The sequence below is a fragment of the Lutra lutra genome, chromosome 14 (assembly GCF_902655055.1).
Source record: "Lutra lutra chromosome 14, mLutLut1.2, whole genome shotgun sequence".
Lineage (NCBI taxonomy): Eukaryota > Metazoa > Chordata > Mammalia > Carnivora > Mustelidae > Lutra > Lutra lutra.
Genome location: NC_062291.1, coordinates 53,494,204 through 53,634,630, shown reverse-complemented (window position 1 = coordinate 53,634,630; position 140,427 = coordinate 53,494,204). Strand labels below are relative to the sequence as shown.

General features: G+C 38.5%; 2 protein-coding genes across 2 annotated transcripts; one reads left to right on the top strand and one right to left on the bottom strand.

Moving 5' to 3' along the window:
• Positions 1-20,707: 20,707 nt before the first annotated feature.
• On the bottom strand, positions 20,708-90,816 carry TNKS2 (tankyrase 2). Its single transcript, XM_047701846.1, has 27 exons — positions 90,325-90,816; positions 75,569-75,793; positions 73,358-73,453; positions 69,225-69,261; positions 68,980-69,055; positions 68,529-68,623; positions 66,870-66,936; positions 63,894-64,080; positions 62,807-62,928; positions 60,153-60,244; positions 59,980-60,058; positions 56,778-56,949; positions 54,351-54,430; positions 50,202-50,347; positions 49,141-49,306; positions 47,973-48,192; positions 45,229-45,338; positions 44,325-44,513; positions 42,103-42,355; positions 41,176-41,258; positions 39,451-39,571; positions 35,969-36,066; positions 35,034-35,108; positions 31,637-31,742; positions 27,860-28,046; positions 24,127-24,283; positions 20,708-23,075 (listed from the first exon to the last, which is right to left on the bottom strand). Exons 1-27 carry the CDS (start codon positions 90,521-90,523, stop codon positions 23,013-23,015), a joined length of 3,501 nt encoding a protein of 1,166 aa, XP_047557802.1. The 5' UTR covers positions 90,524-90,816; the 3' UTR covers positions 20,708-23,012.
• A 26,027-nt stretch (positions 90,817-116,843) lies between these two features.
• Positions 116,844-117,485, top strand: LOC125085242 (60S ribosomal protein L17). The gene has a single exon (XM_047703546.1). It carries the CDS (start codon positions 116,884-116,886, stop codon positions 117,436-117,438), a length of 555 nt encoding a protein of 184 aa, XP_047559502.1. The 5' UTR covers positions 116,844-116,883; the 3' UTR covers positions 117,439-117,485.
• The last annotated feature ends 22,942 nt before the right edge of the window (positions 117,486-140,427 follow it).

Below are 140,427 nucleotides of genomic sequence, written 5' to 3'. Positions count from 1 at the left end.
CTCAGTGGGTTGGGCCTCTGCCTTCGGCTCAGGTCATGATCTCAGGGTCTTGGAATCGAGCCCCGCATCAGGCTCTCTACTCAGGGGGGAGCCTGCTTCCCCCCTCTCTCTGCCTGCCTCTCTACCTGCTTGTGATCTCTCTCTCTCTGTCAAATAAATAAAATCTTAAAAAAAAAAAAAAAGACAATACCCTTTAAAATTCGTGGCAAAGCCTGGGGTACAACTACACATTGATGAGTTTCTTAAACATGGTATTTTAAGGCCTTGTTAATCTCCTTATAACACTCCAGCTGTAGAAGAGCCAAATGGAGAGCGGTGCACGGTACAAGATATAAGAGCTATAGATGAGGCAGCGGGCCTGTTCGTCCCAGAACGCCAAGTCCATACACTCTTCTCACCCAGGTCATGCTAACTGGTTTACAGCACTTGATTTAAAAGACCCTTTCTTGGGGCACCTGCGTGGCTCAGTGGGTTAAAGCCTCTGCCTTCGGCTCGGATCATGGTCTCAGGGTCCTGGGATTGAGCCCCGCATTGGGCTCTCTGCTCGGCGGAGAGCCTGCTTCCTCCTCTCTCTCCGCCTGCCTCTCTGCCTGCTTGTGATCTCTCTCTCTCTCTCTGTCAAATAAATAAATAGATGTCTTTAAATTAAAATATATATATATATATTAAAAAAAAAAGACCCTTTCTTTTGTATCCCTCCAGGTGAAGAGATGCAGCCACTGTTTGCCTTTGAATGGACGTCACCTTCAAGCCCACAGGCTGCTCAACTAACCAGGACCGTCTTGCCCCAGGGATTTAGAGACAGTCCTCACCTCTTTGCGACTACACTTAGTAAGGACCTGACATATCATTGCCTCAAGGGACTATCATTTAATATGTGGATAATATTTTATTTATTTTTTTAAAGATTTTATTTGGGCGCTTGGGTGGCTCAGTGGGTTAAGCCTCTGGTTAATGCTCAGGTTAAGGCTCAGGTCATGATCTTAGGGTCCTGGGATTGAGCCCTGCATCAGGCTCTCTGCTCAGCAGGGAGCCTGCTTCCCCCGCCCCCCACACTCTCTCTGCCTGCCTCTCTGCCTACTTGTAATCTCTCTCTCTGTCAAATAAATAAATAAAATCTTCAAAAAGAGAAAGATTTTATTTATTTATTTGACACAGAGAGAGTGCACACACAAGCGGGGGTAGGGATAGAGGGAGAAACAGACTCCCCAGTCTGCTAGGAACAGGGAGTCTGATAAGGGACTCAATCCCAAGACCCTGGGATCATGACCTGAGCTGAAGGCAGACACTTAATGACTGACCACCCAGGCGCCCTGTGGATGATATTTTAATCTGTAGTCCCACCAAGGAAATGTCTGGCAGCAATGCTATAACCTTCATTTCTTTGCAGACAGAGTGTATTGCATCTCCCCTAAAAAGTCACAAATATTTAAATAGAAAGTATAATACTTAGGATATGAGCTAATAACAGCAGGTCACTGTACTCTATCTACTGACGGAAGAAAAAAAAAAGCTATACTAGATCTTGAGCCCCCAGCTACAAAGAAGCAACTCCACACTTTCTGAGGCATGGCTTCTGCCACCTGGGATTCCTGGATTTGGCCTCTTAGCCAAGCCACACTATGATTCAACTGAAGGCCCCGATGAAGAAGCTTTACTCTGGACTAAAGGCCGGCGGGTGGCCTTCAAAGAGTAAGAACTCAGCTTTTATTAGCCCAGCCTTGGCTCTGTCAAATTTAGAAAAGCCTTTCATTTTATATGTAGCCGAGAAACAGGGTCAAGCTTTGGGAGTTCTTACTGAGAAATCAGGAAATGAAACAAGACCAACTCTTTCTCAAAGCCACTTGGCGATGTAGCACAAGGGTGGCCGGCTTGTCTTTGAGCAGTGGCTGCAACAGCCCTCTGGCTGGAGGAAGCCTCCGGAACTTTCTATGGGACAGTCCCTGGCTGATGACATCACGTCCGGTTGCAAGTGTTTTAAAGACTAAAGGGCACCAATGGAAGAAGGGGTCGTGGGGCTGATTAAATCCCAGGCTGTGGGGGGCCTGGGTGGCTCAGTGGGTTAAAGCCTCTGCCTTTGGCTCAGGTCATGGTCCCAGGGCTCTGGGATTGAGCCCCGCATCGGGCTCTCTGCTCAGCAGGGGGCCTGCCTCCCCCTCTCTGCCTGCTTGCGATCTCTCTGTCAAATAAATTAAAAAAAAAAAAAAAAAAAAAAATCCCAGGCTGTGCTCTTAGACACGCCTGGGTTGGTCTTAAAGATCTGTCAGACTTTAAACCCAGCTGCTCTTAGGCCGGGACCTGACCATCGTACTTCCAAAGAGCATAACTGTCTCAAAGTTACTGGTGTTATTTATGCTAGCATATCAGGCTTGAAAGACTCTCCTATTGATAATGCACATGAAAATTGGTTTATTGCTGGCAATGGTTTAATGGAAAAGGGGATAAGAAAAGTTGGGTATGCTTTAGTCAGTCTAACCCACTCTTTTCTTTTTTTTTTTTTTAAGATTTTATTTATTTGAGAGAGAGAGAAAGAGATAGGAGAGAGAGCAGGAGATGAGAGCAGAGGGAGAAGCAGGCTCCCCCTCCCAGAGCAGAAAGCCTGATGTGGGGCTCGATCCTAGGACCCTGAGATCATGATCTGAGCTGAAGGCAGATGCTTAACCAACTGGGCCACCCAGACGCCCCTCTAACCCAGACTCTTGAGGCCAAAACCCTCCAGGAAAATACATGTGTCCAGAAAGTGGAGTTAACAGCACTCCCTCGTGCTTTACAATTGATAGAAGGCCTCGGGATTAATATTTAGACTGATTCTAAATATGTTTTCCTAGTCCCACACGCACATGGGGCAATTTGGAAAGAGGGTTATTAACAAGTTGTGACTGTCCCATTAAATATGGACCTGGAATAAGAGCCCTTTTAGAGGCTGGACACAACCCCAAGAAGGTGGCTGGAAGTCACACATCAAAAGTACGTGTCTTTGGAGTCGAAAAGAAATAACTTGGCAGACCATGCAGCCAAGCGAGCCGCACAAGGCCTGCAAAAGTCCTGTGTCTCACACTAGTCCCGATACCAGCACAAGATGCAGCCCTGGTCTACAGGAACTCCGAGGAGCCCAGGAACAGGTATTTTTTTTTAAAAATGCCCAAGACTGGCTTATAAATGATACAGGAAAAGCCTTTATACTCGGCATCGAGACTCAAGAAAATCGGTTTACTCTTTACCAGTACGGTTTCTCCGAATGAGAATTGCTCAAAACCACCAATACGGCTAAGCCCCTTTGAATTACTATATGGGAAGCCTTTTCTCACTGTAGACCTACCAGTAGATGAAGACCACAATGCTCTGATAAATTACTCATTTGAGGCTGGGCTAATTCATTAATCTCTACATGAATACAGACCATGTTTCACCACACCTGATTTAACAGTTACTAACAACCTACCTCATGTAAACCCAGGAGACATGGTTTACTTAAAGGATTGGAAGTCTAATACAGCAGAGGATTTGACTCCAAAATGGAAGAGACCTCTGGGTTGTTTTATGTTCTCCCATAGCCATAAAATTAGGACATTCCTCATGGATTCACATATCAAGCATTAAACCTGTACCTTCCTCACAGGGATCCACTGGGCCAGCGAACATGCCTTCTCATTTCTGTGAACCTGTGGAAGACCTCAAACTTCTTTTCAACTGACAATGAAGGTTGTACCTCTCTATCTCATTCTCTTTTCCCCAACTGATACTGATAATTCCTTCTTTTTTTTTTTTTTAAAAGATTTATTTATTTATTTGACAGACAGAAATCACAAGGAGGCAGAGAGGCAGGCAGAGAGAGAGGAAGGGAAGCAGGCTCCCCGCTGAGCAGAGAGCCCGATGTGGGGCTCGATTCCAGGACACTGGGATCATGAGCTGAGCCGAAGGTAGAGGCTTTAATCCACTGAGCCACCCAGGCGCCCCTGATAATTTCTTTTTACAATGGACACAACATTGTGCTGAACTTCAAAATCAAACAGCTTGCTGGGTATGTGGGATTCTGCCTGTATCGAGCACATCTGGTCTGCCTTCGTGGGTCTCCTTGTTTCAGGGCACAGACTGACATTCCTTTTATAACTAGGTCTTGGATATGACCTAGGACTTAAAACACCTCATGACTCTCTGTAACAAGGTGAAGTGTTATTCTCTGGCCTAAGGTCGATACCACAGAGAATCTCCCAGGTCACAACCAGACCTCCTCATACTCTCCAGACGTTTGCTAACCCACAAATGCATAAAGCAGTGTTACAAAATAGAATGGCATTCGCTATTTTAACCGCTATACAATCTGGAAATCCTCAAATAGCATTTCCCAGCCCTCCTTTTTAGATATTAAAAGAAACAGTAACAAATATCATCTACTGGGTGGTGTTAAATATAACAGATTGATCTCCAGAGGGCTTCCACCAATTTACACTCCCACCTGCAGTATGAGAGGACCCATTTTTTAGCACAATCACTACAGACTATTATTCTTTTAAAAAAATGCCATATGGGGTGTCTGGGTAGCTCAGTGGGTTAAGCATCTGCCTTGCTCTCTTGTCCTGGGGTCCTGGCATCAACCCTCACATCAGACTCCCTGCTCAGTGGGGCGCCTGCTTCTCCCTCTGCCTGCCACTCCCCTTGCTTGTGCTCTTCGTCAAATAAATAAATAAATCTTTAAAAAGAATATTTGACTTTTAATCTACTTGGGATTATTTTTATTTATTTTTTAAAAAATATTTTATTTATTGGGGCGCCTGGGTGGCTCAGTGGGTTAAGCCGCTGCCTTCAGCTCAGGTCATGATCCCAGGTCCTGGGTTTGAGCCCCACATCGGGCTTTCTGCTCAGCAGGGAGCCTGCTTCCTCCTCTCTCTCTCTCTGCCTGCCTCTCTGCCTACTTGTGATTTCTCTCTGTCAAATAAATAAATAAAATCTTTAAAAAAATATATTTTATTTATTTATTTGACAGAGACAGTGAGAGAGGGAATACAAGCAGGAGTCGGGGAGGGAGAAGCAGACTTCCTGCTGAGCAGGGAGCCTGATGGGGGCCTCAATCCCAGGAACCTGAGATCATGACCTGAGCTGAAGGCAGAGGCTTAACAACTGAGCCCTCAGGCGCCCAATTTTATTTTTATTTATTTGTATTTTACTTTTTAAGTAATCTCTACACCCAGTGTCGGGCTCGAACTCACAACCCCGAGATCAAATTGCACACTCCACTTACTGAGCCAGCCAGGCATCCCAAGATTTTATTTCCTTTTATTTTCTTTGTGGGAGATGAGGAGGGAAGGGAAGGTATGTTTTTTTTTTTTCTTTTAAAGATTTTATTTATTTACTTATTTATTTTTTAAGTTTTAAAAAGAGTTATTTATTTATTTATTTATTTAAAGATTTCATCCATTTATTTGACAGAGAGAGATCACAAGTAGGCAGAGAGGGGGAAGCAGGCTCCCAAGCAGGGAGCCTGATGTGGGGCCCGACCCCAGGACCCAGGCACCATGACTCAAGCCGAAGGCAGAGGCCTCAACCCACTGAACCACCCAGGTGCCCCAAAAGATTTTTTTTATTTGAGAGAGAGAGGGAGAGAGAGAGAAAGAGAGAGAATGAGTGGGAGGAAGAGAGAATCTCAAGCTGAGCATAGAGCCTGCCATGAGGCTAGATCCCACAACCACAAGATCATGACCTAAGCTGAAATCAAGAGTTGGGTGCTTAACCAACTGAACCACCCAGGGGCCCCTTGTTTATTTTACAGAGAGAGCCCAACGACCCTCAGATCATGACCCTGAGATTATGACCTGAGCCGAAATCGAGTCAGATACTTAACCGGCTGAGCCACCTAGGCGCCCTGTAAGGTTTTATTTTTTTAATTTTTTTTTTAAAGATTTTATTTATTCATTCGACAGAGAGAGATCACAAGCAGGCAGAGAGGCAGGCAGAGAGAGGGGAGGAAGCAGGCTCCCCGCAGAGCAGAGAGCCCGATGCGGGGCTCGATTCTAGGACCCTGAGATCATGACCCGAGCCGAAGGCAGCGGCTTAACCACTGAGCCACCCAGGCGCCCCAGGTTTTATTTTTTTTAAGTAATCTCTACACACATTGTGGTTGGGGCTTGAACTCACACCTGGAGGCTGAGTCACATATTCTTCCAACTGAGCCACAGGCGCCCCACTTGGAACTTATTTAATTTAATTTAATTTATTTTTTTTTAAGATTTTATTTTATTTATTTGTCAGGGACAGAGGGAGAGAGAGTGAACGAGCACAGGCAGAGAGAGAGGCAGGCAGAGGCAGAGGGAGAAGCAGGCTCCCTGCCGAGCAAGGAGCCCGATGTGGGACTCGATCCCAGGACCCTGGGATCATGACCTGAACCGAAGGCAGCCGCTTAACCAACTGAGCCACCCAGGCATCCCATGGAACTTATTTTAGAATATGATATGAAGTAAGCATTTAATTTAAATTTTCCCCTAATTACTTGTATTAGAACCGGTATATAATTCATTTTTCCCCCATTGATTTGAAATTTCATTTTTTATTGTTTCAATAATTTTCAGTCGTCTCTTCTTGCAATGATAGCTCATATTTTAATTATTATAGACTTAGAATATCCTTTAGCCTAATATAATTGCCTATAGCCTTCTTTTTTTTTAAGTTTTTATTTACCCATTTGAGATAGAGAGAGCAGGAGCAGGGAAGCAGAGGGAGAGGGAGAAGCAGGCCCCCCGCTGAGTAGGGAACCCATCCTGGGACTCCATCCCAGGACTCTGGGATCATGACCAGAGCGGAAGGCAGATGCTTAACAACTGAGCCAGCCAGGCCCCCTTTCCTAAAACCTTTTAGCGTCAGGCTAAATTCAGGGGGAGAGTCTTAGTAGTTCATCTTCTTTGTGTGGCACATTGTACCCAGAAGTAAAACACACTGCTTGGGCTAATGCAACCTAGGCTGAGATATTTTATTCTTATTTTATTCAATAAAATATCATTTTATTGATATTTTATTCCTAAATAAAATATCAGTAAGATATTTTATTCAATAAAATTTATTTTATGAAAATAAAATATTTTATTCACTATGCAGTCATTAAAAATAAGCTTTCCTCTTAAAGAGATATTTAGGGACATGGGAAAATGCTTTGGATATAATACTAAAAGAAAAGATTGTTGAACAATAAGATCCAGCTTTGTTAAAACAAAAACATCCAATTACTTGCCTACTTGCCTAGAAAGCAGGTTGTAAATACATATAAACGAAATGGTGATGGTTAGCTATTTGGGATGATTTTCACTTTGCTGTATTTTTCAGCCTTTTCCCAATTTTCTACAATGAATATGCTTTACTGCTACCATCAGAACAATCGGTAATTAGTATGATGTAAATAGGTGTTTTGAAGGTCCAGCCTCTGGGCTTGTCTGGGCAGTTGGAAGAGTCAATCCCACCCCAGAGAAGAGAGGATCTTTCTCTCCGTGGGAGTCCTGGCCGGGTAGCCAGCCCTGAAAGGGGATGCATTTACCACTTCAGTTCAGTCCTTTTGATTGGGAGATGCTGCCATTAGAAGATGTTAAATGCCAAATAACATCATCTGGAGTCTCCTGGTGACCCTTTGTGTTGCCAGCTGCGAGAGGAGAGCACCTCCCTGCCCCCCGCCCCCGCACCCCTCCCAGAAGGGCTGGGGAGGCACAAAGAAGATGTGGCCTGTATCGGGGCGGTATGCAAATGCAGGCATGTCTCCAACCCTCTAATCCTATCAGGAATGCTTAGGGTGTTAATTTGGCCATCTTTCACAGCTCATAAATCTACTTGGGGGCAAAGCCAAGCTGCCAGACGCCATCAAGCAAAACTCCTTCTGAGGCTGGCAGCTTCCGTAAAGCCGTGGGGATCATGCCTCAATAAAGTCCAATAAAGAGCTTTGTCTGTGGGGGACTGGAAAGCAGCTTCTCACATTTGGATACAATAGAACAAAACAGTGGGAAATGTGAATGTCTGATTACCCGGACTGGTGGTCTCCTCTAGGCTCCGCCTGCCCACTGAGCCGTGGATCCTCATTCATTCACGAGTCTTTGCACGCAGATGGATCTATCTTGCTCCCGAACAATTGCCTGCAAAGACTCCTGTCGGATTAGTTTATTTAATCCCTGTCTATAAATACAAATTGACTATACTCGCTTCCACTGGAATCTGGTAGCCTTTTTATATTAAAATCTATTAAGCTTCAGCGAGGTCATTTCTGCCTAGATTCATTCTCCCTTCATTCGGTGGTCAGAACAGAAAACATTCTTTTCTTTCTGGGACAGAACATTCCCCCAGAAAGAGTTCCCACTCTTCCCTCCTGACAAATAGGGTTGAAACTGCCAACAGACATCAGTTTCAACCTCCGGATTACAGCTTCATCCAGAATCCCATCTGTTCTTCCAATTGGTCGATTTAAAATTCCGTTGATTAGAGATCCTAAGTAAAAACATCCGTCCCAGCAGCTGAATGAAGAGGGGAGGCACGGAAGGCGCGTTGGAGTAGTTTTCTGCTCCAGGGACATAAAGCTCATCTGACCGAATCCGCAAGCTAACTGAGGTGGAGAAGTGCTGGTTCCAGGAGAGAAACGCAGTCCCAACCCATGATTTTAAGACAGGAAGCACCAGAAAACTCTGAGACTGACCCATCCTGCACCTCTGTGTGGTTCAGGCAGCAAAGGGCATCCCCGAGGAATCATGAGAAAAGACGGCGGCTTGCCAAGAGCACTTACAAGGTTGAGGAACACAGAAGAAAGGGAATTTGAAAAGATTTATCAGCCTTGGCCATGGGCATTAGGTTTAACTCTTGGCTCTAGTTCCCTATCTGAAAGATGATCAATGTGGGATTATCTGGCTCATGGTGTAAGGATTTAATACATGGTGACTGGGATTACTGCTATTATTGTTACTGGCAGTGAACTTTATTTATTTATTTATTTTTAAAATTTTATTTATTTATTTGACAGACAGAGATCACAAGCAGGCAGAGAGGCAGACAGAGAGAGAGGAGGAAGCAGGTTCCCTGCTGAGCAGAGAGCCCGACGTGGGACTCGATCCCAGGACCCTGAGATCATGACCTAAGCCGAAAGCAGCGGCTTAACCCACTGAGCCACCCAGGCGCCCCAGGCAGTGAACTTTAAAAATAACTATAAGTATTGATGGTACATTGTTGCTGGCAGTGAATTAGATAAATGACTTAGATAAATTAGATAAATGACTGTCGTTACGATTGTTACTACTGGTAATGCCACTATTAGCTATTACTTTCTACGTATAATGGTTAAGTAGACCTTAAAAGAACTGAGTGAAGAACAGATAAGCCCACTCACTCACCAAGTATTTACGGAGTATCATCTCTGTGCCAGGCACTGTTGTAGACACTGGGCTCTATCACCATAATCCACCCTTGCAAAGTTTCTCTTTTAGTGGGGGGAGATGGGGAATAAATATAATAAATACACTATATGGAATTTAGAACCTATTTCGTTTTATAGGAAAGGTAGAGCAGGTTAAGGAAGACTGGAGTGAGCTGGGGAAGAGGGAGGAAACAATGAAATTTAAAACAAGGTGACTGTGGAAAGGCTTTCCTGAGAAGGTGACATCTGAACAATATGGAAGCGGCGGAGTAAGTCATGGGGAATGCATGGGGGAAGAAAGCCTGCCTGCTCAGAAGGCCGAAGTGGCCGGGGATTGGGTGGGAAGTGGTGACACAGGGGTGGCACAGGCAGGTCATGCATGTCAAGCCATGCATTTGAAAGACTTCATCTTTTTTTTTTTTTTTAAAGATTTTATTTATTTGACAGAGAGAGAGAGATCACAAGCAGGCAGAGAGGCAGGCAGAGAGAGAGGGAAGCAGGCTCCCTGCTGAGAATAGAGCCCGATGCGGGGCTCGATCCCAGGACCCTGAGATCACGACCCAAGCCGAAGGCAGAGGCTTTAACCCACTGAGCCACCCAGGCGCCCCAAGACTTCATCTTTTTAAGTGAAGTGAGGAGTCACTGCAGAACTCTGAGCCAGAGGTGGGACATAGTTTGACTTATGCTCCAACAGGATTACTCTGGTTCCTGAGTTGAAAGTAGACTCGAGTTCGATTTAAAAAAAAGAAGAGGAGGAGGACTATGGGATCTCAGAGTGGGGGACGGTGGTGGACAAGGGTGATTGTGGGCCGTGTGGGAAAGATGATGATGACTCCAAAGTTTCTGTTTGGAACAACTGGAAGAATGGAGAGGCCATGAACCAGGAAGAGGAAGACTGAAGACAGAGCGGGCTTGGGATTTCTCAGTTCAGTTTTGATTACCCTTTCTGGAGATTTAGAGTTTAAGAGAACCTTTAGATATTACCTAACTTAATCTCATCTTAGAACCAAAAAATGTATGTATTTTGTTTTTTAAATATTCTAAAGTAGGGGCGCCTGGGTGGCTCAGTTGGTTGAGCTCCTGCCTTTGGCTCAGGTTGTGATTCCAGGGTCCTGGGATCCAGTCCCACATTGGGCTCCCTACTTAGCAGAGAGCCTGCTTCTCTCTCTCCCTCTGTCTGCCGCTCTGCTTACTTGTGCTATTTCTCTGTCAAATAAATAAATAAAATCTTAAAAAATATATACTTTAGGGGCGCCTGGGTGGCTCAGTGGGTTAAGCCGCTGCCTTCGGCTCAGGTCATGATCTCAGGGTCCTGGGATCGAGTCCCGCGTCGGGCTCTCTGCTCGGTGGGGAGCCTGCTTCCCTCTCTCTCTGCCTGCCTCTCCGTCTACTTGTGATCTCTCTCTGTCAAATAAATAAATAAAATCTTTAAAAATATATATTTATATATACTTTAAAGTAATCTTTACACCCAATGTGGGGCTCGACCTTAGAACCCTGAGATCAAGAGTCTCACGCTCTATCAATTGAACCAACCAGGTGCCCCTAAACAAATTATTATTATTATTTTTTAAATGAGTCCACACAGGGGCATCTGAATGGCTCAGTCGGTTAAGCGTTTGCCTTCAGCTCAGGTCATGATCTCAGTGTCTTGGGATGGAGGCCTGTGTTGTGCTCCCTGCTCAGTAGGGAGTCTGCTTCTCCCTCTCCCTCTGCCCTCCTACCCCCATGCTCTCTCCCTCTCTCAAAGAAATAAAACACTTAAAAAAAAAATACATGAATCCACATAGTACAAAATTCTAAGTACAATGAATACAGAATGAAAATTTGGCTTTCATTTCCATCTATAGGTCTCCTGCCACCCAGATCCCCTCCTCAGATTACTGAACCATATATTTGCCATATATTCCACACCCCCCAGAGACAGCCTATGGGAGGACAAGTCTGTATGTTGATATTTCCCCTCACTTTTTTTTTTTTTTACAATGGTAACTCATTATACATACTTCTGCATCCTGCTTTGCTTCCCACTCCGTTCTCTAATATCTGTCTTGATCAGTACACATAGCACTGGCTCAATCTTTTCATAAGTCCAGACTTTCCGGTACTTGAATGTGCTATAATTTATTTAACCAGTTTCCTATTGATAGATAGATGCACTACCTATAACTTTGTCTTTTCAAGTAAGGCTGTGATGTATTTTATAATAGGTCCTTTCACTCAAAGGACCCATTTAAAATTTGGGCAATTACTACTGTTTTCCTTTTCGAGGCTGATTTTCAACAATGCACACCTCCACAAGGTGTGACAGGTAGCTGTACCGTACTGGTATTGTGCTGGTGGGATTGTACTGGTAGTTAAGTATCAGCATACTTCCATAGGCACTGGCAATAGCGGTTGCCCCCAACCCCGAGTGCTCCACTCCAGTATCTCAGAAGCTCTAGTTCCCCCACCCTCTCCCACAATCTACCAACTAAAGGATTGACACCAGGCAGAAGAAGGAGACTTCAGAGTCTGCTCTGATTGACCAGTACCAGGGTATTAAATATCTTGAATACCACTCTTTGATCTTTGCTAACAGAGGTGGAAAATGGTTTCATGGTATCTGGATAGGTTGCATTTCTCTTCTTTAAATGCCATTTTAATTTCCTTTTCTGTATATTCATTTTCTTTTGGGTTATGTTGCTTCTTGATTTTCAGGAGCTTTTTATTTTATTTATTTTATTTTTATTTTTTTTAAAGACTTTATTTATTTGTCAGGGACAGAGGGAGAGAGAGCGAGCGAGCACAGGCAGACAGAGAGGCAGGCAGAGGCAGAGGGAGAAGCAGGTTCCCTGCCGAGCAAGGAGCCTGATGTGGGACTCGATCCCAGTACACTGGGATCATGACCTGAGCCGAAGGCAGCCGCTTAACCAACTGAGCCACCCAGGAGTCCCAGGAGCTTTTTATATTAAAGAGAATCAACTCCCTGTCTGTTGTTCATGTTGCAAATATTCGTGAGTCTGCCATTTACCTTTTTGTTTGTAGACGTAACATTTTTCTGAAGTTGCATTTATCGATCTTTCATTCATAGCTTCTGGGTTTCATTCATAGCTTCTGGGTTTTGTGGTACATCTGAAAGATCTTCACTATGTCTAGATGAGTAACATTATTCTTTTTTCTTATAATTTTGTCTTTTCATTTTCTTATTACACATTTGACTCACCTGAAATATTCTGATGTAAGGTTTGGGTCCAACTTTATTCTTCCCAGATGAATGCTCAGTTGTTGCAAGACCATTATGTTTCCCACAGTTTCATAATATCCTACACCTTTATCACATACCATGGATTTGAGACCACTTCTGGGCTCCTTCTTTCATTTCATTGATGACCTCATGTGTCAGGATTACTGTTTTTTTTTTTTTTTTTTTTTTAAAGATTTTATTTATTTGACAGAGAGAGACACAGTGAGAGAGGGAACACAAGCAGGGGACTGGGAGAGGGAGAAGCAGGCTTCCCACCAAGCAGGGAGCCCAATGTGGGGCTTGATCCCAGGGCCCTGGGATCATGACCTGAGCCAGAGGCAGACGCTTAACGACTGAGCCACCCAGGAGCCCCAGGATTACTGTTTTAATAATAGCTTAAAAATATTTTTAATACATGATATGGTTAGTAGTCCTTCACTACTTTTTTCTTAGACTAGAAAAAAAATTATCTATTCATTCATTCATTCATTTGCGGGGGGGGGAGAGAGAGAGAAGGAAACAGACTCCACCCAGAGCCTGATGGGGGGGGAGGGTTTGGGGGTGGCTTGATCTCCTGAAATCATGACCTGAACCAAATTCAGGAATCAGATGCTCAACCCATTGAGCCACCCAGATGCCCCATAGGTAATTTTTTAAAATTATTATTTTAAAAAAAGATTTTATTTATTTATTTGACAGAGATCATAAGTAGGCAGAGAGGCAGGCAGAGAGAGAGGATGAAGCAGGCTCTCCCTGGAGCACAGAGCCCGATGTGGGGCTTGATCCCAGGACCCTGGGATTATGACCTGACCTGATGGCAGAGGCTTTAACCCACTGAGCCACCCAGGTGCCCCGAAAATTATTAACATACACTGTATTATTTGCCCCAGGGGTACAGGTCTGTGAATTGTCAGGCTTACACACTTCACAGCACTTGCCATAGCACATACCCTCCCCAATGTCCATCACCCAACCACCCTCTCCATACCCCCCTCCCCTCTGGCAACCCTCAGTTTGTTTTGTGAGATTAAGAGTCTCTTACGGTTTGTCTCCCTCCCGATCCCATCTTGTTTCATTTTTTCCTTCCCTACTCACCATGACCCCACACTCTGCCTCTCAAAATTTCTCGTATGAGGGAGATCATATGAAAATTGTCTTTTTCTGATTGTCTTATCTTGCTCAGCATAATACCCTCTAGTTCCATCCATGCCGTTGCAAATGGCAAGATTTCTCTTGATGGCTCCCATAGGTAATTTTTAATAAGATCCTTGTATATTCATTTTTCCATGGTAGCTTTAGAGTCAGTTTGGTATTCCACTCCTTCCATCAAAAAGGCTGACACGTGGACCAAAACAATTACTGTTATTTCACTTATACAGGGAATCTAAAAACAAGTGAATAAACAAACAAAAAGCAGAAACAGGTCCACAGAGGACAAACTGATGGTTGTAGGAGGAGGTGGGGGGGGTGGGCAAAAAGGGTGAAGGGGAGTGGGAGACACAGGCTCCAGTGACAGGAGGAGTAAGTCACAGGATCAAAGGTGCAGCTTGGGAAAGCAGTCAGTCGTACTGTAACAGTGTTGTACAGTGACGGACGGGAGCTACACAGACTTGTGGAATTACTGCTGTACAGCTGAAACGAATTTAGTTAACATTGAGTGTCAACGACATTTCAATTAATAAAAAGGCTCAATATGTTATTATGTCACGGCAAATTTATATATTAATCTAGAGAGAAAATCTTTACCTTACTGAATCTAAGAATAGCACATACAGTATTCTGCTTGTGCTGTCTTTTTTTTTTTTTTTATAGATTTTATTTATTTGACAGGCAGAGATCACAAGTAGGCAGAGAGGCAGGCAGATAGAGAGAAGGAAGCAGGCTCCCCGCTGAGCAGAGAGCCCTACTCGGGGCTCAATCCCAGGACCCTGAGATCATGACCTGAGCCGAAGGCAGAGGCTTTAACCCACTGAGCCACCCAGGTGCTCCTGCTTGTGCTGTCTTATCTTCTGTAAATAGCATTACATAGTTTTTAGGTATTATGTATATTTTGTTATTATGAATGGGATCTTTCCTTCCGTTTCATCTCACAACTGCTTTTGGTGTGTAAATAGGAAGTCTATTACTTTCTACTTATTTTGTACTTTTTCATCTTACCGAATTTTCTTACTGTAAATTTTTGTTTTCTTGCTTTTTTTCAGATACTATCAACTGTGAGTAAACAACTTTACTGTCTCCTTTATCATTTTTAATGTTTTCTCTCTCAGTGTTTTCTCTCTCTTGACTAACAGTATCAGCTAGAAGAGTGCTAAGTAGTGATAATAGACAGCCCTCATCTGGTTCTTACATTTCTCCCATAAGCAGGAGGCTGGCTTTTGGCTACATATATATTGGTCTACATACATATTATTTATTATATGCAGTTTTTAATATAGTCTGCCCTTTATATATGTTGCAAATGTTTTCTCCCACTTTGTGACTTGTCTCTTTACTTCCTTTACAGAGCTTATTAGATGAACAGATGTTCTTAATTTTAATATAGTTAAATTTATCAGTTTTTTCTTTTAGGGCTACCATTCTCTAAAGCTTAGTTCACAGTTTTCTTGTCTCTCCAAATCGGAAAGTCTTCCATAGTTTCTCCTCAACATTAACATATTTTGCTTTTCATACTACATAAAATACACTTACAATTTTGTGTATGCATCCAAACAGATTTTTTCATGTGGGTAACGAGTTGTTCCATAAATATTTGTTGAAAATGTCCTCCTTTCCACATTATCTGTAATGCTATCTCTGGTGTATATAACAATCCCTTATATTCTGTTCAGTTGGTTAAATGAGCATATTCCTGCATCAGTAATACACTTAGTTCCTAGAGCATTACTTCTATTCTTTTTTTTTTTTTTTAAAGATTTTATTATTTATTTGACAGAGAGAGAGATCACAAGTAGGCAGAGAGGCAGGCAGAGAGAGAGAGGGGGAAGCAGACTCCCCACCAAGCGGAGAGCCCGATGTGGGGCTCGATCCCAGGACCCTGGGATCATGACCTGAGCCGAAGGCAGAGGATTTAACCCACTGAGCCACCCAGGCGCCCCCTTCTATTCTTGATCTCTGGTCCACCCCCCACCCTCAGCAGGAGTGTCTAGCCTATTCTTAGCCATTTACAGGTATTTCCCACTTACCCTAGGTTCTTTTATGGGAAAAAAGTGCAAGAGTTATCTGTTATTTCCATTTCTATGGGAGTGTTCACTTTTTTTTTTCTTTTTCACTCTTTTTCACCTCTATAATTCTATTTCCACTCTTAGAGTGATTATCCTTAAAAAATTTAATATGCACACTTAGCAAACTCTGAAGTTCATCATTTTAAAATTTCTCCCACCTTCCATATTATGGTCAAGTAGTACATTCTACCTTGTCTTTAAAAATTTTTTTATTCTTTTGGGGCGCCTGGGTGGCTCAGTGGGTTAAGCCGCTGCCTTCGGCTCAGGTCATGATCTCAGGGTCCTGGGATCGAGCCCTACATCGGGCTCTCTGCTTGGCAGGGAGCCTGCTTCCTCCTCTCTCTCTGCCTGCTTGTGATCTCTGTCAAATAAATAAATAAAATCTTAAAAAAATTTTTTTTTTAAATTTTTAAAAGATTTTTGTTTGTCAGACAAAGATCACAAGTAGGCAGAGAGGCAGGCAGGGAGAGAGGAGGAAGCAGGCTCCCTGCCAAGCAGAGAGCCTGAAGTGGGGCTCTATCCCAGGACCCTGGGACCATAACCTGAGCCATAGGCATAGGCTTTAACCCACTGAGCCACCCAGACGCCCTTCTACCTTGTCTTTTAAAACATCAAATCTGGGCGCCTCAGTGACTCAGTTGGTTGGTCAATTGCTTTCGGCTCAGGTCATGATCCTGGAGTCCCTGGGTTTGGTCCTGCATCCGATTTCCTGCTCGGAGGGGAGTCTGCTTCTCCCTCTGACCCTCCACCCTCTCATGCACTCTCTCTCTCAAATAAATAAAATCTTAAAAAAAAAAATCATTATTTTTTACTTCTACAGTATTTTTGTAGGTAACAGTTATTACATTGTTTCATTTAAATAGATAAAATAGCTCCGATACACAATTCAAAAGGAATAAAAGGATATACAGTGAAAGGGTGCCTGGGTGGCTCAGTTAAGCATGTCTTTGGCTCAGATCACCTCAGGGTCCTGGCATCCAGCCCTATGTTGGGCTCCCTGCTCAGCCCTGCTCAGTGGTGACCCTGCTTCTCCCTCTCCCTGGGCGCCCCTCCCTGCTTCATGCTTGCTCTGTCTCAAATAAAATCTTAAAAAAAAAAAAAAAAAAAAGGATATACAGTGAAGTCTTTAACACCTCTGTCCCCCTGGTGCCTCAGATGTCCTCCCCAACAGTTCATGTGTATCCTGCAGGTATTTTATGCATAAAGAAGTAAATGCATATTGTATATTTCCCTTTTACAAAACGGTAGCAAATTATAGATATTGGTCAACCTCTTGCTTTTTTCTTCTTTCCACGCCTTTTTCATGTTATGTTTTTAAGATTATTCCCTACCAATTAATAAAACACTTACTCTGTTTTTACACAAGTATTTCTGTTTACCAACTTCTTCGTTCACCCTGCTTCCATCTAACTCCTTCCTTCTGGACTCAATTGCTTTCTTTCCTAGAGAACAATTCTATGTTCTCTCAGCAGAAATCCAAAAATGTTTTCTTCATCCTCCCTTTTTATTTATTTTTATTTTTATTTTATTTTTTTTAAAGATATTTATTTATTTATTTGACAGAGATCACAAGTAGACAGAGAGGCAGGCAGAGAGAGAGAGGGAAGCAGGCTCCCCGCCAAGCAGAGAGCCCGACATGGGACTCGATCCCAGGACCCTGAGATCATGACCTGAGCCGAAGGCAGCGGCTTAACCCACTGAGCCACCCAGGCGCCCCCTCCCTTTTATTTTTAAAATTATTTTATTTATTTATTTATTTATAAAGCACAAGCAGGGGGAGTGGCAGGCAGAGGAAGAGGGAGAAGCAGGCTCCCCACAGAGCAAGGAGCCCAGTGTAGGGGCTCTATCCCAGGACCCTGGGGTCATGGCCCGAGCTGAAGGAAGATGCTTAACCAACTGAGCCACCCAGGTGTCCCCCATCCTCCCTTCTAGTATATGCTGCCGAAGTGAGCATCCCCATCCTCCATTCTAAATACTAATTTATCTGTATGTAGAATTCATAGCCAACATCAATTTTTCTTCCTCAGCACTTAATTATTTTATTGTCTCCTGGCCTATATTGCTGCCATTGGAAAGCTTGCTGTTAGTATAATTATTTCTTTGCAGGTGATGTCTTTTCTCTTTGGTTGCTTTTAGATTTTTCTCCTGTCTTTTGCAATTCTGCTACCTGTCTAGAAGTAGAATTGTTTTCATTCAACCTCCTAGATATTTTTTTTTTTTAAACAACAAAAAAGTCCTTAAATTGTGGAAAAATCTTCAAGTATCTTCTACACTCTTTCTCTTAGCCCTCTTCTATTTCCCATCTCTTCCTCTGTTACAGTGCAGGTATTTTCCTGATTTATCTTCTAGCTCACCAATTCCCTCCAGATATGCCCAATCTGTGGCTTAATCTGTCCACTGCGTTAATTTCACTAATTATACTTTTTAGTTCCAAAAGACTTAGCTTTTCATATGTATTTTGCCTTTTTCATAGTGTCTTTTCTAATGGGTTTTATGCTTTCTTCCCTTGCTCCAATCATTGTGACCATTTTTATTCCATAGTTATTCTACTATTTTAAGTTTGTGGGGGTGCTAATCCTCCAAGATTATGTTCTGCTGACTTGTGCTCACAATGGATGGTTTTTGATTTTTGACCATGAGTCCCTTTGTTTTTTCTGTATTGCAGGAATGTGATTCAGCTTGGCCTATGGGTTCCCCAACAAGGTTGCCAGAAGTGTCTGTGTGCTTTCATCAGTAATTTTCTTTCTTTTTTTTTTTTAATCAGTAATTTTCAAACTGAGATTCTTGAGCATCTGAAGATATATATGCTTAACATTTAATTATTTATTTATTTTTAATTTTTTAAAAATTTATATTCAGCGTAACAGTATTCATTGTTTTTGTACCACAACCAGTGCTGCATGCAATCCGTGCCCTCTCTATTACCCACCACCTGGTTCCCCCAATATGCTTAACATTTTGAGCTTTTAAAGATTTTTATCTGAACCTTGAAGGATCAATGGTTAGTAATTCTTGCTGTTTTAAAATTCTACGTTCCATATTTGCATGACAACTGAGGACATTCAACCACTAGTCCTGGAGCATCCTAGGAAACAGTAATATTAGTTACAATAACCAGTCATTACCAACTACATAACTTAGTGGCACACACAGAACATCATTCAGTTTTCTAAACAATCCTAGGAGTACTATAAAGGTTATATAATTTAAGGTTGCATAGTTGGTGAAGGACAGGGTATCTATCCGACCCTAGAGCCCAATCACTTGATGACTATTAATTTAGTTACACAACAAAAATTTACTAAGGAACTACTTACTATGTGCCAGGATGTGCTAAGTGATAGGTATGGGGTTCACGAAACGTATTTTTCCTATTTCAAATTCTCTGTGAAGGGTCAGTTTTTTCTTCCTCCTAACTTCCAATTTGCTGCAGACCAGTATTTTTGTTTAAGAAATTAAAAACATTGTAGCAATGTCAAATTGTTACAAAATTGTCCTGTCAGTTTTGTTTTCATCTCTCCATGGGTTGGTACCAAAGAGTATGCAGACCAGCTCCTCCTGCAGAACTCTGTGGCACTGCTCTACTGGCAGACCATATGAGGGGACTCTGGGGAGGACAACTGTGGGTGGATGATGAAGTAGAACGATACTTCTGACAATGGTGGCTTCTCTGTGGGGAGCAAGAACCTCCTAAAAGGGTGTAATTGAAGCCAATACTATACTATATGTTAACTAACTAGAACTGAAATAAAAACGGAAAAAAAAAAAAAGGTATAGTTAAGTATTTTAGGTCAGAGTCTGCCTAAGGAGTACGCATGAAAAAGAGGTGGCAGAATGGGGGCTGCGGATTGAGCAGAGAGTGAGGTCACATTATGGTCTAACTTTATAAAAATCTGACCATTTTCCTGGTGAAGATTGGGTACTACTACTTGCTTCCTCTGTAACTCTAGTTGGAATACTAATTATAAAAGCTTATGGAAATTTATTTACATGTTTTCTTTCCTCACCACCCAGCAAACAACTGGATCGTATCAGGCAGTGGGATGCTTAAGACCTAGCAAGCACTTTAATAGTATCCTAATTGATACAGTACCATAGAGCTGCTGAAAATTCTTTCAAAGCAAATGACTCATGGGTTATCTGCACCATTATTTTATCATGGAAAGCAGAGAACTGATCACATACACAAAAACACTTACTGAAATCTAAAATACATTAGTGTACTTTCTTTTAAGAGTAATAAATACCACTAACTTTAAGATTAAAAAAAATTTTTTTTTGAAGATTTTATATGCCTGAGATAGAGCGAGAGTGAGCGAGAGAGTGCACAAGCAGTGGGGAGTGTCAGGCAGCTGGAGAAGCAGGCTCCCTGCTGAGCAAGAAGCCAATGTGGGACTCTATCCCAGGACCCTGGGATCATGAACTGAGCTGAAGGCAGACACTTAACCTACTGAGCAACTCAAGTGCTCCGAGATTTTAAAATTTATGAAGTTTTTTTTTAGGGGTGCCTGGCTGGCTCATCAGTAGAGCATGCAACTCTTGATCTTGGAGTCATGAGTTCAAGACCCCACTGGGTCAAGACCTACTTGAAGCAAAAACAAACAAAAAAATACATTCCTTTTTAGAAGACAGATTACCCAGCAATAAGCTTCGAGGTTTGCCAAAACTTGTATTGGATTAAATTTCTGAAAGCATCTTATAGCTACTTCCATCTTAAAGCATCTGAATAGGTTATGGTCACAACATTCAAAATTTTAAACTTTAAACTGCACTCTATCACTGTTAGACGCAGAACTACATTGTTTTCCTGAAATTGTGGTTTATTGTAATCTTAATCCATTTTCTCAAAGACCATTCAACACATTTATACTATTCCAGTAATTACCATGCTAACCAGAAAAACAAATAAACACTTTATTAAGAATTAAATGAGGGTATGGAATGTGATACAGTACAAGTAAGACACCCAAGATGGATATAATAGTACTACTCACACAAAGTTAAATCTCACTTCAAAAAAAAAAAAAGAAAAAGAAAAAAAAGCAAAATCACAAGACAAAAGAAAAAGCAATTCCATCATTATAAAGTAAGATATTCATGCAAAAACTCCAAAAAAAATCCTCCAAACCACCCCCAACCCCCCGAAACAGCCAACAAACAAAAAGCTATCTGAAAATATTGCCATGCTAACATATTAACCACAATGTAATCATTCATAGGAAAACAACACAGTAATTAAGCAATGGATTAGATGAAACAACACAGGCTACAGTCATAAACTCAGAGACCTGATGACTTTACATGATAACCAATTCCAGATTCACTTACAAGGGGCGTGTTATGGGGTCAAAGTTGGGAGATATGGTCATGTAAATATAAATTCCATTAACTCATCTCATTATCTTCTAATTATAAAACCTGGATGATTCCAGAATCTGAAAAATTATATAAAATTTGGCATACTTCATTTGTGTTCCAAGAAATTACTTCAGGATCATAATTGCAATTATTAGAGAGCTGTATAAAAGCACTTCAAGGTCAGGAATATGATCACAATTTACATCATAGAAACAACTCCAGATATGCATTTAGTCTGATTAACTCTTACTTAGGACAAGAAACATGATTTTCTAGCACTTTATGTACAAGTTACTGCAAAGAGCCAGGTAATTTAGAGATGGGGTAAAATGTAAAACAAAAGTGAACTGGTACAGAGAGTGAAGGGGAACACTGTCACTTACAGAGACTTAAGTCGGTAAAAACCTGCCTTGCCTCTTGAGGCAGCTAGAGTCAACAAATACACTGCTCTAATTCATGTCTCTGGGCCAAGAAGCTTTAGCTGATTTCATGGAAAACACAGTTTTCCTTTAGAAAACAGGAATGGCATTTTACGGGACAGCACTTCCCTCCACAGCTGCCCAACAGGCCTGTCACCATATAGTGCACACACACAGCGTATTTCCAAGTGACTGTGAATGTCACAATGAAGCTATCCAGGACCAGGAAGCACCGTGTTACAGCACCTGCCCATGAAGATGACCTGGAGAGAAGTGAGACACTTATATTTGTTTCATGGTTCTGGGTTCAGCTTACCTATGGTGTACAGATTGACTGTAATAGTGAGACCAAGGAAGAAGAACAAGAAAAAAATACTTAGGACAAAAAAAATGACCCCCTCTCATTTCCTTTTTTTCCCCTTTCAATTTAGGGTAATTAGAACAGAAATTATTCAGGATTCCTCTTCCTACCTCTGAAATGTACCTTCCTATTTACACTCGACAAAAAGAATCCTGTAATTAATTGCTCAGTGGCAGGATGCAGCCTCTGAAATAAAAAAGCACTTGCTCTTTCACAAAATGAAATGAGAAAATTTTCCAATGTGAAACCCAGAGTTTGAGGCCAGTAAAGAAGTGTCTTTAATCATCAGGACGTTCATTGAGCTCTTTGGAATGTGTCTTATACATAAAAGGTAATCACAAATTAAATCCCCAGAGTCTTCATGAAGTAAGTTCTTCAATGGGAAAGATTTCTAATGAGAGATAAATGCTTCCATCAGCTAATTAAATCTGATAAATCAATCTTTCCCAACTGACAAAGTCTTTGCTAACAGCTCAACCATAGCCTCTGGAATCAGATGTTAAGTTCACTCAGTCATGATGATGCAAGATGAAATACAGATGTGCAGTACGTATGAAAAAATGTGTAAACCGCTGCAGTTCTGAAACAGTAGATTTATATTACAAAGCAATGTAAATAAATACTGGGCTAGTACAAAAGCTCTTATTTACAGTTTTACAAATGAAATTGTATTCAGTGTAAATGCTGTGTTTTAAAGAACACAGTGCTGTATTAGTAAAATGAGTTCTGTGGAGGGGATTACAGTTTCTGTTAGAATCAATGCATAACCTATAAAAGATTCAAGTTAACTTTGTTTATAACTTAGTACAGACAAACCCAGTTTAACCTGGAATGGCATCTGTTAAAGTGCTGAAAAACAGGAAATATTTAGAAAACACTGTACATTATTAAAGCTTTATCAAGTCAGAACGTTAAACTTCTTTCACATTTGTTATCCTTCTGTCACAGGCTTGTGGACAAGATGGTATTTCTCAGCGAAGGAGTAGAACTTAAGAGGCCACCAGCTGCTTAGATGATTTTATTAGGTTCAGTGGATTTAGCTTCCTAAAACAACTATTTATCCATCAACCATACCTTCAGGCCTCATAATCTGGTAAGTAATTAAATATTCAGGATAAGCCTGGAAGAGAAAGATTAATTTAAATGTTGGTAAACAAATTTTTTGAAAGGTGATTTTACCATAAGAATTCCTAATCTTTAGAGAAGAGGTTCTAAATTAATGTGTGGATCAGACTCCTCTTTGGGCATTTTCTTAAAACATCCTTATCTTAATTCCAAACCCTCTTAGGTTCCGAATCAGCAGGTCTAGGATGAATCCTAAGCATGTGGTTTTTTAAAATTTCTTTTCTTTTTTTAAAAAAGATATTATTTATTTATTTGACAGACAGAGATCACAAGTAGGCAGACAGGGAGGCAGAGAGAGAGGGGGAAGCAGGCTCCCTGCTGAGCAGAGAGCCCAAGGCAGGACTCGATCCCAGGACCCTGAGATCAACACCTGAGCCGAAGGCAGAGGCTTTAACCCACTGAGCCATCCAGGTATCCATGTTTGTTTTTAATAACTGAGGAGATCCTGGTACGTATCCTCAGTTCAGAACACTGCTCTAGAGATGCTTCTGACTGCATCTGTGTCACTAAGAGCAGGAGAGAATTGTATGTTTCTCTGCTACGGACAGGTTAACTACTAAATACAAGATTCTGATTAATTATATTTTATGGAAGGTTAAAAAACGGAAAAAAGATCCACCAAAATTGGCAAAATCTGAATAAAGTCTGTAAGATGATATTCTATCAGTGTTATCTTCCCAATGTTGATAATTTTAAAAGAGAATGTCCTTGTTTTTGGGAAATACACATTGAACCATTTAAGGCTACACAGCAAGCCTACAATGTCCTCTCAAGCAGGTCAGGAGAAAAATCTGTATTCATACAAACGAGGGAGAATGATAAAATATTAACATTGGGAAAATCGGGGCAAAGGGTATATGGGAATTCTCTATTATTTTTGCTACTTTTCCATGAATCTGAAATTATTTCCAAATAGAAGTTAAAAAAAAAAAACCCAGCCCAGTTCTTAAGGCAATATGCCTTGTCAATTTAAGAGAGTAGTAAGAAGAGTTTATTAAAGTATGGCTCTAAATCATTCTGAAGATGAACAAATAAAACTGAATTACCTGTTCTCCTCTGTAAATAACATACTCAGCTAATGCTAGACCGTTCACGCTGGGTCGACCAGTGACTGAGTGATGTCCTGGAGGAGAATGTGCCATTTTCATTGCACTGAACTGCAGGAAAGACTTTCCCAAGGTTACCCGGCAAAAGAGCAGCTGCCTGTAACATGAAAAGATCTCCCTGACGACAAGGCAGTACACGGCAGTTTTATTTCTGTACAGTGCGTAAGCTTTTTAGTGTATTTATACAGAGTTGTTGGTTATTTCATCCTTAAAAGAACTTTGCAGGAATGTCTTCTACTCTCATTAATGAATTTGCCACTTTAATTCTTATTTTAACTATATAAACTGAAAATGTAACAACTTCATAGAGATGGAAACTCTGCTCTCGTCGGTACCCAGAGGAAAAGCACAAACCATAGCCCAAGTGGGAAGAAGGGGATTTAGGAAGCTCCCACAAAGTAGCTTGCAAAGATGGACATCTATCCAACTAATCAAGTCTAATTGATTTTACCTTCAAAATGCATTTGAAATTCATTTTCTTAATTCTATTGCTACTGTTAAATTCAAATCACCAAAATTTTTATTTGGACTGGGAATAATGGCCTCTGAACTTCTATTTCTCCTCTAATTCCTAGCTAAACTATTTTCCATCCAAGCAACCAGTTATCTAAAAAAAAAAAACAACAACCCAACACATAAAACATTAATCAAATCACATCATTTTACTGCTTGAAACTTTGTAAAGGCTACTTAGTGTACTTGGAAGAAAACCCAAATTGCTTACAATGGCTCTAAATTCTCAAATCTTACTTCGTGTTCATTGTGCACCAGGAGCATTAATTTCCTTTCTTCACACAGGCCAACTTTCTGAACCTCACGGGCATCATACATACCACTTCCTTTACCACAGAGAATGGTACCTATTTCTGCCACTCTTAACTACGACTCATTTTTTTAGGTTTCAGCTAAAATGTTAATTCTTCAAATAGTTTTCCCTTATCAGAAATTTGAGGAGATTTACTCTCCCAATCCCTTCAGGTGTATGACTGACCTTCCTTATTTCCAATGAACCCTTTTTTTTAAAAAAAAGATTTTATTTATTTATTTGACAGAGAGAGATCACAAGTAGGCAGAGGCAGGCAGAGAGAGAGAGAGGAGGAAGCAGGCCCCCCGCTGAGCAGAGAGCCCGATGTGGGGCTCGATCCCAGAACCCTGGGATCATGACCCGAGCCGAAGGCAGAGGCTTTAACTCACTAAGCCACCCAGGCGCCCCTGAACCCTTTTTTTTAAAAATTACTTAATGGTTTCTCTTCTTTGTTTTTCAGAGGAGAAAAGATTTTGGTGAGCCAGTTGATTCTGTTCTCCAAAGAAGAGAGGCTACCTATACTTTTTATTCTAAATATGCTTGTTGGAAGCCTTAGCATTTCTAGTAGATTTCTATTATAGTTACGATCAGCCCTGTGGTAACCCAAACACCAAAGTCTTAAGTTAATAAATTATTTGTAGAGAACCAACCTTTCTGTTCCAAAGACAGTTTGCAAGACTGTAAAATACTACTTAATATAATCAGAACTATTTTAACTATGAGTTAAAGAGAAAGTACTCAGAACTTTCACCTCCAGATAATGTGACAGCAGAGTTCAATTTATAGACTCAAGAAATTATAAGCCTTTTAACCTCTCCAATTAATTTATGATCTAAAACAGAAGAGGATGGGAGTTCATGCCCAGAAGGGCTGACTTCAGGCGCCTACACAAGTCTAAATTTAAGGGGAAAACAAGGGTAATATAAAAAAAGACCTTGTTTTCCTCCAAGATTGCAGTTCTTTACTTGGCAACCTTTCACAATCAGCTGGGAAGACTTAAAAAAAAAAAAAAAAAAAAAATCCCAATGCCCAGAAATTGTGAGAGATTCTCTGAGGGTGGGACATCCGCATCAGTAGTTTTTAAAGCTCCCCAGGTGATACCAATGTGTCACCAAGGCTGAGAACTAGTGCTCCAGGGCTTTCTTCTAGATCATTGATCAGAAAACATCACCACCCCGGAGCTCAGCAGAAATTCAAGTTCTTGTGCTTCATCCCAGACCTACTAAATCAGCAACTGAGCAGGCAGGACTTAGGAATCTGTGTTTTAGCAAGCCCTCTAAATGATTCTCTTGTCTGCTAATGTTTGATGAAGATTGTTCTAGGCTTTTTTAAAATTTTTTTTTAAGATTTTATTTATTTATTTGACAGACAGAGATAACAAGTAGGCAGAGAGGAAGGCAGAGAGAGAGGAAGGGAAGCAGGCTCCCTGCTGAGCAAAGAGCCCGATGCAGGGGCCCAAGCCTAGAACCCTGAGGTCATTACCTGAGCCGAAGGCAGAGGCTTTAACCCGCTGAGCCACCCAGGCGCCCCGTTCTAGATTTGTATAGAAACGCCCTAACTACAGAATAAACTGCAATAATTAATTTTACTCAATTTTTCCAATGGCAAAAGATAATTTGTGCTTACCTATGAGGAGTTTATTAACAGGGGCAAGTTATCTAAATGATTTTAACAACTGAGCTATTAGACCAGGGTAACTAAAAAGTGGAGAAAGAAAGTACAAAGTAGTTATTTGATATTAATGTACTTTTTAAAAGGGATTGATGTGTTTTGTGATAACTTTTCAAGTTGTAATATCGTAAATTGAAGATTCTAGGATCCTATCACAGCAGAAGAGAGACTCCCTCATGCATTGCTATGAAATAAGTAGGCTTGGCAAGTAATGCCATTTTAGCATTTGAGTTCTGTCTATTTAAATAGGAGGAGCAGGGGTCTGGGGGGCTTAGTTGGTTAAGGGTCTGCCTTTGGCTCAGAGTCCTGCGACTGAGCTCCACATCAGGCTCCCTCATCAGCTGTGGGTCTGCTTCTCCCTCTCCTTTGTGATCTTTCTCGCATGTGCTCTCTCTTATTAAAAAAACGCCCCCTCCACAAAACTTTAAATGGGAGTGGGAGGGGCAGAGGGAGAGGGAGAGAATCTTAAGCAGCTCCACACCCAATGGAGTCTAACATGGGGCTTGAGGATCATGATTTGGGCCAGAATCAAGAGTCAGACACTTAACTGACTGAGCCATCCAGGTGCTCCTTGAATAACGTATTTTGAAAAAAATCTACACTCCTATAATATTTAAGAGACACAATAAAATCTCTCAAGTCCAAAGATACTGTCTATTCCATATTCTTTAAAACACTAGGTGTTCCAATGATTAAATGATTTAAATAGGTCAACTGCTCAGAACTGTGCTTGTCCTATACAGATTATTTAATAAATACTAGCTATAATTATAACTGGTGAGAGGGCCAAAAACAACCTGAAACATTCCTAGCTTGGATTTCTAAAGTTGTCCAAGAGGATGCCCTTCTCTCCAAATTTCAAATATGAAACCAGTTCTTACCAAATAAATGAGAACTTAAGAAATAAGAGAGAGGATCAGAGGGGAAGAGAGGAAAAAATGAAACAAGACAAACCAGAGGGGGGAGACAAACTATAAGAGACTCTTAATCATAGGAAGCAAACTGAGGATTACTGGAAGGGAAGGGGTGAGGGATGGGGTAACCGGGTCATGGACGCTGGGAAGGGTATGTGCTGTAATGAGCACTGGGTATTATATAAGATTTATGAATCACAGACCTATAACCCTGAAACAAATAATACATTATATTTAATTAACTGAATTTAAATAAACAAAATGAGAACAAGTAATTTCTTACCTGTGGCAAACATAACAAGATCTGTCTTTATGAACTGGACACCCAGTACCTCCTCCAATTCCATAAACATACTGATTGCTTTTTGAAGAGTTTTCAGCAAAATAAATCCCAGCTCCAAACATGCCACCTATGTAGGCATGCCTTTCATCGAAGCCTTTATGGATAATTGCATTCACAAAGGGAGATCCTAAAATACATGTAGGTAAGTAACAATTTAAAATTATCTTTGAAGAAAAATAAAATGAAACGTTCTTTGAAGTTAAATTCCTAAACAGACATACCTGAATACCACAATAAAGAATATAAAAAAACAAGTATAACAAGTTAACTGTCAGCTAGTTTATGCCGTTAGAATAAATAACTATTTTAGAAGACCTGCTAATACCAACTGCTGTTTCTAGTAAGGTGGTGGATGAGATGTCCAAAAAAAAAAAAAAAAAAAAAGACACGCACAGATTCAACTAGAAAAAGGAAAGATTACTTGAAATACCAATGTTAAAGTTATTAAATTCCAGACCCCAAATCCATATAAATCCAGAACCAAGAGTTTCACACAATTTACCTAATATAGCAGTGGTGAGTGCAATTAAGTCTTACACTGACACTCACATCTGTGTACATTTTTTAGGTATCAAAAGTGGCCAAAGTGGTCTTTTTTTTTTTTTTTTTAAAGATGTTATTTATTTGACAGAGAGAGAGACAGTGTGAGCACAAGCAGGGGGAGTGGCAGGCAGAGGGAGAGGGAAAAGCACCTCCCCGCTAAGCAGGGAGCCCAATGTGGGACTTGGTCCCAGGACGCCGGGATCAGGACCTGAGCCGAAGGCAGATGCTTAACTGACTGAGCCACCCAGGTACCCCTTTATTTTTTTAAAAGGACTTTATTTATTTGCCAGAGAGAGAGAGAGAAAGACAAGAAGGGGCAGTGGCAGGCAGAGGGAAAAGCACCCAGAAGGAGAATCAGGCTCCCTGCTGAGCAAGAAGCCCAATATGGGACTCTATCCAAGTATCCTGGGATCATGGCCTGAGCCAAAGGCAGACACTTAATTGACTGAGCTGTCCAGGGATCCCCAATGTGGTTTTGTCATGTTCATTCACTTCTTCTTCTTCTTCTTTTTTTTTTTTTTAAGGATTTACTTACTTGAGAGGGAGAGAGAAAGAGACCGAGCAAGTGAGCATGAGCGCATGCAGGTGTATGTGTGTGTGTGTGTGTGGGGGGGGTAATGGGGAGAGGAAGAGATAGTGTTAAGCAGACTCTGCATGAAGCTCTACATGGGGCTTGATTTCATGATCCTGAGATTATAACCTGAGCCAAAACCCAGAATTGGAGGCTTAACTGACTGCTCCACTCAGGCGCCCCTGTTCTCTTCTTTATAACTCTTCTCTCCCATCCTTCCACTTCTCTGCCTGTCATCCCATTATACCAAATTCTATCTGCAAATGTGGTGTGTTCTTTGTTCTCTGCATACTGACTACTTTCTCCCTGTTCCTTGCATGTGTGCCAAGAAGAGCTTAGCCAAAGGGAAGGAGGTAGTCATGGGAACCAGGCCAGAGAGTAGGGTGAGGGGTGGGTGCTGGGGAAAGCCAATATAACAGTTCACTGATTCATCAAGATTAGTGTCCCTGTTCATAAAAGGATGGGAAAATATGCTGAATTCCACTCTGTAGATATACTGAAGGACAGAATCACTTATTTGAATTAATTTGGAAAAACCAAAATCATTTATATTATAAAATAGATAAATCATTCATTTTATCAAGTGAGTACATAAATAAATCATACTCTGTGACAAGGGATTATCATAATGATTTTTAGGATTTCAGAATGAGAAATGTTATTTAGATATTATGTACCAATTCAGTTTGCTATAGCCACTCTTCCAAAGGATTGTGAAATTAAAATGCTGTGTTCTATAGAACTTTATAGGTCTATAAAAAATCTTCTGCAATCAAAGCCAAATAAAAAAACAGATGGGACTACTATGTGCTTGAAGACTTGATAAACACTGTATTACTATCTACATTCATCTTTGCTATAAATTTGAAAGACTGGGGTGCCTGGGTGGCTCAGTTAAGTTGGACGTCTGACCCTTGATCTCAGCTTGGGTCTTGGTCTCAGGGTTGTGGGTTCAGGCCCCACGTTGGGCTCCACACTGCTTAGAAAAAAAGAAAGACCAACCAAAATCTGTTAGTTTGCAACATAAAAAAACTCAGGAAATTTCAAAAATAAAGTTGCTCTCAATTCTACGTTAAGTTCTCTGAAAATTCCCTAAGTTCAATTATAAAAATGGCTTAAAAAAAAAAAAAAAAGATTTATTTATTTTTAAAAGTAATCTCCATCCCTAAAATGGCGCTTGAACTCAGGAAACCAAGATTAAGAAATCACTTGCTCTACTGACTGAGCCAGCCAGGCACCCTTGACTGATAATGGCTCTTTTAACACAATGAAGTTAAATGTAGTTTTTTGTTTGTTTGTTTGTTTTTTTAAAGATTTTACTTATTTATTTGAGAGAGCACAAGCAGGATGAAGGGCAGAGGGAGAAGCAGACTCCCTGCTGAGCAGGGAGCCTGATTTGGGGCTCAATTCCTGGACTCCAGGATCATGACTTGAACTGAAGGTAGCAGCTTAACGACTGAGCCACCCAAGCGACACCCCCCCCTTTTTAAAAAGGATTCTATTTACTTATTTGTAGTTTTGATACTTAGAATCAAAGGCAGAACAGGATGTATATGGTCTTCTGAGGCGATTTTCAGACCTTGTTTCATTTTACTTTTATTTTTGTGAGAGTGAGAGAGAGCGAGAGAGACTCTTAGGTAGTCTCCACACTCAGTGGAGACAGAGCCCAACTGGGGCTTGGCCTCCTGAGATCATGACCTGAGCCAAAGTGAAGAGTCCGATGCTTAATGACTGAGCCACCCAGGGGCACCTCAGACCTTGTTTTAATTTTAAGGCAATCAATTAGTTAAAAGTAAAATATACCATTTCTCAGAGTGATCGTAATATGCAGTTTTGATATAAAGAGAAGAGGAAAATATGAATAGTCAACATTTCCATTTCTATATTTTGTCCTTATGTGATCCTATTTATAAACAATACATTATAAAATATACAACTTCAAAAAAGGTTGGGAATACAAATATAAATCTAGTATTTAGAGAAATAGTATTTATTTTTAAAAAGTGGCATGAGAGAGTGGGGGCACTTGGGTGGCTCAGTGGGTTAAAGCCTCTGCCTTCAGCGCAGGTCATGATCCCAGGGTCCTGGGATCGAGCCCCACATTGGGCTCTCTGCTCAGCAGGGAGCCTGCTTCCCCCTCTCTCTCTGCCTACTTGTGATCTTGGTCAAATAAATAAATAAAATCTTAAAAAAAAAAAAAAGTGGCATGAGAAAAATAGGCTCATTTCATACATGATTAAAAAATAATGTAGGGGGCACCTGGGTGGCTCAGTGGGTTAAGCCTCTGCCTTCGGCTCAGGTCATGATCTCAGGGTCCTGAGATTGAGCCCCGCATCAGACTCTCTGCTCGGCAGGGAGCCTGCTTCCCCCTCTCTCTCTGCCTGACTCTCTGCCTACTTGTGATCTCTCTCTGTCAAATAAATAAATAAAATCTTTAAAAAAAAAAAAAAAAAAACGTAGAAGAGGATGGTAGGAGGATAGGGGAAGAAAACACTTTTTAAAAAAATTTTTTAAAGTAAGGTTTGAACTCACAACCCTGAGATGAAGAGTTGCATGCTCTCCCTACTGAGCCAGCCAGGTACCTCGGAGAAGAGGAATCTTACCATGAAACAGCATTCTTTCATTTGCATGGTTGTGGTTTTCTTCAGAAACTTCTTTTCTCCTGTGAGTGTATCTTTCCCATAATTTCTTGTTACAAACTTTCTGAATCTATAAAAAAGAAATCAGAAAAATCAAAATCTTAGTTCATAATTACTTACCTACTTGTTCATCTTAACTAAAATGGTCCACACAGCCAGTAGAGAGGCAAAAGTTTTTTCTGAAATGTAAACTATGTTTTATTTCAGTCAACTAAAAATACTTGGTCTCAAAAATAAAGACAAAAATATAGCTACATTTTGGAAATCAAAAACTTCAAAGGGAAAAAAAGCTACATATAGCCTTATGTGAAGGTCAGGAATACTGTTGACTAAAATACTTCCATTCTAATTTAGAATTATTACTAAAACATCTCCCAATCAGGTATGTGGAGTTCTATATATAAATATTAAAAAGAGACAGTTTCTTTCAACCTCCCCCTGCTTTATCTGGCTCGAAGTATCATCTTTATCTGTTATTAATTAAAAATATTTGAAATAGCCACACCAAACACCATTTTTAAGACATGTACAGAAACACAGAGATATACCCTCTACTCTTCCCTATTCTTCCAATTCCTAAAAGTTTTGTTTGGAGAACCATTAAAGATGGTCTCATTTGGAGTACTTATTATTATGATTATTTAAAAAAAAGATTATTTATTTATTTGACAGAGATCACAAGTAGCAGAGAGGTAGGCAGAGAGAGAGAGGAAGGGAAGCAGGCTCCCTGCTGAGCAGAGAGCCCGATGTGGGGCTCGATCCCAGGACCCTGGGGGATCATGACCTGAGCTGAAGGCAGAGGCTTTAACCCACTGAGCCACCCAGGCGCCCATATTTTTATTTTTCTTTTAAGATTTTATTTACTTATTTATTTATTTATTTATTTTTAAGATTTTATTTATTTATTTGACAGAGAGAGATCACAAGTAGACGGAGAGGCAGGCAGAGAGAGAGAGAGAGGGAAGCAGGCTCCCTGCTGAGCAGAGAGCCCGATGCGGGACTCGATCCCAGGACCCTGAGATCATGACCTGAGCCGAAGGCAGCGGCTTAACCCACTGAGCCACCCAGGCGCCCCAAGATTTTATTTATTTATTTGACAGAGACGGAGAAATCACAAGTAGGGAGAGCAGCAGGCAGAGAGAGGGAAAAGCAGGCTCCCACCGAGCAGAGAGCCCGACGCAAGGCTCGACCCCAGGACCCTGAGATCATGACCTGAGCCGGAGGCAGAGGCTTAACCCACTGAGCCACCCAGGCACCCCTCATTTGGAGTATTTCTAGGCTTAAAAATCATAATCCTAGAGCTGTTTCTTGGCTGTGTTTCAAGGTGTTACAGCCCCTTGCTGGTCCCAGAGCACATCTGGGCGGTGGTGGTTTTAGCCTTGGCTCAAAAAACTCAAAATACCACCACAGATGTAATCAATGAACACAACTGACACAGAGATCTCATTTATGTAAAAACAAAACAAAACAAAAAAACCCCCCAAAACCCCTCCCCCAAAAACAAAAATGAAGTTTTGTCATTGAAAAATTCATTAAATATTGCATTAAAATATCTTTTAAAATATTTTATTTATTTATTTGACAGAGATCACAAGTAGGCAGAGAGGCAGGCAGAGAGAGAGAGAAGAGGAAGCAGGCTCCCTGCTGAGCAGAGAGCCCGATTCGGGGCTCGATCCCAGGACCCTAGGATCATGACCGGAGCCAAAAGCAGAGGCTTTAACCCACTGAGCCACCCAGGCGCCCCTGCATTAAAACAGCATACCTTTTCTCAACATTTAACTACTTTGAAAATCAAAGACATATCCTCTCTCCTGCGCTCACCCTTAACAAATCTCTATACATTTTGTTACTACTTGCAGATAATGCAGACTTGACTGAAATTTGCCTGTTATATGCATAATTGTGTCTTATTAAAAATTATTATATATGTTCATGAATAGAAATCTCAAGGTGTCACTATGATATAAACTAATAAAACGGAGCTTCCAGAAGTAGGATTCCTTTACCTGAATAATGTGTGCTTTTGTTTTAAATCATCTAACGGGGGGCGCCTGGGTGGCTCAGTGGGTTAAAGCCTCTGCTTTCAGCTCAGGTCATGGTCTCAGGGTCCTGGGATCGAGCCCCGCATTGGGCTCTCTGCTCAGCAGGGAGCCTGTTTCCCCCTCTCTTTCTCTGTCTGCTTCTCTGCCTACTTGTGAACTCTCTCTCTGTCAAATAAATAAATAAAATCTTTAAAAAAAATAAATAGAATAAATCATCTAACGGTATGAACAAAGCAATCTCAATAGTTTCAGTATTCACTAACTCTAAAATATGACATCTAATATTATACTCATAATAGTTTATTATTCTTGAAACAGTAATATAAAACAGATTAAAGGTTTGATACTATTCACTTTTGAGTTTAAAATTCAGGTATTATAGGGGCACCTGGGTGGCTCAGTCGTTAAGCATCTTCCTTCGGCTCAAGTCATGATCCCAGGGTCCTGGTATCCAGCCCCATGTTGGGCTCTCTGCTCAGTGGGAAGCCTGCTTCTCCCTCCCCCTGCTTGTATTCCCTCTCTCACTGTCTCTATCAAATAAATAAATGAAATCCTTAAAAAAAATAAAGTAAAATTTAGGTATTACAAAAACATTTGCCACATTTTAATTGTCTTTAGAATTATTAAGATATATGAGCATAGCTCACAAAAATATTTATGCATCTCAAGTAGAGTGTGCATTTTTGCTTGCTGTAGTTCAAGAAAAACACAGCAAGCTGGAAAAGGCCCTGAGAAAGTCAAGAAAAAGGACTCTCATGTGAATGACTCACAACATTTTTTAAAGACTGTTTTTGGAAAAGATGAAGATATAGAAGGAGTACTACTAAAATTACAGAAAAGTGACATGTAGGGGGACTCAGAGAAACCTGGAGTAGTCTCAGGACAGATAAAAGGAAGCATGCTATAAGATGGAGACCTCCACTGAGCCACACAAAAAAATTCGGCTTTGTTATATAACAGAGTACCTTAATAGTAATTTTTATATTTAAAGTCCTAAACCTACAGGATTTATCGTTATTCCAAGATAAGGCAATATACGCTGAGCTTTAGTATGTTCAAGAGGGGCTGAATTATTCATTATGAAAACAGCACCACCACCACCAACAAAACAAAAACAGAACAAAACAAAACAACACAACAGTACAGGGATTTCTGAGACTCTCAACCTTCCAAGGATATCATCTTTCTCAAAATATCCCGATGTTATGTCAAAGACTTACTAGGCTAGAAAGATCATTATAGTCTTATGAAAGTTAATTATCATTTCAAGCTTTGAAAAACCACGGTCTCTGAAAACTTTATTTTCACTAACTTCTTACCTTGAGAATATTGTATCTGTTGAAGATCCCACCTGCATGACCTCCATCTCTGTGCTCTCGGACTGTACTTTGCATCTGGTGGAAAAAATATGTCAAATACATGTGTATTAACTTTTGTTTTTTCTGATATGGGCAACATGGTTCTTGACTCCTATGATTCTGTTTTTGAGAATACAAAATGAGATTTTGATGTATTTGTTGTTTAAGGAATAGGAGTCCTATAAATTCACAAGGACTGTTTTCTAGAGATAATTAGCTAGTCAATATGAAAACTATTTACAGGTGAAAATTATATAATGCAAACTAAAGGAAGAAAAAAAGAAACTGATGCACAGGTGAGTTAAACACACAAAGCTAATCACCTGACATGCTAAAAAACAAAGCAATCACTTATTTTTTCCAATTCATGTCGCCCTTATTAATAAAGCACAATTTGTACTTCATCGAGAATTGGAGTTTCTTGAATTTTAGAACTCAGTCCTACTTAACTTTTTATCTCTGTGTTCCTCACACACATGTTCTTCAAAAGTGTAAGGCACTATTCAGAGATTTCAGTGGATCCAAGAGTTTTGTGGAAAGATATCTAGAAGAAAAATTTCCTGGATAAGTAGCATCCACATACTCTGGGTTTTGTCTGAGATACTGGGCTTTGTAATTGTCTTCATGAAGGGAGGGAATATTGGCTTTTTTTTTTCCCCCCAAACGACAGTAAAGTCTTTTCCAACAGAATTCTGCGTTAGTATTAATTGTAGTCTGAACCAAGTTACTGGAATTAAAGTTTATTGAGGGAGTGTACCTTAAATAATAAATTTGAATGTTTTCCAGTTGGTAAAAGGGTTAAGGACAATTAAAATCCCTACGATATTTTTAAGATCTGGAAACCTCTAGGAAGTTTAGCTACTGAACCAACATTCATTTAAGGTATATGAACATACCTCTTCCTCCACAGACTGAAACTCTTTATCATCAGGAGATAGATCTATGAGAATTGTTCCACTTCCAGAGGTGTTCAGAGTTAAGTATGGGTTAAGACCTAGCAAATGAAATTTGAAGGTAAAAAGATATATGCCAAAAAACGCCCCCAAGTTAACATCAACCAAAAACAGCTGCTTGATTTATGATGTTTACTACTGATTTTTAAAAACTTTTAATTTTGGATGAATTTAGATTTTCAGGAAGGCTGAGATCCTATTGAGAGTTCCTGTGTACCCTTCACTAAACTTCCTAATGTTACCATTAAGAACATTAATGCTCCCCCAGTGTTACCATTTTATATAGCCACAGTGCACCTGTCACACTAAGTAAATAAATTATAGACTTTATTTGGATTTCACTAGTTTTTCCCACTAATGTCCTCCTTTTTCTGTTCTAGGATCCAAACCAGAACACCACACTGCATTTAGACTACTAATTTTGACCCAAGCTATAAGGGTTTTCTGGGAATAGTTCAGAAAATCTTTTTTTTCTTTATCTCTTTTCTTAAGTTTGTCACACATTTTTTTCTTCAGTTATTTCCTTCACTAACTGTACAGCCCTTTCAGCACTTAGCCTTTAATTTTTGTAAATATGAGGAAGAATTATGACAAACTTGTCTAGCCTTAGGTAATTCTGAATCATCTCAGAATGATTAACTTGACAAAGTTTACTAACTACTGAATGTTTCTTCTAACCACTAACAGTTTTTAATTCAGCAATGAATGTTGTGTTTTCTTGAATGTCAGTAGTTAAGATAACTGTTAAGTTTTTAAATGGAGTGTTGAACAGAATTTTCTAATTTCTTTGGTGTATCTGGAACACACACCTCTCCCTCAGTCCCTACAACAAGATCCCTAATGCTCTGCTGTTTTCGCAGGTAGGGATCAAATTCATTATTGCTGGCTCAACTCATGGCAGTTTGCCCCTGGAGAGTTAGAGCACTGTTCTAGTCGGAATAACAAGACTACCATCAACATGCTAAACTCTGATAAAGACTTACAGATATAGCTGAATTACAATATCTACAAGAAGTGTGGAGACTTATAAAAGGGAATAGTTCAACGAATAAAGACTTAATAAAATAAAGAGTATGACACATGCTTGAACCTGTGTACCATCCTAAGATGTTTCAGCAGTGCTCAAAGATGAGGACAAGTCATCTATTGACTTGATGCACTGATGGATAGCTAGGGCTAATCCAGCAAAACGATAGACTGTCAGAAGACTACTGTGGTTCCACTCTGCAAAATGTATAGAATCATGGCTTCAAACGAAGACAAGAAAGGTGGTAACTTTATGCAGGCAAGTGACCCTGATCAGCTAGAGCAGATAGTTATTCTGTGCCGTAAAAATTCTCCTTCATGTAGGAATGAATGTTCCTTTGCAAATGCAGCTGGATGTTATCAGAGTGACTACAGACCAGAGGTGGCATGCAGTTACATACCTCTGCCATGTGGAGGCAGTGTATCTGTTTCTGCCATCGTTTCCTGAGCCTTTAAATGTAGTCTTTAAAAAAATTTTTTTTTAAACATCTTAATTTTTTCAGTGCCCAAGATTCATTGTTTATGCACCACACCCAGTGCTCCATGCAATACGTGCCCTCCTTAATACCCACCACCAGGTTCACACATCCCCTCACCCCCTCCCCTCCAAAACCCTCAGTTTGTTTCTCAAGAGTCCACTCTCATGCTGGTCTCCCCCTCTGATTTACCCCAATACACTTTCCCTTTCCTTCTCCTAATGTCCTCCATGTTACTCATCATGCTCCACAAGTAAGTGAAATCATACGATAATTGACTTTCTTGGCTTGAGTTATTTCACTCAGCATAATCTCCTTCAGTCTTGTCCATGTTGCTACAAAAGCCGGGTATTCATCCTTTCTGATGGAGGTGTAATATTCCATTGTACATATGTACCACATCTTCTTTATCCATTTATCTGTTGAAGGGCATCTTGGCTCTTTCCACAGTTTGGCGACTGTGGCCATTGGTGCTATGAACACTGGGGCACATATGGCCCTGTCTTAATAACTGTATCCCAGACACTGTATGTTTAATAAACAAACACTGCCTGATTCCTTTTTTAACCTGCCTCTTTCCTAAATGATCCTTGTTAGTCTAGTACTCCACTGGAATTTCTATCCTACCAGATCTACCTACTATTATTCTAGTAGAGTCATGATGGCCATTCACCCACAACTAACTGAGAGTTCTAGTTTCTCTTCATTTTTGGTGTTTTTTATATTGTATACTAACATTCCAGGGAGCCATGGGTCTTCCCTCCTTTTTATCTTATACAATTTTGTGATCTATAAGACATATTCCAGACTACCTCACATTTTAAACATTTTTACGTTAGACCCTGCCAGGCAAGTAAAGTGCATCTACCTTTAGTTGGTCCTATTCCAGAATTCCAGTTTCAAGTATTCCTTAACTTCAATCACCTAACTTCTAGAGGTATTTTTTCAAGAGATGGACCCTATCCTGCCTATCATACATCCTCCCCTGAAAATGTCTTCATTTTTGTTAGTCTAGGTTTTTCTTGGACTCTAGTTGTATAGCCAGGACTTCAATGACAGGAAGTATCTAATCCCAGAGACAGTGAATCATGCCCTCAGTTTAACTATGGGTCTTGATACTTAGAACACTTCACCCTCGGGGCACCTGGGTGGCTCAGTGGGTTAAGCCGCTGCCTTCAGCTCAGGTCATGATCTCAGGGTCCTGGGATCGAGTCCCGCATCGGGCTCTCTGCTCAGCAGGGAGCCTGTTTCCCTCTCTCTCTCTCTGCCTGCCTCTCCGTCTACTTGTGATCTCTCTCTGTCAAATAAATAAATAAAAATCTTTAAAAAAAAAAAAAAAAAAAAGAACACTTCACCTTTTTACCCAGGACCTGGTACACAGGAAATGTTAACGTAACAAATGCAATCTGCATTTTTTTAAAGTACTAACATTCAGAAGAATTAAAGATATTACTCAATGCTGTTTTCCCAGATTTCCTCATTAACAGGAAAACAAGTTTTCCCAGTACTTCCACTACAAGTGTTTAGAATGTAGCCATTTACAACAAAAGAGATTTACATTATTTTATGGGCAGGCCTGAATGTCTAGGCATTGCCTATTATATTACCCTAAGAAAGGAAATATTCAATTTTTGATCTTTTAGAATCATAAAATTTTAAGAGCTAGAATAATTTCAGAGCAAAGGAAATTCCCAAACTTCTAAATGGCCCAGAAATCTTACTTAGGTTTACATAATTACCGGCAGAAGCTCAGGAAACGTAACAGTAGCAGTGTTATGACTTGATACCAGGATTCTCAAATTCTAGTGTTCTTCATGTTGAATGGACTCACTCTCACAGATTTATTAATTATCATTTAGTAAGCTGAGGGTTGTCTTATGCCAACTGTTAAACTGATGACAGCATTAATTTAAAATGAAATACCTTGTTGTCCAGAGATAAGTCTTTCAACTCCTTTAATTAGTTTGTGCCTATGTCCATAAGCGTTGATTCCAATCTCCTTCAGCTCCTTGTGCCCCATCTCAACTAATACATCCAAAGTGATCTGACAAAAGAGGATGAAATTGTTTAGAAGACTTATATTTGGTGGACATTCACATACCGGTGTTCTATTAATGTATTAGATTTATACATTTACTTCAGCTTTTGTGAACAGCTTAGAAATGAAAACAAACCACTTATTAAATTGAACCTGAAAAGTTACAGCTAAGTAAATTTCAGATATGAACTACCAAAAATATCTCAATGAATATAACTATAGTCATTTAAATATAACTATTTTAAATATAAATATAGTTGTTTTCATTTAGCCTAAGAACCTGAGCTGACTAAAACTGCAAAACAAAAATGCACATATCCACCATCACTCTACAACCAACCCATTTATACAATGCGTTTACTGCTTCCTCCAGACTCTGGACTATGCTAACTGGTACTTCTGCCTCAGGGTTCAAACTATTCATTTTCCCTCAAATATATTATTCCCACCTTATGAAACCGAAGACATTCAGAAATCCTGTTTTATTTATATATCTTCCATGAAGCTTTCCCTGAATAGTCCAGAGAGCAGTAAATTTTCTTTGAATTTCTAAAATCTATGCCCAAACTTATTTCTTCATATACTGTTAGAGTTCCATTAAGTAGATCAAAAATTCCTTAGGGATTTAAGTCTATAACTACCATATTTTCCGTACCAAAAAAAAAATATCAGTAAATATATCCTGACAGTGTACTTTAAAGTAGGACTGTTCTAGAAAAGCCCAGATATATACCCAGTATTCCTATTACCTTCCCATAGTGGCTAGTGAAGTGTCAGACTTAGAGTACGTAGTGACTGACACAACTGAACTGACCAGAGCTCAAAGATAACCTACTTTGGGGCTAAATAAGTGATGCTTTCCATTAGAGAAAACTACTTTACTATTACTACATGAGAGTCCATTATTCCATGTATTTTTAAATTTCTTCTTTGATTTCTTGTTGACCCATTCATTGTTTAATAGCAAGCTGTATAACCTCCATGTATTTATGGTCTTTCCAAACTTTTTCCTGTGGTTGACTTCAAATTTCATAGCATTGTGGTCAGAAAATACACATGGTATGATCTCAATCTTTTTGTATTTGTTGAGGTCTGATCTGTGATTTAATATGTGATCTATTCTGGAGAATGTCTCATATGCACTTAAAAAGAATGTGTACTTTAATGTGTTTCCATGTATTTTTAAAAAAATTCCATCAGAGGGGGCGCCTGGGTGGCTCAGTGGCTTAAGCCGCTGCCTTCGGCTCAGGTCATGATCCCAGGGTCCTGGGACCGAGTCCCACATCGGGCTCTCTGCTCAGCAGGGAGCCTGCTTCCCTCTCTCTCTCTCTCTCTCTCTGCCTGCCTCTCTACTTGTGATCTCTGTCAAATAAATAAATAAAATCTTAAAAAAAAAAAAATTCCATCAGAGTCCATCTTTTTGTGCTAATAAACCAAACAGAAATTCCAAGATAGCCAAATTAGAAGACTGACTGATTTCCAGTCTCTTAAAAAACCATTCTCTTCTTCCTACAAACAGGTTGAATGGTCCAAGGCATTTCAAGTATGTCCTAATTTCTCCTTGAGGTCTTACAGAAAATCAAACCAAGCAAAACAATTCATCTACTCACCTGTTCTCTCTCAAATATATCCATCAGGTGCTCAAGTCCAAGATTTCTTACAAACTGAGTTATGCTAAAATCTACTGCTGGAACTGGAAAATAAAAAATCCAGAACAAATTAACAAAGTGATGTATATCAACATTGTAACACCAGAGTTTTGTGGTATTACTATTCACATGAAAAATGTAAAGATGAAGGAAAATATTCATTGGCATTTGGGATATAATACTGAGTATCTGAACACAGCATTAAAAATTGCAAAAAGAGAAAGCTAAAAAATTTCAACATCATTAGAAGAAAACAACCAGTGGGGCACACACAGATTAAAAAAAAACATCTTTTCATAAAAAAAAATTATTTTTAACTGTATCTTTAAAGTAAGTTTCCATACTGAAGCTAGTATGTCAATTTTATTTACACTAAAAATTCCTTATCTTTGAGAATGTAAGCAACTTCACAAAAAAGTTCATGCAAACAATTTCCACAATGTTGCATAAGGTGAGAGGAGGTAAAAGGTAAAGAGAACAGTTTTATAGACTAAGTATGTGCGTCTTTTTCTTTCTCTTAAAAAAGATGATCTTCACAATTGGGTAGTTTGACATGGAGTAAAGGTATTTCCTAACTGTAATAATACACTGGAAGAGGTATATCAAGGCATATTGATATGCCTTCTAAACCTTTCAAAAAGCGTATTTACATCTAAAGAATAGGTCAGCAGCATAAGACTCATTAAACCTCAACTCCGAGGGAGAAGTGTCATTAGGAATTCTACTAACATTTAAAGAAAACAAGAAAAGACTAAAACATAAAGGCTATGTTATTTAATCTGATACTAACAGTTGTATTTAAGTTTGAAAAATGACTTGTTAGCATTCTAGACGACAAACATGTGGCTACATTACAAGATAGAAAGTTATTTTTACAGAATGTCTCACCCTCCTTTTTCTCCAAACTAGAGGCACCCTCTGTTCCACTTGAACTAACTACTGAAGACAGCTCAGAAAAACTCCCAGATAAGTTGTCAAGACTGCTGGCTGCAGAAAGACTTGATGGGCTGGATGGACCTGAAGACAGAGAATCTCCAGTAGCTCCTGAGCTTCTCACGCCATTGAGCACTTGAGGTTTGTAACATGAAGGCAGAGCAGAAGGGGGCATGGCTGCGGTCAGGAGAGCGCTAACATCATCTGCCTAGGGTGTGTATCAGAGAGAGATTAAATCTGTGATAAGTAAGTTTTAAAATTCTCCTACACCAATGGAATACATTTAAAAATATGACAAATACTCAGATGAGCAAGAGAATTGCTATTACATAAAAACAATTAAAAGTAAAACAAGTGATATCGCCAAACTGTTATTAAATATAAAACAATTCAGAACATCTGTTTCAAGACACAGAAAATTAAAAAGAAACTGCTACAGTGGCAGAGCATAAAAAAAAAATCTGACTTTGATACTATGATTTCCTGAAAAACACCAAAATGAGTTATAGTAGTATCAATTTTATTTATTTATTTTAAAGATTTTATTTATTTGAGACAGAGAAAGAAAGAGAGAGAGAATGAGCAGGGGTGAGGGGCAGAGGGAGAAAGCAGACTCCCTGTTGAGCAGGGAGCCCGATGCAGGGCTTGATCCCAGGACCCCAGGATCACAACCTGAACCGAAGGCAAACACTTAGACTGAGCCACTGAGGCACCCTCAAACATCTTACATGTTTTAAGTAATTAAGTAATCTTAAGTAATCTCTACATCCCACGTGGAGCCCAAACTCAGAAGCCCAAGATCAAGAGTAGTATGCTCTTCTGAGCCAGCAGGTGTCCCTTAACCAGACATATTTTGCCCCCATTTATAGACGACATAACTGACGCTTAGAGATCACACAAGGTGAAAGCTGTACAACTTTAAGTGGTAGAGCTGGAATTCTATGGCAGGTCCATTTGACTCTGAAGTCCACACCTGTCCTCTAGAGCACTTTGTTTCATATCACTTATGTCTGGTGGACTAACAAATGGATGGAATGAACTAGAAAAGTGCACTCTCAGGGTAATTTGGAACTAGAAAGACATTTCCCTGAAGAAATACTGCAAACACTGTTGGGCGGTTAGCCTGCTGAGAAAAATCTATTTAAGTTCCAATGCAGCGGAACTAAATCAGCTTCTCAGGGCAACTTGTAACAGTGGAATCTCTCTCAGTAGAAAGCAATCTGTAGGGAAAACTGCCCTTCCATCTCAACTAGAATTTCTTCTCCCTTTCCCTCCATGGCCCTGGTCAATTTCCTCAGTGGTCGAGGCAAGAGAGGCACCTGTGTCACAGTGACCAAAGCAGAGGCCGAGGCTACAATGGAAATACCTATACGAGTTCCCTTGGGAGATGGAATGAAAAAACCAAAACCAAACTAAATGAACAAAAACTTCATAGAGAATTGGGGGAAGAAGCTTGTTTCATGAACACTACTGGTGAGGTAAGCAATAGGAACTTTGGGAAGAGGCCATGTGGGAGGAAAGGGAATCCCTACTAGAAGCTTTGTGGCTACACCCTGAGGGCAATGTCTCTGGCTGGGAAAGTTCATCAAGACCTCTATGTCCTTTATGACTCTGCACAGTATGCACCGTTAACAGTCTTTACTGAGGGCCTGCACCTGTTTTGTTTCCCAACAACTAACTTAAGCAGCTATACCATGTACTTTTTTCCTAAAGATTTTATTTTTAAGTAATCTCTACCCCCCAAATGGGGCCTTTTTTCCTATTTTCAAAAGCACTCGGGATACAATAACTGATTGATAATCCTATTATTTACATATTATATTTTAACACTAAAGAAGTCCTAAGTTTAAAATGGGCTAAAAAAATAGATTTAGCCACATTCACCAGGAAGACTTTTTTTTTTTTTTTTAAGATTTTATTTATTTATTTGACAGAGAGAAAGAGATCACAAGTAGGCAGAGAGGCAGGCAGAGAGAGAGGGGGGAAGCAGGCTCCCTGCTGAACAGAGAGCCTGATGCAGGGCTTGATCCCAGGACCCTGGGATCATGACCTGAGCCAAAGGCAGAGGCTTAAACCACTGAACCACCCAGGCACCCCAAGGAAGACATTTTATACGTACCAAGTGAACTTTAAAAAATCAGAAAAGCACTGAGATTTTTCAAAAGTCCATCACTTACTGAAACTAAATCTAAAGGCGTTTGTCCTTCCTGATTTTTAAGAGTAGGGTCAGCTCCATGGGCCAACAATAAAGCACAAAGCTGTGTTCGTCCCTTTTGTGCTGCTTCATGCAAAGGTGTGAAAGCCCATTTGTCCGTGGCATTGACACATGCGTTATACTTTATTAGTAAAGCTGCTACATCTACATGCTGTAAAAGAAAATACTCCTGTTACAGTCTAAAATATTATCACATTTTAGTTCCTAAAAAGAAACTAGCTATATACCTATTTTCCATATTTTCAAACCTACTCTCTGGAAAGGAGAAGAAAAATTGTGTTTCTCCCCAACATCATAATTTATGGATAGTTGATTAAAAATTACAGTAGGCATTTCAATAAACGTGAGAAATCAGAAAATATTTAAGAATTCTACATAGGATGGGAACTAAATAAATACAAACAACTTAAACAATTTCTCATTTATTCAAGTGTTATAACTGCTGAACATCAATTTATAAACCAGCAACCTTTCTCAGTTATTCCAACTATACTACTGAAGATGGGCAATACTGATTAGAACATTCAGGGCTGTTATGAACTCAGGAACAATGCATCTGAATCTCTACAGACTCCTAGGAGTGCTAGTGGTTTCCTGGCACCAACAAATAAACAAAACCATCAACATCTCACTGAAAATAGGAGATGCTAAAGAAGGTAATACAATGAATGATAAATGTGCTGCATGTCACACAACTCGCTTACAACAGATTCAGAAATGAGACTTGGACATTATTTAATCTTTTTAGCCCTCATATTTACTCCTCTATAAAATGAGAAAGTCAAACTAAATGCCCTTTGAACTGCAATACTGATTTCCACTTAAAAAATTTCAGAGATTTTAAAAGGTAATGTGAAAGAACTTACCCCATAAGATGCCGCATTATGTAAAGGAATAAGTCCTCCTTTGTCCTGGGCATTCACATCAGCTCCATGTTGCAACAAATACTCTGCAACCTCTAAATTATTGTAACCAGCTAATTTAGAAAAGAAGTAAAATTACTTTCACTTATTATAGACAATGGCATCTATATATCTGTATAAAAAGCACATATATTCTTAAAAAAAAAAAAGAGAGAGAGAGAGAGACTTTATAGAAATCTGATTATTCCCCAATAGAGTCTATTAAAAATTTAGCTTATGGAAAAAACTGTCTACTGGTCTCAAGTTGGAAACTTTCAGTGATGCCACTCACTCATTTCAGAAACTCTCAAAAGTTAAAACTGATTGATTTGCTTGTATCTTTCCTTCTAAAGTCTTCTACCAAAGTCCCTGGCTTTATTGTTGTTATATGCAACTTCCTAAACTCACGTACGTGGTCTCAAGGACTACAATTAAAAGGCATTCAAGTATATAAAAACTAAGTTAGGAACACAAGTGGCCGGCAGAGTAGGAGGCAGCACACCAGCATGGGTCTCAGGACCCCATTTTCCTAGAAGGACACAAAGACATGCTTTTTGTAGAGAGAGATCTTAGGGATATACATCTCTGCAAGTATGGCAGCAAAATCTAATATTGTTAAAGCCATGAAATAAAACTTGGTATACTATAAATATGCCATAATCTCTTAGCTGTCATCTTGGGAATTGTCAGCTATCTTCGTACAGTCTTATGATAAAGTATATTTTATCTGACGCGTAATCACAGATTGAGAGCAAATCTAGAACTTAACTTTGTCAACATAAAACCAGCTACCACGTGAAACTTTAAAACAGTTCAAAATATTTTTCACATTTATTTTCTTGTAGTTTTTATTCTTATGCTGAAGGATTTAAAGCCAAAAAATCTAAAGATCAAGGAGGGAAAACAAAACCAAAGAACTACCATAAGCTAAGTATTACAATGAATCCCAAAGTCCTTCCAGGTCTCAAGGTATAATACTGCACAAGTGGGCAGAAATGTTTTGTACATACAACCTATTTACCACTTACAAAGACAACATGGATTTATACATATGTATCTTTCAAGATTTTTACTTATTTGAGAGGAAGAGAGAGCAAGATAGAGAGGAAGCAGGGAAGGAGCAGAGGAGAGGGAGAGGGAGAGGGAGGAGGCTCCATGTTGCATGGAGTCCAACATGGGGCTCGAACTCAGGACCCTGGGCTGAAGAAAAACGCTTAACCAACTGAGCCACCCAGGCACCCGACAACATGGGTTTAAATAGTAATTATTAAATGTTCTAGAGAAGCTACCATAAAGATACAGAAAAGCTACTGTAAATAAATATACACAGCATAATTCAAATATACACAGGTCATATCCTGTCTGCATAGATGAGAAACTCCTGATTGCCAGTGGAAGTAAAAGCCTTTTTTTACCATGTTAATGTGTGGTTACCACTTTCAAAATTCTCTAAAAGACATATAGAGTAATTCTTTTCCTTGGACAGTGGGTGAAAATTCAAAAATACAAATCACACATAACCAAAATTATCTTTTAAATACTAGGAACATACTCAGTTATTCACACTGTAAGACTAAAATAAACAGAGAAAAAAAAAGAGAAGGGTAGACTTCCATCTCCCATATTACACAAAGCGGCAGAAACACCTGTATCACTTTTTTCTCTATTTACTTTTTTTCTTTTTAAACTATATGTATTTAAACTTGTATGAGTCAAATTATGTCTACAATGTAACACCACCGAAGTATCAGCTGTAAGCTCAGTGATTTTAATGGCCCATTCCCTAGCATTTTCAATGCAGCTAAAGAAACTGAACTGAAATGCTGTGCATTTGCTCTGGAAAAAAAAAAAAAGTGCACTGTGTCAATTTAATGAGTGAAACTTATAAAAATGTTATGTACTCAACTGTTTCCCAAATTCTTGTACTGGCTGTCATTATTTTAGCATGTGACTTTGTATTAGGAGATAAAATCTTTAAAGAGGTAATAAAGTTAAAATGAGGCTGTTAGTGAAGGTCCTAATCGCATCTGACTGGTGTCTTATAAAAGATTAGGACAAACAGTGAGAGACACCAGACACGTGCATACAACTCTGACGAAAGGCCAAGTCACGATACAGTTAGAAGGTGGCCATCTGCAGGCCGAAAAAAGAGGCATCAGGAGAAACCAACGCTGCCAATGCCTTGATCTCCACAACTGGGAGAAAAGAATCTTCTGTTAAGTCACCCGGTCTGTGGTACCTTGTTACAGCAGACCTAATGAATTAATATAACAACTCTGGCAATAGGTTTATGTGACCTTTGAAAGCCTTAAGATTTTTTTTTCTGCTTGTGCTTACTGGCTGTCATCAGAAGAATGGAAAGCTTTAACTTCCCATGAGGAAGGCTCGCCCAAGCACGCTGATTTTTCAAGTTTCTATAGCCAAAACTCACTCAAGGAAAAAGGATTTAAAACTACGGTGACTGGAATAGAGATTCCAAAGCACTACGGTGACTGGCAGTTTCTCCTTCCATTGTTCTCACTGCAGTAGTGCACCAGGACTAAAGTGAACACGGAACATAGTTGGCCTGTACGAACACACTCAGGTGTAATGGTAGCATTAGCAAATATCTGAACTGCATCTTCTCAGTTTACTTTCAGGAAATATTTTACTCTGGTAAAATGAACCTCAGATGTTGAGCTTAAACCTGTGAAACTTCGATCACTTACCTGCTAAATGTAAAGGGGTTGAGTGTCGGCCTTGGGTATCACGGCAGTTTACATTATCAGGAGAAGACAACTTCTTTACTCTGGCTAAACAACCCTTCTTGGCAGCATCTAACAAAGCTGCATCTCCCCTAAGTAGATCTTGGATATCCGTATCTCCATCTTTAACAAGATCCAAAGGGGTATTTCCATCCCTGTTTTTCTTGGTAGGGTCTGCACCATGCTGAGCATGTGAAAAACAAAGAGGAACTGGCTTAAGACTGCCCTTAGTCTATGAGAAAATAGTTAATGGAATGACAGCAAAAACCCCTATTTTATACTGGGAGACTCTACCTTAAAGGTTAACATGTTTGTTATATTTAATATAGTACACAGAAAATTATAATAAAAAGAATACAGAGGCAGTTAAACATTATTGAGTTTTATAATGTAACTTATTTATTATCATTATTATTCTTTTATCTTAAAGTAGGCTCCATTCCAGTGTGGGCCTTGAACTCATGACCCTGAGATCAAGCACTGCATGTTCTACCCACTGAGCCAGCCAGGAGCCCCTATAATGCAATTCAGTAAGAATTTAAACTACATTCAAAATAAGGCAGAATTTCATGAACAACTTATTTTCATAAACCCTGAAATCAAGTATAAATTTAACATATTTCTTTTTTTAAAAAAATTTAATGTATTTCTTATTAAGAAAGCACTATGCCCAATGCTGGCTTGAACTCATGACCCCAAGATCAAGAGTTGCGTGAGCTATTGACTAAGTGAGCCAAGCACCCTAACTTTTGTTTTTACTGTAAAATATCTACACGGATACCTGTATTAAACCAGTACTATCAATTTTATCGGTGCCAAATTAAATCTGGCTTATAAATTACATAATCTATCAAATATTTTGAGGTTAAAGAAGTATATAGGAAAAACTGGGATAATAATCAGGTAACTGTTACTTGATGATAGCTGGCTTTATACAATAATAAATCTATGTGTGGTAAACATCCCCATAGAGTAAAATACAGTGTTCATGGCATTTATTCTGAAATCTAGATTGAGAATTATATAGGTTTGCTTCATACCCCTTTACCAGTTTAAGTTTATATTGAAAATTATTAGAAATATAATAAACATCTAGTAATAAATCAGGTCCACAGTAAGTACATAAATATACCTGGAGCAGGAGTTTGCAAATTTCGTATTTTCCTTTTGCTGCAGCTTCATGTAAAGGTGTAAATTTCCATAAATCAGCTACATTAACTACTGCTCCATGCTTAACAAGAAGTTCTGCAACTTCATAATGTCCGTAAGAACATGCATTGTGCAAAGGTACAAGTCCTCTGAAATGAAAAATTACATAAGCAATGCAACACAAAGATATGTTTAATTTAGATAATTGCATATAGCTGATAAATTTCTTCAACTGAGTAAGGGATCACACTGCTTATATTTTATAGAACCTAAATTTACTGAAACAGAAATGGAATTATTTTTGGAGGGTGTGGGGCGGAAATTTTAAAAACATAAACATTTTTCTTTTTGGTGGGAGCAATAGTAAAGTGATAGTACAAAGCTCCCGAAGAAGGAGGGGACCTGAGAGGGCTGCCTGAAAAATATTTTAAATTGTAGAGAACATAACAAACACCTATAGACTCGATCTAGAATTGAGGTGTGTGAGTATATTTTAAAGATTTTATTTATTTATTTAGAGAGCAAGCACATACAGGAGCTGGAGGGGTGGTGGGGTAGGGGGTTAGAGAGGGAGGTTGTAGGGAGAGAGAAAAATCTCAAGCAGACTCTGAGTGGAGCTTGATTCCCCAACCCCCAGATCATGACCTGAGCTGAAACCAAGAGTCAGCTGCTTAACCAACTAAGCCACCCAGGGACCCCAAGAATTGTCTATCTTTAAAGAAAAATAATTTTAAGATAAACTGGAAGAATTCAAATCTCCTCAGTGCAAACTGAAAAAATTTATTATATTGATAATCAATCACACTCATCTCCTTAGTCATTATAAGATTATAAGGCATGATGCAATAAGTCTATATAAAGGCTAATCATCATAAAATGTTAACTGAAACCAAAAAGCTACATTTAAGCCAGTGTTAGGTAACAGACCTGCCCAAAAACAAAAGAGACACAACTACCATAAAATTATTAAAAAACAAGTTTTCCCAGATTTTCCTAAGAAGGTCAGATGAAGGAAAAGGGGCCATGGCAATCGCTGGTACTTGCCCTTTGTCTTTGGCATGCACGTCGGCTCCATGCTGCAGCAGGTACTCCACCACAGACACCCTGTTATAGCCAGCTGCGAAATGCAGCGGCGTAGACTGGCGCCCTTCAATGTCTCTGCAGTTGACACTCTGAACAGTACACAGTTTCTGCAGGATGGAACACAGTATACACGTGACACTATATATTCTGAGAGGTTTTCATTCATTTAGTAGAAATTTCAAACGTCTGACTGAATTTCTTGTCTCATTAAATCAGTATTCTCAGAAACGACTTTTTCTTAGTTCACCCTGTCGTTTATTGGGAATCCCTGTCGTCCTCTTACCTATGTATCATCTTTTGCTAAAGTTAGTGGGTAAATTTTACCATTATTACTACTACTATTTACATAAAGGTAATCTAGAGCACTGATTATTGGCAATCCTAACTTCCATTTTTGTGACAAATACAAGTAGAGGTAAGCTGGATCCTGGGGTTTGTTAAGTATGCAGAATCTCAGACCCCCATCTACTGAGTCAGAATCTGCATTTTAACAAGGTTCCTAGATGATCTGTAAGCACCTTGAAGTTTAAAAAGTTCTGCTCTACACCAGCAGTTCTCAAATTGTTTCTGTGCACTCGGTCCTGCCTCCAGATTTTCCAATTTAGTGTGTCTGGGGTGGGGCCTGAGAACTTGCATTTCTTTTCTTCTTTTTTTTTTTGAAAACCTGCATTTCTAACAAGTTCCTAGGTAATGCTAGTAATCAAGAACTACATTTATGATTCTTGGGAAAACTAAGAAAATAGTAAAATACTTCTTTGTGTTCTTTGGTCTAGATGAGGAAGACTGGCTGAGAAAAGCTTTAAGAGTAACACTTTTATTCATGCTTGTATGAAAAGTACAAATGTTTGGGGAAGAAAAGAAACATAAATAATAAACCATGGTGCTCAATAAAAGTTTAAGGACTATCCATATTAGTAAGACTTTTTACTATTCTACCATACCCTATTCCTTAGGGATACCCTAAGCCTAATAAATCAATGGAGGATGGTATCTGTGGGTTTAACCTCAAGGGTTTTAATTACTGGACTGATAAAGCTTTCTTATGCTTCCCAAACAAGAGGCTGTTAGGCATATGGACTCAGGGTCCCATTTCAGACAGTATTTTATGGCTTTGAAGAAGGGCTCTAGGTAGGAATGAGGTTTTTTTTTTTTTTAAGATTTTATTTGAGAGAAAGAATGAGAGAGAGTGCATGCACACATGAAAGGGGGTAGGGTCAGAAGGAGCAGCAGACTCCCTGCTGAGCAGGGAGGCCAATCTGGGACTCAATCTGATCACCGAACTCTGGGATCATGACCTGAGCTGAAGGCAGTCACTTAACCTACTGAGCCACCCAGGCGCCCTAGGAATGAATATTTTTCATACATGTGCCAAGTGCTACCAGGTTCGGTAGTTTTCACTACTCACTTTACTCCCCACTTCTTTTTTTTTTTTTTTTTTTTTTTTTAAATTTTTTTTTTTAAAGATTTTATTTATTTATTTGACAGAGAGAAATCACAAGTAGGCAGAGAGGCAGGCAGAGAGAGAGGAGGAAGCAGGCTCCCTGCTGAGCAGAAAGCCCGATGCGGGGCCCGAACCCAGGACCTGAGATCATGACCTGAGCCGAAGGCAGCGGCTTAACCCACTGAGCCACCCAGGTGCCCCTACTCCCCACTTCTTAATTTAGTTCTGTGTACTCAGAGACCAGTTTTCTAATACTTAGTAAGAAGTATCTAGCCTGATGGATCGCCACTAAACAACACATAATTAATTAAGTGTTCATTGGGTAATACGCAGATGTTATTGTCCCAGTAATTCACACCAAGCCTCCTGTCTATAGATAGGTAACAGCTACAAAGGTTGTGGAGATAAACTACTATCAAGTGAAATTTTAAGATTTTATTTTTGGGCAATCACACCCAAGGTGGGGCTTGAAACCACAACCCTGAAATCAAGAGTTACCTGCCCCACCAACTGAGCCAGCCAGGTGCCCCGCCACCAAGTGATTTTAAAAGTAGGGTAAGGGAAGATGGCCAGATACTTACTCACAGAGAATGAAGAGAGAAAGGATAGGGTTCTTCAATCCATTACTGGGCATTATTTTGTTCTGTAAGTCCCAATTCCTGCCCCCAGCTCTTCTCTTTATCTATTTCTTCCTCTAAACTCCTTTTATCTTTTTTTTTTTTTTAAAGATTCTATTTATTTATTTGACAGACAGAGATCACAAGTAGGCAGAGAGAGAGGAAGGGAAGCAGGCTCCCTGCTGAGCAGAGAACCTGATGTGGGCTCAACATGACCTGAGCCGAAGGCAAAGGCTTTAACCCACTGAGCACGCAGGAGCCCCTGGACTCCTTTTATCTTTATGAAAACAAAGTCTAGCCAATATTATATATACTGAATATAGCTTTATGCTCTTTAACATATGTAAGCACATGAACATTTGAAAATTTTACCCCCTCAACAAAAAAAATCAGCTAGTTGACCTTTAACTAATTGCCTTTAATTTTTAAATCAATTTTCCAGAAAAAAAAATCAACTCAATTCTTTTAACTTAAATGACTTGTTTTTCCACAAGTCAGTAATACTTAGTAATAGAAACCAAATTCTCCTTCCAATATCTTATTAACCTTCCACTTAAGGGAATGAAAATGTAAATATAAAACATGTCAAACAGTAAGATTCCATTATAATGGTGTTTTTTTTTAAATGAAATTATTAAAAAATAAAATCTTAAATTACTTGGAGATGACTATACTATCTACAGAGATAAAGCAGAAAAGATCACACTTTTAAATCAACTTCCTGAAATCTCTTTATTTAAAAGGACAGTGATGTGTTTCCTCAAAGCTCAAGTTCAGATGAGACCAACATATTTCGTTCTCTGAAAATCTAAAATTGACTTTATGTCGTTTGTCTGTTCAGGACTGAGGACACCAAATAAAAATACAGTGAAACTGCTTCATGTAGCTACTTTCATCACAAATTTATAAATTTAGATTTTTATAAAACTTATTGCATGTCACTGTTCCCTTAAATAGGACGAGCACTGTTTTTGAAAAAGTATAGGAGCAAGGGGGGCAGGGTTGGGGGAATGTAACAAAGATTTTTTTCTCTCTGATAGCTTTGGGAATTAAAAATAACATTAGAATAAAGTGGAGGGACGCCTGGGTGGCTCAGTTGGTTAAGCGGCTGCCTTCGGCTCAGGTCATGATCCCAGCGTCCTGGGATCGAGTCCCACATCGGGCTCCTTGCTGGGCAGGGAACCTGCTTCTCCCCCTGCCTCTGCCTGCCTCTCTGTCTGCCTGTGCTCGCTCGCTCTCTCTCCCTGACAAATAAATAAATAAAATCTTTAAAAAAAAAAAAAAAAAAAAAAAAAAGAATAAAGTGGAAAAAACCCCAAAACCCCAGTGCATTACTCAAGAATTATTTCATTCATAAAACATGTTAATTTTTTTAATCTATATTAGTTTAATGGAAAAGTAGTCTTGCTCTTTCAAAATGTAAGGCTTCTGAGTTATTTACTGGGATATACAACTTTTGTAGGTAACAGAAATATCTGGTACAGGCATTAAGACACTACATATAACTCTATGGTAAAAAGTAAAGGAAAATCTGAGGAAGGGTTATTCTATGGAGGACAACCACGGGAGATGGGCCATGTAAGAGCTGAAGTTGGCTAGATGAACTGAAGATTATTAGGAGACACTGGCTCTGAAAAATGGCAACACAGTGGTAGAGAGGGCAAAGAAATGAAACCAGAAGAAATACACTGACACAGTGACACACTGTTTAGTAGTTCTTGGTCCCTTTCCTATTGTATGTGTCGTATGTAAATAAATGACAATAATTTGATATCTTATTCTTTTAAAGGGACAAAGAGGTTCTTTAAATGAAATTTATTTCCATAAACATGCACTTTATTTAAATCTGTGATTGTCAGGTATTTACTTAGATGCATGTGAAAAGTTTCTTTGCTAACAAAGATTCTCACTTGTGGAGAACTAGAGTATCATTATTAATCTTTTAAAACAAGGCACATATAAATAACTAGGCTCTTCATTACAACAATACAGATTCATTAAACACTGCAAATAAAAATCCAAAGTTAACAAAAACGCAAGATCATATCTTACTTTTACAGTTTCTACATCGCCAGCCTTTGCAGCTTCCAGCAATTGTCTGTCTGCTTCTGAATTACCTAATGGGATGCCTTCTAAAAAGAGAGAAGGAAAGAGTGATTAAAACTCCCATAGAGAAGGCAGGACTAAGCTTTAAGAGAGGCATCTTATCTTAAAGTAAAGTTCTCTTATAGTTTGGTAGATTATATAGTAAATCTCCATGGTAGTAGAGGAAAACCAGAAAGACTGTTAAAAATTTTTGTGAGACAAAAAGTTTTTTTTCTGGGAGGAAACATTTCATGTATATACATATAAATAAACAAAATGTATGGAAATGTGAATAATAAATATGATTAAAACAGTATAATGGAATATGAAACAGATGAAAGAAAAAAAAAAGGATCCATTACTTCTCAAATTGGCATGTACTACAACCAAGGCCACTGGACGGTGGAAAAGCTTTAAATTAGGAGACCAACAGCTAGAGACCTAACCATGGTTCTGCCCTTAACTAGCTATGTGAACTGGGTCAAGGGGCCTCAGATTTTTTCAGTTCTAAAAAGAGAAAAGATGGACTAGAAGATAACTAAAGTCATTTTCAGGTCTGAAATTCTGTTTCATAGCTCATTTAAAATTTCACAGGAAAGGAAGAAAACATGTACCTTTGTATCTTGGAACAAAATAAACTCCAATGGATTAAAGACTTAAGGGTAAAAAAATTAAAATTTAAAAATACTAAAAGAAAATGTAAGTGAGTATTTTTATATACTTGGAATAAAAAAGCATCTCAGAGTAAGTACACTGAAGGCAGAACCAATACTGATTTGGAAGAATATGTCAGGCAATAACATAACATTAAACAAAGTTATAAGGCAAATAAAAAATGGAAAAAATACTGCAACATGTATCTTAAAAATGCAAATTAAAATAATGAGATCCTGGGTTTTTCTTTTGCATCCATTAGTGGCCAAAGAGGAAATGGGGGAGCTACACGGACAGTATTTCTATACTTCATGTTTAAAAAAAAAAAAGGCATCTATTACTTCTCAAGTTCATACATATACATTCACCCAACGAAAAGATTAAGAAATCAGAATACCCAGTTCTGACAAACAGGTCTTGTCATATGCTGTTAGCAGGAGTATAAAATGGTACTTAACAACCTTTCTAAAAGATGATTTAACAATTACATGTTATCCGTTGACCTGGAAATTCTACTTCGACAATTTACTCTAAGAAACTAGGTGGAGGGGATGCTTGGGTGGCTCAGTCGGTTAAGAGTCTGCCTTCAGCTCAGGTCACAATCCCAGGGTCCTGGGATCAAGTCCTGTTTTGGGCTCTGCTCAGTGGAGAGCCTGCTTCTCCCTCTCCCTCTGCTGCTCCCCCTGCTTGTGCTCTATCAAATAAATAAATAAAATCTTAAAAAAAAACCCCACAAAAAACTAGCAGGAAAGGTAAGAAATCACACTTAGCACAAACTAGTAAATGTCCATCACAAGGCAACTGAATAGGATTAACACTGAAATCCCAAAACTGACACTGAAACAAATGTGCAGTATATGAGGAACTAAAGGGAATCCTGAGTCTTGTAGTTTAGTTCAGTTTTGGCAGTTTCCAGGTTGTTTTGTCAACCTGCTTTCACCTATTCAGTGTTTTTCTCAAAAGGTAGTTTCTAGATCATAGGCATAATGACCATCAAAGATGACTTAAAGATACAAGAGGCTTGATCTGTTGTATTTCTTCTCATTTGAGCTTTCAGGTGTCAAAGTCACTTTAAAATTAAACCAGATTTCTAGGGTGAAATGTATAACCTATGCAAAATGTACAGATACTTGATCTAAAATCTTTAAAAATATAATAAATATGCACGTATTCAATAGTTAAATGTTTTAGTAAGTCAAATAGTGGATTACCTTGTACAAAAACTCTACATGCCTCATAATATAAAGGACCTAAAGAAACCGTGAAGAGGCAGGGCCAGTCTTTATCGAGTATTACTTATCATTATGGATGCTCAACTCAGATACCTACCTTTTTATGTTTTCCTGTCTTAAAAACAAAATAGCAACTATAACATCTTAAACACTTTCTAGATACAAACTTAAGAGCCAGCTATTAAGAGAAATTGAGCAGATAATGCTTCTGGAACAAAATCACAGTAAGACTTAATGACATTTGGAACACTGAGTATAATGAATTAAGAATATCCAAATACTCCACATTTTCTTTTTATTACCAACTTCTACATAGTATGTGACAAAATTTATTTTTATTTTTGAAGTTTTATGTATTTAAGCATCTCTACACCCAAAGTGAGGCTCAAACTCACCACCCTGAAATCAAGAGTTGCATGCTCTTCTGGCTGAGCCGGCCAGGCACCCCTGTGTGAAAAAAACTGAAAGGTTAATTCTGAAAAGCTGACTTCATGAAAGCATTGACTACCTTGAAGAAGCTGCTGCACGTTTTCATTTCCCATCTGTAAGGCAGTAAAGCCCTGAAGGGATATGATGCTGGGATCACACCCATAGCTCAGGAGTAGGCGGCAGGTTTGCAGATGACCACAGTGTGCAGCTCTGTGCAGAGAAGTCTGACCGAGGTTATCCAGAGCATTCACCTTTATAATGCAGAAAAAGCTAAAATTAGCCTGTTACCTCAAAATGTAAAACCATCTAATCATGTATTTAATGCTTGCTACTCATTTAAAAATCCCAATTATTTTCTCATGAAGTCTATTTTCCAGTGCCAAAACAAGTGTTTTTGCTTCAATCTAGAACATAAATTCACAAGCTCATGAAGACTGGTATCAGAAGAGATCCTTTTTTGAGTTAAAAGCAGGAAATGCTGAGTAACAGTTGTGTTTGGCATTACAGTATTAGTATATTTATTGCATTTAGAGGTAGACATTGCGTAAGAAAGTTTAATCCATGTTTTTATGGATCTCTAAGGTCCAGAAATGTGGAGACTAACCCCAAGACAGGCAACAGTAACAAAGCCGGAGACTAAATTAGCATTAAAACATTTATTCCTACTGGCTTAATCTCCGATTTTTATCATGTAAAATATAATCCATATAGATAAATACATCATGGTCTACACACACAACAAAATACTTTTGAGCAATAAAAAGGAACAAATGATTGGTACATGGACGAATCTCCAAAATATACAGAGAAGAAAGCCTTACAGAAGAGTATGCATTGTACAGTTTCATAGACATGAAGGCCTAGAACAGGCAAATTAATCTACACAGGAAATAAATGAAATGGCTGTTGCATCTAGGGGTGGCGATTGCCTTGGATGGGGTCCTTCTGTAACTTCTATACGTTGATGAGTTTTGGTAACACACGTGTATACATTAGGCAAACTTCAGGACATGTACATTTAAGATTTGTGCATTTCACTGCATATAAGTTCTGCACTCCCAAAAAACTTGTAAATAAATTCTGACCTCTAGATGATGCTTACATGGAAATATTTAAGGAGAAGTGTATAGCAATTTGCAAATGTATAACATGTATGTATACATTTATGGGTTGATAAAGGAGAAACTGATGGATGTGTAATAAAATACAGTAAAAAGAAGGGTCCCTGGGTAGCTCAGTTGGCTAAGCGACTGCCTTCAGCTCGTCATGATCTGGGAGTCCTGGGATCGAGCCCCACATTAGGCTCTCAGCTCCATGGAAAGTCTGTTTCTCCCTCTGACCTCCCCTCTCATGCTCTCTCACCGTCTGTCTGTTTTTTTCTCTCTCTCAAATAAATAAATAAAATCTTTAAAAAAAATAGTAAAATGTTAACTCCCCCATCTCATCTTCACCTGCACCCTTCCCCACCAGGTAAATAATTTTTTAAAACATAAGTGAAAAATCAAGTTCCTCAGTAATCAACCCTGTGTCCACCAGTGTAATCTGAGACATAGTCCAATTCATATTCATGGAACTGGAGAATATTTGAACAGGAATGTAGTAAGACTTTCTCAGAGAAACCAAAACTGGATTATAAATTGCTTATCTCCATGCTTATGGAACTTGAAAACGGATTTAAAACGATGAGAACAATTAATCTACTTATTCACATACCAAAACTCACTGAAATGTGAAATACATCCATTTGAAAACTTTATTTGGGTACCACTTTGTGTTAAGATCAGGGTGACAAACTTCTTCTGGTTTGCCTGGGACTTTCCTGGTTTTAGTACTAATAGTTCTGTGTTTCTGGAAGTCCCTCTGTTCCTGGACAAACCTGAATGGTTGGCCCCACTAGTCAGGACTATCTGAGGGAGTTTCACGACTCACATTTAATATGTATTCAGATATTCTAGTAATGTACCACATGTATGAGAAAAGCAATCAGTGAAAAGTTATAGAACAGACAGACAAGATAGGCCAAGCAGTCGAGCAGAATAAACTTTATTTTATTCAATAATTTACAATAGGAAAGATTGAGATTACACATTATCAAGAAATCCCCCCGTATCAAAAAGAAATTAGGACACTGAAAGGAAACACAGAAAAAGCTGTAGAAAGAATTCTAAGTGCTTCCTTGAGTGGCATACCAAGGAAGGACAGATCAGAAAACTATTCTGCAAAGCACATTTAGGGAAGAGCCTTGGTGTCACCCATGGGCTAAGGGTCTTACTCCTTTCTTTTCCCTTCATTCACAGCAGCTCCATTCTTTATTACATAATGAATTCTACTAAAGATTTTGTTTGGAAAAGGCAAGGATTCGTAGCTAAAAACTGTGAGAACTGTTGAATTTGGTGACTGTCATCTCTTCCAATGTGGGATGCCATGTGTATTTTTTACTGAGTGGTATTTTTCAAAAAGTTCCTGGGTAAGAAATGATGACTTCTAGCCTGATGAAAACACAATTCGGGGCTGCTGGGTGGCTCAGTGGGTTAAAGCCTCTGCCTTCAGCTCAGGTCATGATCCCAAGGTCCTGGGATCAAGCCCTGCATTGGGCTCTCTGCTCTGCAGAGAGCCTGCTTCCCTTCCTCGCTCTCTGCCTGCCTCTCTGCCTACTTGTGATCTCTGTTTGTCAAATAAATAAATAAAATCTTAGGAAAAAAACAAAACATAATTATTCCAAGAATAAAATGCTTTGTACAAATGCCAACTAAAGAACACTGACTTCACAGTATGGGGAACTGTTTTCAGTCAAATTATTTAAATAATTTATTTCCTTCTGTTCCAAGTCCTTTGGTTTAGTCATAGAAATAACAGAATAAGAAAGACTGTGGCCGAGGTAAACAACAAGAGTTACCACAGTAGCCAAGGAACAGAAGATATGAGTGAGAGAAGATTGGAGATGATTGGTCATAATCAGTGTGTCTCTAGCTGAGGATATTCTGAAGAGTATTCTGTTAGAAAAAGAACTTAAGGATAACTTGACTGGTGGGGTGTGGGTAAAAGAAATGGAGAAGGAAGGATATATAGGAAGCATTTTTTTTTTTTTTTTTTGGAGTAAATCCTTCCTTAGGCTTTCTAGCAAAAAATCAGATAAAGAAAAGTATCTGCTAGACTATTTTTAAGTAAAAGTTAAGAAGAAAAAGTAATACTTATGAGTAAGCAGTTTAGGAAGCCAGGAGTTTCATCTGAACAGAAAATAACTCATTGGATTACCAAAGATTACCAAAAAGGAAGTATACCTTTGCTTCATGTTTCACCACTACTTCGACAACATCATTATGAGCTTTCTCAGATGCCACGTGGAGAGGAGTCAAGAATCTTAAAATGAAAAAGTAGAAAGTCAGCCAATCAATGTATTTTCCAAAAAAAAAAAAAAAAAGTTTCATTTTTTAATTACTAAAAGTAGACTTACTCTTTAGTCTTTTCATTGATGTTTGCTCCTTTTCTTAGCAACAGTTCACATATTTGCTTTCTTTTGGGGTATGGAGATGCGGCAGCACAATGCTAGATAATTTAAATTGCAGCATTAATCAAAGACTATACGTAACTAATTTTTACTTAAGAACATTTGTGTTTCTAATCAAGAACTAAGAAGTTATTTAACCTCTTTGTTTTTTTTGACCTGACTTTGCTACTCAAAGACTTTCTACTGGATGGAATGTACAACAATTACCAAATTCTGGCCCAGCCTGCAAATCCTATTTACCAGATATGTTAACTAAATATTCTGATCAAGTTTTATAGTTGCCCTGTATCTTTGAAAAAGCCACTACTGATGTAATGAAAATTTAAATTAACATCATGAACACTCCTTTAAATGCTATTCCCACATAGCATGGTGTCTATGTTCTTTTTAAAAGTTTAATTAATAAAACACTCCTAAGGTTGGAGTTTTTTCACATCAAGTAGTAAGACATTCATCAGCTCTAGATGCTGCCTCGTAACAGCACAGGTCAAACAGCTGACAAGATCAGTATTTACTTCCTTCTCAACTAGCTGCTCAAACAGAATAAGGAGCTTGGATAACCTGTTTGTCAAAATCAATGGGAGAAGATGATACACTCTAAGTTGGAGTCTGTAGCATCTATATCTATGATATATCGAAGAGGAAAGGAGACAGGAGGTAGGGATTTGCTAGTTATAACCCTAGAATGTATTTCCATGATCATGTCCCAAATCTTTGCTCCCTAATATTGAGGATGATAATAATTTACAACAGGTGTTCAATAAATGTCTGGATGCATGAATGACTAGATCAATGTAAAAATACGAAGTTAAATCGAAAGCTTGAGAATTCATGGGATAAAAGTTCTGGATAACTGCCAAACTAAGTTGTTCTATACATCTAAATATACAGTACATATGAAACCTGTTCTTATTTTAACCTATTGTTAACTATAAAGCTTATCTAATCTTCATGACTTTGCCTCAGATTCATTCTTTGTTGTGGCTGCTGTCACCAAAATCATTCCTTTGCCCTCAATAAAACCATTTCTAACAGGTAAACATAGCTACTTTGGTATGTTGTGAGTAATCATCCCAGGACATCTATCAGGATAGCACACAGAATGGAAATGGTTTATTTCCAAGATTTCTTGATCATGTCCATTTCAAAACTGCACTTTTACTCCTCTGTGCCCCATCGTGGGGCAGGGCCCATGATCTCTGGAAACCTGAAGACACTGCCCCTGCACCACAACTATCCACCAATACTTAACTCCTAGTATATTTTAAGATTAATAACAAAAATAAGTTGTTTAATAGCAGAATATTTAAGGGGAGATAAATGCAGTATTAGCTTTTCAGACCAGAAAATTTTCTTCTCAGTCTTTCTTAATTTCTCTGCACCATCTTGATAATGTTATGATTTTAAATTTGCACTAGCATTTCTTATTAGTCTGAAGCTTTGCTTTTTTTTTTTTTTTTTACAACTTAAATTAGCAAAAAGGCTTAGTATGTTTTATAGATAGTTTTGACATAACCTTTACATAGTTCACATCCTGGCATAAGAAAGAAAATTAACCAATAACCAAGAAAATGAATTACCTACAAAATATTAGGTAACTAAGACTGTGAGTTAAATTTGCCCTGAAACACACTGGTTTATTTAGGGTCCTCTTCCCTCACCCAAAGCACATTTTGCAATTCATACAGGAGAACTGATTTTGTTCCTTTTAAACTGCTATTTGGGACACCTGCGTGGCTCAACTGGTTAAGTGTTGCCTTTGGTTCAGGTCATGATCCTGAGACTGAGCCCTGCATTGGGTTCCCTGCTCAGTGGGAAGCCTGCCTCTCCCCCCACCCTCTACCCCTCATACTCACCTGCTTTCTCTGTCTCATAAATAAATAAAAATCTTTCTAAAAAATTGGTTTCTAATGTAGTCTCTGATTACACCATTGCCTTCCCACCTTCCATCACTTTATCCCTATTAGCTCTCATTCTTTTCTCACTGCTTTTCCACAAACTGTCCAATTTTCATCTACTTTGTTATAGCTTTGTTACAGTAACATAACAGAAGTGTCATTACCTCTAATGGGGAAGTAGCCTCAAATCACACAGCAACTTTATTTACACAGTACAGAGGGGATATATACAGACTTCAGACTAATTTTGAAAAAAATTATAATACTGGAAGGAAAACCAAGTTGTTTTTAGATGGATGACAGGATTATTTTTCATTACTTTCAGTGGGTTTGAAATTCTCAATCACAAGCATTTATAATTTTTATAAGGAAATAATATGTACAATTACAATAATTAAAAAGCTATACATAACATACACCAGTATATGAATAAAGTTTTTTTTTCTGGAAGGACACTCAAATGAGTAACAGTATTGTCTTTTGGGGGGGGGGTGAGGTTGTCTATTTTTCGGTACTGTTTGACCTTTTTTAAAAAATGTATGTTCAGGCATTAATTTTTTAAAAAACAGATTTTCAAAAACAATTCTATTACTAGAAGGAGGACATTATGTTACTGTGTATCATCAATAGAAGTAGGATGTTATGATTAGTTCAACATGTTTTTGGTTACTGCATCTTCAAAACTTTAATCTAAAACATTACCAATGCTGTTTCATGTGTTTGAGGATGCTTAAAATTCACCATCTCCAGAGAGAGATGTTTTTTGATTCGTGTTACGTCAGCTTCCCGTGCAGCCTGCAGCAACGAGTGGCCTTTAAACTCATCTAGATGAAAAAAAAAAAGCATATAGATCTGCGTGAGAATTATCAAATTGATGGGACTTACCTAATAAAAGATAACTTAGTGTTTTTGAAAGTATTTTCAAAATTATCTACCAAAATTATTCAGATAGAAGCTCTAAAGATATTCTCCAAATATAACCCCCCAGAAGAGAGACAGTGCTATATCAGTTTCCCCTTCAGTTATGACATAATTCATCCCTAAATGTATACATAGATTTAGCCCATGGCCAACTCAGGGTCTATTTTGGTCTGTAGGAATCTGGAATATTGCAATGTATTACCAGACCAGAGAGCTCCGAGATGGTTCGTGCTCTAACATCATGGTGGTAGATGAGCCAAAAACTGAGTACTTCCAAGAGCCACCTACTACTGATGAACAAATGAGAGAGTATTTTCTCAAGATTTCTCTTTAATTCATCAGATTTGTGAAACCACCCATTTTCCTTTATTGTTCCAGAGTTAACACAAATTTAATACAAATTTCCTATTTATGTACAGTAATATTACATCTGAACTAGGTGGCTGTTTCTTACTACATTTACTTCAGTTACAGACAGAAAACCATAGAAATGCCAAATATCAAAGAATATTAGATGGTTAGGATCTGGGGTCCATGTTTAAAAGACAGCAATCCTACAAACGACAAGGCAGATTAATAAGAAACTCACACCAAAGACAGGAACAAAACCCAAATTCACTCTTTTCAAAAGCATACAATCTCATTGAACTTCACTTGAAAAATCAAGTACAAATATATTTTCTTTTCATAGCATCTTAAGAGTAGAATGAGTAGAAACCTCCAGATGACTAAATATGCTAGTAAGAACGATACCCATGTGTAAGGAAAATTTTCCATTACTTAAAAATTTCTAAAAACAAATGAGAACAAATTTTTAGTTTGTTGCTATCTTAATATCTTAGTTGAACATTCATCATTTTATACTCACATGATAATCTTTCTTTTAACTGCGGTGTGGGAGCCAAGTCTATAGCACTTTTATTATGACAATTCAGCAGTGTTGGATCTGCACCATAACTTAGGAGAAGAGAACATACTTCAACCCTGTTTTTTGAAGCTGCCTCATGAAGAGGAGTGAATTGCCACAAGTCCATTGCATTTACACAGGCACCATGCTGAGGGGTTGTGGGGGGGGAGGGTAAAGCATATAGTTAGTGTTCAACTTTTTAAGAGAATTCAGTATTAGTACTGTGTAATTTAACATCATGCAAGCTTAACCAGGCTATATCCTCAAAGTCCACTTTTTAAATCTATTATTTTAGAAATACATTTTTTTCCCATGGAAAACCAGTAGCTGGTTGCTAGGCTTATGCATAAGGCCTTTACTTAACTCTTTTATTGTTAAAAATAGCTAAGAATGAAGCTTTAGATTTAACTTGCATCTTTTCTAATTTCTAAGTTTTTCCCTTTTTTGAGGTATAATTTACATACAGTAAAACAGTTCTTCAAAGTGAATAGTTTGAAGAGTTGACAAATATATATCTTTATCTATCTATATCTCCATGATACCATCACCCAATTCAAGATAGAGCACGCTTTCATTACCCTAGAATGTTCCCTCATAGGTAATCATGCCCCCATTCTGACTGTTAGCACCATATATTAGGTTTCTATGCTCTTGAACTTTACAAAAATAGAATAACTCAGTATGTACTTTTGTGTCTACCTTCATTCACACACAATGTTTCTGAGATTCATTCATGTTGTTGTATCAATCTTTTTATTACTGAGTAGCATTCCATTGTATTGATGGACCATAACTTACTTATCCACCATCCTCTTGATAGGCATTTGGATTATTGCTAATTTTTACTATTCTATTTACTATTTACTATTATTTAGTATTTTACTATTTACTAATAAGGTGTTATGAAGATTCATCCATAAGTCTCTTTATGGATACATGCTATGTCCCTAGGAATGGAATTGCTGGATGGATGATACAGTAGATACAGGTTTACTTTTATTAGAAACTGACAAATAGTTTTTTTTTTTTTTTTAAAGATTTTATTTATTTATTGACAGGGAGAGATCACAAGAGGCAGGCAGAGAGAGAGGGGGAAGCAGGCTCTCCGCTGAGCAGAGAGCCTGATGCGGGGCTTGGTCCCAGAACTCTGAGATCATGACCTGAGCTGAAGGCAGAGGCTTAACCCAATGAGCCACGCAGGCGCTCCCTAAATATGTATGTTAAACTTCGATCTACTGCTCTTCTTTGGAGCAAAAGAGATCAATATTCTTGGCAATACTTGAAAGCAACTCTTACGTTTTCCTTTTTGAGTTTTTTCTTTTTTCTTTTTTTTTTTAAACAGATTTTTTTTTTTTTTTAAGATTTTATTTATTTATCTGACAGAGAGATCACAAGCAGGCAGAGAGGCAGGCAGAGAGAGAGGAGGAAGCAGGCTCCCCGCTGAGCAGAGAGCCCGATGCGGGGCTCGATCCCAGGACTCTGAGATCATGACTTGAGCCGAAGGCAGCGGCTTAACCCACTGAGCCACCCAGGCGCCCCTTCTTTTTGAGTTTTAACACCTTTAGCTCCTTCACTCTTTTTTTTTTCCATCAGATGGTTTCTAGGTTTCCTTTGACCCTCATGGCCCTCAGCTAAATATACTTCAGCTTCAAAGCTCCATTAAAGAATTACTGAGTGCCTAGAATAACAGTCTCGATGCAGTCTGACTGAGAAAAGTACACTGCATCTGTTGTTACGTTTGCTTTTGACACTATACTTCTACTACTGGCATAAAATCATGTTAGCTTTTTAAGCAAGCACATCACAATTCCTACAGTGTCCAGGTCATGAAAAGCAGTTAAGAGAATGTTTGCAGGTAAATGCCAGCTTCTGCTAGCCAACTGTTTAGCAAGGGCTGCCAAGTGACTTAGTGTTCCCTACACCTTCTGCCTGTATTCTGTCTCTATCTACTTTGCTAATCTAGACACTCCTGAGCTTGAGTGCTCTGGTAACTGCAACTTCACCTCAGCTAACCTCTATACATATGACCTCAGCCTGCCATTCTTATTTATGGAACATCAGGTCTTAGGAAAACACATTGTCTGTAGGTCCCAATGCAATCTGCCTCATGTTTCACTTTTACCTACAATAATATTCCAAATGTTCTGTTGAATTCAAGATTCAGTTTTACAGTAAGAAAAGCATTACTGCTCCAGATGTGTAACATTGCAGCTTATACATTTAAGAAGGCTTAGGGGCTACTCAGAGTATCTAATCATTAAAGTTGTTTTTGTGGGGAAGTATCCTGCGGTAGCACATGCCCAAAATCAAGAATGGAGGCATTGGGAACAAATATCCTACCATGATGGCTGCTGCTAGAATGAGGACAAGTATTAAAAGGGGCAGAATGGTGCAGAGTAAGAGATGCCTAAGGAATGTGGTCAAATATATGTATAGGGACTGGGGGACAAAAGGAAATAGCTATGGATAACATCCTTCTATCTCCTCTGAAGAAGAATATGTATCTTCTATTTTTAACCAACAGGGAGCAAAAAAAAGTTTGTTTTCAGTCCTGGAAAGCTGCTGGTTAAACAAGAGCCTCCCAGCATCCTGGGGGAAGTGCAGCTGACCAAATGAGTCTGCTGCAACCTAATATCTGAATCACTACAAACTGCTTCCTGATATTTTCAAGGATTTTGAAACTTCACCGTTAGCCACAAATTACAGACTCATTTAAGGTGGTATTCACAAGATGACAGTGTTATTTTCATACTTAAAATCTTAAGGTATCTTAAAAATCTCAAAGCAGTTGAATGTTGATCCATCAATCACCTACATCTTAGAATGATTATACATATTCCTCTATACCCTCCAAGCACTAAAAACACACGGTCAATAGGTATATAATATATTTCAAGTGATTTTATATAATTCTGAGAAAAACAGAAGAGAACTAACCTTGACCAGGAGCTCAGTTACTTCATAATGACCATAAGAACAGGCATTGTGTAAGGGTACCAGATCACTACAATATGAGGGAGGGGGTGGGGGATGAGAAGAAGCTTACGTTATTATAGATTCCCTACAGGTTTAGTTCATTTAATTTTAATTAACTTTAAATTTACACTGAGATTTAAATAACAAATGGCTTTTATGATCCTCCAGTAGAAATGCACAAAATTTAACAGCTCTAAAAATTCTAACTTCCACATCTCTTCCACATCCATCTTTTTTTTCTCCAAGGCTACTGCAATGCCTTTATTATTTCTTCCTGTACTACTCAAACAGCCCCTATTTCAATTTTTCTTCCAAACCATAGCCAGATTTTTCTAAAAGTAAATCTGATGTAGAATTTTTTTTAAGAGAGGCAGACAGACAGAGGGTGAGGGGCAGAAAAATAATCTCAAGCAGACTCCATGCCTAGTGTGGAGCCCCATGTGGGGCTTGATCCCACGACTGTGAGCCAAAATCAAGAGTTGGACACTTAACCGACTGAACCACCCAGGCGCCCCTATTGTAGTTACTCCTTGTTTTAATGTCCTTCACTGATTCTTCGTTGCTTCTAAAAACTGGTTCCAACTGCTTAGCTTGGCATGCAATGGTGTGACCCTCTGGAGCCTTACCCTTCAATAATGGTATGCTCAACCACTTGTAGCTCCCTCTATGCCTCTGGGCATACAGATTTCCCTCCCTCCTGGCTTGCTTCTACAATCTTTTCGTAACTCACTAGGAATCAGTCATTCAGCTTCAGAATCTGAAATGTAGTTATCTTTTTATTCCTTTCTCTCTCCTCACATCCAGTCAACAGATCTTACCCATTCTTACACTATAATATCTTTTACACCTGTGTCTTCATTTCCATTCCTCTGCAACATTATATATCTTCATTATGCCTGAACCCCTACAGTAATTACTCTCACTGCTCTTTGATCTCTGGTCCTTCTCTCCAAACTACCTTACACACTGCTGCCAGAATGTGTTCCCTAGAACTCCTCTTAAAAAAAAAAATCTTTCCCCTTGCTTAAGATCTTTCAATAGCTACTGTGGCTCATACTGTGAATTCCTTAGACTAGAATACCAAGTCTTCTAAAACCTGGTTCTTACCTACTTCTCCAATCCTAACCTTCATTCCTCCCCTGTGTAAAGTGTCTGCTTCAGCCACACTGGTCTAGCCATTGTTTCTTAAATATGCTGTAATATCTGCTTTAGCACATCCCCTCTCACAACTTCTCTTGCATGATGTTTCCTAAACTCTCTGCTTTCCTGAGCTGAGTCCAGGTCAAGTATCACCTCCTCTTGAAGGATTTTCTACCTGTACTGCCATCACTGAGAGTTTCCTCCTGGGAACTCCTACCCTACTATCTCTATTATCACCTCATATTTAGTAGAGAACTTATATTGTTAGGTATCTTTTCACGCTTCCTAAAGTGTAGTTTAAGCCCTATGAGTTGTGGCTTTAAGGTTTTATAATTCTCTGTGTCCTCAGAGCAATCTGCATATTATAAAAGCTCCATAATGTTTATGCTGCTTAGCAAGAAGATTTTTATAAGGTTACAGAGATGATTATAAAGACTGTAACATTTAAGATATCCTCACTTGTTTCCAATGCTTACTTACCCTTTATCTTTAGCATGGACATCAGCTCCATGTTGAAGTAATAGCTGTACAATTTTTACTCTGTTGTATCCTGCTGCCAAATGCAATGGAGTTGACTGAAATATTAATCAGACAAATGAATGAAATTACAATAATAGCTTAAAAAAACCCCATATAACACCAGAAATTAAAAAAAAAAAACCCTTTACATCTTCATAGTTATCAACTGGTTTTACAAAATCCAACATATTTATACTGAAGGCATAGTATAGAAGTTTTTAAGTTCATTACTGTAAATAGGAAGCAAACTAAATGTTTATTACCAATAAAGTTTTACTAAGTTTAAGAATTAATCCAAATTACTACTTAAAAGAAAGTATTAGCATTCTCACCAAAATGTTTTAGTTTTTAGTAAGACAAATATATTTTCACGTTACCAGGAGGACGAACACAAGCTTAGCTGCAAAAGTACCTTTCTGCCATCACTTGCATGGCAGTTGACATTTAATGGTGTCAGTAGAGCCATCATTTTTTCTTCATTGCCACTCCTAGCACACACAAAAAAAAGGGTTAGTAATTTATATTCTTCATCAGATCCTATCTGGAGACATATATGAGATCAAACAAAAATTCATTCTCTCTTAAAAGTTTGCTTGTTACTTAAAAAAATTAATGATAAAGTTATTCATGACACTTATTTATAATACTAGTACACACCTGGCACTTTCCAAAAGTTCATCTTTCTTATATTCACCTGTGAATTAGGGGGAAAAAAAATGAAAAAAAAAAAATTTAATCACAAAAGCATTAACAGCTTCATGCATAAAGCTCCTCATGAACTATATTTAAAGTAGATAAATCTGGAAATAGGTTTCCAATGAACAGAAACTGATTAACAGAATACTGTGCAGTTTAAAAATATTTATATGAATATGGAATATATTTGTTATGAAAGTAAAAAAAAAAAGTGGGCAGGGGGGTGCCTGGGTGGCTCAGTGGTTTAAGCCTCTGCCTCTGGCTCAGGTCATGGTGTCAGGATCTTGGGATCATTGAGTCCCGAGGCATGAAGCCTGCTTCCCCTTCTCCCTGCCTGCCTCTCTGCCTACTTGTGATCTCTCTCTCTCTCTGTCAAATAAATAAATAAAATCTTTAAAAGAAAAAATAAAAGTTAAAATAAAAAAAAGAAAAATCTAGTATTACATCATGAAGCTATCTGAAAACAGTATGTTCCAAAAAGGAAAGCCAAGAAGAAAATATACCAAAATTTCAACAAAGTTTGTCTTAGGTAGTAGGTTACTGGTGAGCTTTTCCTTTTCTTTTTACTCCTCAAATTTTCTAAAACTGGTATGTTATTTGTGCAACGGACAAAATGCACCCACAACTTCATTCCAAAGTAACACAAAACAAAATCCAATATGCCAACATCATAGACATAACAGAAGATAATCTATGGGATTACCAACTGGACATAATCATTAATACTTTTATGAATGCAGAAGATTTTCCAACACTAAAACTATATTATAGTACTACTTTAAATATACAAAAACAGGATTAAATATAAACTTTTTTTTTTTTAAAGATTTTATTTATTACTTGACAGAGATCACAAGTAGGCAGAGAGGCAGGCAGAAAGGGAGGGAAGCAGGCTTCCTGCTGAGCAGAGGGCCTGATAGCGAGGCTCCATCCCAGGACCCAAGGACCATGACCTGAGCCGAAGGCAGAGGCTTTAACCCACTGAGCCACCCAGGCCCCACAAATATAAATTCTTTATGCCGATAGCTTCCATACTTACAAATGCATACAAACAAAACTTTAAAAAAATACAACTTAAATTAACATAATTTAACATAACGGAAGTGTATTGATTTGCTGAAATAAAATACAAACTGATGTTCACAATAAAAATATATACTGACTGCTAATGCAAGGATTCTTTGAGCCCCAAGATTTTTAAAAAAGAGAAAAGCAGGGAATAGCATGGAAAAGTGAAGGGGGAAATGGAAGTGATAGTTCCAGTAACAGCTTGCTTTTCTAGAGCCTCTTTGGAGTACTGGACTAAATTTTGCCAGTAATACCAGAAGTATCACAAAGTCCAAGCACATGAGCTCACAGCAGAACCCCTCAGGCTCTTGACTATTAGATCAGATGTGATTCTAATGGTGCTCACACAGGTAAGAATCCAGAAAATAATATGGCAGAGAGTTTTTTAAGAAGAAACATGCGAAATGGATACTACCACTCAAAAAGTTTAAAATGAACCTAGGGTGCCTGGGTAGATCAGTTGTTAAGCATCTGCCTTCAGCTCAGATCATGATCCCAGCATCCTAGGATCAAGTCCCACATTGGGCTCCCTGCTAGGCCGGAAGCCTGCTTCTCCTTCTCCCACTCCCCCTGCTTGTGTTCCCTCTCTGTGTCTCTCTCTGTCAAATAAATAAATAAAATCTTTAAAAGAAAATAGGATAAAATGAACCTAGAGACTAAGCCTTATATGCGTTAACAGGTTCCAAAGACATGAATATGTTAAGAGAAAACAGTAACTGACATTCTTCAAGGTACTGAAATTGGTATGACCAGAATCCTCTGCTTTAGAAAAAACAACAGAGCTTTTTGAAAGGTTTTCTTAAAAAAAAAAAAAAAAAAAAAAAAGTATATTAAAAAACGCATATAAAGGGGGCAAAACATGTTACCTGGAAAAGTCAGGGACATTTATTTATTTATTTATTTATTTTAGATTTTTAAAATATCTTACTTCATTTTTTTTATTTTTTTAAAGATTTTATCTATTTATTTGACAGACAGAGATCATAAGCAGGCAGAGATGCAGGCAGAGGGAGAGGAGGAAGCAGGCTCCCTGCTGAGCAGAGAGCCCAATGTGGGGCTCAATCCCAGGACCTTGGGATCACGACCTGAGTCGAAGGCAGAGGCTTCAACCCACTGAGCCACCCAGGCGCCCTAATATCTTACTTCTTAAAAACTGACAGCCTATATAGAATCTTATCATAAAACCATATACATTACAAAAAATTTTTATAAGAACAACTTCAATGTCTAGAAAAGTAGCATTTTTAGGCAGTTCCAGCTTGGAAATACAAATTCTCTGATTTCAAAAGGAGATGTTTCATAAACCTACTCACTTGTCAATAAAATTAATTTCTGAGATTTCAAATATTTTAAGCTACTTTCATTTTTTAAAAGTTTTTATTTTAATCACCAGGTGCTCATCACAGGTGCACTCCTTAATCCCCATCACCTGTTTCACCCATCCTCCTACCCACCTCCCCTCTGGTAACCATCAGTCTGTTCTCTATAGTTAAGAGTCTATTTCTTGGTTTCCCTTTTTTTCCTCTTTGCTTATTTTTTTTGTTTCTTAAATTCTTTACAAGAGTGAAATCACATTTGTCTTTCTCTGACTTATTTCACTTTGCATTATACTCTAGCTCCATCCATGTTGTTGCAAATGGCAAGAATTCATTCTGTTTTATGGCTGAGTAATATTCCATTGTGTATATATACCACAACTTTTTTATCCATTTATCTATGGATGGACACTTGGGCTGCCTCTATACCTTGGCTCTTGTAAATATGCCGCTATAAACATCAGGGTGCATGTGTCCTTCTGAATGAGTGTTTCTGTATTTTTTTTTTTTTTTAAAGATTTTATTTATTTATTTGACAGAGAGAGACCACAAGTAGGCAGAGAGGCAGGCAGAGAGAGAGGAAGGGAAGCAGGCTTCCTGCTGAGCAGAGAGCCCGATGTGGGACTTGATCCCAGGACCCTGAGATCATGACCTGAGCCGAAGGCAGCGGCCCAACCCACTGAGCCACCCAGGCGCCCCAGTATTTTTTGAGTAATACCCAGTAGTGCAATTGCTGGATCACTGGGTAGTTCTATTTTTAACTTTTTAAGGAACCTCCATGCTGTTTTCCATAGTGCCTGCACCAGTTTGCATTCCCACCAACAGTGCACAAGGGTTCCTTTTCTCTACATCCCCACCAATACCTATTGTTTCTTATGTTGTTGATTTTTAGCCATTCTGACAGCTATAAATGATGTTGAGTATTTTTTTTTTTTTTAAGAGAGAGAATGCGTGCGTTTATGTGCACAGGAGTGGGGTGGGGAGGGGCAAAGGGAAAAACAGAGATAGAATCCATCCTGGGCATGGAGCCTGATGCAGGGCTTGATCTCATAACCCTGAGACCATAACCTGAACCGAAATCAGGAGTTGGAGGCTAACTGACTGAGCCACCCAGGTGCCCCAATACTGAGCATCTTTTCATGTGTCTGCTGGCCAACTGTCTATCTTTTTGGAGAAATGTCTATGCATGTCTTCTGCCCATTCTTAATTCGATTATTTGTTTTTTGGGTGTTGATTTTTCTAAGTTCTTTATATATTGTGGATATTAGTCCTTTATTAGAGATGTTATTTGCAAATATCTTCTCCCATTCTGTAAGGTGCTTTTTAGTTTTGTTGACTGTTTCCTTCTCTGTGCAAAAGCTTTTTATTTTGATGTAGCCCCCGTTGTTTATTTTTGCTTGGAAAAGTCAGGGACATTTAAAACATGTCCTGAATACATGATAGTAACACGCAATTTTCTATTACCCCTGAACGAAATACGACAGGAAGCACAAATTTAAACACCAATTTAAAAAGAAAAAAGAAAAGCTTTACTTTTCTTAGGTAATAATTAAACACCAATTATCCAGATGTAGAAAAGATTAACAACTGAACTGACAGTATTTTGAAAATCTAGTTAAAGTCATTAACTGGAAGAAACAGACCGTCTACCTAGGAGGCTCAATTCTTTATATTCTTCCCAGAATACCCAAAGTGAGTACATAGACTTACCGGTCAGCACTGCTTTGGCAGATGGGTCTGCTAAATCTAATGCTGTCCTCCCATCTGTATTCCGGATGGTTGGCTCAGCTCCATGCTGTAAGAGCACTGCAACAACACAGCGACAATACCTTTCAAAATGGTAATCATGACAATCGGATCTTCTCAAAATTCTGGTCCAGAAGTCTTTGAGTTATTTAAAGACCTTCCATATCCTGATGGCATGCTAAATGTTGTATTTTAAAGATAAGATTGTATAAAATATTGCATTATTTAATGTATAAGATACATTAAATAAATGTCCCCTAAGCTCAATGTAAGGTTTCCTTTGCTTTGTGACTAAGGACAGATAAGAGTATATAAAGAAATAAAGGGCTAATTTGCTTAAAAGCTTGTTCTCTAATTCCAAATGAACAACTGCTCATGGTAGACTGTCCTATCATAACAAAATGGAATTTCTAAAGCTATGGATAGTCCAGGAATAGGGATCTGTGGAATTAGAAAAGAAAAATAAAATCACATGGGTAAATTCTTTAAAAAAGAAAAAAATGCCCTCTGTAGGGTTAACAAACCCCAAATCAAAACCATTTCATTACATCCTAGAACATACACAAAAAAGGCTTATGCTGTATTCTATATTGTTATCTGTCATATAAAGATATTCTAGCACACTCTGTAAGTAAGGTGCCAAGGAAAGACAGGCTAATACATGCAGAGAGGGGAGCTACCTCCCGTTCTTTGACACAGTTATATTCATTCCGCTCTACTACTCCCTGTAACAATGCTGGCCAGTAGAAATAAAATGTGAGCCACACATGTAATTTAGAATATTCTAGTAGCCACATTAAAAAAAAAAAAAGGTTTATTTTAAACACATTTTATTTAACCCATACCCAAAGTACCATTTCAGTATTTTATTTATACTGTGATCAATATAAAATTGAGACTTTTGCATTGCTGTTTTTCCAAAGTCAATCTCTGAAAACTGGTATGTAAAAAGTGTATCTCAATTCAAATCAGCCATATTACAAGTCCTCAGCTACCATACTGGACAGTGAAGACTGGACAGTGAAGAACTATATTTGGAAAACCCTACATTATTAAAGCTGATTATTTGTATCTCTGAGACTCAGGAACTAGAAAAGGACTATGAGCAGAGGGAGTAACAACTTAGATAACACAGGAAAGGAGAATTGGGCAGAGATTAGTGGGTAATGTGTTTTCTATCTTTATAAATGACCTAACCTGAACTAACCTGACCAGTATAAATAGTGATTTGGGGCTTTGAGATGAGGGGAGGTCAGTCAGTCCAGCTTAGAGCACCTGGGCTTTTCCTAGTGCACAGAGTTGGTTTTCTATCTGTCTCCAACATTTCAACTGTCCCTGTTTTGCATCAGGAAACAGAGCTAAGGTAAGCAGAGTCCAAAATCCCTGACTGGAAGGCTCAGAAAAGTTAATACCAGATTAATGAAAACTCTCAAATAAGCAACCTTTTCAATGGTAATTTTGTCAGTGATCAACCTGTCAGGCAAATCCTCTATCATTTGTTAAAGAATTCTAAATGACTGATAATTTGTCCTTCAAATGTTTCTGTACTTATCCTGCCATTTTTATTCTACAACAACCCTACTTCATACCCTCATCATTTGTCATTCCTAGCTGGTCTCTCTGATGCCTTCTATTCAACCTAACCCCCTTCAGATCATTCTTTTGAAAATAAGCTACACTTCATGAGACTATTTCCTTTTAAAGTCTTCAATGATTCCACACTGCTTACATAACAATAACAAGCTCCCTAACCTGGAATTCAAAGCTCTTTATAAAGAAGTCTATCTACCTTTTCCAATCTTTCTCCCATTACTTCCTGGAAAGACTCCAGGAAGGAGCACCCTGACTCTAACCAAGTCACAGTACTCAGTTCCCTCTAACAATTCCTGTTCACTTCTACCATGACTTTACCTGGTTTTTCATGTGTCTTATTCTCCCAGGAGAATCTAAATTTCTAGAGAACAGGAATTTTGTATTCTCTTCTTTAAAGAACTTAAGTTTAATACCATATAAAAACAGACACTCAGTAAATAATGGTTAGGTTAAATCACAAAGTGTTCTTTAGTATTTAAATTCAGCCTGGCAGAATTTGATCATATTAACAAATGAATTCAATTTAGACTCAGAATTAGTTACAAACTGTTTCAGGAAGATTCAGAAAGTAAATAGTCTTACCAATGCAAACATCAATCTTTCCTTTAATTGCAGCTTCATGGAGGGGGGTATAATTCCAATTATCACGAGCATTTGGGTCTGCACCATGTCGCAAAAGGAGACTGACTACTTCAGCATGACCAAAAGAACATGCGTTATGAAGAGGAATAAGCCCCCCATCATCACGTGCTTGGACATTTGCACCATTCTGAAGCAAATATTCAACTACATCTTTCCGCCCAAAACCTAGAAGAAAGCAAATTATCCACATTTAAGTTTGCCAAAGAAAATATATCAGTAATGATAAGTACTAGCTATGCTAAAATGTCTCTGGATGAAGAATAACAAAAGATTCAACAATTCAAAAAATAACTGATGGAAAGGAGATCTGGAATATATCACTAACTAATCTTAATGAGAAAGCCAAGGGCCTAACGGTTTAGGCAATACAGCTGATCCTCGAACAACATGGGTGTGAACTGCACGGATCCACTTATAAGCAAATTTTTTACAGTACTGTAAATATGTTTTTTCTTCATTATTATTGTAAGAATACAGTATACAGGACATCATATAATATACAAAATATGCATTACTCGACTGTTTATGTTATCAGTAAGACTTCTATGGTCAACAGTAGGGTGTTTGTGGTTAAATTCTGGGTAGTCAGAAGTTATATGCAGATTTCTGACTGCACAGGGGGTCAACACCCCAAACCTCATGTTGTTCAAGGGTCAACTGTACCATTAACTTCAGAGAATGGTTATGAAATAGGTGACCGAAAGCCCAATGTTCAAATATTTTCCACTCTAGACTAGCATTTCTAATAGCAAATACAGAGTTCTGCATATTTAGAGTGTATACATTTTCAGATGTCCTAAGTATATAACTCTTGCTACAGAATCCCTTTCCCACATCTATCTCATAAAATGGTTCCACTAAATTGGGGGACTAAGAGATAGCAGCAACAAGGAATTCTGCTTATGGTTTATATGTGTCTGTGCAGTGAAGATAAAAGTGATCCTTGGGAAAGGTGTGACATCAGGTGTCTTCAAAGGAGCCCCCAATTTGTCACATGCACAACACAAGCGACTTCTTTCTAGGTAGGAGGCCTCCTTTGGAAAACCATGTACCACAGTTCTGCTCTAAGTGCTCCCATATCAAACAACAGAAAAAGTCCTACAACTCATTTTTACTGGTTTATAGCTTTAGTACCAATGAATTCCAATCTCTTACCATGCTCGTTCTCGCATAAAAGCACTTAAAACCTTTCTACAGCTAAAAAAATGAAATGAAAAGAATTTCAGGCATATGTTAAAGCAGATACATGTGTGCTGAGAGAGAAAGCCCTTCTCACTCACCTAAAGTTTCACCCCAATATTTTTTTACTTGATGAGAATATTTTGAAAATTATTTTTATTAACATATAATGTATTATTTGCCCCAGGGTCACCCCAATATTCTTAAAACCACCAAGGCTGAATACGGTTCTTCTAAAACCAGAGTGGGAGCTGAATGAGAAAGCAGCAGTAGAATGCTTTTAAGGTGTATGCCTAGGGCTGGCCTAGTTGCAGCAGATGGAGAATTAGATGGCTGTAAAGATTACCTGGATTCCATGTTTTTTAAATTAATTAATTAATTTATTTATTTAAAAAGACTTTTATTTATTTATTTATTTTACATAGGGAGATCACATGTAGGCAGAGAGGCAGGCAGACAGAGGGAGAAGCAGACTCCCTGCTGAGCAGATCACTGGATGCGAGGCTCAATCCCAGGACCCTGAGATATGGCAGAGGCTCAACCCACTGAGGCACCCAGGAACCCACTATGTTTTGTTTTAATATTGCTAGGCTCCATGTCACAAAGATGAGTATCTTTGTATCTCTGATTCTCCTTATTCTCAAAGAGCTCACAATTTAAGACAGGGAGAAACAAAAAGAGCTAAGAATTTCAATACAATATGACTGCCATACAGAGGTACATATAAAATGCTACAGAATCCAGAGAAGGAAATACCCAAATTGGGGGAAAGCAGAAAATAAGAAGGACTACCCAAGGAGATTCCAGCAAGGACATCTGAGCTGAAGGCATACAGAAAAATTAAGGGATCATAAGAGAATGGGGCAAGGAAAGATGAGGGGAAGGATTGGAATAAGGGAAGAGCACTGCAGTCCAAGCAGGAGAGACCAAAAAGTACATAGAAGACCAAAAAGTACATAGAAGCATAAAAGAGCAAATCATTCCTAATAGGATACAGAATGCCAATTAGGCAGATGGCAGGTGAGGAAGAACCTTTTATATGTCATGCTAAGGCAGCATCTAGATTTTGTCTTATGGAATAAATAGTGTTTTTTTTTTTTAAATATTTTATTTGTTTATTTGACAGAGAGTTAGAGAGAGAGCACAAGTAAGCAGAGCGTCAGGGAGAGGGGGAGAGAGAGAAGCAGGCTCTCTGCTAAGCAGGGAACCTTATGGGGCTCGATCCCAGGACCCTGGAATCATGAGCCGAGCTGAAGGCAGCCGCTTAACCAACTGAGACACCCCGGGCACCCTGAGAATAGTGTTTTCAAAACTGTTTTCAGGCAGATTTTAATGAATCATTTTCTGTCCTTAAAAAAATTTGAGATATAAACTTAAATAAAGCATATGAGTTTCAGGCATACGATATAATAATTCAGTATTTATATACATTGTCAAATGATCACAATAAGTCTAGTTAACATCCACCGACACACCTAATTACAAATTTTCTTGTGATGAGAACTTTTAAGATCTACTCTCTTAGCAACTTTCAAATATATGTGATTAACTATAGTCACCATACTATATATTTTTTTGTAATGGAAACTTGTATCTTTGGACCACCTGTACCCATGCACCCACCCTACTTCTCCTACTTCTCCCTCCCTCCTTCTTCTACTCATCCCCTACTTCTGGCAACCACCAATCTGTTCTGTGAACTTGGGTTCTTTTGTTTAGTAAGATTCCACATACAAGTGAAATCATACAGTACTTCTTTCTTTTACTTAGCATAACACTCAAGGTCAATCCATGTCACAAATGGCAATATTTTACTCTTACAGTTAAATAATATTCTATTATATACACATACCACTTTTCCTTCATCCATCAATTGACACTTAGGCTGCTTTAGGTCTTGACTATTATAAATGACACTGCAATGAACAGGTGTGTGTGTTTATCTTTTTGAGCTAACAATTCCTAATGAAATCTTGTAAAATTCTAATATATAGCGTGATCACTGAAAAAATACCCAATTTCTGGTACGTAACTGGCACTCACAGAGTTGCAACTTAACTGAATTCAGTGTAACAATACAATTCAGCTTGAATCCTCCTTCTTCAAAAGCCCTCACAAAGACCCAAAGGAAATTATCCCTGTATTACTGAGGCATCTCTTAGAAATAGTATGAAAACTACTACTATACGTTTTAAGTCATTACTGAAGGACAAACAAATACCTAGTAATGTTTAAGAACAACAATAAAGGGGCACCTGGGTGGCTCAGTGGGATAAAGCCTCTGCCTTCGGCTTGGGTCATGATCCCAGGATCCTGGGATTGAGCCCCCACATCGGGGTCTCTGCTCAGCGGGGAGCCTGCTTCTCCCTCTCTCTCTCTGCCTGCCTGCCTCTCTGCCTACTTGTGATCTCTGTCAAATAAATAAATAAAATCTTTAAAAAAAATAAATAAAAAACGAAACACCGTTCTGCATCTTTCTTTAAAAAAAAAAAAACTAGTAATATCCCAGAAACCAACTCCTATCAGTACCTATTTTATTTGTTGGAAGTATCATAATTTAACTATAGATCTTTCTCAACTTCTGATGGGTTTATAGCCTGATAAACCCATTAAAATTAAAATACTCTTAAGTAAAAAATGCATTTAATGCACCTGACCCCTAAACATCAATCACAGCTTGGCCTAGCCCACTTTAAATGAGCTCAGAACACTTAGATATTAGTCTACAATTGGGCTAAATCATTTCACACAAAGCCCACTTTATAATATAGTGTTGGGTATCTCCTGCAATTTACTGAATACTGTACAGAAAGAGAGTAACATAACGATTGTACAGAATGGTTTTAAGTGAACTGGCTGTGTACCCTCATGACTGCATAGCTGACTGGAGCTGCAGATCAATGCCCCTGCCCAGCATCATGAGTATAGTACTGCATAGTGCCAGCCCAGGAAAAGATCAAAACTCAAAATCTGAAGTATGGATTCTACTGAATGCATACCACTGTAAAATCATACAATCATAAACCATCATCAGTAGGAGATCTGTAGTTCCTTTCTCATGGATAGTTGTTACTAATTTTTTGCTACTGTACACAATATTGCCAGAAGTAACTAAAAAGAAAATTGACAGCATCTGGTGACTTCTTTAACTTGAGGACAGAGAAGGAATGGGGGTGACTATCAGATCTCTGAGAAACAAAACAGCTTTTGTGGGTTAAGATGATTTATTTTTGGAAATGCTTAGTGAGGTGTTTGTGGATCAAATACCAAGTAGAAGGTTCTGCAGATCTTGAACTCAGGAGCTAGAGCTATGACCATCAGGATGACATTTCAAGCCATGCATGAAAATAAATGAGGCTGGCTACAAAGCACTAGTTTTCTATCCGTTTTGTTGAAGGAAGTGTACTTCTATCAAAGACCCATTACTTTTCATCTTGTACTTTAGTCCCTTCCTACCTTCTCAAGGTCTCTGTTCTCTCCCCACTCCCAACAACCTCTCCCTTTCTACTAGATGATTCTTGATAGTATGTAAACGTGTTCTACATCTTCTATTTTATGAAAAATATCCTCCCTAAACTCAAATTTCCATTTCTCCGCTCCCTTGCATAATCAAATCTCTAAAGGCTGTCACCAATTCTCTCTATTCACTCTCTTTCAAATCCAATCTGGCTTCTGCTTCTTTTAACTACTTTCATCAAGGTCATTTAAAATCTCCATGTTGCCAAATTCAAGGGCTATATGTCTGTCTTCATTTGATCATACCCCTCAACAACATTTGGCAATTAAGTACTCCCTTCCTTGCTGAAGCACCCTCTCCAAAATTTCCATTTCATCACACACTCCTGGTTTTTCTGTCTCATCCATTCATTTAACAAATGATCAGAGAGTATCTACTACATGACAGACACTTTTTTTTTTGGTGCCTGGGACATGCTAATGAACAAGAGACCAAATCCCTGCCTTTGAGAACTTTATTCTGTGGAGATGGGGGTAAATGAGCAATAAATGCAAAAAAAAAAAAATGCTAGAAGGTCACAGGATAAAGAGCAGAATACGGAGAGATCAGGGTGTGTGTATGGAGGTGGGTTATAAAGTTGAATAGGGAGGTCACCACAGGTGTTGTTGGGATAGTAACATTTGATCAAAGACTTGAAAGACAGGTGGTTAGCCTTCCTGCCGACAGTATGGCCAGAATGACTGAAGCTGAGTGAGAAAGCAGCAGCAAAGTAGGAGATGAGGTTAGAAGTAATGAGGGCCAGATACATAGGTTCAACGACCCCTCCAAGAATCTGGTGGCAATTGTCAGAATAACAAGTGGCAGATCCTGGATACTCTGAAGGTAGAGCCTGCATAGTTTCTCTTGGATTGGATGAGGGGTGAGGGTAGGGCAGAAAAGGTGAGTGAGAGGAGTCAGGGATGACATTAAAGTTTTTGGACTGAGATAAGGGGGTGGAGCTGGCATCAACTTAGATGGGAAGGCTGCAGACAAAATAGGTCTGTGGCAAAAAGAGGAGGAGTTCAAGTCTGGGCAGTCCTATCTACCCAAGGCCATCTTGCCTCCTCCACCTAATTTCTAAATGTTCGCATTCCTCTGGACTCAGTTCTTTTTTTTTTTTAAGATTATTTATTTATTTATTTATTTGACAGAGAGAGAGATCACAAGTAGATGGAGAGGCAGGCAGAGAGAGAGAGAGAGAGGGAAGCAGGCTCCCTGCTGAGCAGAGAGCCCGATGCGGGCCTCGATCCCAGGACCCTGAGATCATGACCTGAGCCGAAGGCAGCGGCTTAACCCACTGAGCCACCCAGGCGCCCTGGACTCAGTTCTTTATCCATTTTTCCCTTCTTAGATGATTTCACCTACTTCTATGGCATTAAGTACCATTTAGATATACAGCTTCCGAATTTAAATCGCCAGTCTAGCTAGACCCCTCACCTGAATTCCAGACAGTTTACTGGACATATCTCCACCTGGATATTTCAAAGTCATCTCAAACTCAACATGTTCCCAAACTTTTCTTCATTTTCAATGCTCTAGACCCAACCACTACTGTCTCCAGCTTGAACTATTATTTCAACAACTTAATTGGGCCTCACCACTTTTGTCCCCAGTGACCTTTTATTTATTTATTTATTTATTTATTTAAAAAAAAAAAAAAAAGATTTTATTTATTTATTTGACAGAGATCACAAGCAGGCAGAGAGGCAGGTAGGGAGAGAGGGGGAATCAGGTTCCCCGCTGAGCAGAGAGCCCAATTTGGGGCTCGATCCCAGGACCCTGGGATCATGACCTGAGCTGAAGGCAGAGGTTTTAACCCACTGAGCCACCCAGGTGCCCCCAGTGACCTTTTATTTTTATTTTATTTATTTACTTATTTATGTATTTTTAAAAATGATTTTATTTTTTTATTTGACAGACAGAGATCACAAGTAGTCACAGAGGTAGGTAGGGAGAGAGGGGGAAGCAGGCTCCCCGCCGAGCAGAGAGCCCGATGTGGAGCTCGATCCCAGGACCCTGGGATCATGACCTGAGCTGAAAGCAGAGGCTTTAACCACTGAGCTACTGGCCCCCCAGTGACCTTTTAAAAACAACCATCATGGAGTGTCTGGGTGGCTCAACTGGTTAAGAGTCTGACTTTTGATCTCAGCTGAGCTCTTGCGTCCAGGCTGGGTGTGGAGACTACATAAAAGACAAAAAAACAAAAAAAAACCCCAAGCCCCCCCTCACCAAAACCAGTCATTATTATTATTTACATTATTTAAACCATGATATAATATGTACTAATATATTATCATTATATTACCAAGAATATGGTATTTCTTTAAAATAGTTCACTGGCTTCCCAGTGATGCTCACAGAATAAAATTCAATCACTCTTACTGTGTCCTACAAGACCTGCTGCATGAACTAGCTCTTATCTACTTCTCTAACTTCATTTCATACTGCTCTTCAGTTTCCAAATATGATCCAGGTTTTTTTCAGTTTATCAAGCATGCCAACGTTGCATGCTGCCCTTCTGCTTGGACTGCTCTTCCCTTTTTCTTTGCATTTCTCACTACTTACCGCAGTCATCCCTCACTATGCATTCCTTCTGACTAATTCAATAACTTTGTATCAACAGGATTTCCTAGCCATCAAGGTCACTGAAACCTGTGTGAAGACTGACAGCAGAAACCAGTATCTTTTTATTATTTAATTAATTTATTTTTTTAAAAAATTATTATTTTTTAAAGATTTTATCTTATTTGACAGACAGAGATCACAAGTAGGCAGAGAGGCAGGCAGAGAGAAAGGGGGAAGTAGGCTCCCCAGTGAGCAGAGAGCCCGACTTGAGGCTCAATCCCAGGACCCTGAGATCATGACCCGAGCCGAAAGCAGAGGCTTAACCCAGTGAGCCACCCAGGCGCGCCCCCCCCTCCCAACAAATTATTATTTTTTTAAAGATTTTATTTATTTATTTGAGAGACAGAGAAAGACAGAGAGAGAGTGAGTGAGAGAGAGAGATAGAGAACGAGCAAGGGGAGGGGCAGAGGAAGAAACGGACTCCCCGCTGAGCAGGGAGCCTGATACCGGACTCGATTTCAGAACTCTGAGACCATGACCTGAGCCAAAGGCAGACTGAACAACCCAGGCATCCTTGAAATCGGCAATTTTATTTTTTCAAAGATTTTATTTATTTATTTGAGAGAGAAAGAGCGAGAGAGAGCATGAGAAGGGGGAGGGTCAAAGGGAGAAGCAGACTCCCACTGAGCAGGAAGCCCAATGTGGGACTCAATCCTGGGACTCCAGGATCATGACCTGAGCTGAAGGCAGTCGCTTAACCAAATGAGCCACCTGGGCGCCCAATATGGCCAGTTTTTAAAGTCGCACTATAAAGACTACAGTATGTGAGCGGAGGTCATGTTGCTATCCTGAAAGAGTAGATGGAAGAGTTGGAGCTCTTGAAGGTCTGAAGCCACTTCTTTGCATGAAAAAAATTATTTAGAGGGGGTCAGCAGGTAGCTATTTCAAATTTTAAAATCTTTTATTGTTGGAAGTTTGGCAAAAGCTTTAGTTTTTTTTTTTTTTTTAAAGATTTTATTTATTTGAGAGAGAGAGTGAAAAGAGAGCACAAGAGGGAGAAGGAGACTCGTTGCTGAACAGGGAGCCCAATGTGGGGCTTGATCTCAGGACCCTGAGATCATGACATGAGCTGAAGGCAGAAAACTTAACCGAGTGAGCCACCCAGACACTTAAAACCTTTAGATTTAAGATGTTCCTCAAACTTGGGGCGCCTGGGTGGCTCAGTGGGTTGAAGCCTCTGCCTTCGGCTCAGGTCATGATCCCAGGGTCCTGGGATCGAGCCCCGCATTGGGCTCTCTGCTCAGCAGGAAGCCTGCTTCTCCCTCTCTCTCTCTCTGCCTGCCTCTCTGCCTACTTGTGATCTCTGTCTGTCAAACAAATAAATAAAATCTTTAAAAGAAAAAAAAAAAAAAGATGTTTCTCAAACTCCAAGGGTTAATCCTTGGTGAAATCCTCATTCTTATGGTCTCAAGAGCAGTTTAAAGTCCTCTGGTAAGTACTCTTTAAAAAAAAAAAAAAAAAAAAAAAAAGAAGCTTTGCAGGATATATTCTGATCATGTTCTCACTGGCCAGGTAAAACATGGGAAGGCCTTAGAGTTAATGCCAATCTCTAAATCCTAAGGATCTCTTTACAAAGGTATCAGAAGCCTAAAGTTAGTAGTCATGGCTACTCAGCATACACGGCAGTCTATTTTATAATTACGGAACAGAACTCATCTTCAAATACTGCTCTATGTTTGAAAATACTGATGAAATCATACACTGAGTCTGAATTCACTAAAAAGCACTGACAGGAAAACAAAACAGGTGTATTTGGAAAGTAAATCTGCTGATCAATAAACTGTGTCACTTAATGGTAGGTATTATGTCCTGTTCATTTCTATTCACTGGCCAAGGCCAGTAGCTGGCATGTAAGAGGACTTGATAAACATCTGCTTAGTACATTGTTGGAAGAGTAAGCAAATGACCCTCACAAGACTATGCAGTTGCCAATATGTAACCATTAAGGAGTCTATTCAATTTTTTTCTTGTCAAATTTCACTACTATGTCGGTACCATCAGTTTCAGGACTATTGCTAACCATGATTATTGTTAACATCTTATTTTGCTACTATACTAAAACATGATTTAATCTGAATGGTTTCCAAAGAGCAGGGGAAGTCACAACAGAAAAACCAATTTAGACTCTCAGAGAGTTTCATTGAAGGCCACCACCTCCCCTTTTTTTACAGTCCAAATGTGGGATGGGCCACTGATATAAACTGTCCAATATGAAATGATTGATGTCCAGGCTGGTGTCACACAGGGCTTTGTCAGAAGGAAAAGCTCAGAAACAGAAAATGTCAAAAAACACTATAAGACAGAGAAGGTTCTTGTGGTCTGGGAGTTGGGAATGTATAATTAAGAAGCCCTCAGCTTTGACTTACACAGCAAGGACTCTTACCAGATTTTTCTGAGTGATGCTATTTTAAACCTCTCATTTACTATTTAGTTTACCAAGATCCAGGAAAGTTATCCTTCATATGTATTTCTTTAGAATGAGGAATATAAATAACAAGGTTTTGCTCAGTGCAACTTGGGACAGATATACTACCTCTCTGGTCAGACTAGGAGAAATCTGGAAAAGAATGTCATGGCCTCTGGGTTATCAAATCCTGACAATCTGAGTGAAGAGTACTGAAACAAATACTCCAAACTAGTTATTATTGAAGTAAATCTCTGAGTCCCACAAGATCCTGAAGAAAGAGGTGTACCTCAAGTGTTGGTAATATACTGGGAGGTCTGGTAAGTTAAGAAATACCCTAAATTCTTAAACAAACTGGTCTTTACTTGATATATACATATTTTTTTAACTGATGTGGGATTTAATCATTTCCCACAACAAAAACAAATCCTGGAAATAAGATGTAATCCTAGTCCTAGGTAAGGAATATGGATCCATTTTGTGCATCTCCTAGAATTACAGCACTGGCCTATAGCCAAAAGTAGGAAAAGCTATTGAGATGTTTTTGGAGGTCTTAGCACCATTTTGGGAAAAGATATGAATGGCAATCACAAAGGCTATTATATCTTTGGTAGCTGACTTGTTAAAACATTCACTTGCGGTAAACATTCCACTTTCTTATACTAGTTCAGATTCTGACCATTTGGTCCAACTGCCCACTCTTTCTACATCTCTGAAAGATGCCAATCCGACCACTGGACATTTCCAGCCAATTTCACAATCGAACAGATTATTAAAGGCAGTCTGACTCCTTGTAACCTTTCACCTACTGGCCTTGGTTTTGACTGCCCAAGCCACAGAACTCATATCCAATATCCCTTTCACTTTTTTACTTGTCTTCTATGTATGTGAAGACAATAGCGTTGTCTAACCTTAGTCTTCTTCCATCTCTAAGGTGACTCTAGTTTTCTTATCTGTTGCTTTTATAATAAATTCCTTATGTTCTAATTTCACTTCCCTCCTCTGAATAAAATACCAAACCAGGGGTGCCTGGGTGCTTCATCCCGTTGAGCAGCTGGACTCTTCATTTCAGTGCAGGGTCGTGGGATTAAGCCCCGCACTTGGTGCGGAGTCTGCCTGAGATTCTCTCCCTCTCCCCCGTTGCCCCTCCCCCAAAAGCACACTTTCCATCCCTCTCTCAAATAAATAAATCTTAAAAAAAAAAAAAAAAAAAGGGGGCGCCTGGGTGGCTCAGTGGGTTAGGCCGCTGCCTTCGGCTCGGGTCGTGATCTCGGGGTCCTGGGATCGAGTCCCGCATCGGGCTCTCTGCTCGGCGGGGGGCCTGCTTCCCTCTCTCTCTCTGCCTGCCTCTCTACTTGTGATCTCTCTCTCTCTGTCAAATAAATAAATCTTTGAAAAAAAAAAAAAAAAAAGACACCAACCCTCCCAAAACGCTCTTACAAGCAACTTACACAACTGAATATAATAACTGGAAATCAATCTTAGTCCAATGTAGATGTCTAAGTAGCATATAAATACAAGTGTTACCTTGTTTAGCTAGAACTCTATAATGCAAGCTCTTTTCAACTGGACATTCTCTAATAACATATAAATATGTACCACATCTCTTTCCATCATCTCTATATGTGAATATGTGAATTTCTTAAACCTAAAAGGTGTTTTACAGATTTCTCCACTGAATGATACCTCTTTGCACGCCGCAAAGACTGAAGCCACAGAATTCTATCACCACCCCCAATCCTATTCTAAGGTTCTAGAGAATGCTATATATTTCCTTCTTTGGCTCTGACAGACAACATGATGTTCTTCCCAAGGTTTTGTCTCTCTTCCTTATTTTTCAGAAATAAATTCAGAGAACCAATCTCCTTTACTGTAATCTGCTGTTTTCTAGGATATTTTACTGTCAAGAATTTCAGATGGTATTGCTTTTGGCAAAATTAGACTTGCAGCTTCCCTATCCATCAACTTGCCTCAACAAGTTTTGTGATTTATTAAAAAAGAAAAAAAATCATTCATATCCTCTGTGTGTGGTGGGGGACTGAAGAAGAAACAATTTTTTTCTCATAAGGAATGGCTTCTGAAGGGGTTCCTGGGTGGCTCAGTCTGTTAAGTGTTCAACTCTTGATTTTGGCTCAGGTCACGATCTCAGGGTCTTGAGACTGAGCCCCCACATTGGGATCCAAGCTCAGCACAGAGTCTGCTTGAGATTCTTTCTCTCCCTCTTCCTCTGCAGCCCCCCCTACCCTGAGCTCTCTCACTCTAAAATGAATAAATCTTAAGAAAAAGACCAAAAATAAATGGCTTCTTAAATAATTTATCTAGAAGAAATGCAACCTAGTTTAATAGTAAAAAGCACCCAATAGAAAAAAAGTTCCTATTTATGTTTATTATTTTTCATTAACAGAAGAACTCCACTCCTAGGGAATTAACTGCCTATGGGGAGCAAGTGACTACTCTCTCTATTTAATTAATTTAATTTAATTTATTTATTTAATTTAACTAAATATTTTAGATGAGAAGACAAACCAAATTTTTTCTAAACTGTTCTAACATGATTCATTTCCTTAGTCTGCATAAATCTCATTCCCATTGCTTAGAAATCAAAACAAAGACAAAAACATGTCCCCTCCCCCTGTAAAACCTCCAAACTTTAATTGGTTAAAAAAAAAGAAAAAAACCCGGCTTACCCTACAATGTACAAACACAAAAACTGCTTGAGCAAGCAGTTCCACAGTCCCACACCTACACTGAGCTTCCAATGGCATGTTTATATGTACACCAACATGACAGCTCAAGGTCTGTAAGAGATTATAAAATGTATTCTCCTCATGTAAGAGAAAACGTAGCTGGATACATTTATTTAAAAGTTAAACTAGGTTCTCTCATTAATTACTAACTCAGATTGAATTTACAGAGCTAATTTTTTAAAAGTTTCTTATATGACTGGGTTTAGATGCGGGGGTTTTAATGCTCTAGTTTAATGTACACCATTAGCAACTTTTATTACTCTCCTTTTACACCTTAAATTCTTAGTTGTATAACCTGTACCAGATAATTTGGGTAAATATTGAGACACACTGATTCCTAAAACAAATTTTCCATTTCAGTCAAAGCCATATGAAATCTTTTTTTTTTCCAAAAGATTTTTATTTATTTATCTGACAGACAGAGATCACAAGCAGGCAGAGAGGGAAGTAGAAAGAGTGGGGGGAAGCAGGCCTCTCCGCTGAGCAGAGAGCCCGATGCGGGGCTCGATCCCAAGACCCTGAGATCATGACCCGAGCGGAAGGCAGAGGCTTTAACCCACTGAGCCACCCAGGCGCCCCAAAGCCATATGAAATCTTAGGTAAAAAAGTACTTTGAAATGTTGGGAAAGAACTGAGGGTGGGATGGTGGAGGAGGAACAAGGTCAGTAAGAAGCTAATCCCATAACCTCTAAATATTACTATTTTCAGATATGAACTCATTAATACACCAAATTCTTGAAAGGTAGCAACTAAGATCTTGCTTGGCTATTTTTATCCCACAGATCAAGTGAACAGAATCTAAGTAACACTACCCTTTGGATTACTTATCAGTTGGTTATGACAATTTGCCAAATTAGTTGTTTAAATGTCAACTACATGGCCAAACAGGGCAATTCAAATTAGCTGAGAAAAGATAGCACTGATCACTAAAATTTTAGGCAAAATGGCAAGCAGGTGAGATTTGACTTTAGTGTTTTTCACCTTTCTCTTTCTGCTGCCCACAGGCTGTTTCTAGTTCTCCCACCAAACCTTCCTCTTAAAAGGCTCCCCAAATAGGAATCCAACAAAGTTGGAACTGATAAAGAAAGCATATTCTCTAGTAGTATTTATATTTTAAAACAGGGATGAGTTAAAGCAAATAACTTAAGTAAAAGCAATGTCTGTGAACATGGCAATTTTTCTTACACTCTTTCTGTGCTCATCATGCCAACTACAAAAGAAGGGAACCTTTTAAAACATATTGTTTTTTAAAAAATTATTTTAACCAGACATGTAATACAAAATAAAAAACCAAGAGTATCCTAAGGATGAGAACCTACTCCCATTTTCAATCATGCATAGCTCACCTGAGGATACAGTCATGATCTTTTCTCCAAGTGAAAGGCATAAATGATTTATGGAAATAAACTGAGAAACAGAAATAAACTGAGAACCCCTAGTTCTTTTAAATTCTTCAGTTAAAATTAATACCTTTATATCATAAAGTCAACATAGTAAATATTAAAGGAAAAGTAATTCAAACGATCTAAATCTCAGAAAGAGGCGAGATGCGTCCCAACTTCAATTCTAGATCCCATCTTAAGTACCTCCACCATCTCTTCATCTCATCCTATCACTCTCCACCCCAACTTGTGTATGTGGCAGCCACGACCCGCCCGCACCGCCCCCGCCCCAAAGTCAGATCTCAGTTCACCCAAACTTGATTACTCTCAGTTCTAGCCTCTCCAGAAACTTGCTAATGACCTGGCTACCCTGACAAACCCATTAACACTAACGTGTCAATGGCTAATTAAGCTACTCCTCCTAAATTACACCCTGTATTTTACAAAGGCCTCTAAAACCTTAACCCAAAGGATTGATAAGAATTATAGTGGAACTTGCAAGAACGATAAATTTTGGAGATAACTGGCCTTTCAAATCACAGGGTCTACGGCGTCCCCTACCCTTTCTTGTGTATGGAAGGCTCCTAGAGTAGCAAAACCGGAAGTTGGTACAGGTATTGTTGATACAAAACAAAGCAAAAAAAAAAAAAAAAAAAAAAAAAAAAATCCACTGAGTGGGGCATGCTCGCCCCCTAGCCCCATGTCCTCGCCTTGGTCCCCAATCGATGAGAGCGAGATGACTAGTACCGGAGTCGTAGGGGGAAAAGCCGGGGCCAGGGGAGCGCAGCGTTTGGTTTCAGGCCTGAGAGCCACGGTGGGCAGGAGGGGTGTAGGGCGAAGCGAGGCGGCATCGATCGGATTACCTGCGGCAAAGTGCAGTGGGGTCGATTTCCTGCCTGCCGTGTCGCGGCTGTTCACCTTCTCGGGGGTCACTAGCCTCTTGACTCGCTCCACGTCCCCGTTGCGGCACGCCTCGAAGAGCTCGCGGGCGGCTGGCTCCACGGCCTCGGCCGCCGCGCCCGCGCAGGCCGCGCCCCCGCCGGCGCAGCGGCGGCCCGACATGATCCTGGCCGCCGCCGCCGCCAGCAGCAGCGCCAGCAACGGCAGCAGGAGCCCGGGCCCTGCAAGCAAGAGGGCGAGGCCCCCCGGAGCAGACGCGCTCAGGGCCTGGGCCGCTCGGCTCCCTGCTGTCACCGGGGTTGGCGCAGTCCCATGGCCGCGCCGCCGCGCGCCCCTCGCTCGGCCCCGCGACCCCGGGCTGCCCCTCGGCGGCGGAGGCAGCGCGAACCCGCCGTTCGAGCCCCGAAGCGACGCGGCGGCGGAAGCTGGCAAGACCCCTCCTGCCAGCTCCGCTGAGCCCTGGGAGGGCACGTGACGTGGTGCGGCGCGTGCGCAGTGCTGAGAGACCAGCCCTGCAAGTTTTGGCGAGGGGGGACTTGCGGAGGGGCTTGTGGGAAATGTGAGGCGAGAACCTTTGGCCGCGGGAGAAGGGGCTTCGTTCGACCGCCATCTTTGCAGTGGGTTTTGCTGAAGTCGAATGCTTTTGGTTATTGTCTTTTTTTAATGCATGGATTTTATGAGCTGAATTTCCTTATTGTTATTACACTGAAAAGAGCCATTGAAAGTCCCCCCCCCATCTTGCATATTATTTTGGAATTCTTAGTGTGGAAATTTTCCATTTTTCAGTTTTCACAATCCCTTTCTTCTGGGGGATTTCTTTTCCGTTTTCTTTACTGTCTCTTCCTTTCCCTTGCAAATGGTATTCTATTGTTTCTTGTGAGTCACATCTCGAAACGAATGAGTTGCTTTCCACTTCATGGGGAGTTTGGATAAGCTGTACCAAAGAAAGCGATGAAAGTGTGTTGCAATTCTAAATTAATAATTGAGTGGGATGGCTCTGATTAATTACTTTTCCATTAGTCGTTAGGTAGAAGTTACTAATAGGCCCATAAGGATATCAGCCTTTTACTGACTTGGTTGGGGTGTGGATACACTGGGTATATGCATCACTGATAAAGTTTAATGATTTGCCATATATATATATACATATATATGGAAGGAAGGAAAGCACACAGTTAATTGTCACGCTTAAGGTAGTAATCTAGCTGTTATCATTCCCTACTCCATGCCCTGGCCTCAGGAAACTGCTTGAAAGTAAGGTATGCTTACATGAAATGATACATGTTGACCTTTGGCATGCTGACAAGCATTTTCCCCCTTGTCTTTAACTTCCTAACCTGTTTTTCAGGAAAATCAGTTTCTGTTTGGGAATGTTGACTCACTACAGTGCAAGATGATGAGGATGTACACTTTTAGGAAGGAACATTTTTATACATATATAAGTTATATAACTATACATGATAATATATTTAGTAATTTAAGTTATATTGCTAGTTAATAAAATGAATATCCATGAATGCATGTAAGAACTAGAGCATCAAAACTACTGCAGCTACCCTTTTCTTTCCCTTTTCATCCACTTGACAAATGTGTTCCCAATTTTATTATTCTGTGTATACTAATTTGTCCTTATTAATCCTTTCCCATGTGTGTATCCCTCAACAACATATTGTTCAGTTTACTTGTTTTGGAGCTTTATAAAAATGTCAGTCTTTGTGGTCTTTTTTCACTTAAGGAGATGTTTGTAAGTCTCATGAATTCATTTTCATTGCTTTATAGAGTTGCCTTGTATGAATACACTAAATTTACAATTTTACTGGCCACTTGGTTTGCTTCCAAGTTTTGTTACTATGATAATTTTTTTTATAGACTTTGAGAGACAGAAATGCAATTGGTGTCTTCAACCAGCAAACACACTCATATATATAAAACAAAAGTTTCACAAAATAATAAAATAGTCATTTCTTCAGTGCTTAAGAAATGCTAATTGTGGGGCACCTGGGTGGCTTAGGGGGTGTTGCCTGGGTGGCTCAGTTGGTTAAATCTTCTGCCTTCAGCTCAGGTTATGATCCCAGGGTCCTGGAATCGAGCCCCACATCCGGCTCTCTGCTCAATGGGGAGCCTGCTTCCCCCCACCCCGCCCCGCTTCTCTCTCTGCCTACTTGTGATTTATGTCTGTCAAATAAGTTTTAAAAAACTTAAAAAAAAAAAAGAAATGCTAATTGTGACTCTCAGTAAATGGATTACAGAACTCAGGATTACAGAACTCACAAATGAGTGTTGACTCAGGGTTTGAAAAGTACCACGGGAATGGACAATTACTAGGTGGAATAGAATTGCTGAGTCTTAGGGAAAATGGATATTCACTTTACAAGGTAATGCCAAATTGTTTTTCAGAGATTGTTAATGATGTACATGCCCACTAGCAGTGTATATATTTTTTAAAATTCTCTGTCCTTGTCAATTCTTGGTATTGTCAGATTAAGTTTTCCAGTAAATATAGTGGATGTAAATGGCATTTCAAAAAGGTCTTAGTCTGCATTTTTATAAATACCGAATGATCATTAGGAAAATGCACATTGAAACCACAGTGCGATTCTACTGCACATCCATTAGGATGACTAGTCAAAAGAACAGAAAATAAGAGCTGGTGAGGATGTGGAGAAATTCTGGAATTCTTGCACACTTTTGTTTTAATTATAAAATGGTGTGACTACCATGAAACAGAATGGCATTTCCTCAAGAAATTTAAAATCAGACTATCATATGATCCAGTAAGCCCTGTTGCACACATACAGCAGAATTGAAAACAGAATCTCTAAGAGATATTTGCACAGCCACGTGCACAGCAGCATTATTCACAATAGCTAGGTAGAAACAATTCAAATGTCCATAAGCAGATGAATGGATAAATGAAATGTGGTATACCTATACAATAGAATATTATTCCACTTTTAGGGGCGCCAGTGTGGCTCAGTCAGTTAAGCTTAGACTGTGATCCTGGGGTCTTGGGGTCCTGGGATCTAGCCACTAGTCAGGCTCTTTGCTCAGTGGGGAGCCTGGTTCTCCCCCTGCCCCTCCTGCCCCCCAGCTTGTGCTTGTGCGCTTGTGAATGTGCAGTCTCTCTCAAATAAGTAAAATCTTTTATTTTTTATTTGTTTATCTGACAGACAGAGATCACAAGTAGGCAGAGAGGCAGACAGAGAGAGAGGAGGAAGCAGGCTCCCTGCTGATCAGAGAGCTCGATGTGGGGCTCGATCCCAGGACCCTGGGATCATGACCTGAGCCGAAGGCAGAGGCTTTAACCCACTGAGCCACCCAGGTGCCCCATTACTCCACTTTTAAAAAATATATTATTCCACTTTAAAAAAAGGAAGTAATTCCTCTCATATTCTATGACATGGATGTAGCTTAGTGATGTAGCTTATGCTAAGTGAAATAAGCTGGTCGCAAAAAGGACAAATATTGTATGATTACACTTACGTGAAGTGTATTAGTTTGTTAGGGCTGCCATAATAAAATACCACAGAATGGCTGTATGCATTTCTATACTCTAGCAAAAAAATAAGTAGAAAATATAATTTTAAAGTCTATTATGGACAATTTCAAACACAAAAATGAGAATAATGAACTTCCCCATAACCATTACCTAGCTTCAACAATTGTTACTATTTTGCCATTCTTCTTTTATCTCTTCCTTTATTTGTAAAACAAACCATTTAAAATGATTTTTATTAACTTTTTAATTAACTAATTTTAAAAAAATTTTTATTAACTTTTAAACAAACAAAGTATCACGTCATTTTACTAATAAATATTTAGGAATAAGTTTCTTTTGTTTTCTTTTAAAGATTTTATTTATTTATTCATTTATTTATTTAACAGAGAGCAGGAGAGCAGGAGAGAGGGAGCACAATCACGGGGAGGGGAGAGGGAGAAGCAGGCTTCCTGTAGAGCAGGAAGCCTGACGTGGGGCTGGATCCCAGGACCCTGGGATCATGACATGAGCCCAAGGCAGACGCTTAACGACTGAGCCACGCAGGTGCCCCTTTAGGTAAAAGTTTCTAAAAATTAAATATCTTGTTTTTTTTTTCCATAATGAATACCATTCAAACACATTGACCTAACCAAATTAATATCAATACCTTAGTATCATCTACTATCCAGTCCATATTAAAATGTCTACAAGTGCTTCAAAAATGTCTTTTTAGTAGTTTGATAAGCTATACTTTAAAAAAAAAGCCACTTATGATTGCAATAAAACTAGAATGTGAAAAACCTATATGAAGGAAACAATAAAATCTTATTGAAATTCATTAAAGAATACCTAAATAAACACCTATGCGACGTTCAAGGATGGGAGGACTCAATATCCTGAACATAGCAATTCTTCCCAAATTGGCCTATAAATTCAATGCAAGTTTCAACAAATTCCCAGTGGGGTTTTGAAGGAACTCAGGACTGATTCCAAAATTTACATGGGAGACCAAATCTTAAAAAAAAGTAAGGAAGAGTTAGGTGTGAGATTTTCCCTACCTATTATCAAAACTTATTACCAAGTTGTATTATGATAGTATTAGCAGATGTGTTAAGATGTAGTGGAAGAGGAATATTTAAGTGAATCAGTGGAATGAAATACAGTCCGGAAATAGACCCATGAATATATGGAAGATTGAAGCGGCACTGCAAGTCTCATCTGAAAGGAAGAAGTTTTAATAGTGACAGGACAATGTGAATATAGTTACCACTACTGAACGGTACACTTAAAAATGGTTAAGATGATATAAAGTGCAAATAAAATTGAGGGTTTTTTCCCACATGGTTATGGTCTATTTGTATTTCATCTGCAGTAAAATGCTTATATCTTTAGCCCATTTTTCAGTTGGGTTGTTTGCCTTTTACTATTAAGTTGTGGGCATTTTGGATCCTAATTCTTTGTCAGTGTTGAAACTATCTTCTCCTAATTTATGGCTTGCTTGTTGACTTTCCCAATGAAAATCTATCTCAACTTTAATTTAGTTGAATTATGAATAGTTTCATCTGTTTTAGGTTTCCACGTGTGTTTTCCCTTACCCCAAGATAGAAAACATATTCTTTATTTTCTTCTCAAAGTGAAAATTTTTGCCTCTTACACTTACATCCTTAATCCTTCTGCCCTTGATTTTGGAGTATGGTATAAGATAGGTATTTACTATCTTTTACTTTTCTCATATAGATAGCAAATTGATTGTTGATGATATTTAGATTTAATGCTGTATTGGATTAAGATTTGGGGGGATTTTCAAGAAATGGGCAGAAGATATGAACAGACATTTCTGCAAAGAAGACATCCAGATGACCAACAGACTCATGAAAAAATGCTCCACGTCACTCGGCATCAGGGAAATACAAATCAAAAACACAATGAGATGCCACCCCATACCAGTCAGAATGGCTAAAATGAACAAGTAAGGAAATGACAGATGTTGGCGAGGATGCAGAGAAAGGGGAACCCTCCTACACTGTTGGTGGGAAGGCAAGCTGGTGCAGCCACTCTGGAAAACAGCATGGAGGTTCCTCAAAAAGTTGAAAATAGAGCTACCCTATGACCGAGCAATCGCACTACTGGGTATTTACCCTAAAGATACAAATGTAGTGATCCAAAGGGGCACGTGCACCCGAATGTTTATAGCAGCAATGTCCACAATAGCCAAACTATGGAAAGAACCTAGATGTCCATCCACAGATGAATGGATAAAGAAGATGTGGTATAGATACACAATGGAATACTATGCAGCCATCAAAAATGAAATCTTGCCATTTGCAATGAAGTGGATGGAACTAGAGGGTATTATGCTGAGCGAAATAAGTCAATCAGAGAAAGACAATTATCATATGATCTCTCCCATATGAGGAATTTGAGAGGTAGGGTGAGGGGTTGTGAGGGGTAGGGAAGGAAAAAATGAAACAAGATGGGATTGGGAAAGAGACAAACCATAAGAGACTCTTAATCTCACAAAACAAAGTGAGGATTGCTGGGGGTGGGGGTGGGGTTTAGGGATAGCGTGCCTGGGTTAGGGACATTGGGGAGGGTATGTGCTATGGTGAGTGCTGTGAAATGTGTAAGCCTGATGATTCACAGACCTGTACCCCTGGGGCAAATAATACATTATATGTTAATAAAATAATTTAAAAAAAGATTTGGGGGGATTTTGAAATAGGGTAAAATGTATTTTGCACATGTGATGGATGTGGGCTTGGGGAACCAGAGAGCAGACTATACTGAATTGAATGGTATCTCTTCTAAAATCATATCCAATTTGAACCTCAGTATGTGATCTTATTTGGAAATAGGGTCTTTGCTAATGTAATTAAGTTGAGGTTATATTGGATTAAGATGGACCCTAAATACAACCACTGGAGTCCTTATAAGAAAGACAAGAGCACATAAACACAGACACATAGGGAAAATGTCATGTGAGGATTGCTGGCAATCACCAATAGCTAGAAGAAGCATGGGAGGATCTTCTATAGAGTGCTTCAGAGAAAGCATGGCCCTGTTGACACCTTGGTTTCCAGAATTATGAGAGAATAAATTTCTGTTGTTCTAAGCCACCCAGTTTGTGGTACATAGCCCTTGGAAATTAACACACTGATCCATTAATGGTTGTTAAGAAATTCTTGTCAAACATAGGTATATGTAGGATTGAAAGCTCACAAGATCATAGTAAACTGGGGGGTGCCTGGGTGGCTGTGGGTTAAAGCCTCTGCCTTTGGCTCAGGTCATGATCCCAGAGTCCTGGGATGGAGTCCCACATCGGGCTCTCTGCTCAGCGGGGAGCCTGCTTCCCCTTCTCTCTCTGCCTGTCTCTCTGCCTACTTGTGACCTCTGTCTGTCAAATAAATAAATAAAATCTTAAAAAAAATAGTAAAGTAGGCAGGTGGATCAAATGAACAAGTGGTGAAGGAATGAAAAAGCGTTACTAAGTGATCTTGGCTCAAGTGTGATGTTGCAGGAGCTTGGGAATTCGATAGTCACTGAAAAATGATTTCGTGAGGAAGCTTTGACTTGATATTTAACTTGCTACCTAATGGGAACTGATTATATGCCTACTTACTTTTCATCTGTGTATTCCTTTGAATTTCTCTAGATAAATAAGGATTTACCTAGAGGAAATTTTGGCTTTTCAATTTCTGTGGTATTTTCAGCTATTTTATGCTCAGGACAAAAATTTGGCATGTTTTGTTAATGCTAAAGCTGATAGAAATACATCCTCATCTTATTTTGTAAAAAAAGAAAAAAAAACAGAAAAAAGAACCTTTCATATTTTTTCTTTTCCCTAAAGACTTGTTTGTTGAATATTTGAAAAATAGAGGTCAGCAAAAGGGAAAAATATGTTAACAAAGGTTAACACCATATACTTGTATTAGTGTTTATGTCACAACGTGGGTTATTTGGGAAGCTGACTCTGAGATGGAGATTAGAGTACAGGATATTTATTAAGGAGTAGTCTTGGGAAGGGAGGCAAAAGAAACAGGACTGAGTAGAGGGAGAAAGTTGAACTGAGATGCAGTCCCAATCAACCAACCTGATGATAAACTCCGGATCTGAGACAGTCCTTCAGAACTGTCCCAAGTTTGGGCAAGGGGAACAGATGCTTATACTTCCTGCACTGATCAGTCACTGGATATGAGCTACCCTTGGAAGGAGATAGGATCTTGGGCCACTTTCCTTCAGGCAAAACAATCCCCAAAGAAGGCTGAGAGCTAAGGGCTCTCTTCTGCAGCACTTCCCAGGGGCTGAGGGGATACGTCCTCCATTTCTGGAGAGGGATCTGGGAGGCAAATGCAGCATCTACCACATATAGCTACAGAAAATTGAGTTCATCATATACCACAATTCATGGCTGCTATGGACTGAATGTTTGTGTCCCCACCAAAATTCATATGTTGAAGGCCCAGTCCCCAGTGTAATGGTTTTTGGATGAGGGGCCTTTGAGAAGTAATCTGACCATGAGGGTGGAATTTTTATAATGGGATTAGTGCCCTAAGAAGAAACACAAGAAAGATGATCTCTCTTTCCACCATGTGAAGATCCAACAAGAAGGTGGCCATCTGCAAACCGAAAAGAGGGTTCTCATCGGACATGAGTCTACAGGCCCCAGCAACCCAGCAACTGTGAGAAATATTTGTTTTTTATTTTGTATATTTATTTTTCTAAGTTCATTTACAGACAGAAGTGTGCATTGACAAGTTCTATAATTTATTTATTTCTTTATTTTATAAAAGATTTTATTTATTTATTTGACAGAGAGAGATCACAAGTAGGCAAAGAGGCAGGCGGGGGCGGGGGGGAAGCAGGCTCCCTGCTGAGCAGAGAGCCCAATGCGGGGCTTGATCCAAGGTCCCTGAGATCATGACCTGAGCCGAAGTCAGAGGCTTAACTCACTGAGCCACCCAGGTGCCCCGACAAGTTCTATAATTTAAATATATATTTTGTCATAGGACACCTGATTACAGCTGGGATTTAGAGCTCATCATATACCTGATTAAAAAAAAAAAACAACTCTCATGTTCAGGAGTCCAACTTCCCAAATAATAAATAGCTTTACTGAAGGGGAAGCTCTAAAACGTTGTGGTTAGAACTTCTACTACTTTTAGCATGATAGAGTAACTTACGGCAGAAAAATGCACCCTTTAAGAATAACTGGAGAAGTTGAATTAAAAAAAAAAAATCTTGGGTATGGGGATGCTGCTAAGGCAACTTAGAACTGAAAGGTCAAGTTTCTGCATCGGGGGAAAACCATGGAGAGCTGAACTAGCATTCTGCATTCATGTTTTTCCATGGGGAATTTCACAAATATAGGCTCAAGGAATGTGACTGGAAACCCATAAGAGTCTTGGGGGAGAGGGTTGCTGTTGGAAAGCAGAGAAACCATCAAAGCTTTCGGCAGGCCTGTGGTTCTAAACAGACACAAATTGGAGGCTGGAGGGGCAGAAAACTGAGTCCCGTTGATTAGGTTTATTCCAAGCCATTTTGCTGAATTCTGAAGAAACAAAGTGTAGCAGGCAAGAAGCTAGGGAGAAAGTTTCTGAAAAGCAGAGTGGAGGTTTTTGGTCGTCTCAGTCTAGGAGTTAAGTATTAGAATTCAAGATAGGTCATGAAGGGGGTCATGAAGTGGGGACCGTGGGGAACTAACTGCCCAAGTTATTGGTCGGAACTCTCCAGGCTTTAGTCTAGGGTGGGAATGATGAAAAGGTAGAAAAAGCCTTTGGTAAAACTGCAGCCTAACCTTGAATCATCAGTCCTGATTAGATTAAGGTGATTAGCCTACCTAGCAGAGGAAATGATGAAACCTCCCTGGAAATTCCCTCATGATCCAGAGCTTCTGCAGTTTCTCAATACAATATCTGACTGTCAATCAAAAATATCAGGCATACCAAGAAATAAGACAAAATGACCATGAACACAAGAGAAAAATCAGACAGGTGATTCAGAATTATAGACATCAGCCAATTTTTAAAATATAACTATGATGAGGACATTTGAGATAATAGAGAAAATAGATTAAGAAAAAGAGAATCTCAGTGGAGACAAATGGGACAGAGGGAACAGGTATGACATACATGTAATTTGAATCCCAGCAAACTAAGCACAAAAGGGAAAGCAAATGCTCCAAGATGGAAAAATAAAATGCAGAAAACAAATGAAGTGCAATGAAAAAGCTAAATATATGGGTAAATATAAATGGATTTTGACTATATAAAATAGCAGTAATGTTCCTTGCAATTTAAAATATATAAAATTAATGTATAATATAGAATATATAGAATTAATAACACAAAAGGCAGGAGATGGTAAATGGAGTTAAAGTGTTCTAAAGTCCTAGCATTTTCAGGGAAGTAATAACATTAATAATTAATTTAAGGCTGTGTAGTGGCTTAAATTGTGTTCCAAAAAGATACAGGGAAATTTGTACCTTTAAATGCATATATTGGGGAAGGAGCCAAGATTGTCCTTCAACAGATGAATGAATAAAGAAGATGTGGTTCATATAATGTACTATTATTATTCAGCCATCAGAAAGGATGAATACCTCCATTTCATCGACATGGATGGAACTAGAGGGGATTATGCTAAGTGAAATAAGTCAGTCAGAGAAAGACAATTATCATATGGTTTCACTCATATGTGGAATACAAGGAATAGTGCAGAGGACCAGAGGGGAAGGGAGGGAAAACTGAATGGGAAGAAATCAGAGGGGGAGACAAACCATGACAGACTCTGGATTCTGGGAAATGAATTGAGGGTTACGGAAGGGAAGGTGGTAGAGGGATGGGATAACCGGGTGATGGGTATTAAGGAGGGCGTGTGATGTGATGAGCACTGGGTGTTATATGCAACTAATGAATCACTGAACACTACATCAGAAAATAATCATGTACTATATGTTGGCTAATTGAACATAATTAAAAAAATTAAATAAATGCATATACTGGAAAAGAAGAAAGACTGAAAATGAAGTATCTAAATAGTCACCTTGAAAATTTAGAAAAACAATAGCTAAATACATCTATAAAAGTAGAAAGACGTAAAGACATGAGCAGAAATTAATTAAATAGAAAACAAATGCATAAGAGAGAAAACCAACAGAACTAAAAGTTGGGTTTTTTGAAAGACTAATAAATTTGAGAGACCTCTAGCAAAGTAAGTCAGGGAAAAACGAGAAAGAAAGCACAACATTTCTAAGGCAGGAATGAAAAGAGGCCATTACTTTGGATTGTATAGACATTAAAAAAAAATAAGCCGATATAGACAACATAGATTGTATAGTCCCATATCTACTAAATAAGTTGATTCTGTAATTAAAAAAAAAAAAAAACTTTCTCAGTGGGGCACCTGGGTGGCTCAGTCGTTAGGCGTCTGCCTTCGACTCAGGTTGTGATCCCAGGGTCCTGGAATGGAGTCCCACATTGGGCTCCCTGCTCGGCTGGAAGCCTGCTTCTCCCTCTTCCACTCCCCCTGCTTCTGTTCTCTCGCTGTGTCTCTGTCAAATAAATAAATAAAATCTTAAAAAAAAAAAAAAACCCAGCCTTCCCATACAGACATTCTCAGGCCCACATGGCCTTATGGGTGGATTCTTACAAATATTTCAGGAAGAAGTAACATAAGTTTTATACAACTCCTCCAGAGAATAGAAAAATATGAAGCACTTCCAACTCATTTTAAGAGATTAGCATAACCTCTGGTACCAAAGCTTGAAAAGAACATTAAGAAATGAAATGAAAATCACAGGCCAAACTCTTACAAGAAGAGATATGCAGAAATCCTAAACAAAATATTAGCAAATTAAATCCATCAATGTATAAAGAGAACGATATATCATGACCAAATTGGCTTTTGTTAAGGTTGGTCTGAAATTTGAAAATTAATCAGTGTAATGCATCATATTAATGGAAAAAAGAGGAAACACATAATCATCTCTATAGATGCAGAAAAAGCATTTTATCATGCAAAAACCATTGATGATAAAAACTCAGCATATATAGAGTAAAAGGAATTCCTTATTTTTTTAAAAAGTTTATTTATTTATTTATTTGTCAGAGAGAGAGAGCACAAGCAGGGGGAGCAGCAGGCAGAGGGAGAAGCAGGTTCCCTGCTGAGCAAGAAGCCCAGTATGGGACTCAAGCCCAGGACTCTGGAATCATGACCTGAGCTGAAGACACTTAAAATACTGAGCCACCCAGGCATACCTAGAAGGAATTTCTTTTATCTGATAAGGAGTATCAATAAAAAAAACCCAGAGAAAACATAATACTTAAGAGTGTTATTTAAAAACACCCCCTTGAGGCGCCTGGGTGGCTCAGTGGGTTAAGCCTCTACTCTTCGGCTCAGGCCGTGATCTCTGGGTCTTGGGATTGAGCCCTGTATCAGGGTCTCTGCTCAGCAGGAAGCCTGCTTCCTCCCTCTCTCTCTGCCTGCCTCTCTACTTGTGATCTCTCTCTGTCTCTGTCAAATAAATAAATAAAATCTTAAAAAAAATAAAACAACCCCTTGAGATGGGCAATGGGACAAGGTTACCTTTTTTTTGTGTGCACGAGTATAACAGTGCCTACTTTGGAATTCTAAACACAAGAATTATGACTGCTGCATTACTTCTGCCCTTCAAATCACACACACACACACACACACACACACACACACACACACACACAGTGGCTTCCTGTGGCCCACTCTAACTAAAAACCATCACGGAAGGGAATTCCGGAAGATGTAGTTTTGCCTACCTAAATCGACACATTATAAAGCTACCACAGGTATTAGTTTTTCCAAAATTGACTTACTGATTTAATTCAATTCTAATAACAATCCTAGCAGTTGTTTTAATTGCCCCATAGAAATTGATAAATTGATTCTAAAATTTATCTGAAAATGCAAAGGACCAAGAAGAGTCAATACAGGGGCACATGGGTGACTCAGTGGGTTAAGCCTCTGCCTTCAGCTCAGGTCATGATCTTGGGGTCCTGGGATTGAGCCCCTCATTGGGCTCTCTGCTCAATGGGGAGACTGCTTCCCCCCTCTCTCTCTGCCTGCTTTTCTGCCTACTTATGATCTCTCTCTGTCAAATAAATAAATAAAATCTTAAAAAAAAAAGGAGTCAATACAATCTTGAAGAAGAAGAAGAAGGCCGTTGATTTAGAATACCAGTTGTCAAGACTTGTTATGTTGTTATAATAATGAAGACCCAGGGAAAGACATATAGACCAATGAAAGAGAACAAAAATTCCCGAAAGAAATCCGTACACACACACACACACACATATTTACCTCATTTATGACAAAGATAAAACTGCAGTACAGTAGTGAAATGATGGTTTTATGGTTTTTTAAAAGAATTTTTTAGATCTATTATTATTATTTTTTGAAAGATTTTATTTATTTATTTGAGAAAGAGTAACTACAAAGAGAGAGAGCACACACAGAGGGAGAGGGAGGAGAGAAGCAGATTCCCTGCTGAGCAGGGAACCTGACATGGGGCTCCATCCCAGATCCCTGAGATCATGTCCTGAGCCAAAGACAGATGCTTAACCGTCTGAACCACCCAGGCGCCCTTATTATTATTCTCCTTAAGGTTTTTTATTTATTTAAGCAATCTCTACACCTCATATGGGACTTGAACTCATGACCCTAAGATCAAGAGTTGCACACTCCTCCAACAGAGCCAGCCAGGTACTCCAAAAGATTTTTGTTATTTTTAAGTAATCTCTATACCCACACTGGCACTAGAACTTACAACCCTGAGATCAAGAGTCACATGCTCTCCCGACTGAGCCACCAGGTGCCCCATGATGGCTTTATAATAAGTGGTGTTGGTTTTTTAAGATTTTATTTAATTATTTGACAGAGAGGGACACAGTGAGAGAGAGAACATAGGCAGGAGGAGAGGGAGAGGAAGAAGCAGACTTCCTGCTGAGCAGAGAGCCTGATGCGGGGCTCAATCCCAGAACACTGGGATCATGACCTGAGCCCAGGACAGAAGTTTATAAAACAAGTTTTTGCCCTTGCCTCCTACCTTACACAAAAAACAACTGCAGATGCATCAGATTTAAATATGAATGGTTAAATAATAAAGCTCTAAGAAGAAAGCATAGAGTAATACATTCATGATACTGGAATAAGCAAAGTTTCTTTTTAAAGATTTTATTTACTTATTTATTTATTTAGCACATGAATGGGGCTAGGGGTAGAGAAAGAGGGAGAGAGAAAATCTCTAGCAGATTCCATGCTGAGCGCAGAACCCAATGTGGGGCTTGATCCCAAGACCCCAAGATCATGACCTGAGTTGAAATCAAAAGTCAGATGCTCAACCAACTGAGCCACCGAGGCACTCCTGGAATAAGCAAAGTTTTCAAAAAAGGGCCCAAAGAATGTGGTAACTTAAAGGAAAAAAATTGGTAAATTAGACTCTGTACATCAAAAATACCATTTCATCAAAAAAGGTCAAGCCCCAGAGTGGGAAAAGATAGTTACTGTATATTTGTGTCTGACCACTGACTTAAAAAACCTCAAATATATAAAGAAATCCTATAAACTGATTTAAAAAATGATATAGAAGTTGATAAAAAAATGACCAAAAGACTGGAACATTCTTAATAAGCATATAAACAATTTCATTCATCTTCAAGGAAATGCAATTTAAAACCACAGTGAGATATTACTACTTATCCATCAGAAAGGCTATAATATAAAAGGACTGACAATACCGAATACTGGGGAGGATATTGAACAAAGAAACTCATGTCTTGCTGGTGGTAATGTATATTGCTACAATCATTTCAGAAAGCTGGCAGTATTTACCAAAGCTAAATGTGCATATCCCACAACCCGGCAATCCACCTATCGTAGGTATATACCCACCCCAAGAAATGTATAAACACTTTGATCCAAGGTATGTTTATGAACGTCATAGAAGCAGTATACATAATAGTTCCAAACTGGAAATAACACAAATGTCCATTAATAATAGAACGAAAAAAAGTTGTGATATGCAGCAGTGAAAACAACATGATTGGTCTCGCAAACACCATGGAAAGCCACAGACACAAGAAGATTCATATAAGCTTCAAAAAGAGGCAAAAGTCATCTACGGTATTAGAAGTCAGGATAATGGTCACCATTGAGGGGAAGTGACCAGGAATGAGCACAGATAGGCTTCTGAGCCGCAGGTAGTGATCTAATTCTTGGTCTAGGTGCTGATCACTTGGGTGTAACCAAACAAATAGCAAATGAATTTTAAAAACATAAAATCTACAATTGCACAAAAACATTTACATTCATTTCACTTTGTGAAAATTAATGAAATGATATGCTTATGATTTGTGTACTTTTCTTTAGTTATGTTATACTTCAATAAAAAGTTTACTGAAAAGCTACCAACCAACCAATCCTCCCTCAAACAAGGTGCTCAATTTTCTTCTACTACTCAGATAACAAGTTGTTAAATATTAGTAAATAAGAAAGCATTTGAGGGGAAGAATCAATCTCATTGATGACCAGAGGAAAAATTGTAGCACATGATAAATTCTACTCAATACATTATATATATATATACATATATATATTAAAATTTATTTATTTTAGAGAGAGTGAGCATGTATACAAGAGCACACATGTGGGGAGGGGCAGAGAGAAAGAATCTTTAAGCAGACTCCCCGTTGAATGCGCAGGTTGGGGGTGGTGGTCAGGGAGTGGCTCCACAAGGGCCTTGATCATGGAACCCATGAAACCATGACCTGAGCCAAAACCAGAAGGCAGATGCTTAACCAACTGAGCCACCCAGGTGCCCTTCAATAGATTATAGTATAATTTAAAAATGCTTTTATCACCTGGAGAAAAGACGCAAAACAAATGCAACCAGCAATAGTCAATCTTTTCCCCCAAATATTGTACACAACTTTTATAATCAACAAGTATTTTTTGATTTGAGAATATGAACAATTATAAGAGAGAATTTTTTATATATTTCTTTCAGTCCTTCTTAGGGTGAAACTCCTTCTTTCTTTCTTTCTTTCTTTTTTTTTTTTTTTTAAAGATTTTATTTATTTATTTGACACAGAGAGATAGAGAGTACAAGCAAGGTGAGTGGCAAGGAGCGGGAGAAGCAGGCTCCCACAAAGCAGGAAGCCTGACGTGGGGCTCGATTCCAGGAACTTGGGATCATGACCTGAGCTGAAGGCATGTGCTTAACTGACTGAGCCATTCAGGCACCCCTCCTTCTTTCTTTCTTTTTTAAAGATTTTACTTATCCATTTAACAGAGAGAGAGAGAGTGAGCACAAGCAGGGGGAGCAGCAGAGGAAGAGGGAGAAGCAGGCTCCCTGCTGAGCAGGGAGCCTGATACAGGACTTGATCTCAGGACCCTGGGATCTGGCCTGAGCTGAAGGCAGATAGATGCTTAACCAACTAAGCCACCCAGGCATCCTGAAACTCCTTATGTCTTTAAGAAAAATTTCAGATGTTGTTAAAGGCAACAAACTTGCAGTGAATAGTAAATAAGTCCTAGAGCTCTATGCACAATACAGTGAATATAAACAACTACATTGTTTTATTATCATCAAATTTGCTAAGAGACTAGAACTTAATTATTCCAACTACTAAAAAGAAGTGGTAACTATATAATATGATAGAGGTGCTAATTGTTGCTACAAACATATGATTGTAGCAAATGAACATGTTGATACCTTAAGTTGACACAATTATAGGTCAAACATATATCAACCAAAAAAAAAGAAAAGAAAAAATTTCAACTTGAAATACAGTTGTTCTTCTATGTTTTAAAAACCACATTACGTTTTTAAAAGACTTTATTTATTTATTTATTTATTTATTTATTTATTTATATATTTAGTGAGTGTGCGAGCCAGGGGAAGGGCAGAGAAAGAAGAGAAAGAATCTGGGGCGCCTGGGTGGCTCAGTGGGTTAAGCCGCAGCCTTTGGCTCAGGTCATGATCCCAGGTCCTGGGTTCTAGCCCCACATCGGGCTTTCTGCTCAGTGGGGAGCCTGCTTCCTCCTCTCTCTCTGCCTGCCTCTGCCTACTTGTGATTTCTCTCTGTCAAATAAATAAATAAAATCTTAAAAAAAAAAAAAAAGAAGAGAAAGAATCTTAAGCAGATTCTGGGCTGAGCACAGAGCCCAACATAGGGCTCAATCTCAAGACCCTGAGATCATGACCTGAGCCAAAATCAAGATGCTTAAGTGACTAAGCCACTCAGGTTCCAGAAAGCACATTATATTTTTAAACATTTATTGGCTTTTTCCAAAGTGGGGGCTAAGAAATGGATCATAGATAGAAGCTTTGTATGATAAGTCTGCTAAATGGCCACATATATACCTACCTCTGTAAAAGGTAGGCTTTCAAACTTGTAAATTGCCGCTGGCTGGCATAGCTCTTACAGTTCTTGGTAAAGACAGCCATCTAGTGGAAATAGTTCTACTGAGTTTTAAAGACTGGCAAAGAGAATGAATATGAATCTTCAGCCTAACTACAAGCTACAACATTGATTCAAGGCATAAGAAGAAATTAAAACAAAAAACAAAAAAACCAACAAAACTCCAGTATTCACATGCTTTCTTATTTTATGTGCAGGTCTGGAAGTGAAGTGGGAGGCAGGTTGTGGGGTAGGGAGAGAAACCGATGCTTTGCATTAATAGGTACAAAAAAGAAAGTAAGTGCTTTGCAGCTGGTTGTGATGTAGGAACTTCAGTGAGCTAGTAGCCATTAACCAGTTAGAGTTATAGGATAAGTATTCCTTTAAGCAGATGGTTTAGATAGCTAAAGCAATGTGTCACTTACACTAAAGAGGAAGAAGGAGGATGTGGAGGAGGAGGAGGTGGGGGAAGAGGAGGAGAGGAAAAAGGAGAGGAAGAAGAATACTAAATAAGAAAAAACAAACAAAAATAAAATCGAAAAGCACTGTATTATGCCAAATGTACCCAAGGCTCCAATTCTGAGAAGTAATGGTGCAAAGCAGAATCTGAATTGGGGGTGAGAAGACCCGAGTTAGATATGCTTCTGGTGTGTATAATCTATATGACTCTGCTTGTTTTATTTATCCAAATTACAGTTTTCTTGTTTATAAAAATAGTATGGTATAGTAACGACACATATCTAGGAAGAGAGTGACTCTCTCCTTCCAGGTACTGCTGGAAACCTTGGATGCTAGCTGGGAATGAGAGGTATGGAGAGGCACGGAGTAAAATACTTTCTCATCATAACTTACTATCACTCTGTGTTTTTCTAACTTTTGCTGTCCATGGACCACTTAATGGATTTTTAGAGCATATATAAGTTATCAACTTTAGGTTTAAAATCTATTAGCGCTTAAAAAGTGAAGCATATTAAAATTAATAATAATACTCTCTGACAGGTTTGATCACGGATGACTTGAACTGTAGTTCAGGTTTTATGTAGTTCAGGTTTCTTACTCTTTATTTTCTTCTAAATTAGAAAATGCTAAATCACAATTATAAGTCATTAGAAGTGGGAACAAATGTTTGCAGCTGTTGTCAGATGGTTTTGTATTTTTTGATTGGATACAGATCCAAAAGTGTGGGGAGATTTTTCTCTGAACAGCACACTTGGTTCTTAGTCAGATGCTAATGTTTCAAGTGTTTCAAACATTTGAGTATCTAATAACACACTCCTTGGTTGTATGTGGCTCTAAGAAATATTTCTTGATATCTTCTTGCAGCATGTGGTTGCAGTTTTAAAATATGCCCATTAATATACCATAGATTTCTTTCTTTGAAGAGTAAAAAGAATCAAGGGTTGGCAGAGTGAAATTCTTGACTATTGAATCATTTTCACTACAATTCACTTTTCTTATAAAATCTTGGTATTTTAACTTCAGCATTATAAATATCATGGTATGTGGAGTATAAGAAATAGTGCAGAGGACCATAGGTAAGGGAGGGAAAACTGAATGGGAAAAAAATCAGAGAGAAAGATAAACCATGAGAAACTCAACTATAGGAAATAAACTGAGGGTTGCTGGATGGGAGGTAGGTGGGGGGAATAGGGAAACTGAGCGATGGGGATTAAGGAGTGCACTTGTTGCGATGAGCACTGGGTGATTTATGGAAGTGTTGCTTCAATATGTTGTACACCTGAAACTACTATCACACTGTATGTTAACTAACTAGAATTTAAATAAAAACTTTTAAAAAAGAATTATTAAAAAAAAAGAATTATACCACAAGTCTACAGTGTGAATAGAACTAGATTTGGGTCAGAAACATCTCTGAGTATGATTATTCCATATAAGAACTGCAAAAGAAGATCACAACTAAGTATGATTGGTGTCTGAATATGAAATTTTTGAAAACTGACAGTCCATTTGCTTTTCGTCTCCAGCGCAGTATCTCTTATGGAAATTTGACAAATAGTTCATGCCATTGAAAAATTAGGGTTATCTTCAATTAAATCACCCAGATTTCTGCATTAAGCCAACGAAATGAGGAATTTTGGTTGCTAAAGGCGAAAAAAAAAAAAGGCTAACATTACAGAGGCATTGCTCAAAGTTTCCTTTCTTGTAGTCAAAACAGGTGTCACTTATACTGTTGTTAGGAACTTTGTAATAAGAGCCAGGATCAATAAAATTGGTGTTTTTCGCTTAGAAAGAAGCAATAATAAGCTACTAGCAAAATAAGACAATTGAATTCTGAATATCCGTATAGTTGTGGAAGGCCATTACTATCACATACCCATGCTACTCTAGAACAACTCTGGAATTGTTCAAAACCACTGGAACTATGAATTACCTCTTAACATTATAAACATGTTATTAGATGATTGTATACTTTATATATTTTATATATATCAGATAATGGAGATGCACTTGATGGCTTCAAGTGTTTATCACTCCAAATGCATGCTACAGAAAAAGAGACTATGGTTAACAATTACTTTGGGAGTCTGTGACGGAAAATGGAAAATGTATAGTAGATATAATAATAATAGAGTAGCAGCTATATATTAGAGCAAGAGATGTGCTGCTGTGCAAATAAAAAACTAACAATACAGTATATCTTAATTAAACTGAACTTAAATGTAAAAAATGTTTAAAGATTTCAAATGGCTTCCTTAACCCGCACACCTCAGAAATATACCTGCATCTTCACTAGCCAGAACCTCTTATTTTTTTTTTTAAAGATTTTATTTATTTATTTGACAGAGAGAGATCACAAGTAGACGGAGAGGCAGGCAGAGAGAGAGAGAGAGGGAAGCAGGCACCCTGCTGAGCAGAGAGCCCGATGCGGGACTCGATCCCAGGACCCTGAGATCATGACCTGAGCCGAAGGCAGCGGCTTAATCCACTGAGCCACCCAGGCGCCCCAGAACCTCTTATTTTAAGGTTAAAAATACCATGATGGCCTTTTTAAAAAAATTTAAATTCAATTAGCCAACATATAGTACATCATTAGTTTCAGATGTAGAGTTCAGTAATTCATCAGTTGCATATAACACCCAGTGCTCATCACATCATGTGTCTATTTAACCCATCCTTCTCCCACCTCCCTTCTGGTAACCATCAGTTTGTTCTCTATAGTTTAGAGTTTGTTTCTTGGTTTGCCTTTCTCTCTCTCCCTTTTTCCCCCTTTGCTCATTTGCTTTGTTTCTAAAATTCCACATATGAGAGAAATCATATGATACTTGCCTTTCTCTGACTGACTTTTTCACTTAGCATAATACACTCTAGCTCCATCCATGTCATTACAAATGGCAAGATTTCATTCTTTTTTATGGTTAATATTCCATTCCTTACCCATTTGTCAATTGATAGACACTTTTGTCAATTGATAGACACTATGGCTATTTTCATAATTTGGCTATTGTAGATAATGCTGCTATAAACATTGGGACACATATATCCCTTTAAATTAGCATTTTTTTATTCTTTAGGTAAATACCTAGTAATGCAATTGCTGGATCATAGGGTAGTTCTATTTTTAACTTTTTGAGGAACCTCCATACTGTTTTCCACAATGGCTCTACCAGATTGCAAGGAAGTTATTGTTATTATTTTTTAAGATTTTATTTATTTACTTGCCAGAGAGAGAGAGCAAGTAAAGACAGCAAGAGTACAAGCAGGGGTTCTTGAGAATTAGGCTCCCCACTGAGCAAGAAGCCCAATGTGGGACTTGATCCCAGGACCCTGGGACCATGACCTGAGCTGAAGGCAGAGGCTCAACCAACTGAGCCACCCAGGCATCCCACAAGGAAGTTATTTTTAATAGCACATGATTTCTCTTATTTTCATTTGCTTTTTTTTAAATAAAGATTTTATTTATTTATTTGACAGAGATCACAAGCAGGCAGAGAGGAAGGCGGGGGGGGGGGGGAGATGTGGGGCTCCATTCCAGGACCCTGGGATCATGACCTGAGCTGAAGGCAGAGGCTTAACCCACTGAGCCACCCAGGCACCCCCGAAAGCTAGCTTTTAATGTAGTAGTAGTTGTTGCTTAAAGAAACCAGATAATTTTATTACAACAGGTAAGTGGAATTCTTTCTAAACATCATTTTATTATGATGCAGACAAGTGGTTTTTTAAAGTAACATTTAAAATCTTTACATTTCTGTTCTTAAAACAAATAGAAACAAATTTATTATAATCCATATAAGCTTATTTCCCTAACTGGTTCAGTTACCTAACTACTCTAGAATCTTTATGTTTGCTCATGATTGTATCAGCAGTCTCATATCATGGCCCTGTGTATACATATCTTTCCTTACAACTCTTTGCCTGTACTATACATCAACATAACTACTCTTTTTTGCAACTATAAAGGGATTTTTTAGATTGGTCTCATTCTCAAAGACCAGCTCTCTTAGCTTCTCTGTTGAGGTAGAAACTAAAAAAGAGCTCATAGTCCTATATAACATTTCTACAGTGTCTTTTTTTTTTCTTTAAAAAAATCAGGAAACGGTTTTTCAACTTTTAGAGAAAACTGGGATTAAAAAAAAAACTTTACTTTTACTCCTTTTCTATTTGCTTCCCATGGGCATCTATTATCTTCTTTAGGTAAAGTCGTCCTGGATATGTTTCCTTGACTGGATGATTTAGTATTATAATGATGAAATAATCCAAAACTTGATACATAAATTCAATGTAATCCCAATAAAAATTCCAAGTGTATATTCTAAGGAATTTGATAAATGTTTGAAGTTCTATGGGAGAATAAAGATCCATAAATAGCTAAGACAAGAATAAAGAAGGAGAATAAAAAATGGGCTCTTCCTTTGAGATATAGACACATTACTATAATATATAACAACAGTGTAGTATTGGCACAAGAATAAACAGATCAAAAGATCATAGACCCACGTATACTGAGAATTTAATATATAATGGAGGTGATACCATAAATCAATGTGAAAAAATGGATTTTGTTAGCAGTGGTGTTGGGAAAACTGGCTCAGTACATGAAGAAAAATAAAACTGGATTCCTACCTAAGCTCACATACAAAGTTGGATTCTAGATGGCTGAAAGACCGAAATGAGGAAGGTAAGTTATAAAGCTAATAGAAGAAAACTTAAGAGAATATTTTTTGTAACCCAGGAGCAAAGGAAGACTTAATAAAAGTCCAAAAGCACAGATCATAAAACACAGATACTACATCAAAATTAACAATTACTACAAAGGATACTGTGGACAAAATTAATAGATGACAAATGAGAATATTTTTGAAAATTTTAAAACTGACAACTAATATTTAATATATCCAAAGAACTCTTATAAATCAAGAAGAAAAAGACAATAATTCAAATAGGAAAATGTGCAAAGGATATGAGCGCTAATTACCTGATTTACACTATAGGAAACTCCAGCAAGCACATGAAGAAATGTATCAATAATTGAGAAATTCAAGTTAAAACAATGAGATATCAGTTTTCACTTATTAGAAAGCTATGTCATGCCAGGTTTGATGTTACAGGAACTCCCAGGTACTTGATAAAATCAGAGGCTTATAGCAAGTATATTATACTATACTTGTATACTAGTACATAGTATATAGTTATATTGCTTGTATAGGGCAGTTCTATTTTTGGGATATATGTCAAAGAAATGTCACACAGGTAAATGTAAGAACTCCTATAAAATTTTTCATTTCAGCATTATTTGTGGTGGTGGGTGGATGCTTTCTCGAGTGTCCATTGCTGCAAAAGTGGTTGGGCAAAATATGGTGGTTGCACACCATGGGAACAAGGCAAGAATTAGAAATGGCTAAGTAGATTTTAGATCTATACATGGCACTAGAGATGGACTTAAAAATATAGTGCAGAGTGACAAAAATAAGAAATGAAAAAATACAGAGCGGTAGCATTTAAACAAATTAAAATTATCTTTTCACAAAACAATATATTTTGCAAATACACTTAAACAAAAAGATACCCATTCAACTCATTGGCATGGCTGCCTAATGGGGATGAAGGAGCAAGGCATGAAGAATGCGGATTAAATAAGGGCGAGGACTTGCACAGACCAATGATGATAATGGACTATGAAGTGAAGAATATGACGAACTCAACCCTGGGGCATCCACCTCACCCTCCCACCTCTGCAGATAAAAAAAAACTCCTGCATGCTTTCATCATGTATTCACTTTTTTTGCACGTATATCTAATCTCTTCAGATAAAGTTGTTCCAAGCAAGTTTGGGCACACCTGATTTAGAAAGTCTTGCATTTGATAAGTCAATCGGAGAAAGACAACTATCATATGATCTCCCTGATATGAGGGAGAGGAGATGCAACATGGGGGGTCGAGGGGGTAGGAGAAGAGTAAATGAAACAAGATGGGATTGGGAGGGAGACAAACCATAAGTGACTCTTAATCTCACAAAACAAACTGAGGGTTGATGGGGGGAGGGGGTTGGGAGAGGGGGTGGGGTTATGGATATCAGGGAGAGTATGTGCTATGGTGAGTGTTGTGAAGTGTATAAACCTGGCGATTCGCAGACCTGTACCCCTGGGGATAAAAATATATGTTTATAAAGCTGTAAAAAAAAAAAAAAAAAGAAAGAAAGAAAGAAAGAAAGGATGAATCCCCAAGTTTTGTAGCAACATGGACGGGACTGGAAGAGATTATGCTGAGTGAAATAAGTCAAGCAGAGAGAGTCAATTATCATATGGTTTCACTTATTTGTGGAGCATAACAAATAGCATGGAGGACAAGGGGAGATGGAGAGGAGAAGGGAGTTGAGGGAAATTGGAAGGGGAGGTGAACCATGAGAGACTATGGACTCTGAAAAACGATCTGAGAATTTTGAAGGGGTGGGGGGTGGGAGGTTGGGGGCACCAGGTGGTGGGTATTGTAGAGGGCACGGATTGCATGGAGCACTGGGTGTGGTGCAAAAATAATGAATACTGTTATGCTGAAAAAAATAAAAAAATTAAAAAAAAAAAAAGAAAGTCTTGCATTTGAAAAGGAGCTATGAAACACTAATTCATAATAGCCTTATATTGTTCTCAAACTACAATAATAAGAAACAACTCCTCCAAGCCCTAAACTAAAAAATAAATAGGATAAGGAATATGATGATATATATTCTATAATACTATTTATATAAATTAAAATTACATGCATACACAAAACAGGATCGTTTGCAAGAACACCTGTAAACAAAGATACTCATTGAATTCATCACTACAGAGCAGTGGAAAGGATGTCCACATACAATCCTATTGGCTGAAAATAGTAAACATTGAAGTCTGAAGATGAGGAGGGGTTTGAAGGGAATTCACTAGATTCTAGCCATCGAACTAGGTATTACGTATATAGTCTCTCATTTAATCCTCACAACAGTTCTGTGAAGTGGGTTGTTAACTCTATTTTACAAATGAAGAAAACCGAAACCCAGAAAAGCTAATGTCACAGCAATTGAGTGGTAGAACCGGGACTCAGATATATTTTTTTTAAAAGATTAATCTATTTTATTTATTTATTAGAGAGATGGAGAGAGGGCACAAGTAGGCAGAGCAGCAGGCAGAGGGAGAGGGAGAAGCAGGCTCCTGCTGAGCAGGGAGCCCAATGTAGGGCTTGATCCTAGGACCCCAAGATCATGACCCAAGCCAAAGGCTGACGCCTAACCCGACTGAGCCACCCCGGCACCCCTGGGACTCAGATCTTGATTAATTCTTAGGAAAAGGTTAATAAAAATTATGGATATGCTTAAGTCAGTGCTTGAAGACCTAGTCTTCACACTAGACAAACAAGCCTTAAATAATAGGATGTTGGTGGAAGTTATTTATTATTTCTGTGGCTTGATTTATCATATGATATCCTTTTAAGACCATAAGGAAAAATCAAGCCTAGAATGAGAGTAACTTAACCTGTATTTAGAAGCATTTATTTTTCTCAACTTTCCTAGCTGTGTGGTGTTTTTCCATGGCCTTTAAAAACATACTTGTTACTCTTTAACTGTGTTAAAAATAGAAAAAAACAAAAAAAAAATAGAAAAAAAACCTGTTATGTACATATCATGCTGCAATCGAAGAGATCTCACTCCCCAGCTAGTTACTCATTAAGTGGAGCATATAATAATCAGATATTTGACACTGGCATTGATTGAAGTTGAAGATGGAGCTCTGGATTGCTTATCAAACTCATGTCATTGAATCTAGTAGGAGTTTATAATAGTTCAATTTTATTATCTATCATAATGTGATATTGGCATAATGAGTACACAACTTTCCAAAATAAAAGTTTCCTGAGAAAAATTTTACATTTGTCTTTAGAAGTACTTTATAAGGAATCTTAAACACATCTGTATTCAGATTTATAAGGAAATAAATGATCTATTGCATCAAGTGTTATTCATATCCAGTTTTTAATACACTGACCTTAAAATTTCAATTACAGATTACCCAAAATTCAGTTTATTTTTCAGGATTTCTGTTGTTCAGGTAGAGGACAGGAAAAATGAGGCCAGGGAGCAGAAATGGGCAAATCAGAAATGCAGTAGTTACTGGTGACAAAAAATGTTTAATTGAGAAGGGAAAGAAAACGGGCCAAAAAGAAAAGTAAAAATTAGAATGACTTGTCATTGGCATGGAGATAGAGGGAATATAAATTTGCTCTTGCTGTGTTAAAAAATTTAATTTAAAATGAGGTGTCTTGGTGAATGTGTGGGTACAAGTTGAGAAACAATTAGAAGTTTGCTTTTTGATTTAGATGGTATATTTCTAAGGCTCTAGGCCCAACTGGAAAAACTTACTCGATATGCTCACTGCCATAGACATCAGCTAATGACTGCGATAACAGAAATAGGCAGTGTCCACATTTGCAGAAGAATATTGTCTCCTTTTACATCAGGAACTGGCACCCTTTTAAAATTAGGGTGCCAGGGCGCCTGGGTGGCTCAGTGGGTTAAGCCGCTGCCTTCGGCTCGGGTCATGATCCCAGGGTCCAGGGATCAAGTCCCGCATCGGGCTCTCTGCTCATCAGGGAGCCTGCTTCCCTCTCTCTCTGCCTGCCTCTCTGTCTACTTGTGATCTCTCTCTGTCAAATAAATAAAATCTTTAAAAAAAAAAAAATAGGGTGCCAAGTTGCTCCTCCTTTCCCTTTGGCATGTTGGAGGCATCTCATGGAGTGTGTCTTTGGACATGATTTCCAAACAGGGAGGGACCAGGATAGTACACTAACAATGAAGTGGAGGAAGAAGCATGCTGGCTGCCAATTTTTGTCAATGAGGTAGTAGACAGAGGCAGCAGAGGGGTGGGCATGTGTTGGCAATCAATTTTGATAAGGCATGGACGCTATTGGTTGCTAATCTATTTTCTGATTTAAAACAGACATATTTTGTAATAGTAGTTTTGAGTGAGAGGGGTAGGAGTGGGACTGGGAAGGGATGATTAATGTCTGACCAAATGAGTTCCTGGGTAGCCCTTGCCTTGACTTTTAGGAGAGACTCTGCAAGGAGCAATTGGTTAAAATTGGTGGACTCCGCTCTTCCTCTCAGCGGCCTGGGGTGACCTCTGAACATGGTTCGCTATTCGCTTGACCCGGAAAACCCTACGAAATCATGCAAGTCAAGAGGTTCAAATCTCCGTGTTCACTTTAAGAACACACGTGAAACTGCCCAGGCCATCAAGGGTATGCATATTCGAAAAGCCACCAAGTATCTGAAAGATGTCACTTTGCAGAAGCAGTGTGTGCCATTCCGTCGCTACAATGGTGGAGTTGGTAGGTGTGCCCAGGCCAAACAGTGGGGCTGGACACAAGGTCGGTGGCCCAAGAAGAGTGCTGAATTTTTACTGCACATGCTTAAAAACGCAGAGAGTAATGCTGAACTTAAAGGTTTAGATGTCGATTCTCTGGTCATTGAGCACATTCAGGTGAACAAAGCCCCCAAGATGCGGCGTAGGACGTACAGGGCTCATGGTCGGATTAACCCATACATGAGCTCTCCCTGCCACATTGAGATGATCCTTACTGAAAAAGAGCAGATTGTTCCTAAACCAGAAGAGGAGGTTGCACAGAAGAAAAAGATATCCCAGAAGAAACTGAAGAAACAAAAACTTATGGCCCGGGAGTAAATTTGCACAGAATAAATGCAAATAAAAATAAAAGAGAAAAAAAAAAATTGGTGGACTCCTGCAGAACTTCATAAAGGAGGATTCGGTTCTTCATTTATTGATGCTCATTATAGTATCCTACTTTACAACTTAATCCAAGATTTATCTTTAGCCTAATAGTTTGCTGATAACTCTTGAAACATAAAATATTTTTATTCAAACGTTCTTTTGCACATGGATCATGTAAACTGGCAGGTCAGGGGTTCAAAAGGTATTCATTGCATTCTTACTGTTCTAGTTGCAATGTGGGAGAGTAAAACAAAAGTATGATGCAATCTAGAGGGTGTTTTCGTGAGTGGGAAATTTTGAGTCTAATGAGAGAGAGGAGCTATAACTCACATAGAACAGTTTACAATACAAATAAGTGCATATATTTAACGGAAGACTTGAGTCCAGTTTTTATTATATTTAAAAAAATTTTTAAAGATATTTTTTATTTATTTGACAGAGAGAGAGAGAGAGAGAGGTCACAAGTAGTCAGAAAGAGAGGAGGAAGCAGGCTCCCTGACGAGCGGAGAGCCTGATGCAGGGCTCGATCCCAGGACCCTGGGATCATGACCTGAGCTGAAGGCAGAGGCTTTAACCCACTGAGCCACCCAGGTGCCCCTTTAATATTTTTAATAAGTATTATTTTAATAAGCTACTTTTAATAAAAACTAAAAATGCAATTAAAGAAGATCCTATTGTGGTCTTAGGTTGTTTGGAGAAGATTGGATTTTGACTTGCACTGAAGGAGTATCGCAGGCTTTAGATAGGAGAGAAGATGTGTTCCAAATGATCAGCACTTAATTTAACCATTAGAAGAAAATTTATGATGTTTGTATACCAGATGTAATTCAAAATAAATAATTCTAATACTGTAAAGCACAAAACCTGCATATATGATATGAAATTAAAATGGTTAATTCCATATTTTCTGGTTGCAAAATTCTGGGTAAGTCCGTTATAGTCATCTCTCTCTTTCTGCTTTCCTAGTGTTTTAAATACCTACTTTGTCTACTGGGTCATCCAGCAACTAGGAATGTCAAGATCAATTAGATGTAATAAGGAATGAGAACTCAGTAAGGGGAGTTTGTTCTTATTTGTTTATTTGAGCAGGAAGTCTTAGGTTAGGAGATAGTGGGAGGTAAATTCAATGAATTGGTGTGACTGGATTTTAGAATCTTTGAATGCTAACTAGATGAACATTGTCTGATAAATTATGAGAAGCCATTAAAGGTTTTATAGTGTGGTGGTAGATGTATGAAAACAGTGGCTTAGTTTATGAGCCTTCAATATCAGTGGAAACTTCGGATAAAGACAGAGTGGAGGAGGTTGAGACTAGCTAATGAGTGAGGGATATTTATATATATCTCTATCTATCTATCTATCTATCTATCTATATACACTGAGAGTGAGAGATATACACACACACACATGCACACACACATATTTATACACACACACACACACACACACACATCCTTCCTGTAATTTACTCCACTTCCAGGGTTATGTCATCCATAAGTTAGTTAGTTGAGTTTGTTTCTCCCTTTCCTCTCTCCCTTCTTCCTTCCCTTTTCTTAACTAGAATGTTCTATGTAAAGGGAAAATACATTTGTTTTCACAAACACATTCATAAACTAAATAATTGAATCAGTTAGGATTTCATTTGGTAGTTAATGAAGGAAAACCAAACTAACAATAGCTTAAGCCACAAGAACATTTATTGTTCATTAAGAACTTTGGAAGTTGGCAGTTCCAAGTTTAGTCACTGGCTCAGTGATGTCATCGAGGACCTATTGTCTTTCTACTTTTCCATTTTGCTATTCTCACTGAGCGACTTTTAGTCGTTATGCATTTCACCTCATGGCTGCAAGATAACTGCTACAGCTCTGAACATTTTATCTTCACACCCATATTCCAAGAAGAAAGGAAGAGACATGCACAAAAGATTAGCTACCTCTACGACTCTTTTATTTGAGAAGGGAAACCTTTTAGTTAACTTTCCCTTTGACAAAATCAGATCACATATCTATTATATAGCAAGCAATCTGTGGCAAAGTGGAATAGAATAACTGTGACTAGTCTAGGAAAATCATGATTCATCATTTAGGATTGGGATAGGTCAATGGCTCTTTGGTTGCTCATATAGATTAAAGTTTTATTGTCATGGAAGTAGGGTATAAGGTTTAAGTGATGGGTGGACAATGAACAATGTCTGCCATTATTATTAATATAAAGAAGTAAAAGTAATCATAAAGAATGGTGATATGGTATAACTCAAGTCTGGGCAGAAGTCTATAGAAAGTTTATTAACTCAACAAATATAATTATTGAGCTCCTACTACATGTGAAATACTTCTTTTAGATGCTGGGGATATACAGGTAAATAAAATAGTGTGCATGTACATACGTATGTATGTATGTATGTTTGTGTTAGAGAGATAAGAAAGAAATAAATCAGTACATATTAAATATAAAGTCAAGTAACTACGTGTGCAATGAAGTTAGGGAAGGTAAAAGGTAGAGAACGATGGGCAGCAAGCTATTTTAGATAACAGTGTTTTGGGAAGTTGCTCCTGATAGGGTGATAATTGAGTAGAGGCCTGAATAAATGAGGGGGTAAGTGTCTGGAGGAAGAGTGTTCCAGGCAGAGGGAACAGCAAACAGAAAGGCTCAATGAGGAATGTGCTTGGCATGTTTGAGTAACAGTAAGGAGGCTGGTGATGTGGACAGAATGAGCAAGCAGCAGAGTGGTAACCACAGAGGTAGCTGGAAGTCAGATCATGCAAGGCTTTGTAGATTATGGTAAGGAGTTTATATTTTATTGTATTAAAAGACATTGGAAAGTTTTATGCAAAGCAGTAATATGATGATGTTTGCATTTAAAAAAAAATCTTCAGCTGTTCTTTGGAAAATAGGTTGTAGGGGAGCAGGATGGAAGCAGAAAGGCCAAATAAAAGACAACTGCCATAGCCCAGGCAACAGATAATGCTGACTTAGAGCAAGACAGTAGTGGTGGAAGTGCAAGGAACATTTGGACTTGGAATATATCACACAAATGGAGCAAACAATCTGCTAATGGATCAGATGTGGGGTGTGGGAGAGAGGAGTCAGCGTGGCTCCAAGTTTTTGATTTGGGTGAATGGGAGAGTGGAAATAGCTTATTCAGCCAAAACTTTTAATCTAGCCATCTTAGTTTTGAGAAAGGCTGGGAGAGTGATTATTTAGCTTTCCTAGCTTCTATGGTAGAGGAAGCCAAGGAACAAAAGGTAGGGTTGGATGCCAAGTAAGCCCAGTTATGGTGCCTACAACACAGTTATTATAAAAAATAGCATGTGCTATATCATTGTTGATTGACTCTGTATCAGTCCATGTCTGTCATTTCCTCCCTCTCTGTTCTCAGGGCACATCTTTACTTGGACAATGCCTATTAAGGTCTCCCTGGTTTTCATCCTATGTCAACTTTAAGGTTGCTGAGTGTGTATTACACAATCAATTGATTTCTGGATACTTTCAAGGCTGTTCTTCTGAAAATGCCAATCAACTATGTAGAAAATTAGGCACTCTCCTCTTATGTAATCAGCTTTTTTGCCTGAAATTTTGTTAACACAGATATCACTGACACTGTCCTTGAGGCCAATTCAGAAAACTGATTTATTTATTTCCTCTCCATTGGTGGGAGATAGAGTTAGGTCTGTAATATTTGTAGCAGCAAAGTATGACTCTGGGAACAGTAGTCGGTCATTTTAGAATTTCCTATTTATTAATTTTTTTTTTTTTTTTTTTGAGAGAGAGAGTAGGGGCAGGGAAGGTCAGAAGGAGAAGAAGAGAATCTCAGGCAGGCTCCATGCCCAGCACAGAGCCTGACCTGGGACTCAATCACACTACCCTGAGATCATGACCCAAGCTGAAATTGAGTCAGATGCTAAACCAACTGAACCACCCAGGTGCCCCTAGAATTTCCTATTTCTTTCTTTCTTCTTTTTTTCTTTTAAAGATTTTATTTATTTATTTGACAGAGAGAGATCACAAGTAGGCAGAGAGGCAGACAGAGAGCGGGGGGGGAAGCAAGATTCCCACCGAGAAGAGAGCCCAATGCGGGGCTCGATCCCAGAACCCTAGGATCATGACCTGAGCTGAAGGCAGAGGCCCAACCCACTGAGCCACCTAGGCGCCCCGAATTTCCTATTTCTAATGTGGTTTTTCACATCGAAAATTTTAGTGTAAGAAGTAGATCTTCTAAGCAGATCTAGTTTTACCTTCCTAGGGAGGGAACTGTTCAAGAAGGTTCACAATTCATTCTTTAACATTAATTGACCCTGACCATGTGAGCAGGATTATTTGGTTAAATGAGCAAAGCAGTGTTGCAGGTAGAGGGAATAGCATACGTGAAGACCCAGAAACAACAGAGTAATGGCTTATCTAAGGACCCAAAAGAAGTTCAGTGAGACTATCTGTCAAGTATAAGTTATAGGTACAGTACCCACTGGGGAACAAGGAAGCAAGTGCTGAAATCTTCCAGTGTGGGGAAACAGGAGCGTGACTGAGAAAGAAATTATAGAAGTGAGGCTTGAGCTGAATCTTCATATATCCAATAATCCAGTTGTTGGGTAAAAACCAAAAACCCAAGCCCACGTGCTGGTGCTGGCAGAGTGCTGGTTTTAAAAGTGATGAGCCAAACAAATATTTGCTGGCACCTGTTCTTGTGCAGTATATGATCTAGTTCTAGTGGAAAACCACACTAGAAATAATCGCATAAAAAGTGTATAACACAAACCAAAGTAAGTTCTATGAAGGCAAAGTATAAGATGGTACAATAGAGAGAACTAATTTAGATTGGGGCATGGTGGGTAGTGGTGGTTGGGGAAAGCCTCTTGGAGGGAATGACTTTTAAGTTGAGACCAGAAGGATAAATAAGGGTTAGACAGGAAAGGAATCATGGAAATGGTTTGGTAGAGTGAAAAGCACAGGTAAACTCCCTGACATGGGCAGAGTTTGATACGTTTGAGGACTGGAAAGGAGAGCAGTGTGGCTGGAGTGGAATGAGAAGTCAGAAAGGACACGAAATGAAGTAAAAAACATACATGGAGCCAGATATTGTAGAATCATGGTGAGGAATCTAGATTTTTTATCCTAATTTTAATAGGAAGCCACTGAAGAGTTTTATCAGATTTACATTGCAAGAGTTTTTTCCTGGCCATTTATGTGATGAAAGGACTGGAGAAGGGGAAGAGTGGGAGTGAGAAGTGTCAAAGGGCTCTGAAATTAGTCTAGAAAGGAAATGAAGGTGGCTTGATGGGGCCAAGTCCTCGGTAGAGGAGAATGGGTTTGAGATCTATTTTGGAGGTAGAATGAGCAAAAACTGGTAATGGATTAGATCTGGAAGGTCAGGAAGAGGGAAGTATCAATGAGGACTCCAGGTTTTTGGTTTAAGCAACTGGTTTGATGGAGGTGTTAATTACTGACATGTGGAGCAACAGGCTTGGATGGGGGAGGGTGTAGAAAGGGAAGAGCTCTGCTTTGAACATATCAGCTGTGAGAAGCTTATAAGATATCCAAGTGGAGATAAGAATCCAAGTGGAGTACAAGAATGTAGCAGCAGTATGGGTCTTGAGGTCAGGAGAGAAACCTGGTTTGGAGGTAAAAATCTGGAAGTTGGTAGCACAGAACTGCTGTTAGAATAAATGTGAATGGATGAGATCATCCAATATAGAATGAGAAGAGAAGACCCCAGATACAGGCCTGGAATGCTCTACTCTTTAGACACTGGCAAGAGCAGGGAAGCTGAAAAAATATCAGGACGTTTAAACACTAAAACGTGTTAGGACAGATAACTTAGAAACACACACACACACACACACACATACTCATATATACATATACATATATATGTATATACATATATATGTATATACACATATACATAATGCAAATTCAATAAATGATAATGTAGGAAAAAATTAGGCAAAAAAATGCCATTGCTTAGCTTTTTGTCCAAAACGTCCTTTTACACCTTAACTATATAAGATGATTATTTTACACCTGGCTGGCTCAGTCGGTAGAGTGTGCAACTCTTTTTTTTTTTTTTTTTTAAGATTTTATTTATTTATTTGACAGAGAGACACAGCAAGAGAGGGAACACAAGCAGGGGGAGTGGGAGAAGGAGAGGGAGAAGCAGGCTTCCTGCTGAGCAGGGAGCCTAATGCGGGGCTTGGTCCCAGGACCCAGGACCTGAGCTGAAGGCAGATGCTTAATGACTGAGCCACCCAACTGCCCCAAGTGTGCAACTCTTGATTTTGCAGTTGTGAATTTGAGCCCCACGTTGGCTGTAGAGATTACTTTAAAAAAATAAAATCTTTAAATCTATATATACAAAGACTATTCTAAAATTGCATGTGAAAAAAATTAAAATCTTAAAAGAAAATATAAATTATATTTGCATTTATGCACACACATACACACACAATAAATTAAACAATAAATTCATACTGTAGGGCTATGTATTTGTCAGGGTCCTGCCAGGAAACCACACTCAAGGGGGTTGCTAAAGGGAGTTTAATAAAGGGAGCATTTACAGAGGGGGTGGGGACAGGGTTAGGGGCACCAGCATGCAGAACATCCCAGGGCTAGGTATTGTAGGAAATCTTTTCTATCTGAGGCCCCAGGTAGGAAGAGGAATGGGGAGGGAGCTGTTATTAGAACCTAATGGGAGTTGTAGCTTCTTGGGGGCCATCTAACGGGTACTGTGGATAGAGGTAGAGGAGCCCCGTGGCAAACAGCAGCCCTAATGTGGGAAATAAAAATTCCAGTCTTCCTACCCTGCTTCCTATCTCTTTCAGGTGACTCCCTTTGGCCAAATGCAACAAAAAGTCACTTTTGCAAATATTTAGTGTTATTATGCTTTTGTATCTTTGCTCATTTGACAGGTGAAAATCTTTATCTCATGATTTTAATATGCATTTCTTAGATTTACAGTATTATTTCTTAAAAATTCACTCAAGCATTTTGCACGTTTTTCTAATGAGGCACATTAATTTGTTGGAGATCCTTTTGTATGTGAATAGCTAACTTTGTTTTCTGTCACACATGTTGTAATTTTCTCCCCACAATTTGCCTTTTCATTTTTGTTTGTGGTATTTTCTGTTAGAAGTTTACAGTTTTTATTGACAGTTTTTTTACTTTATATTTTGACTTCTTTTGGTTTGCGCTTAGAATACCTGTTGAGTTTATTTGCCTGGTCTTTTTCTGGATGTTAAACTCTGTTCCACTGACCTATGACTGTCCAAATTCCAGTCTAATATTTAAGCTATTGTGCTTTCTTAGTATATTGTATTAATTTGTTAGACAGGTTTCTAGGCATTGATATTCCTTCTCAACATTGTTCTGTTTTTTGTTCTGGTATGTTTATTCTTGCAGATAAAATTTTGAATCATGTCAACCTGAAGAGAAATTCTGTTCACATTTTTACTGTTATAGTGTTGTTTTGGATTAATTTCTACAGAATTTACATCTTACCACTGAACCTTCCTATTCCAGGATCAAAACATCTCTCTACATTTCCAAGTCCCATTCATGGCCCTCAATAAAGACTTGCAACTTTTTTCCATATTAAGTCTGCACATTTATTTATTTATTTATTTGTTTATTGCTTTATTTATTTATTTATCTAGAGTGCGAGTGTGTAGAGGGGTTAGATGGGGGTGGGACAGAGCGTGAAGGAAAGAGAAAAATCCCAGGACTGCTCCATGCCCAGTGCAGAGCCTGATGCTGGGTTTGATCTCGACCATAAGAACATGACTTGAGACAAAATCAAGAGTCAGACCCTTGACCGACTGAGCCACCCAGGCACCTCAGGTCTACATATTTATTTTAAAGGTATTCTGGTGTATTTTGTATTTTTGTTGTTATTAGTAAATATGAAAATGATTATTTTTACATGTTTTGCAACAAATCACCACTTACTGGAATTTCTTCCACTACTCTTCCATTTGATTTATTTTTACAAATTTTGGTAGAAAACCACTTCATGTACAAATAATGACATTTTCCAATATTTATATCTCTTATTCAATTTACTTATTTAATTTTATTAGCTAGAAATGTCAGATTAAAGAAAAAGAATAAAAGTAGCAATAGTGGGGGGCGCCTGGGTGGCTCAGTGGGTTAAGCCGCTGCCTTCGGCTCAGGTCATGATCTCAGGGTCCTGGGATCGAGCCCTGCATCGGGCTCTCTGCTCAAAAGCCTGCTTCTTCCTCTCTCTCTGCCTGCCTCTCTGCCTACTTGTGATCTCTCTCTGTCAAATGAATAAATAAAATCTTTAAAAAAAAAAAAGTAGCAATAGTGGGCATTCTTGGCTTCATGGAAAACCATCTTGGCTTCATGGGAAACCATCAAAGATTTTACCAATAATACCATTTTGGATATCAGTTTGAGAGACTTCTACAAATCATTTTATGAAATATTTATGAATTATCTTAGATTAAAAATACAGAATTTTAAAATGTTAATTAAAATGTAAAATTTCAGTGCACCTGGGTGTCTCAGTCAGTTAAGCCTCTGCCTTAGGCTCAGGTCATGATCCCAGACTTCTGGGATGGAGTCACCCCATGGGTTTCCTGCTCAGCGGGGGGCTTGCTTCTCCCTCTCCCGCTGCTCCTCTGCTCCTGCTCTGTCACTCTTGTTCTCTCTCTCTACCCCAAATAAATAAATATTTAACATGCAAAATCTTAGATATAATTTAGCAATTAATAATTTTCCAATATTATATAATCTTTGCATTCATTGCTTAAATCTTACACTATTAAAATATTCTAAAATATGTTGCTGGATTAAAATTTTTGATATTTTCTTTAGGATTTGAAAACCCAAACAAATAAGCAAAAAGCCTATAGATTTATTGAGGTACAATTGATATACCCTAAATTGTGCCTATTTAAAGTGTAAAATCTGATAAGTTTTGACACATTTGTAACTGTGAAACCATCACCGCAATCAGGCCCAAATACTTCTCAATCTCATTTGTAATCTTTCCCTCTACCCCTCCCTGCCCTTCTCCACAAGCCATCCCACACCCTATCCCCAGGCTGTTACTGTTCTGCTTTCTGTCACCATAGATTAATTTTCATTTTTTAGAATTTTATATAAATGAAATCATACAGTATGAACTTTTTTTGCGGTGGGGGGTGGCTTTGACCACTTGTGTACAAGTACTCATATGGACACATGCTTTAATTTCTCTTGGGTAGATACCCAGGAGTGGAGTGGAATAGTTGGCTCCTGTGGTAGGTGTATGTTTTTGGACCTTTTTTCAGCTTCAGGACTTTTTTGGGGAATACTTTAAACATATAGTGAAGTTGAAAAAAAAAATTTTTTTTTTAAAGATTTTATTTATTTATTTGACAGAGGGAGAGAGATCACAAGTAGGCAGAGAGGCAGGCAGAGAGGGAGGAAGAAGCAGGCTCCCTGCCAAGCAGAGAGCCCGATGTGGGGCTCGATCCCAGGACCCTGGGACCATGACCCGAGCCGAAGGCAGAGGCTTAACCCACTGAGCCACCCAGGTGCCCCAGTTGAAAAAATTTTTACAGTGACCTTTCTACCCACTATAAAATTTTGTCATTAACATTTTATGTACTTCCTTTATGAGACAAATATCAGTGCAATCACCACTCTGTCCACCATCTTCTGTCCAATCTTTTTTTTTTTTTGGATGCATTACAAAGTAAATTATAAACACCAGTACAATTCACCCTAAATATTTCAGTAAACAAATCATTAGCCAGTATTTAGTATTCATTTGCAATTTTTTCTTGTGATACAAAGTTTACATGAAATGAAATGTACACAAAAATGTACCTATGGTGAATTTTGAAAAATATATGCATATGTGCCACCCAGAACCCATATAAAGATATAGGACATTTCCAGCACCCCAGAACTCCAGAAAGTTGCTCACAATTGTGCTCAGTCAGCACCTACCCAGAATAGAAACTTTTGTACATTTTTGGTGAAGATCTAAGATAGTATAACCACTTTGGGAAAAGTTTTGGCAATACTTTATGAAAGGAAACATGCTCTCACTTTATGATTCAGATATTTAATTCCTAGGCATCTACCCAAAAGAAATGAAAATATGGTCCACAGAAAGACTTGTGCAAGAACATTCATAGCTTTACTCATAATAACCCCAAGTTGGAAACAGCCCAGATGTCCATGATAAGAGAATAGATAAACACACTGCAGTTTATTCATACAGTTGAATACTGCTCAGCAGTAAAAAGAAAAGAACTACTGATACATGCAACAATACAGATGAAAGGTTCCATGATGAATGAAAGAAGCTTTACCCAAAATTATATAATAATACTGTGTGATTCTATTTAGATGAAATTTGAAACAGGCAAAAGAATCTGTGGTGGGAAACCTGAGAAGAGAGTTTAATTTCTTAAAACAAAGAGCCAACGTATTTTCCAAAACTGGTACCACTGAACACTTCCTTCAGCATTGTACGAGAGTTCCAGTTCCTTCACATCTTTGCCAACACTTGGTATGGTCAGTCTTTTAAATTTAAGCTATTCTAATAAGTATTTAGCAGTATTTCCTTGTGTGGCTTTAATTTGCATTTCCATAATGACTGGTGACATTGAGCATTTTTTAATGTGCTTATTTGCCATCCATAATCTTTGTTGATAAAGTGCCTAAAATTTTGCCTATCTTAAAAGACTGGGTTCTTGGGGCACCTGGGTGGCTCAGTGGGTTGGGCCTCTGCCTTTGGCTCAGGTCGTGATCTCAGGGTCCTGGGATCGAGCCCCACATTGGGCTCTCTGCTCAGCAGGGAGCCTGCTTCCTCCTCTCTCTCTGCCTGCCTGTCTGCCTACTTGTGATCTCTATCTGTCAAATAAATAAATAAAATCTTAAAAAAAAAAAAAGACTGGGTTCTTTGTGTTCTTTCTGTTGAATTTTGAAAGTTCTTTATATGTTCAGCATACAAATCTTTTCTCAGGTACATGCTTTGCAAATATTTTCTCCCTGTCGCTTACCTTTTTCATTTCTTAACAGCATCTTTTGTAGAATAACCATTTTTAATTTCGATGAAGTTTATAATTTTTTTATCATTTATCATTTTTATCATTTTTTTCTTTTATGGATTGTAGTTTTATTGTCATATTTAAGATAACTTTGCCCAACCCAAGGTCACAAATATTTCCTATATTTTCTTCTAAAAGTTTTATACTTTTGGGTCTTAAATTTGGGTTATGATCCATTTTGAGTTAATCTTTGTATATGGTTCAAGGTGTGAATCAGATGTTGCTGTTTTTCTGTATAGAGTTATTTGAGTTTTCCTACACCCTTTGTTGGAAAGACTATACTCTGAAGAATTTTTTTCACCCCTTTGCACTTACCAAAATTAGTGCATAATGTATGCATTTTTTCTAAATTCTCTATTCTATTCCATTGATCAATATATCTATCTTTAAGCCAATACCACACTATCTTGATTATTATAGCTCTTTAATAGGTATTGAAATCAGTGTTAGCCCTCCAACTTTGTTCTTTTTCAGCATTGTTTCTTTTTCAGTGTTAGGTCCTTTGCATTTCCATGTGAATTTTAGAATTAGCTTGTTCACCTCTTAAAAAAAACTGCTGAAATTTTGATTGGGATTATGTTGAATCTACAGACCAATTTGGGAAACATCACCATCATAACAATATTGAATTTACAAACTTAGGAATGTGGTATGTCTATGTATTTAGTTCTTTTATTTTTTTCTCAGTATTTTGCAGATTTCAGAATACAGGCACTCTACATCTTTTGTCAGATTTTTCCCTAAAAATATATATATATATTTAATTTATTTGTCAGAGAGAGAGATCATGCAGAAGCAGGCAGAGTGGCAGGCAGAGGCAGAGAGAGAAGCAGGCTCCCCACTGAGCAAGGAGCCCCATGCGGGACTCCATCACAGGACCCTAGGATCATGACCTGAGCTGAAGGCAGTTGCTTAACCCATTGAGCCACTCAGGCGTCCCTATCCCTAATATTTTAAAAATTTTAAAAAATATTTATTTATCTGAGAGAGAGATGGAGCATGAGCAGAGGGAGAGGCAGAGGGAGAGAAGCAGACTCCCCACTGAGTACCCCGACAACCCAGGGCTTGATCCCAGGACCCTGAGATCATGACCTGAGTTGAACACAGATGCCTAACAGACTGAGCCACCCAGTGCCCCCATAAAATATGATTTTGTTGCTACTATGAATGGTATTATTTTAAATTTTAAAATTTTCATTGTTCATTGCAATATATAAATACAATTGATTCTTTTTTTTTTTAAATTTGTTTGACAGAGAGATCACAAGTAGGCAGAGAGGCAGGCAGAGAGAGAGGAGGAAGCAGGCTCCATGCTGAGGAGAGAGCCCGATGCGGAGCTTGATCCCAGGACACTGGGGTCATGACCTGAGCCGAAGGCAGAGGCTTTAACCCACTGAGCCACCCAGGCGCCCCAATACAATTGATTCTTTTTGTATTGGTCTTGTATCCTGCAGTGTTGCTAGACTCACTTATTAGTTTCTGGTCCCTTTTTTGTAGATTCTGTCAGACTTTTACATAGGCAAATATGCCATCTCTGAGTAATGACAGTTTTACTTCTTCTTTGACAATCTGGATACTTTTCATTTTTTTCCTTACCTATTATACTGGCTAGAATCTCCAGTACAATGGTGACTAGAAGTACTAAGAGTGTCTTGTCTTGTTCCTGATCTTAGGTAGCAAACATTTTGACCCTCACCACTGAGTTTGATATTAGCTGTACATTTTTCATTGGTATTTTTTAATGTGTTGGGTATTTTTAATGTGTTCTCTTGTATTCTTAGTTCACTGAGAATTGGATGTCAAATGTTTTCTCTATGTCTATTGAGATGTTCACATGGTGTTTACGTTTTTAGTTTGTTAACATGGTGACTTACATTAATTGAATTCTAAATTAAGTTATTCTAATAATATACTGCTAGGCTTTAATTTCAGTGCTTTATTCAGAATTTTGAATCTATATGTTAATAATTATATTTTTTGCATATTTTCTCAGGTTTAAGTATCAAAGTCATATCATCTGGTAAAATGAATTGGGCAACATTCCTTCTTTTATGGTGTTCTTGAGCATATAAATTAAGTATTCCTCTTTAAGATTTACAAAAACCAATCTGTGCAACAACATGGGACTCTAACTTGTATCTTTGAGGGGATTTTTTTTTTCGGTTTGATTTCTTTTTATTTATTTATTAATTTTTAAAATTTATTTTCAGCGTAACAGTATTCATTGTTTTTATACCACACCCAGTGCTCCATGCAATCCGTGCCCTCTCCAATACCCACCACCTGGTTCCCCCAACCTCCCACCCCCCGCCCCTTCAAAACCCTCAGATTGTTTTTCAGAGTCCATAGTCTCTCTTTTCCCCTTCCAATTTCCCTCAATTCCCTTCTCCTCTCTAACTCCCCTTGTCCTCCATGCTATTTGTTATGCTCCACAAATCAGTGAAACCATATGATAATTGACTCTCTCTGCTTGACTTATTTCACTCAGCATCATCTCTTCCAGTCCCGTCCATGTTGCTACAAAAGTTGGGTATTCATCCTTTCTGATGGAGGCATAATACTCCATAGTGTATATGGACCACATCTTCCTTATCCATTTGTCCGTTGAAGGGCAGGCATCTTGGTTCTTTCCACAGTTTGGCGACTGTGGCCATTGCTGCTATAAACATTGGGGTACAGATGGCCCTTCTTTTCACTATATCTGTATCTTTGGGGTAAATACCCAGTAGTGCAATTGCAGGGTCATAGGGAAGCTCTATTTTTAATTTCTTGAGGAATCTCCACACTGTTCTCCAAAGTGGCTGCACCAACTTGCATTCCCACCAACAGTGTAAGAGGGTTCCCCTTTCTCCACATCCCTTCCAACACATGTTGTTTCCTGTCCTGCTAATTTTGGCCATTCTAAGTGGTGTAAGGTGGTATCTCAATGTGGTTTTAATTTGAATCTCCCTGATGGCTAGTGATGATGAACATTTTTTCATGTGTTGGATAGCCATTTGTATGTCTTCATTGGAGAAGTGTCTGTTCATATCTTCTGCCCATTTTTTTTTATCTGATTGTCTGTTTTGTGTGTGTTGAGTTTGAGGAGTTCTTTATAGATCCTGGATATCAACCTTTTGTCTGTACTGTCATTTGCAAATATCTTCTCCCATTCTGTGGGTTGCCTCTTTGTTTTGTTGACTGTGTCCTTTGCTGTGCAGAAGCTTTTGATTTTGATGAAGTCCCAAAAGTTCATTTTCGCTTTTGTTTCCTTTGCCTTTGGAGACATATCTTGAAAGAAGTTGCTGTGGCTGATATCGAAGAAGACACAAAAAGATGGAAGACCATTCCATGCTCTTGGATAGGAAGAATAAACATTGTTAAGATGTCTATACTGCCTAGAGCAATCTATACTTTTAATGCCATTCCGATCAAAATTCCACCGGTATTTTTCAAAGAGCTGGAGCAAATAATCCTAAAATTTGTATGGAACCAGAAGAGACCCCGAATTGCTAAGGAAATGTTGAAAAACAAAAATAAAACTGGCGTCATCATGTTACCTGATTTCAAGCTTTACTACAAAGCTGTGATCACCAAGACAGCATGGCACTGGCATAGAAACAGACACATAGACCAGTGGAACAGAGTAGAGAGCCCAGATATGGACCCTCAACTCTATGGTCAAATAATCTTCGACAAAGCAGGAAAAAATATACAGTGGAAAAAAGACAGTCTCTTCAATAAATGGTGCTGGGAATACTGGACAGCTATATGTAGAAGAATGAAACTCGACCATTCTCTTACACCGTACACAAAGATAAACTCAAAGTGGATAAAAGACCTCAACGTGAGACAGGAATCCATCAGAATCCCTGAGGGGATATTTTTTGACACATTAGAAAGCTTCCCCCTGTGGTTATTATCCTACTATATTTATCATCAAAGATTTTATTTTATATATATATATATGTATATATACACATGTATGTGTGTATCTACATTTATATATGCATATTTCCAGAAAATTGTCCATTTAGTTGAAATTTTAAAAATTTGTGTCCCATTTCTCATTCCTTATGTTGTACATTTGTGTTTTTTCTTCTTACCTTGATTAAACTTTCCAGAGTTAAGTTTTATTGATCTTAAAAAATGAATCATTTCTTAAAATAGTTAATACTTTGAATTGATTAATTTATGCTGTAAGCTGCATTGTGTCTTTCCTCATATTTTCCTTTATTTCTTGGTGCTTTTTACAACTCCTCGAATAAAATATATTTGAATTATTTGTTTGTTTAATATAAATATTTGCAGCTTCACATTTTCCTCTGAAGACTTTTCTCCACATGTTTGGATATGTAGTGTTCTATTTATTTCTTTGAGTCAGTAATGGAAATTTTATATTCTTTTGTGGCTCAAACTATTTAAGATGATGTTTAATAATCCCAAATGATTTAATTTAATTTAATTTTTTGTTTTTTCCTTTTATTAATTATATTGTGGTTATATATATTTAAATATAAGTAAATATATATCTTATAAATAAATAAATATATATATTTATAAATATATATTTGCTCGTAAAGTCTTTTTGTTTTTGGAATGTGTGGAAATTTTCTTGTTGACTCGGATATGATGCAATATAAAGTTTATGGGATACAAAGTGTGATATCTAGTATTAACTCAAGCTTTCAATTATGCTTTTATACATTAACCATGTTTGCTTCTTTTAATTAGATCTACTAAGAAGAGAGAGGTATGTTGAAGCCTCCCATTATGGTTGCAGTTTTAGACCTTTCTCTGTATTTCCAGCAGCTTTGGCTTTATCTATTTTGATGCTATGTTAGATGGTATATGATCATTCATAACTGTATTCTTGGTTGAATTTTCCCTTTTATCCACCTAATATTTCCCTTTTTCTTTTTCAAAAATTATTTTTTCCATTGGATTCTATGTTGTCTAAGATTAATATAGTGGGTGTGGAGGGAGTTTCTCAGCTGAGCTTCAAATTTGTTTCAGACATTTTTAGATGAGTGTGACCAACCAGGGCCATATCTTCCATCACAGTGTCTTTTGGAATGTGCATGGCATTCTTCCCTGATTTCCAACAATAATATAAAGTGTTTCCTCTGGCATTCGGTTGATTATCCAACAGGATTTGGTAGGTGGGTGGTGCTCTGATTCCATCTTGGACTAGAAGTCCCTGCTTCCAGGATTGACTCCTTTTTGCATAGCCCATCCCCTACATGGATCCTTAGGCATCTTTCTGAAGTGCAAATATGAGCTGGTCTCTCACCAAAGAATTGAATTCTTCGATGTCCTTCTTTGTGTACAGCATACTACTCCTGGCCACTAAGCTCAATGACACTCTAGCCATCTTGAATACATAGTCATTTCTTGATGCCTCCCACTTGCACAGCCTACTCTGTGCTGAGGTCCCTTTTGACCTTTTCTCCGCCCTAAAAAATGAAGTCTTAACTCCCATTCATTCTTGGTCCAGCTTAAATGTATCTGTGAGATAAAACCTCCTCACTTCCCTCAGGCATAGTTAGTTTCTTCCTTTTCTGTGTTCTCAAATTATGTAGTTTATGCCTCTGCAGGAGTGGTTAAGAGAGAGGGCTCAGGAATTAGATTCTTTTTAAACTAGTCATGTGACTTTTGGGGAGTCAACCTTGTCAAAACCCTACTTCACTGGGTTGTCGTAAGGATGAGATGAGAAAGCATGTAGAGGGTCATACAGTATCTGCAAATAGTAGACCCATGGTAAATGTTAGCTTCTCTTATTCTGAATTTTAATCCATCTGCTTGTATGTTTATGTCCGTCATTGTCCTTTGAATCCCTTCATGGTAAAGAGGTTCTGTCTTTTCCTTGCATCCTCCATTGTCTGGCACTGAGCTGTAATAATCATTGGTGAGATGAATGAGTACTGCCCTACTACTATACTTCTGCATGTGGGGAGGCAATTTTTCATCACATAAAACTCCCACTCTCCCCTAATTACACCTCAGCGAATGTTCAAGTCTTGAATAAGCAAGAGTTACCATTGTCTTTTTTTTTTTAATTGCAGTATACTTTAAGAGATCTGCAGTTTTTCCAGAATTCAGCAGTTTGAATTTAGATTTGCTGTCCTCAAAACAGCTGGAAATGTTTATTTTCCATTTTAAACATGTAATTTATGGCAAAACACACAATTAAATACTTGGAAAAATGCAACATGGCTTATTTGGCTATTGGCATGAACAAATCCGGCACTTCATAATAATATAGCAACAGTATAGAAAAGAGTTTTTGATGAAAGGAAGTATTTTGATACAAACTGTAAATAAATATGCAGTTTTTCCTATACAAAGATAAACCACTGGGGATTTGGTTTGACTGATTCTTAAAACAGTGGTGATGGGTTTAGGATAAGCTGCCTATGCTCTTCTATCTACATTAAGACATAACGAAGATAATTATAATAGGCCATAGCTGCTGTGTATGCCTACCACATGCCAACAGATTGAGCTACTATTTTACACTTGTTAATCTTATCAAAACAGCCCAGCAAGGCACATTTCTGTTTAACAGATAAGGAAATGGAGGCTGAGCAGGTGTATTAATTTCCTGTGGCTGCTGTAACAAACCACCACAAAATTGTGATTTAAAACAACAGATTTATTCTCTCACAGTTCTGAAGGGCAGAAGCCTGAGATTAAGAAGTCAGTAGGGCTGGTTCCTTTGGAGGCTTGAGGCAAGCATCCACTCCTCGCCTCTTCCAGCTTCCGGTGGCTGTCGTATTCTTTGGTTTGTAGCCCCATCACTCCATTCTCACAGAGCTTTCTCCTCAGTGTGTTTGGTGTCTATATTCCCTGTCTCTTTTTCATAAGGACACTTGGATGGCATTTAGGGCTGACCCAGATAATCAGGATAATCTCTTCAGTTAAAGATTCTTAATTAATCATACCTGCAAAAACTTTGCCATATAATAAGGTAACATTCAGGGGTTCTAGGATTAGGATGTGGCCGTGCCTTAGAAGCCATCATCAGCCCACCACAGCAGGGTTAAATAACTTGACCAAAATCCGTAACTAGTAAGAGGCAGTTGTGTGAGCTGAACCCCGATCTCTTTGACTTTAGAATTTGTACTCTCTGCACTATTCCATGAAGATAGTGGTCTTGTCAGGAAACGGTAGTGGGCTGCTAGGTAGAAGTGTTCCAGAAGGGGGGGATTCACCCGAGCAGAAGGTAAGGCAGTGTAATAATCTAACCTCTTTCAGCCTCAGTTTCTTTATTTAAAATGGTGCCAGGGCACCTGGGTGGCTCAGTTGGTTAAGCCTCTGACTCCTAATTTTGGCTCAGGTCATGATCTCAGGGTGGTGGGATCGAGCCCTGCATCGGGCTCTGTGCTCAGCAGGGAGTCTGCTGGAGATTCTCCCTTTCCCTCTGCCCTTCCTCCCAACTCATACATGCACGTTCCCTCTCTAAAACAGATAAATAAATCCTTAAAAATAAAATAAAATAAAATAAAATAAAATAGTGCCTCTCTAGAATGACCATGGTTTTAGTGCAGGTGACTGCAGCATAGGAAGAGGGTCAGGCCCTCTGGGGACACCTTAAAGGAAGGGTCTCCATGAAGGAGCCCAGAGGCAGGAAGCCTGGGTAGAACCCTCAGTTTCGGCAGAGAGGCAACATTTAGCATCTGGAGGACTGGGAGTCACAAGAGAAGCATCTGTGATTGTGCTGGGAATGATACTACAATATAGAACATTTTTTCCATGTTCCACTTTTTGTTTTCTGTGGGGAACAGTTTTGGCCCTAGGGTCAGAAGGACTGCATAGGCCTGAAGAAAAATTCTGTCTGTAACAAAGATAATATGATTGTCTCCCAAGGCCTGGTTTTGATCATGAATTAAGCCAATGACCATGAAACAGAATTTTTTCTGTCTGAATTCAAGAAGGCTACATATATCCTAAATGATGTTTTACGTCTTGATTGTCATCTTGCTCTATTCAGCAAGCTGATATTATAAACACCTACAAATTGAGGTTCTTTTTAATGTTTTAAAGTAATCAATGTTGCACCTTACCAGATAAACTGTTTAAAAAATCCACATTGTGAAGAAAATGAAAATATGTCAAATTATATAAGAACGACATAGACAGAAATATTCAGAGAAATAATACAACTTGAAAAGTCACAGCTGTCAACTTCAGGTAATGTCAAGTTTAAATAATGGAACATTAAAAAATAAGCCCAGAAAAAGGCACATCCACTGCATATAAAATAATAGTGCCACAAAAACATCCACCTCCCGCTCGCCAACAGGAATAGAAAGGTCCTAGTTGAGTGGAAAGTCACCATGAAGCATTGAGGGAGAAAAGCAAGGAGGAAATTTTTCTTCTTTCTATTGCCATTTTAGATTAATTGTTCCTGTTCAGAATGATTTCAACATCCAAACCTAAAGACACTTGAGACTACTTGATATAGAGCTTTTACCATCTGAGGCCTTTATCCAAGAACATATATAAAAACTTGGGGACTTGGGGACATTTATAAGACTTGGGGACAATGATAAGCTTTTAATATTTAAACCTCTGCATAATAGTTGAAACCTTTGGATAATTCATAGACTTTTTTTTTTTTTCCCTCCCAGAGATTATTATGAAAGCTTTAAAACATACTGAAAAGTCGAAAGATAGTGAACATGCATATACCCACCATTCTCATCAGGGGGGTCAGCACACTACAGTCCTTGGGCCAAATACAGTTGCTTGCCTGTTTTTGTAAATAAAGTTTCACTGGAATACAGCAATGCCCCTTAGTCTATATATTGTATCTGGCTGCTTTTGCATGACATCATCAGAGTTGAGTAGCTGCAAGGGAGATTGCAAAGCCTAATGTCCTTGCTATAGGACCCTGTATGAACAAAATTTGCCAACCTTTGATTTAAATCATACTGAAGTTAACAGGCTGCTATAATTTGCATTGTCACATATCAATCCATTATAAACTTACTGTTGACAGGAAAAGAGAGAACACCAAATAGTCACTGGTGGTCAGATTCACTTATCAAGTAATTAAGGATTAGTATTAGAAATTCCAAAAGAAAAAAGAAACTTAGAAAGGAAAAAAATCACTTAACTTTGTTATTTGGAAATATAATTAGGCTTATTCTCAGCCCTTAGATAAAGTTAATTGTGATGTTAGATGCAAAATTCAGATTAACTGAATTTCTGAATACTTTATTTCTGTTTGAATCATATTGAATTATTTAAGTTTTCATGTGTCCAAATCTAGTACCAGGCAGCTTTTAGCAAGGTAGTCTTTATGTTCTTAGACACAAACTTCCTCAATACCATGGAGTAAAAGCAAATTTTTTCACTCTTTAATAGTAGAAATATATATTTTTGGTGAGTTGTTAATGAAATTGTGTATAGTTAGGGTTGTTACCATTTGTACATTCAAGTCTATAAGAATTATTTATTGAGCCTTTTCTATGCCTTAGACATAGTAAGAGTTCTAGGTACTCTGTGGGATGTGAAGATGAATCAGAGATTCTGTCCTTGAGAAAGACATAATAACCCCCATGTTCATAGCAGCCTTATTTACAAGAGCCAAGACATGGAAAGAACCTTAAATGTCCATTCATGGATGGATGGATAAAGAAGTTGTGAGATATGTATATAATAATATTACTCAGCCATATTATTCAGCCTTAAAAAACCAAGGAAATCCTACCATTTGTGACAACATGGATGGACCCAGAGGGCATTATGCTAAGTTAGACAGAGAAAGACCAATACTGTGTGATTCTCACTTATATGAGGAATGTAAACCTTCCTGCCCCCAAACCAAAAAAAGAACAAAGTCATAGAGAAAGAGATTAGACTTGTGGTTATTAGAGGCAGGGGGGTGAGTGGAGGTGTAACTGGAGGAAGGTGATCAAAAGGTACCAACTTCCAGTCATAAGATAAATAAGTAATAGGGATGTCATGTGCAACATGATGACTGTAGTCAACTCCACTGGGTGATGCATAGGAAGGTAGTTAAGAGAGTAGATTCTAAGAATTCTTGCCACGAGGAGTAATTTTTTTTCTTTTCTCTTTATTGTACTTATATGAGATGATGGATGTTAACTAAACCTATTGTGGTAATCATTTCACAATGTATGTGCATCAAGCCATTATGGAGCACACCTGGAATTTACATGGTGATGTATGCCAATTATTTCTCAGTAAAGCTGGGAATAAAAGATTGTGTCCTGAAAGCATATGTAATATAGGAGATGGGATATGGGCACAACCACTGTAAGATGGAGCGGAGAGTGTTGTAAGAGTGCCATGTTGTAAGAGTGCCATGAGGGCTGGCGGGAAGAACAGAGGAGGGCAGGATTTGGCAGATGGTTCTCTTGGTAAGGTGAGATGCTGAAGGAAAGAGCATTTGATTTGGACCTTTATGGACTGACGACATTTGGAAATGTGGAGAAGGAAATGAAGAGCACTCTTTGAAAAGCAAGGTTGAGAGACTGTATGAAAGCACCAAACTGAATTCAGCTTTGTGGTGGGTATATAAAGCTTGTGAAAAAATTTTTTTTAGATTTTATTTTATTTTATTTTTTCAGTGTTTCAAAATTCATTGTGAAATTTAAACACTCTTGTGAACCCATACAGGGTTTTCATTTTCATTGGCTCCTAATGATTTGCAATCAAGGGCCAAGTTTTAGTAAAACAAACAACAATCTTATGAAATTGTGGTTTACTAGAGGATAGTTGCTAATCATTCTCTTCCTGTTCTTCCTATTGGCAAATTAGTCAGGTTTTGGCGATAATACAATTTAAACAATCACTTCCAATGTAATACATGGGTTTAAATGAATTAATGCAACTTCCCAGTAAAGACATTTCTATGAATATATCCTTTTTTCTCTTTTAAGATTTTATTTATTTTTTGACAGAGAGAGAGACAGAGAGAAATGGAACACAAGCAAGGGGGGGAGCCTGATGCGGAACTTGATCCCAGGACCCTGGGATCATGACCTGAGCTGAAGGCAGATGCTTAATGACTGAGCCATTCAAATACCCCTCTATGAATATAACTTAAGAAAGTAATAAAAAATGGGGACAAATACTTCAATATTATAATCATCATAGTATTATTTATATAAAACATTGGGAAAATGTCCAAAACAGAGTATTATGAAATGTTCAATATAGAATAATTATTAAATAAATTATAGTACTGCAGTGAAATAATATCTAGGTCCTGAAAATTAATTTTTTTCTTTTTTAAAAAAAATATTTATTTATTTATTTATTTATCAGAGAGAGAGAGAGAACAAGCACAAGCAGGGGGAGCAACAGAGGGAGAGGGAGAGGTGGACACCCTGCTGAGCAGGGAGCCTGATGTGGCTTGATCCCAGAACTCTGGGATGATGACCTGAGCAAAAAGCAGACGCTTAACCAACTGAGCCCAGGTGTCCCATAAAAATTACTTTCTTAAAATGAATTTTTAATCATTCAGGAAATGGAAATTGTTTAATATTTTAAGATAAAAACCATCTACAAAAAAAAAAGCAATTCATTGTACCCAATTTTGAATCAACTACTTAATTTTAGCAAAGGAATTTAAGCTGAAGAAATGAGCTAAAGTGATTTGGAATGGAATTGGAATGGAAAACACCATTTTCTTTAAAGTTTATTTATTCATTTATGTAACACCTACAGGCAGCTTGGGGCTCCAATTCATAATCCTGAGATCAAGAATTATACACTCCTCCATCTGAGCCAGCCAGGTGCCCTGGAAACACCATATTCTGATAAAAATTTTGCCAATACAATGTATGTTTTCTTCTTGCTAGGAAAATTTATAAATATATTTTTTCCTTGGTTCTGGTAATATGGCTTACTGAGATACCCCGTATTA

Excerpts from the sequence above, each read along its gene's own strand:
- TNKS2 (XM_047701846.1), bottom strand. The coding sequence starts at position 90,523 with ATGTCGGGCCGCCGCTGCGCCGGCGGGGGCGCGGCCTGCGCGGGCGCG. Across the intron at positions 42,356-44,324 it reads CGCCTTTAGATTTAGTTTCA|GCAGATGATGTTAGCGCTCT; the intron begins GTAAGTGATGGA and ends TACACACCCTAG. Across the intron at positions 28,047-31,636 it reads TGAAAGAATGCTGTTTCATG|GATCTCCCTTTGTGAATGCA; the intron begins GTAAGATTCCTC and ends CATGTATTTTAG.
- LOC125085242 (XM_047703546.1), top strand. The coding sequence starts at position 116,884 with ATGGTTCGCTATTCGCTTGACCCGGAAAACCCTACGAAATCATGCAAG.